Source organism: Ahaetulla prasina, chromosome 7 (assembly GCF_028640845.1).
Source record: "Ahaetulla prasina isolate Xishuangbanna chromosome 7, ASM2864084v1, whole genome shotgun sequence".
Classification (NCBI taxonomy): domain Eukaryota; kingdom Metazoa; phylum Chordata; class Lepidosauria; order Squamata; family Colubridae; genus Ahaetulla; species Ahaetulla prasina.
This window is the reverse complement of record NC_080545.1, coordinates 90,258,923-90,403,101: the sequence shown is the minus strand read 5'-3', so window position 1 is coordinate 90,403,101 and position 144,179 is coordinate 90,258,923. Positions and strand designations below refer to the sequence as shown.

Below are 144,179 nucleotides of genomic sequence, written 5' to 3'. Positions count from 1 at the left end.
TTTAACTGCTAATGGGGGTTTGAACTGATTGGGGGGGAGCTTGGCTGTGCTCTGATTGGATGGGGATTTTTTTGTGCTCTGATTGGCTGGGGGTGTGTCCTGTTTGGGTGGGGGCTTGGTTGTGCTCAGATTAGTCTGAGCTGCAGGGGGACTTGAGCTGGTGAGCTGCATTGCTGTTGTTTGGCTTCGTGTCTGTGGTCGTGCTACATCTTCATAGTGGATGTCTGTCTGCTGTATGTATGGATTGGAGGGGTTTGAAATGGCTAATGTACATGTATATATATATATATATAATGTATGTATATGTATATATATATATATTCGTAGATTTTCATGGGTATAGGTATGTAGGTCTTGGCATATTCGGGTCTTTTCCCATGTAAGGTTGAGAGTTTCTTGGCGATTTTTCAATGAAGTCTAACTCATCATCTTCAGGCTGGTGCTTTCGGCTTTGTGCTTGTGCGAGCAAAGCGTGGTCGGAGCTGCCATCTCTCTATAAATACTGGTGTGGAGGTGGGGAGATGCAACCACACAGCCAACCAACCCGCTCACAGCAACACTCCCCACCTCAACCAATCTGCAAACACCCAGTCCATCTACCAATCAAGATGCAACCACACAGCCAACCAACCCGCTCATAACAACACTCCCCACCTCCCCACCAGTATTTATAGAGAGACGGCAGCTCCGACCACGCTTTGCTCGCACAAGCACGAAGCCGAAAGCACCAGCCTGAAGATGATGAGTGAGACCTCATCGAAACGTCGTCAAGATACTCTCAACCTTACACGGCAAAAGACCCGAATATGCCAAGACCTACATATATATATTCCAATGCATTTTTAATGTCTTGTTTGCTATGTGGTTGTTTTTTTGGTTTGCTTACTTTTAATCTTTTGGAGTTTTGTATTTTAACTTTTTAAAAAAATAAAATTAATCTTTTTTTTTAAAAAAAAAAGACAGAATACAAGTGGAAATAATCCGGGAAGTCATTAGCATAAACAGTTCCAAAGGGAGGGGCTTTTCATTATTCCAGCATTAATCCTTTTCTTCACATAGCAGTAGCAAAAATCGAGATTGAAAGTAAGACACCAGGTGATCCCTTCTCTATTCTGAACCAGAGAGGAACCAATTTTGTTGATGGGTACGATGCAGTCAAGATTTCCATGCAATTTAAGAACATGAGAATGAGTGCTGAACACAAGAAATTGAGTACAATTAACAGGTAAAACAGGTAAAATTGTCTCCAGAAATTGTGGGTGCTTCATTACTGGTGAGTTTTTAGAACAGAATAGAAATAAGAATAGAATAGAATAGAATAGAATAGAATAGAATAGAATAGAATAGAATAGAATAGAATAGAATAGAATAGAATAGAATAGAATAGAATAGAATAACAAAGTTGGAAGGGACCTTGGAGGTTTTCTAGTCCAACCCCCTGCTTAGGCAGGAAACCCTATACCATATCAGACAAATGGTTATCCAATCTCTTCTTAAAAACTTCCAGTGTTGTAGCATTTACAACTTCTGGAGGCAAGTTGTTGTTAGACAGCCATTTGTCCAAAGTGGTATAGGGCAGGGGTGGGATTCACATAATTTACCTACCGGTTCGCCCAGCACTGAAAATGTGAGTGTGCATACATGCACTTTGCTCACACATGTGGCTTCCACACATGCACATTGCTTGAAAACATGGCTAAATAGGACGCCATAGCGCCGGGGCAGGCAAATCACTACTACCGGTTTGCCCAAACTGGTCCAAACCGGCTGAATACAACCGCTGGTATAGGGTCTCCTATTGAGCAAGGGGTTCGACTAGAAGATCTTCAAGGTCCCTTCCAACTCCGTTATTCTGTTGAATCGTCGTATTCTGTTATTCCAACACGATGTTAGGAAGTCCAGCGGAGAAGCAGGTCTCAATTCCTTCTTAAAGAACCTATGACAGAATTCTCTTAACATTCCTAATTGCTGGTTTAAAATCGTCCATGGCTGCTGAACTGGAATTCCCAGTGTCCTTTGGATCTGAACCAGAGGTGGTATTCAGCCGGTTCATACCAGTTCAGGCAAAACGGTAGCGGCAACTGCAGTACTGCAGGTGGGCCCGTCCACCCATCCATCTGCCGGATGTAATGCTGTCCAATTCAGCCACGTTTTCAAGGCTGGGAGCATGTGCAGAAGGAGCGCGTGTGAGCAAAGCACACGCGCAGAAGGCCCGGCGCATACGCAGAAGGCACGTGTGTGAAGCGAGCCATGTGCACATGCGGCAAAACGGTGGTAAGAATATGTGGAACTCACCACCGCTCTGAACTTCCAATTCAGAAGCTGAGCAGTTTAATGAAGACTCGAGAAACCCTTTCCTCCTTAGTCAAGAGAAGAAAAGGCCAGGACGAGAGTAGCTGAAAAGGTACCAGATGTCTCTATGAAGCTCTGAATGGGAGGAAGTTTGCCAAAATCATTTAAACACACACACACACACACACACACACACACACACACACAGAACAGCATCCCCGGTGAAAAAAAGCAGATAATTCATAACCAACCAGGACGTCTTCCATGGTTGACAATAGGAGGGAATTGCTCCTATGCAGCCTTTTTTTCCCCTGCAGAATGCAAATTTGAGGTTTTAAACTGGGGCTGTGCATTTTAAGGAGGGCCTCTTTGTGAAATTCCATCATCCATATGGTTCAAGGTTTTGAAACAGATTCTGCAGCAAAAAATCCTGGCTCCCCACCCCCCAAAAGACCCTGAAATGGCCCAAGGAATCTCTCTGAACTGTGTGTTGCTGACCCCCCCACCCCCCCGCCCCCGTCTAGGTGGCTGATGAAGCTGATCGAATAGCTGCACTATCTACAATTATCTAGCCTCCAACCACATCCCCAAAGCAGATGTAATTAAGGAGCTTCACAGCCAAGCTGTGCATGGTCTTAATTACAGAACCAACATGGGATACTTATGCGTTCCAAACTGTTTAAAAAGGAGGCAGAAAGACAGGGAAGGAGAGGGGGGGGCGGAAATCGGGGAGACACGTCGAACGAAACGGGAAAGTTATTTTTACACCGCTTTTGAGTCAGGGAGAACACAGCTGCTAAGCTACGCCGAACGCAGGGTGGGTTCTGCCGTTGGGGTGGACAAGTTCATGGATTGTTTTCCAAAATAAAAAGAGGAATCTTGTCGGGCCTTGAAAATATGCCACCGTCTCCCTTCTTCCGCCTCGGATTTCTGCTTCCTCCTTTGAAGTGCCAGTCAATGTGACATTGCCACAGAGATTTATTTTTATTTATTTATTTATTTTATTATTTATTTATTTATTTGTCAAAGACAACAGTATATATAAGTATAAGCATGAAATAACCATACGAATTGGATACAATCAAGGGGAACATTAGGACAGGAACGGTAGGCACGCTGGTGCTCTTATGCACGCCCCTTACAGACCTCTTAGGAATGGGGTGAAGTCAATAGGAGATAGTCTTTGATTAAAACTTTGGGGGATTTTGGGAAGAGACCACAGAGTCTGGTAGTGCATTCCAGGCATTAACAACTTTGTTACTGAAGTCATATTTTCTACAATCAAGATTGGAGTGGTTCACATTAAGTTTAAATCTATTGTGTGCTCGTGTATTGTTGCGATTGAAGCTGAAGTAGTCTTCGACAGGAAGGAAGGATGGTTCAAATTTTTTCTCTTTGGGGGAAAATACTTTTGTCCTTTTATTGTATTTTTATATAGCATTTTCTAGCAACTATTCGGTTTTGCGTTAGTTCTGTGGTTCTTGAAGTGGGGCATCGTTTGGCGGCAATGTAATTTGTAATTGCTTGTTTGTGAGTCAGAGATCAGTCTGGGACACACCACTGCCCAGACTCTTGTGTAAACCCAGAGTCTGATTTTAATGATTGATTTTCGGTGGTGGTAGTGGGGATACTGACCTTATTTAGGACTGGGAAAAGGGGTAATTGGGTCAAACAGTTTAAGAACCATCACCTTAGTATATGCTTCTGATTGCTCTGGTGCTGCTGAGAGGCCCTGTGTATGATATCTTGCTAGTGACCTAGTTGAGGTAACATCATATAAGTATAACTTCATATAAGATAATTTATATGGGAGGGGGGCATAGGGCTAAGACAGCTGAGCTTGTCGATTGAAAGGTTGGCAGTTCAGCAGTTCGAATCCCTAGTGCTGTCGTGTAACGGGGTGAGCTCCCGTTCCTTGTCCCAGCTTCTACCAAGCTAGCAGTTCGAAAGCAGGTAAAAAATGCAAGTAGAAAAATAAGAACCACCTTTGGTGGGAAGGTAACAGCATTCTGTGCGCCTTTGGCGTTGAGTCATGCCGGCCACATGACCATGGATATGTCTTTGGACAGCGCTGGCTCTTCAGCTTTGAAACAGAGATGAGCACCACCCCCTAGAGTCGGGAACGACTAGCATGTATGTGCGAGGGGAATCTTTACCTTTACCTGTGGGGGGGGCAGGGGTAAAATGTAAAATTTGTTACTACCAGTTCTGTGGGCGTGGCTTGGTGGGGGCGGTTTAATGTGACTGGGTAGGCGTGGCCAATTTTTTTTTTTACTTTTAAAAGCATTTTTTCTACAACCTCTTCAGCTGAAGAGGTTGTAGAAAAACTGTTTTTAAAAGGCTCCTCTCATGATCCCAGCTGAGTTGCCTGATCGTCAGAGGCTTTTTTTTCTTTAAAAAGCATTTTTTTTTGCCTTTAAAAGAAAAAAAAAGCCTCTGACGATCAGGCAACTCAGCTGGGATCATCAAAGGAGCCTTTTAAAAGAATTTTTTTCTACAACCTCTTTGACTGAAGAGGTTTTAAAAGCCTCGGACAATCCCAGCTGAGCTGCATGATCATCAGAGTCTTTTTTTTTTTTTTACTTTTAAAAGCATTTTTTCGGCCAAAGAAAAAATGCTTTTAAAAGTTAAAAAAAACCTTCTGATGATTGCGCGGCTCAGCTGGGCATGGGGGAGGGCAGGGATTTTTGCTACTGGTTCTCCGAACTACCTGCCACCATCACTACCGGATCAGGTGATCCGGTCCAAACCAGGAGCATTTCACCCCGGGGGGGACATATAAGGGAAGCAATTGCACTGGAGAGCTAGGAAACAGGGGGGGGAAAGTTTTGGTAAACGGAAAGGGAAACGGAAGAAGAAGATGAAGAAGAGGGAAGAGTAAAAGAGAGAAAGGTGACTGAGTGATGGTGATTCTGGCTGTTCTCCGAGCGCTTCTGGTTCTCACTTTGTTGACCAGAGCATTGTTTGGTATTAGCCCTTTCTTGTAGTACATTGGGCAAGAGCAAGGATGGGCTGCTGGGGGTTCGCAGGGGTCAGGAGAACCTCTAGCTAAGATTCTGGGCAGTTTGGAGAACTCCCAAATCCCACTCCTGGCTGGCCTCGCCCATCCCACCCCGCCCCTCCCAGGAGTCCCCACACAGCCCATGTTGGATGCAGGTAACTTAAGGGTGTGGGCGGAGGCTCAGGGAGGGCAAAAAACAGGCCTACCATTTGGGAAAGCCAGAAATGGGCCCATTTTTCCAGAGGGCCTCCAGAGCCTGGGGAGGGCGTTTTCACCCTCCTGCAGGCTCAAGCAAAGCCTCCGGAGCCCAGAGAGGGCAAAAACACCCCCTTCTGCCACTGTGGTGCAGGAGGCCAACTAGGCCACGCCCACTCTGCAACCAGGCAGAGAACCCCTTGGTCAAATTTTTGAAGCCCAGGTAATAACCTTTATTACCTGATTAAAAAGGTAAAGGTAAAGGTTCCTCTCACACATACGTGCTAGTCGTTCCCGACTCTAGGGGGCGGTGCTCATCTCCGTTTCAAAGCTGAAGAGCCAGCGCTGTCCGAAGACGTCTCCGTGGTCATGTGGCCAGCATGACTCAACGCCAAAAGCGCATGGAACACTGTTACCTTCCCACCAAAGGTGGTCCCTATTTTTTCTACTTGCATTTTTATGTGCTTTTGAAACTGCTAGGTTGGCAGAAGCTGGGACTAGTAGCAGGAGCTCACCCCGTTACATGGCAGCACTAGGGATTCGAACCGCCGAACTGCCGACCTTTCAATCGACAAGCTCAGCTGTCTTAGCCCCTGAGCCACTGCATCCCTATTACCTGATTACCAGGCTTTAAATGTAATAACCAACACCTTGAATCAGATGCAGAAGCAGACTGGCAACCAATGCAGCTCACTGCCTATGGAGATTCTCAATCATCCAGGTCACCGTTAACCCAAAGGTGGGTTTTCTTTTTTTCTTTTTCTTTTTCTTTTTCTTTTTTGAATTTATATCCCGCCCTTCTCCGAAGACTCAGGGCGGCTTACAATGTATTAAGCAATAGTCTTCATCCATTTGTATATTATATACAAAGTCAACTTAATTGCCCCCAACAATCTGGGTCCTCATTTTACCTACTTTATAAAGGATGGAAGGCTGAGTCAACCTTGGGCCTGGTGGGACTTGAACCTGCAGTAATTGCAAGCAGCTGTGTTTAATAACAGACAGACTTAGTCCGTTGAGCCACCAGAGGCCCTTTTTCCCCAAGAGGCAGCTGGTCTGTTTGTTTTTTGCTTTGAAGATGTTGTCAGCGTTCCAGAAAACCCCCTTCTGCAGAAAAGACTCCGAAGAAAGCATCTTTCAAAGTTCTTTTACTAGCATAGGTACACTGGCACAACTGGGGAAACTCCGAATCTGGGGATCTGGGTTTTTCCTCAGTAAGACAAACTCCAAAATCACCACCCCCTTGACCCCTCTGCCGATCACATGCTCCAATCGCCAACCGTCCCATCTCGAGACATCACTCCGGCCATGCCTTCTCCAGATGCAGTCTTGGCCTGACCTTAACTGGCAGGAAGAATGTTATTATGTCTAATGGCTCCTTCTACCAAATTCCCCCTCCTATTTTCCCACACATGGGAAAGTGGCAGCGCGGAACCCTTCAGCCTAGTATGGATTCCAAAGCTGACAGACATTTTGCTTCTCATCCAAGAAGCTTCTTCGGCTCTGCAGTTCACACAACAACAGTATTATGTGCTTTAGAAATCGGATTCAGAGGTGCTTGAACTGAAAGCCATGTGATGGCAAAGACTGGGAACAGAATGGGGCTAAAACAGGAACTGTGAGGGCTATGCAGGATGTGGAGTCACCCAACAATAAGCCACACACATGCATGAAGGTCTTGCTTCAGTTTAAAGATGGTGCCACCAGCGGTGAAATGCTATCGTTTCGCTCCGGTTCAGGCGAACCGGTAGTGGTAAAAATTACCGGTTCGGGCAAATAGGTAGTAAAAAAATGCTTTAAAAAAGTAAAAAAAAAGAAAAAAAGGGGTTCCGATGATCACAGCTGTGCCACACGATCATCTGAATTTTTTTTTAACTTTTTTAAAGCATTTTTTTACTACCAGTTTGGGTGAATAGGTAGTAAAAAATGCTTTTAAAAAATAAAAAAAAAGTTAGCCACGCCCACCCAGTCACATGACCCCCACCACCAAGCCACGCCCACAGAACCAGTAGCAACAAATTTTACATTTCACCACTGGGTACCATGATATCTTTGTTACAGATCCCTACGTATGCCGAGTCTATAAGATTGCCGATCTTTGTTTTCATGTCATGAAGTCAGTTTTTTCCTTCCTTTTTTTAGGTGCAACCCTTGGAAGAAAAATAATTACAGGTCCCTCCCTTTCAGGGTTAATAATCAAAGGAGGAGAACAAAGCCGTTGTTAAGAAGCCGAAATCCAGCCAGAGAAAAACCCACTGCAAAATTGGTTGCGTGGGGAAAGCCATGCGGAGTTGCATAGATATTGTTAACCTCACCTGTGTGCAAAGCTTGATCCAATAAATTAAACCAGCCTCCGCTTTCCTTTCACCGGAGGAAAATGTGGCACTTTAGGCTTTCTACGCCGTGGAGCAAACTTCTTTTGAAACCTGATGTGCGACGTGGCAACAAGCCGTCTCTTGTTAGAAAGGGGAACGATATTTAATGGCCTTCCCTGACAGAGGCAACCTTGATGATGTGCTGAAAGCCGCTGTTTCAATCCCAGCTCCTGCGTTCCCTTTTGAGCAATCTCTTCCGTCGTCTTTGCAAAATTAGAGACAGAATGCCGGTGAAATGCTTTGAAGGTTCTCAAGGACTGCATCTAGCCATTGTTCCTTCATCTCTTGGATGGAAAGGACCTAAGGAATGGGCAGGTGGTCCTCGACTTACAACCGTTTATTTAGTGACCCTTCAAAGTTACTATGGCACTGAAAAAAGTGAATTGTGACCGTTTTTCACGCTTGCGACCACCACGGCATCCTCATGGTCACGTGATCAAAACCCAGCTGTTTGGCAACTGATTCATATTTGTGACCGTTGCAGTGTCCCGTGGTCATGGGATCTCCTTTTGCAACCGTTTGACAAGCAAAATCAATGGGGGAGCCCGATTCACTTTACAACTGCGTTACCCTGTTTTCCCCAAAAATAAGACCCAACCGGAAAATAAGACCTAGCATGATTTTTCAGGATGCTCGTAATATAAGCCCTACCCACAAAATAAGCCCCAGTTAAGATTGTCAGCCAGATGGGTGCATTTAGTACCGTATTTTCCCCAAAATAAGACCTAACCAGAAAATAAGGCCTAATGTGACCTGGTTTTATTCTCAGGGAAATACAGTAGTAACTTAACAACTGCAACAATTTGGTTAAGAACTGTGGCAAGAACGATTGTAAAATGGGATCAAATTCATTTAAGACAGAACTTTGGGGCTCAATTGTGGTCGTACGTCAAGGCCTACCTATATTTAATATTTATTAGTCATTTTGTTCAAAAGCGGAAGAAGGATCGTAGGCATGTAAAGGGTTCCCCTAGAGCAGATACATTTATTTAGTGGTTTTGCAGCTGGTGAAATCAACAAGACAATCCATCGGTCTAAAGCAGGGGTCTCCAACCTTGGCAACTTTAAAACTTGTGGACTTCAACTCCCAAAATTCCTCAGCCAGCTTTGCTGGCTGAGGAACTCTGGGAGTTGAAGTCCACAAGTCTTAAAGTTGCCAAGGTTTTATTTATTTATTTTATTTGTCACAACAGTATATAAAAGCATAAGCATGAAATAACTATACAATATATAAGCATAAATATAATCATAAGTATGTAATAACTATATGAAATTGGATACAATCAAAGGGAACATTAGGACAGGAACGGTAGGCACGTTTGTGCTCTTATGCACGCCCCTTACAGACCTCTTAGGAATGGGGTGAGGTCAATAGTAGAGAGTTTTTGGTTAAAGCTTTGGGGATTTTGGGAAGAGACCATAGAGTCTGGTAGTGCATTCCAGGCATTAACAACTCTGTTACTGAAGTCATATTTTCTGCAATCAAGATTGGAGCGGTTCACATTATTTATTTATTTATTTATTTATTTATTTATTTATTTATTTATTCGTATTTTTATACCGCCCTATCTCCCTAAGGACTCAGGTTAAGCTGAAATCTATTCACATTAAGCTTAAATCTATTGTGTGCTCATGTATTGTTGTGAGACCCTGGTCTAAAGCATCTATTATATGAAATCCTATTTATTGGCCTATTTATTCTGCATCTGGGTTGAAAGGCACCCATAGAAAAAAGTATCCATGCATCCCTCATGTCACAGCTATATTTTGGGAGTTCCTTTGGACCTCATCACCCCTGAAGTTAAATAACAGCAATTACAAGGCACTTTCCAGTCTGAAAGTCCTGTGCAAACAATAATTAAGTGCTGCAGCTACATTTTTAACTAGCCATGGATCATTCTGTGACAGCTCAGAAGTGAGAATGAGGCTGTTTCTGCTGCTGGAGAAACTATGGGATGAGTCCATGGCTATTGTCCTCCAGAGAGGCTGTACAAACCTGGTTAAGCAAACACTGTCGTAGTCTAGTGTGTGAATTAGGGTAAGGCTTTCATTCATGGTCTGTGACCTACTCCGGTTATGCTCCAAATTTCAAGTCTTTCAAATAGAAGATTATATGGTAGTCCTTTGATTTTGAAGAAGACACTCTATTAGGACGAATAATGTTGAAACCTCTATTTTGAATCTGTCTCTACACCAAAGCTTTTACAGAGGTGGGGGTAGAGAGAGAGGGAGGGAGAGGGGTAGATACAGGGTTGAAATCCAGCAGGTTCTGACAGGTTCTGGAGAACCGGTAGCAGAAATTTTAAGTAGTTCGGAGAACTGGTAGTGGAAATTTTGAGTAGTTCGGAGAACTGGCAAATACCACCTCTGGCTGGCCCCAGAGTGGGGTGAGAATATGGATCTTGCAGTACCCTTCGCCTGGAGTGGGGTGGGAATTATTATTATTATTATTATTTAAATTTTTATACCGCCCTTCTCCCGAAGGACTCAGGGCGGTTCACAGCCAATTAAAATACACAATGATACAATAAATACAATTAAAATACAGTTAAAAAACTTATTGAATTGGCCAAGATTAAAATTTAGAATAAAAACCCATTAAAAAACCCATAAATTTAAAACTAACCCAGTCCAGCGCAGATGAATAAGTGAGTTTTAAGCTCGCGACGAAAGGTTCGGAGGTCCGGAAGTTGTGAGTCCTGGGGAGTTCGTTCCAGAGGCGGGAGCCCCACAGAGAAGGCCCTTCCTGGGCGTCGCCAGGCGACACTGTCGCGCCGGCGGCACCCTGAGAGTCCCTCTCTGTGAGGCGCACGGGTCGGTGAGAGGTATCCGGTAGCAGCAGGCGGTCCCGTAAATAGCCCGGCCCTATGCCATGGGCGCTTTGAAGGCGTTCACCAACACCTTGAAGCGCACCGGAAGGCCACAGGTAGCCAGTGCAGCCTGCGCAGGATAGGTGTCACACGGGAGCCACGAGGGCTCCCTCTATCACCAGCGCAGCTGCATTCTGGACTAACTGAAGCCTCCGGATGCCCCTCAAGGGGAGCCCCATGTGAGAGCATTGCAGTAATCCAGGCGAGGCGTCACAAGGCGTGAGTGACTGTGCACAAAGCATCCCGGTCTAGAAAGGCGCAACTGGCGCACCAGGCGAACCTGGTGGAAAGCTCTCCTGGAGGCGGCCGTCAGGTGGTCCTCAAAGACAGCCGTACATCCAGGAGAACGCCCAAGTTGCGCACCCTCTCCATCGGGGCCAATGACTCGCTCCCAACAGTCAGCCGTGGACTCAGCTGACTGTACCGGGATGCCGGCATCCACAGCCACTCCGTCTTGGAGGATTGAGCTTGAGCCTGTTTCTCCCCATCCAGACCCGTCGGCTTCCAAGCACCGGGACAGCACTGATAGCTTCATTGGGGTGGCCGGTGTGGAAAAGTACAGCTGGGTGTCATCAGCGTACAGCTGGTACCTCACACGAAGCCACTGATGATCTCACCCAGCGGCTTCATATAGATGTTGAACAGAAGGCGAGAGAATCGGCCCTGCGGCACCACAAGTGAGGCGCCTGGGGCCGACCTCTGCCCCCGCCAACACCGTCTGCGACCGGTCGGAGAGATGGGAGGAGAACCACCGATGGCGGTGCCTCCACTCCCAATCCCTCCACCCGGCGCAGCAGGATACCATGGTCGATGGTATCGAAAGCCGCTGAGAGGTCTAATAGGACCAGGGCAGAGGAATAACCCCTATCCCTGGCCCTCAGAGATCATCCACCAACGCGACCAAAGCCGTCTCAGTGCTGTAACCGGGCCGGAAGCCGGACTGGAGCAGGTCTAGATAGACAGTTTCCTCCAGGTGCAGAAACTGATATGCCACCATACTCTCTACAACCTTCGCCGCGAAGGTTGGAGATCGGACGATAATTACCTAAAACAGCCGGGTCCAGGGAAGGCTTCTTGAGGAGGGCCTCACCACCGCCTCTTTCAAGGCGGCCGGAAAGACTCCTCCAACAAGGAAGCGCTCGTAATAGCCTGGAGCCAGCCTCGTGTCACCTCCTGAGTGGCCAGCACCAGCCAGGAGGGCACGGGTCCAGTAAACACGTGGTGGCATTCAATCTACCCAGCAACCTGTCCATGTCCTCGGAGCCACAGGGTCAAATTCATCCCAGACAATATCACCAAGACCGCCTCAGCCGTCCCGTCCGAATCGCCACAATTCTGGTCCAGACCGTCTCGAAGCTGAGCGATTTTATCGTATAGATAACCGTTAAACTCCTCAGCACGTCCTGCAGCGGGTCATCCCGCTCCCCTGGTGAAGGAGGAGGCGGGTCACCAAACAGGGCAGCTGGGCGGTTATCTGCCGGCGCAATGAGGGAGGAGGCGTAGCGCCTCGCTTCCCTCAATGCCACTAGGTAGGTCCTAGTATAGGATCTAACTAGTGTCCGATCAGCCTCTGAGCGGCTGGACCTCCAAGAACTCTGTAGGCGTCTTCTCCGGCGTTTCATCCCCCTCCGCGCCTCGGAGGACCAAGGGGGCGGGTGGGATCTGCGCCGGGTCAGAGGCCGCAGAGGCACGACAGTCTAAAGCCCCAGCCGCAGCCCGCTCCCAGGCTGCGGCTAGTTCCTCTGCCGTGCCGTGAGCCAGATCCTCAGGAATGGCCCAAGCTCCGTCCGAAACCTCTCTGGGTCCATCAGGCGCCTGGGGCGGTACCAACGTAGTGGTTCCGTCTCCCTGCGGTGTTGGGTAGCGGTCAGAAAGTCCAGGCGAAGGAGGAGTGATCTGACCATGACAAAGGTTCTGTGACTATATCTCTCAAGTCCAGATCCTTCAACCACTGACCAGAGATGAAAATCAGGTCCAGTGTGCCTCCCCGATGTGAGTAGGGCCATCAACTACTTGAGTCAGGTCCAGGGCTGTCATGGAGGCCATGAACTCCCGAGCTACTGTCGATGACGAGCCAGCAGATGGCAAGTTAAAGTCCCCATGACTAAAAGTCTGGGGTCTCCACTGCCACCCCGCAAGCACCTCCAGAAGCTCGGGCAGGCGGCTGTCACGCAGCAAGGAGCCAGGTACGCCACCAGCAAGCCCATCTGACATCTATGACCCCACCTCACAAAGAGGATTCACACCCGCAATCTGAGGTACAGTGGCCTCCTTCGGCTCTAGACTCTCTTTAATAACAACCGCCACCCCCCCACCCCTACCCTGGGCCCTCGGCTGATGGAATGCACGGAAACCCGGTGGGCACATCTCAACCAGGGGGACACCCCCTTCAGTGCCCAACCAGGTCTCCGTAACGCCTATAATATCCGTGGCACCCCCCTGAATCAGGTCATGTATTAGGGGGGCCTTATTGGCCACGGACCGTGCGTTGCATAACATCAGACGAAGGCCCAGGCTCTGAGGATCTTGACCATCCGGGGAACGGGAGAAGTCAGGGGGATCGGGGCACGCGATCGCCTGTATACATCGAACGCGTGACCCCCTAAACCGATGCGATCCCCCCCTTCCGCCATATCTGCCCCTCCCACTTACCGTGCAAATGGACTCACCCTCATACAAAGGAACACACTCCCCCCCCTTAACCTCCGAACCCATTTGATAGTCGCCACGAGCATGCGCTGGAACTGGTTTCCCCCCCGACGGGCTGCCCCCATCACCCGCCCTATCCCTCCCCCCCTTAAAATTCCCTTAAAATCCCTCCCCTTAAAATTCCCTTAAAATCCCCCAATAAAAACGACTAAAGAGTTCATTAAAATCCCTAAGCCTCCTAGATTTGCATGCCATCTCTCGGGGTTCCAAAACCCGTCCTCAAGATGTGCCTCGATAATGTGGGAGGCCAGACCTGCGAGAGAGGGGAGTCTCGCAGGGCAAGAAGGTCCGCGGTTGAAAATCTTCGCATGAATAAATAAAGTACAAAACGGTCAGTAGTCCATCCAGGCCGGTCAAAATGTCAAGGTGTTATTGTAGCGCAGTTATTATAGCAAGGTTAGGCTCTCTGGCTGGCGAGATGAACCGTGGACTTCCAGGGCTCCATGGGGCCGTTCTGCCCTCTAACCTGAACGGTCCCACTTGCCCCAGGTACAGATGACTAGCCATTCTCCATCAATGGAGATTTTGCAGTATCCTTTCCGTGCCACGCCCACCAAGCCACATCACGCCTACCAAGCCACGCCCACAGAAACAATAGTAAAAGAAAATTTGATTTCACCACTGGATGAATGGATGGATGGATAGATAGATAGATAGATAGATAGATAGATAGATAGATAGATAGATAGATAGATAGATAGATAGATAGATAGATAGATAGATAGATGTAGGCCAAGGATGGTCCAGATCCTTTGGAGATACCTGGGAAACAGACTAGGCTTGTCTGTTTCCCACAAGTTATCTGGGGACAGTTTGATCCTTTGGATGTGGGGAAGTAGACAGGTCCCTCGACTGGACTGTAAACCCTGAGAACTAAATCCACAAGATCCTGGCTGGTCAAGACTGCCTGATAGGTGTTCTTTGGTAGGTTCTAGCAATGGTAAATTTATTGACAGAGGGAGTATTTCTGGTACCCTTTATAGAGATGCTAATGAACCCTCTTCTCAAGACGCTGCTGCTGGACCACACTGTGCTGGGTAATTTTCATCTAATCTGCCACCTACCCACTCTTTTTAGGGAAGAGGGTTGAGAACTCCAAAAGATTCTGGATGAGATAGATTATCCGGACGCCTTCCAGTCAGGTTTCAGGACTGGAAATGGACAGAAATATCATTGGTTGCATTTTTGGGTTGTCTTTGGTGATATTGGTATGGAGATACTGCACCCATCCTTGCTATCCTTGACCTCCCAATGGCTTTCAATACCATCAACCATGATATATTTTTGGATCAATTTCAGGATTTGGTATTGGGGGGGGGCATGGTTTTGTACTGGTTTATCTCCTTCCTCCATGGCTATCCCAATCTGTGTTGATAGGAAGAGAAAGGTCCAGCTCATGGCCCCTACTGCTTTAGATGTTCTTTTGTGGTACTGGATGAGGAACAACAGGTTTCAACTGACCTTTGTGTTGTGGTCCGCCAGCAGCCTGCAGAGCTGGCAATGGAGTTGGCCAGCGATGAGGCTGAAGAACAGGGAAGGCTGGGGAAGGCCCGGATGAGGGCTCTGTGTCAGAGGCTGAGGTGGGGCCAGGGCCATCAGAGAATGAGGTGCGGACTTCAGAGCCTCCAGAGACTGACAGTAGTGAGGTAAAGAAACAGGAGGAGCCTGTTCCTAGTGCAGGCAGGAGAAGAGCTGCCAGAAGGCAAGAGTAGTTAGACTTTAGGAAAAACCCTTCCATACTTCCACCTCTCACAATACTTGACAACACAGTATCAACAGTAGAAACCTTCAAATTTCTGGGTTCTATCATATCGCAAGATCTCAAATGGACAGCTAACATCAAAAACATCATTAAAAAAGGACAACAAAGAATGTTCTTTCTGTGCCAACTCAGTAAGCTCAAACTGCCCAAGGAGCTGCTGATCCAATTCTACAGAGGAATTATTGAGTCTGTCATTTGCACCTCTATAACTGTCTGGTTCAGTTCTGCAACCCAACAAGAAAAACACAGACTTCAGAGGATAATTAGAACTGCAGAAAAAATAATTGCTACCAACCTGCCTTCCATTGAGGACCTGTATACTGCACGAATCAAGAAAAGGGCCGTGAAAATATTTGCAGATCCCTCGCATCCTGGACATAAACTGTTTCAACTCCTACCCTCAAAACGACGCTATAGAGCACTGCACACCAGAACAACTAGACACAAGAACAGTTTTTTCCCGAAGGCCATCACTCTGCTAAACAAATAATTCCCTCAACACTGTCAGACTATTTACTGAATCTGCACCACTATTAATCGTTTCATAGTTCCCATCACCAATCTCTTTCCACTTATGACTGTATGACTATAACTTGTTGCTGGCAATCCTTATGATTTATATTGATATATTGATCATCAATTGTGTTGTAAATGTTGTACCTTGATGAACGTATCTTTTCTTTTATGTACACTGAGAGCATATGCACCAAGACAAATTCCTTGTGTGTCCAATCACACTTGGCCAATAAAAATTCTATTCTATTCTATTCTAGTTCAAGCAAAGAGGATGACTCGGGAGTAGGGCCAACAGATAATTGGCCCCTCCCATAAGGCTTAAAAGACCAGCAACGGCATTTGGGACTCTTTGCCGGAAAACAACATTGATAGCTTCGTCTTCTTGCATTTATTTTGTATCGGTGTCTTCTGAACTTTCGCCAAGAAAGGCCTTTAGCAGTTTGCCTAATTGGACCAAGGTTGGTGATAGGACTGAGGAATTGTGTTGGGAGTAAAATTTGCTTTAATTTAGTTGAACTACACTGAGAATGAAGTAATTCTCAGCTGTTCGAATAAAGTAAGTTTTTTTTACACTGAGTTTCGTACTACCTACCTGGGCCTGGGTCACAACATCCTTGGTAAGTTGGAGTGCCTGTGAGTGGGGGGCTTCTCTGTATCTGAAGGTTTATTAACTTTGGTCTTGGCTGGAATGTTCTACCCCAGATGGACCTGGTACATAATCTGGAAGTCTTCCTAGACTCACGATTCTTGCTCAAGGAGCATGTGGCAGTTGTAGTTAGGAGGGCTTTTGCTCAATTTCATGTTGTGCACCAGCTGTGCCCCTTCGTGGACTAATAGACCCTCCTCTCAGTGATTCACACTCTGGTCTACTCCCGTATGGACTATTGCAATGTGGGCTACATGGAGCTGCCCTTGAAGAGTATCCAGAACCTACAGTTGATATAGAATGTAGCCTTGTATATAGTTATATGTCTCTGAGGATTGTGCATGTAACACCTCTGCTGTATGAGCCGCATTGGGTGTCAGTTTGCTTCTGAATCCAAATCAAGATGTTGGTTAGCACCTTCACAGCATGGGACCAGGTTAACTGAAGAGCAATCTTATCCCATTACATCAACCCATTTTCCATCCTACCTGGTAAGACAGGGAGGATATGCTGTCAGTTAAAGAATTTTGACAGGGGGAGTCTCGGAAGGAAATCTTCTCTGCCATTGTTTGTTTGTTTGTTTGTTTGTTTTGTCACAACAGTATACACAAATATAATATATAAGCAAAAGTATGCAACAACTATATTAATTTGATATAATAAAAGGGAACAATAGGACAGGAACGGTAGGCACTTTTGTGCTCTTATGCACGCCCCTTATAGTCCCCTTATAATAGACAGTTTTTGGTTGAAGTTTTTGGGATTTTGAGAAGAGACCACAGAGTCAGGTAGTGTTCCAAGCATTAACAACTCTGTTACAGAGGTCATATTTTCTGCAATCAAGATTGAAGCGGTTAACATTAAGTTTGACTCTATTATTTGCTCTTGTATTATTGCGATTGAAGCTGAAGTAGTCTTCAACAGGAAGGACATTGCAATAGATGATTCTGTGTGTTAAACACAGGTCTTGTCGGAGTCGGCGGAGTTCTAAGTTTTCTAATCCCAGGATTTCAAGTCTGTTGGTATAGGTATTTTGTTGTTTATAGAGGAGCGGAGAACACTTCTTGTAAAATATTTCTGGATGCGTTCAATTGTATTAATGTCAGAGATGTGGTATGGATTCCAGACAGGTGAGCTGTATTCAAGAATAGGTCTAGCAAATGTTTTGTACTGTCCCATGGAATATCTTGTCTCCAGAGGTGAGGTTGGACACCACATTGTGGCATTCAGGAACAATGTGAAGACCTGGCTTTTATTTTATTTACTTACTTATTTTATTTATTTATTTATTTATTTTGTCAAGCATGTATTTTATGACAGATACAAGTGTAAATATAATTATAAATATATGAAAAGGATACAAATAAAAGAAAACATTAGGACAGGGACTGTAGGCACGCTGGTGCGCTTATGCACGCCCCTTACAGACCTCTTAGGAATGGGGTGAGATCTACACTAGACAATCTAAGTTTAAAGTTTTGGGGATTTGGGGAAGAAACCACAGAGTCAGGTAGTGCATTCCAGGCATTGACAACTCTGTTACTGAAGTCATATTTTCTGCAGTCTAGTTTGGATTGGTTTACCGTGAGTTTGTATCTATTGTGTGCTCTTGTATTGTTTTAGTTGAAGCTGAAGTATTCATTGGCTGGTAGAATATCGTAGCAGATGATTTTATGTACTACGCTTGGGTCAGACCGAAGACGGCCAAGTTCTAAGTTGTCTAAGCCCAACATTTCAAGTCTGGTGGCATAAGGTATTTTGTTGTGAGTAGAGGAGTGGAGGACTCTATCATGAAATATCTCTGGACTCGTTCAATTGTATTAATGTCCGATATGCAATATGGATATTAATTCAATCGAACGAGTCCAGAGATATTTCACAAGAAGAGTCCTCCACTCCTCTGCTCGCAATAAAATACCTTATGCTTTGTCAACTGGCATGGGGATTCACAGTTCTGGGGGTGATTGGTGGATTGAGTACACTCCCTCTGTCTTTGAACTTGCCTTTTAACTGCCCTTGTTTTGTTCTTTCCTGTTTTTAATTCTGTTTTTAACAATGCCTCTTTTATATGATTTTATGGCTTGTATCTGTAAACTGCCCAGAGTCACTTAGATAGTGAGATGGGTGGATATTTAAATTTGATAAATAAAAATAATTAGAATAAACTTGGATGCAATTTAAAATGAAACTTAATTAAAATCACACTCATGTGGCTACTTCCTTCTGTCATATTCAACATTACAGTTCAACGGCAAAGTGTGGAAGACTTCAGAGCTTTGAAGAGGACATTTGGTGTCTGGCTGCCCCTCATTTTCTTTTAAAAAACACTTGTCCACATATTGTTGGCAGAACAATTTGTTGATTCTTCAGCTTTCTTGAGAGAAAAGAAAATATTAAAGAAGACCAAGCTGTTTCTTCAAGCATGGTTCCTTATGTACCTCAACAGGAGTTTTTATGAAGTTCAGAAGAACCCCCAAGAAAGACTGGATATGAAGAAAAATAATAATAATAATTTGTAGTGCTTGGGAAGACACTGTAGTACAGTGGTAGTCAACCTGGTCCCTACTGCCCACTAGTGGGCGTTCCAGCTTTCATGGTGGGCGGTAGCGGTTTTGTCCGCTTCCTTTTTTTTTAATTGAATTGACTTTTTAAAAAAATTTCATAGCATTATTTAAAAACATTTTCATTAGGTTTTCATAAAATTCCTGGTGACAATTTAAATTTCTGAAAATATACTATTTGTATCGCCAGCGCATAAGTTTAGTTCACATTACGTAAGTGAAACTAAATGGTGCTATAGTGCGACCGCAAACAAAAAAGCCTCATCCCAGAATAGCTCACGCATCTCCCCTCACACCACCCAGCTGTAACAGACAAGCAGAGCTGGTAGCCGGCGCCCCACCCCCTCCAACCCCAATCCACGATGCACGAGAGGCATCCGCAGACGACGCTGCACGGCGCATTACTGTGGAACCGGTGGGCAGTTAGAAAATTTTACTACTAACAGAGATACAAAAGTGGGTGGTAGGTATAAAAAGGTTGACTACCCCTGCTGTAGTAGGACAACTATGTTAGTTTATGGTAGGAAAAATTCAGGAGTCTGGTCTTACCTTTCCTGATTTACTTCATCTTTTTGTGCCATATCCATCATCGGATGTTGGCGATCACAGAGGTCTCTCACCTTGGCAACGTTAAGCCTGGCGGACTTCAACTCCCAGAAAATTGCCAAGGTTGGAGACCTCTGGGCGATCATGTTGGCAATCCAATTTTTATCAAAAGCCGCATGGAAAAGTGCTGTTGAGTTTTGTCCAAACCAGTCCCTTAGATTTTGAAGCCGTGATGTTCTTCTTCTGCCTGAACCTCGTTTGCTACAAGTCTTTCCCTGGAGGATTAAGTGAAGGATGCTGTATTTTTCTGGGTGTCGCATCACATGTTCTGATTTACAAATGTTATTAAAGGCCTTCATGAGATGCAAGTTACTTCATCAGATACATTTTTTAAAAAAAGTGTTTCATTTCATAGACAAACATACATTTAAAACATCAGTAATTCCTTCCATGTGACATCTCGGTGTTTTCTTCCTTTCTTTTTTTTATTGTTTCTTCTTTCTTCACTTCAATTTAAACTATTACTATTTCCCCACAAATACATTATTATCATTTTCTTACATAGTTATCCATTGCTTATTGGCATCTTTCTCCTAACCCATGGTAAAATTTAACCCATATCTTAAAATATTCTGGATCCTCTCTTTCTTTAATCATCAAAGTTAATCTGTTCATTTCTGCACAATCTAAAATTTTTCTAATAATTTCTCCATCCAGGGGTATTTTCTCTGCTTTTCCAATTTTGCGCAAAAACAATTCTTGCTGCTGTAATTACCTGTATAATCAAATAAATATTTTCTTTACTGATTTTCTCTGGTAGAATCCCCAAACAACTCTGGTTTTGAGTCAATGTGTTGTTGGGTCATTTCTTCTAACCAACCCTTTATTTTCTCCCAATAGTTTTTGGCTTCCAGGCAGGTCCATCACATATGATAATAAGATCCTGGTAACTGATGACATTTCCAACATTTAGCTTTAAACATTTTTGCCAGTTTCTCAGGTAGCATATGCCATCTATAAAACATTTTGTATTGATTTTCTTTATATGCAGTGGACATTGTTGATTTATGATTCCTCTCCCATAACTATTGCCATTTGTCTAGATCTATTGAATATCCAAATTTTTTAGCCCAAGCTATCATAGTTTCCTTAACTTGTTCCTCTTCTTGTTCCACCTTTAAAGCGCTCCATGGCATAGGACCGGGATATCTTCGGGACCGCCTTCTGTTACCACATGCCTCCCACCGGCCGGTACGCTCTCATAGAGAGGGCCTCCTCAGGGTGCCGTCAGCCAAACAGTGCAGGCTGGCGACCCCCAGGGGGAGAGCCTTCTCTGTGGGGGCACCTACCCTCTGGAATGAGCTTCCCCCAGGACTTCGACAACTTCCAGACCTCCGGACCTTTTGCCGCGAGCTTAAAACATATTTATTCTTTCGAGCAGGACTGGCTTAATAGGGTTTTCAAATACGGATTTTATTGGGGTTTCTTTTATATTTTGTATAGTATTTTAAATTTAGGCTATTGGAATAAGTTTTTTAAATATTGTTTTTATTGAAATGTATCGTTTTTATTTTATCTGCCTGTTCACCGCCCTGAGTCCTTCGGGAGAAGGGCGGTATACAAATTAAATTATTATAATATTATTATTATTATTCTAACTCAATCCCCAACAAAAAGTTATAATTTTTTAAAATTAATTTATCCTCCATTCCTGTGAGAATCCTATCCAGCTCAGTCTTTTCTAAATAAAAACCAGATACGTTGAGTGGCTTAATTGATGTAGGATTTAAATTGGGATGAGGTGGGGGGGAGGGGAAATGAGAGAATACATTGATTATGCAGATGGCAATTACACATGAAAGAGACTACAACTAATGGTATCATGTATTAAAAACCCATTGTGTTTGTTTGAGATTGCCTGAAGTGTTTTGACTCAGGAGTCTATGGCTCTATAGCACCGTTGAAGTCTTGTTTTTCAAAATGATATTTTTCTCCAAAATGTTCACCTCCCACGACACTCTGTTGTAGACAAAATAACAGAATATTAAACAAATATTCTATATTAAATTATACAAAATTATCCACTATACAAAGTTATAATTAAAATTAAATTATGTCTAACCAAATGAAAAAGAAAGACTAGGGGAGACATGATAGCAGTGTTTCAATATTTGAGGGGCTTCTACAAAGACGAGGGGGTCAAGCTCTTTTCCAAAGCACCAGAAGGCAAGACAAGAAACAATGAATGGAAACTAAAGGAAAGAAGCAACCTATAATTAAGGAGACACTTCCTGACAGTGAGAACAATTACCAGTGGAATGGTTTGCCTCCAGAAGTTGTGGGAGCTCCATCACTGGAGGTTTTCAAGAAGAGACTGATGATTAGGGGACTGGAGGCTAAAATATATGAAGAACGGTTGCAGGAACTGGGTATGTCTAGTTTAATGAAAAGAAAGACTAGGGGAGACATGATAGCAGTCTTCCAATATCTCAGGGGCTGCCACAAAGAAGAGGGAGTCAAACTATTCTCCAAAGCACCTGAGGACAGGACAAGAAACAATGGGTGGAAACTGGTCAAGGAAAAAAGCAATTTAGAACTAAGGAGAAATTTCCTGACAGTTAGAACAATTAATAAGTGGAACAACTTGCCTGCAGAAGTCGTGAATGCTCCAACACTGGAAATTTTTAAGAAAATGTTGGATAGCCATCTGTCTGAGATGGTGTAGGGTTTCCTGCCTGGGCAGGGGGTTGGACTAGAAGACCTCCAAGGACCCTTCCAACTCTGTTGTTGTTGTTGTTGTTGTTGTTGTTGTTGCTGTTGTTGTTGTTATTGTTGTTGTGGTTGTTGTTGTTGTTGTTGTTATTATTATTATTATTATTATTATTATTATTATTATTATTATTATTATTATTATTATTATTATAGAATTGAACTCCTGGAGAGAGCAGTGAGTAAGCCTGCAGTACTGCATCCTAGCCACTGCACCACCATGGCTCTTTATGAAATGGTATAGGGTCTCCTGCTTGCTTGGATTAGAAACAGAGGTGGGTTTCAGCAAGTTCTGACCAGTTCTGGAGAACAGGTAGCGGAAATTTTGAGTAGTTTGGAGAACTGGTAATAAAAATTCTGACTGGCCCCGCCGCCATCTATTCTCTGCCTCCCAAGTCCCAGCTGATCGGGGGAAATGGGAATTTTGCAGTATCCTTCCCCCGGAGTGGGGTGGAAATGGAGATTTTACAGTATCCTTCCCCCGCCACACCCAACGAGCCACGCCCACCAAGCCATGCCACACCCACAAGCCACGCCCACAGAACTGGTAGTAAAAAATTTTGAAACCCACCACTGATTAGAAGACCTCCAAGGTCCCTTCACACTCTTTTAATCTATGTTCTATAATATGTTTTAATAACAGTTGGAAAAGAACCTTGGAGGTTTCTAGTCCCAGCCTCCACTCAGGCAGGAGACCCTATACCAGTGGTTCTTAACCTTTATAGTGCTGCGACCCCTTTAATACAATTCCCCGCGATGTGGTGACCCCAGCCGTAAAATTATTTTTATTTTGAATTTATCGTGCCTGAAACCGTATTGGCTAGCGATCTGAACTGCTTGCGATTGCCTTGAGGACGGAGGCATTAAAGCGGAGACTCCTCCACTATTAAGTTTATCGCACCTGAAGCCAGATTAGGCTAGCGATTGGGAGTGATTGCAGCTGGCTTGAGAGGGAGACATCAGAGCAAAGATTTCTCTTTTTTAATTCATTGCCCCTGAAGCCGAATTCGGCTAGCGATTTGAAGAGCCTGCAGCTGGCTTGTGGAGTCAACCATTGGAGCGCGATTCTTCGACTCGCAAGTATACTCTCCATATTTCCGATGGTCTTAGGCGACCCCTGGCAAATCGTCATTCAACCCCCAATGGGGTCGCGACCCACAGGTTGAGAACCACTGCCCTATACCATTTTGGACAAATGGCCGAAAGTCCCAAGTTTAGAAAGAGTACATTTTCATAGAGATGATAACATATAAATCACAAAAGGTCCAAACCATATAAAAACTCACAACCTCAATTTGCTAGCTGCCCTCAGAAATGCTTGCTGTTGTCACTGCTGTTCCTAGGCCATTACACCTCCTTTCCAATTGCAGCTTGCCTCAAACTTATTTTTCCTCCGCCTGCATCTCTATCCCGGCTTGGAAAAAGATACGGACCAGATTTAACCTTCAACACAAGGTTTTGTCAACAGCCTGTGGACCACAAATCGAGATGGAGCTGATTAAGTGGCTGATCTGATTGTTTTGCTTCTACCGAGGGCAATGGGGTGGTGGTGGGTTTTTAACATGTTATATTATATGCAGGGATGGGCTGTGTCCCTCTTTATGATCGTTGCTTGATCATGGCTAGTTACTGATTCCTCAAGATACTGACTGTTGTGAATTGAACTTTGTTTTGCTGAACTGAAAGAAGACCTTGTTTGTTTGCAAGTCTACGTTGGTAAGAAGACTTTGTAACATCCCTGACTGACTTTATATGTGTATGACCTGGAATTGTTTTTGGACTATGACTTTGCCTTTTCCCTAAAAGTAAAGGAATATCAAACCCCATTTTGTCTGCAAGTGACTGTTATTGTATACAATCAGTCTCAGTCATTTTCATGCGTAGGGTACTCTGCTCAACAGTCCACAGTCTTGGTTGTGAACCCAGATTACCCTTAACAGGCTGCTGAGGATTCAGAGGAGTGAAAAACCTGCACAACTATGATTCTGTGCAGTTCAGAGAATCCCCAAACTCACCTCTGGCTGGCCCCACCTATCCCGCCCTGCCCCTTAGATGCAGGTAAGTGCAGGGTGCATGCGGAGGCTTGGGGAGGGTGAAAAACGGGCCTACCGGAAGTTCAGGAAGGCCGGAAATGGGCCCGTTTCTGGCTTCCAGAGCCTCGGGAGGCTGTTTTCGCCCTCCGGGAAGAATGAGAAAAGCCACCAGAGCCCATTGAGGGTAAATCCACCCACCCACCTCGCCGTGGTGCAGGAGGTTGACTAGGCCACGCCCACCTGGCCACACCCACCTGGCCACACCCACCCAGCAACCGGGCAGAGAACCCCTTGCTAAAATTTTTGAAGCCCACCCCTGATTATATGGTGGACTTTTTAAACATTTTGTAAACCGCCCAGAATCCCTTTTGCATCAGTTGGGTGGCTGTATAGATTTATTTAATAAAAAAAAGAAATAGATTTTGCAGCAGCTCCCAGGTCTTTCTGTTTATTAGCAAAGTGGGTCATGCAAAGTGGCTTCTCCTTCTCGCTTAGCAAATAGGATTTGCATTTAAAGAGGCAGAGGGATCCGGAGTCCATTCCTGCACAGAAGCCACTCAAGAGGTGTTCAGCAAACCACTAAAGAGCTCCTGACAGCTGCCGAATTGGATGCAAGGCTACTTAGCTATTGCAAGAAGGGAGTGGGAGGCTAAGCTACACCAGCTGGGTCCTTGCTCCCGGCAGGAGGATAATTTCTAGAGAAATCAATTTTAGGGTGGTAAATTCCATTTCCATCATGCTGGCTGATAGCACATTTGCAAGACGAAGGCTTGTAACCAAAGCTACCCAGCATTAATATAAAGAGACACGTGGGATCTTCAGAAGCTACCTCTGTTTACGTACCTAAATAGATAAAATGGTGGTGGATGTTGAATTAGACCCTTCCAATTATCTAGCCCAAACACAATCTACTCTGGGGGGGTGTTGCATGTCTAGAATCTGTAATTGGGGATCTTTCACATCGGGGTGGGGCTGCTGGGGGTTCGCAGGGGTTCGGGAGAACCTCTAGCTAAGATTCTGTGCAGTTCGAAGAACCCCCAAATCCCACTCCTGGCTGGGCCCCCACCCCACCCCACCCCTCCCCCACCCAGGAGTCTCCACACCAGGGGTGAAAATCCAACAGGTTCTGACAGGTTCTGGAGAACCGGTAGTGGAAATTTTGAGTACCTCTGGCTGTGGTATGGGAATGGGGTGAGAATGGGGATTTTGCAGTATCCTTCCTTTGCCATGCCTACAAAGCCACACCCACAAAGCTATGCCCGGTATTAAAAAAAATTGCCTCACACGGCCGATTTGGATGCAGTTAAGTGCAGGGCATGTGCGGAGGCTTGAGAAGAGCAAAATACGGGCCTACTGGAAGTTCAGGAAGGCCGGAAATGGGCCTGTTTCCAGCCTCCAGAGGGCCTCCGGAGCCTGGGGAGGCCATTTTTGCCCTTCCGAAGGTTTGAGGAAACCTTCCGGAGCCCGGGGAGGGCAAAAAGCCCCGTCCCTCCTCGCTGTGATACAGGAGGTCAACTAGGCCACGCCCACCACGACCCAAGCCCACCCAGCAACCGGGCAGAGAACCCCTTTCTAAAATTTTTGAAGCCCACCTCTGCTTTCGTATCTCTATTAGAAATTATTTTGGTTGAAAAGAATCATTTGGAGATCAATCTTATTACGTTGGGGTGAGCAATCCATGAGCCATCCCACCCAAGGCAGTTGAAAGCTTTTCGGGTCCCCAAATCCTGTCAGGTTCACCCAGGTAGCTCCGCGACGTATGACCACAACTGAGCCCAACATTTTGTTTGCTAAGTGAGACAGGTGTGGAGTGAACTTTGCCCCACTTTTATGACCTTTCTTGCCCCGGTTGTTAAGTGCACCACTGCCGTTGTCAAGTTAGAAATGCCGTTGTTGAGTGAATCTGCTTCCCCATTGACTCTGCTTGCCAGAAGGTCGCAAAAGGGGATCACACGGTCCTGTGAACCTGCAACCATCATAAACATGAATTTTATTTATTTATTTATTTATTTATTTATTTATTTATTTATTTATTTATTTATTATTCACACTTTTATACCGCCCTATCTCCCTAGGGACTCAGGGCGGTTTACAGCCATATAAAAAACATATATATATATACAGAGTAAAACATTAATTTAAAAAACTTATTACATAGGCCGAATATTTAAAATAGAGATATAAATAATAAAGCCCCGTTAAAACCAGATTTAAAATTTAAACATTTAAATATTTAAAATTCTAGTCCAGTCCTGCGCAGATAAATAGATGTGTCTTAAGCTCGCGGCGGAAAGTTCGAAGGTCAGGAAGTTGGCGGAGTCCTGGGGGAAGCTCGTTCCAGAGGGTGGGAGCCCCCACAGAAAAGGCCCTTCCCCTGGGTGTCGCCAGTCGGCACTGCCTGGCCGACGGCACCCTGAGGAGTCGCTCCCTGTGAGAGCGCACGGGTCGGTGAGAGGCATTCGGTGGCAGCAGACGGTCCCGTAAGTAGCCCGGCCCTATGCCATGGAGCGCTTTGAAGATCATTATCATTTAAGAATCAAATGCCCTCATCTTAATTTTGGCCATGGGGATGCTGCAATGGCTGTAAGTGTAGAAAACGCAAGTCATTTTGTGTGTGTGTGCTGATGTAACTTCAAACCGTCACGAAATAAACCATTGTAACTTGAGAACTACCTGAACTTCTGACGTTCCGTTCGAAAACCAGTGATTTTAATGAAATTGATGTTTGCTTGGGCAAAACAAAACCAGATCCTGAAATAGAAGAATTAAGCTTCTTGACCTACCTACAGATGCTCCTCAACTTAACAACCACCATGGAGCCCCAAAATTTCTGTTGCTAAGTGAAAGATTTGTTAAGTAAATTTTGCCCCATTTTATGACCTACTATATTTTTTCACAGTGAAGTGAATCATTGCAGTTGCTAAGCTCGTAACACAGTTGTAAAATCACTTTTTTTTAAAACGCCACTGTAACTTTGAACAGTCTCTAAATGAAGTAAATGTAAAATTTGTAATTTTTACATGTAAAAAAGATGTTGGGACTCTAGAAAGAGTGCAGAGAAGAGCAACAAAGATGATTAAGGGACTGGCGGTTAAAACATATGAAGAACGGTTGCAGGAACTGGGTATGCCTAGTTTAATGAAAAGAAGGACTAGGGGAGACATGATAGCAGTGTTCCAATATCTCAGGGGTTGCCACAAAAAAGAGGGAGTCAAACTATTCTACAAAGCACCTGAGGGCAGGACAAGAAGCAATGGGTGGAAACTAATCGAGAGAAGCAACTTAGAACTAAAGAGAAATTTCCTGACAGTTAGAACAATTAATCAGTGGAACAACTTGCCTGCAGAAGTTGTGAATGCTCCAACACTGGAAAGTTTTAAGAAAATGTTGGATAACTATTTGTCTGAAATGATGTAGGGTTCCTGCCTGGGCAGGGAGTTGAACTAGAAGACCTCCTAGGACCCTTCCAACTCTGTTGTTGTTGTTATTGTTGTTGTTGTTATTATTATTAGTGTTGTAAGTTGAGGACTACCTATATTTCAGACGTTTAGCTTGCAAAATGATGATTTTAATGAAATTTGTGTCTGTTCAGGCGAAAAGAAACCAGGTCCTGAAATAGAAGAATTAAGCCTCTTGACACAGAGCTATTTGGCTCCATCTTTCCACCAAAGGGAAAGAGAAGGGTTGATATTTTCACCCTTGTGTTTTCTGACCGTGTCACTGTGTCACCATCACCTCCTCTTTGCTCCCACTCCTCATGCCAAACTGTACATCATTGTGGACGCTTTCATTTGGAAGAAATGCGGGAAACGGAATTAGACTAAGTGAATCAATACAGCATTGGATTTAAGCTGACTTCAGCACATCTTTCTCAGCAGGTCTTGGAGTAATGCTTTGAGCAAGGCACCGATCTTTATATTGCCCGGTAGGACAGCAGAAGGAGTGGGGGGGAAATGAAAGATGGCACTTAAAACTTTTAAGAGCCAGATTCACATTGACGCCAATGACATTTTTCATGCCTAACTCGTCCCATTCTGTTGGGCGATTGTGTGTGAGGGAGACTTTGTCTGGATCTAAGATATCCGACTCTTGCCTTAAATCCCTCCAGCTAATTGAAACCTCTCGCCCTTGCCAACTTTCACTTTTAGATACCGTTCTGTCCACTTCATTTATTACTGAGTTGTCCTAGAAACCCGGTTTGGGAAGAAGAAAAAAAGCCACTTCCCTGCTAACGCTGGAATCATGGAAGTTAGGCTCCATCTACTGTTCTGTTCCTGAAACAATCTTTGTGAAGCTTTCTGGCCTGGCGGGCAAAACTGATTTCTAAAAGGAGTAGAATTGCCTTGTAAGGGTTGGTTTAAGTAAAGGTCAAGCGTGCATTTTTGTAAAAAAGAGGGTCTTTACTGTAAATGATGTTCCAGATTTAGCACTCATCAGGGTCTTAAGACGGAAGTTTCTAAAGTCGAAGACTTTAATCACTATATCGTCACTCTGAGTCTCTGAAATTCTAATCTGCCATGACAAATCTAAACCCACTTCAAAAATTGGGAAGTGGTCATCAGACCAATTAGGCATCGCTATCTTCAAACAACTCACTGATTTTCTTGTTAGATTTATATTCTGTGTTTCTTTCTTTTTTTCTAGAGGAGCCCAAGGAGGGCTATATGGGGATACTCCTTCATTTTATTCCCACAACAACAAGCATGGCAAATGAGTTGAGCTGACAAAAAGGGACTGGCCAACAAGTCAACAACTGAACATCCCTGGTGGAAAGTGGAATATCAGCTGCCTTTCTTTGTTTGCTGTACTCTGCTGTTATGCAGAGACAGACTGCCATGACGGGGGTGAGGGGAGATGAGAGGGGGATGCTTGGGGAAATGAAAATAAAGACTGTGCTTGTTGATTGTTCCCAGACTCAAGGCTCTTGCTCTGCAGAGAAGGCTTTAACACAGAGGTGAAATCTACTTACTTTCCCTACCGGTTCGGAAGTGCGGGCTCCGCGTCACGTGTGCGCTTGGACCTCTGTGCATGCGCAGAGAGTCAAAAACAGGCTACTTCCAGGTTAAAACCAGGAAGTTACGATGTCCAGGCGGGTAGGCGGAGCCTTGCACTGCTGCCACTACCGGTTCTCCGAACCACGCACCACCAACACTATCAGTTCAGCCGAACCGGTCCGAACCAGTAGCATTTCACCCCGGCTTTAATGTTGAAAAAGGTGGAAAGAAAGAGAAGAGGTCAACCAGGGGAAAAAGTGGATGGACTCAGGAACAGTGGCAATAGAGGCACCATTAGAACAGGTGAAATTCTAGATAAGGGACAAGTCACCATGGAGAAAATCTATCTATTGTATGTGGCAGCTAAGAATTGGCATTGGCTTAATGGCACATAATCAATCAAGCAATTAATCAATCAATTTCTATTCAGGCAAACCATATATCTTTTATGCAATTTTTTTTTTACAGTCATTTATCTGGCTGCCTAGAGTCACTTCTTGTGAGATGGACAGCAACGTAATGAATGAGTCAATAAATTCTGAGATAAATCCATAATTCTGGGAAAGGTGGAAGGAAAGAGAAGAACAGGAGTGCACCATTGGAGGAGCCAAAGGACCAGGTAAGGAGTTGATCCTCCTGGAGAAAATCTGTTGATGCAGTCAGTAAGAGTCAGCAATAACTTGCTGGCCTGCAATCATTACCTTCAAAAGAGTTGATTTAAAACAGGGGTCTCCAACCTTGGCAACTTTAAGCCTGGCGGAAGCCTGGCTGTGCTGGCTGGGGAATTCTGGGAGTTGAAGTCCGCCAGGTTTAAAGTTGCCAAGGTTGGAGACCCCTGATTTAAAACTTCTTGAGAGCACCAAGTTGCTTTCCCTATAGCAGTGATGGCGAACCTTTTCGACGTCGAGTGCCGAAAAGGTTGCGCTGAAACATCGCATGTGCGCATATGCGCTCATCGGGGCCACGCTCCAGAAAAGCTGAACTTCCAGGTTCTAATGCACATGCGCACCCGACGATCAGCTGGAAGGTGCACATGCGCAGGCTGGTTTTCGGCACTTCCGCGCACACAAAGGGACCACGCTCCCAAAAAAACTAAACTTCCAGGTTCTGGCACACATGCGCACCTGACAATCAGCTGCCTGGCGTGCATGCACGCACCGGTTTTTGGCACTGCCATACACATGAAGGACAGCTGATTGTCACGCACCATCCACGCCAGAAACCCGGATGACAAACAGGCAAGACTGCGCGTGCAGGATAAAATGGCTTCGCGTGCCACTTTGAGCATGTGTGCCATAGGTTTACCATCACAGCCCTATAGCATTGCATTTTCTCAGTCCTAAAGTTCCCTTGACTTGGAAATGTTTGCAATATATCACTAGAATTCTTTTAAGGCATTATCTGAAAGGGAAGATTTTATAATCTATCCACCATAGTCTTTGGCTGTTAGTTATTGTTATTATTAGTGTATGACATTGTTACAATAGCCAGAAGACCACAATGCTATTGCAGAGTAGTATAACATAGCTTGTCAAGGTATCAGCCCTGTTCTAAGAAACACTTGCAAGGTGCACCACAGAAGGGCAAGCTGGCTTCGCATCAGACAGAACGATGAGTGGCTCTTCCTGCAGCATCAGCCAAGCCCCACCCCCTTCCCGGCAACTGGGAAGGTTCACAGCCATTAGGAATCTGACAGCCTGCACAGAGCACCAGTTCATCTCCCCACCAAAGTGGTACCTATCTATCTACTTCCATAGAACATACTTTTGAACTGTTAGGTGGACGGAAGCTGAAGTGAGTGACAGGAGCTCATCCTTTATTTATTTTTTATTTTATTTATTTTGTCACACAGTATATATAAGCATAAGCATGAAATAACTATACAATATATAAGCATATATATAAGTATGAGTATGTAATAACTATATTAATTGGATATAATGAAAGGAAACATTACCCAACATGCCTCACAGTGAACCGGGTTAACAAAACTAACCTGCCATCCCCAAACATGATGGCTTTCCGTGACCACCTGATTCACATCTATCAAAATAATGACTCTGAGAATTGCAAACTCTCTTTCCCCAGTTTAATCTTGTGTAATGTGTAAACCCAGCAAGTGTAGGCCAATCAAGGACTACTTTTTTCTCACTTCACGAGTGATTTGCTCACCTTTACTAGTCTCCTTTTCAGACTTCTCTTGTCTGACAATCCTTTAAGACTTGTTGGAGGAACTTGTTCACTTCTTGGTATCTCTTCTTTTATTATTTTCAGTTTCTTATTGGGAATTCGAGATCTTCCTTTGGACTTCGATGGAACTGTAGGAAGCCAAAGATAGCTGCAGACTGCTGGAGAGAGTACAAAGATAGATCACCCACTCCAAGTGAAAAAAACCCATTCCTTATGGGAATTAGACCAAACGCTTAGTCTGCTTTCAAACCCATATTGAAATATTCCAATAGTCACTTGTACTTGAATAATTGATACTTTTCCAGATCAGTTAAAAACTCTGGATCAAACTGACTGATCAGACTGCCAATTCAAATCAAATCAAGGCTGACTTGGCCATGGCTCTCTCCTACACTTAAACTTGGACTTCCACAAAGTTTTGGATGGCCATCAAGGCTAAAGAATTTGGAAGGCAGAGAGTTACGGTAGGAGTTTTCAGTCATCCGTGAAACTTGCCTATTTGTTTTTAGCTTATTTCTTCTTATCAAGGGGAGAAAATTCATTCAAAACGAGACTCTCCCACCTGCATTCTGACATGCAGACAGCCAAGGAGCGATATCAGCACGATCCAGAGGGTTGACATTTGCTTTCTTGGTCTCATGCAAGGAAGATGGGGCAACCAGCATGGAATTGCTCTGAAACTTGCAAATAATTGAAATGCAGACAACATGGTGCATTTGGGGAAATTGAAAATAAACCCATGGGGTGCACTTAGCTAAGGGTCTCCTCATCATGAAGCCAGCTTGGCTAATGTCTTCTCTTCCCTGGACAAATCAGGCATTGGTGAGCTGTAGTTTACCATGCTGTCCCTTCCTGCAGAAATCATTAATATGCTAAAATAATACTTCATATTTTTTTTAAAAAAAAAAAAACCTGCATCCTGCAATGTCTATGTCTCATCCAGACCACAAAACAGGTGTCCTTTAAACTGTTTTATTGGAGACAAGACAACACTGCATAATTACAGATATGAATTGGAAAGTGTGAGCAACAGCCGGGGTTTCTCGTGCCAACACCATACAATTATTACAGCTCTTTTAGACATACAAATAGAAAAGGGCTCCTTTCTACGCCAGATGGTTTCTGTGCAATGACCCTGTTAGGAATACTTAATTGTACTTCTCCAAAACTTTTAGAAAGAAGAACAAGGTAGCGTTTCCCTTCCTTTCACCCCATCAGTTCTCGCTACCATCTGTTTCTGTACGATTTTGATGCGTTCCTCTCTTTGTTAAAAAAAAAAAAGAGTCTATTCATTTCAGGGTGCATAAGACAATGACTATATTGGAGAACTGAGCTTTTTAGTTTATTTTCTTTCTTGCAGGAATATCAAGAATATCAGGAGTATCTCTGACGTATGGCAAAATCTTCCAACCCAGTGAATTAATAGAAGACTTTTCAACATTCGGGAGTTGACGGTTTGGTTCAACCACTGTCTCATGGCTCGCTTGTATGGGTCACTAGCATTGAGGTCCATTGAATGTCAACAACAAACTTCTCTAAATCAGTATCTTCCAGATGTTTTGGACTACGCTTCTCAGAATTCAAAGCCCAACATGAACATTCTTAGAATATTAGTCCTAACTGTTCTAGCCTATTGAAGAGAAGGATTTGGGGTGATAGCTTTTCTTCCAGTAATTGGGGGGCTGTCACAGAGAAGAGGTGGTTACTTATTTTCCAAAACATTATGTATTTTTTCTTTTATGTACTCCGAGAGCATATGCACCAAGACAAATTCCTTGTGTGTCCAAGTGTGTCACACTTGGCCAATAAAAAATTCTATTCTATTCTATTCTATTCTATTCTATTCTATTCTATTCTATTCTATTCTATTCTATTCTATTCTATTAGAGGGCAGGACAAGAAGTAATGGGTAGAAGCTTGATAAAGAGAGATGCAAACTAGAAATAAGGAGAAATTGTCTGACCATGCTAACAGTTATTATTATTATTATTATTATTATTATTATTATTATTATTATTATTATTATTATTATTATTATTATCATCATCATCATCATCATCATCATCATCATCATCATCATTATTATTATTATTATTATTATTATTATTATTATTATTATTATTATTATTATTATTATTATTATTAGCATTTATATCCCGCCCTTCTCCGAAGACTCAGGGCGCCTTACACTATGTTAGCAATAGTCTTCATCCTATTTGTATATTTATATACAAAGTCAGCTTATTGCCCCAACAGTCTGGGTCCTCATTTTACCTACCTTATAAAGGATGGAAGGCTGAGTCAACCTTGGGCCTGGTGGGACTAGAACCTGCAGTAATTGCAAGCAGCTGCTGTTAATAACAGACTGCATTAGCAGTCTGAGCCACAGAGGCCCGTCTAATCAGTGGAATAGCTTGTCTCCCAGAGTTGTGGGTGCTCCATCCTGGAGGTTTTAAAAAATAGAGTAGACAATCATTTGACCAGGAGGGTATAAGATCTCCTGCTTTGAGTATGGAGCGTGGACTAAAAATCTCAGATCTCCCTTCCAGTCCTATGATTCTATGTTCTGTGTTCTTTAGGCCACAAAACGGGGAAAAGTTCATACCATCTAAATAATTCCCTTGCACCAAGCAGGCGAGTCTTCGATAGCTAGAAGAACAAGTCTAGTTGGGTATTTATGAGTGAGGATAAGAGCAGCAACCAAGACTGAGAACTGTTGGAAGAATTTAACTTTCTCATTAGTCCAAAGGAAGACTTATTTAATGCAACTTCTGGTTCTGTTGAAACAAACCAATTCTAGAATCCTTTGTTGGCCATCAGCTTGGTTAAAAATGAAGGAAAGAGTAGGTTAAATTATAAATCCTTCTTAGGATAAAACTAAGAAATTTGGCTACTTTTGGTTACCAGAACTGGGTTTTTTTTTAAATGTTTTTGTTTATCTAGAAAAGTCTTAAATAAGTTAAGATCTGACTAAGGGACCATTTATTCTTTCATGGAATAGTCTAGATCAGGGGTCTGCAAACTTGGCTCTTTTAAGACTTTTAAGACTTAAAGACTTAAGCTTTGCTGGCTGAGGAACTCTGGGAGTTGAAGTTCACAAGTCTTAGAAGAGCCAAGTTTGCAGACCCCTGGTCTAGATGGTCAACTCTACAAGATTACCTTCTAAATATACCATCAGACCACAAATACTTCTCACTAGGAATCCAGGAGAGGAGATATATATATTTTTCTTCCTTCCAAAGTTATAGTTTCAAGCACTCTTGGCATTTTAATTTTTTTTTATTACAAGTACCCATATTTATAATTGAACTTTTAATCCAAACAAGCCAGGAAAAAAATATTTTTTGTGATATTGGAATATCCCTAGATTATTGTTATAAATTATTTTTAATTATGATTCAACTTGAGGAAGGGGGGCTGAAAGCTTAGGAAGTGCTAAAGAAGAGTAGCGAGGCACTCATTATTCCAACTGAGAGGCTTGAAAAAGTGCAGAGAAGAGCAACAAAGACGATTAGGGGAGTGACGGCTAAAACATTTGAAGAACGATTGCTGGAATTGGGTATGTTTAGTTTAATGAAAAGAAGGATTGTGGGGGGGGGGGTTTTGACATGATAACACTGTTCCAATATCTAAGGGGCTGTCACAAAAAAGAGGGGGGGTGTCAACCTATTCTCCAAAGCACCTGAAGGCAGGAAAAGAAATAATAGGTGGAAATTAATCAAGGAGAGAACCAACCTAGAAGTAAGGAGAAATTTCCTGACAGTGAGAATAATTAACATAACATAATAACAGAGTTGGAAGGGACCTTGGAGGTCTTCTAGTCCAACCCCTGCCCAGGCAGGAAACTTTACACCACTTCAAACAAATGGCTATCCAACATTTTCTTAAAAATTTCCATTGTTGGAGCATTCACAATTTCTGTAGGCAAGTCGTTCCACTTATTAAATTGTTTTAACTGTCAGGAAATTTCTCCTTAGTTCTAAGTTGCTTCTCTCCTTGATTAGCTTCCACCCATTGCTTCTTGTCTTGCCCTCAGGTGCTTTGTAGAATAGTTTGACTCCCTCTTCTTTGTGGCAGCCCCTGAGATATTGGAAGACTGCTATCATGTCTCCCCTGGTCCTTCTTTTCATTAAACTAGACATACTGAACTAGACATACCGAATTAATCAGTGGAACATCACTGAATTTTTTTAAGAGGAGATTGGACAAACATTTTGTCGGAAATGGTATAGAGTTTCCTGCTTGAGCAGGGGGTTGGACTAGAAGATCTCCAAGCTCCCTTCCAACTCTATTATTATGTTAAATTTGATGAGTATTTTAAGCTTATACTACAGATTTCAAAGGTTTCTTACCCTACAATCATGGTCATAATCAGAGGAAGATCCAGGAGTCACTCAGAATTATTTGGGGGATAAAGATGTGGACAAAGCAAAGAACCTGTGCCAATCTTTAAGCAGAAGAATATTCTTTGGCCCATTACAATAGGGAAGAAATTTGTGTGCATGCATGTTTAAAGCAAACCGTGAGCTTGAGACAGAGTTAAGAAAAAATTGTATTTGAAATGTCGGGAGCATTTTAACTCGGCAGGACTGAATTAAATAGATCAATGATCTGAGTCTACATAAAGCATGTTCCTTCACTATGAACTAGGTCACCAGAATAAGTTTTCCCTGGAAAACTGGAAGCAAATTTTATTTATTTATTTTGACACAACATTATATATAAGCACATACATTGAAAGGAAACAATAGGACAGGAACAGTAGGCACTTTTGTGCTCTTATGCATGCCCCTTATAGTCCTCTTAGGAATGGGGTGAGGTCAATGGTAGACAGTTTTTGGTTAAAGCTTTTGGGAGTTTGAGAAGAGACCACAGAGTCAGGTAGTGTGTTCCAAGCGTTAACAACTCTGTTACAAAAGTCATATTTTCTGCAATCAAGATTGAAGCGGTTAACATTAAGTTTGAATCTACTGTTTGCTCTTGTATTATTGTGATTGAAGCTGAAGTAGTCTTTAACAGGAAGGACATTGCAATAGATGATTCTGTGTGTTAAACACAGGTCTTGTCGGAGTCAGCGGAGTTCTAAGTTTTCTAATCCCAGGATTTCAAGTCTAGTGGAATAAGGTATTTTGTTGTTTACAGAGGAGCGGAGAACTTGTCTTGTAAAATATTTCTGGACTCGTTCAATTGTATTAATGTCAGAGATGTGGTATGGGTTCCAGACAGGTGAGCTGTATTCAAGAATAGGTCTAGCAAATGTTTTGTGTGCTCTGGTTAGTAATATAGAGTTTTTAGAAAAGAAACTATGCAAAATTAGGTTTACAACTCTTAGAGCCTTTTTTGCTATGTAGTTGCAGTGGGCTTTTCTACATCTCAAATTGAACTTAACATTTCCTACATCTCAAACTGAACTTTAAAAAAAAGGAAACAAAGGCATCATTTAAGACAGATAATGTGTGCTTTTCTTGGATCTCAGAGAAGGTAAACTATCAGCTCAGCTGTAAATATATTTAGACCCAAGAAGGTGCTTAATTTTGATTAATAATGAGAATAGCTCTGGGAAGCAAGGCCACTAGCACAGAACAGGCAGAGAAAGTAATACATTCATAGTAACTGTTAACAATATAGTTTTGCAAATTATCTCATTATTCCTATCCCATCATTATGCATATGGTGCTATAGCCAATCAATTATCCTGCTATATTGATCACATGTATCGTGCAATTAGTGTGTTTATATAATGTGTTCATATCCTTGCCCTTCATTGATTTAGCCTCTGCTGCCTCTGGTGCTATAACAGACAATGCAACAATGATTGATTATCCAGAAAATATTTGAATGTGCCAAAATGTATAAACTAACCTTAGAATTAAAAGAAAAAGATGATTCGGAATATTATGCAGTTTGGGAAAAATGGTATAGATGGATAGACAACAGAAACAAAAATAGGTAATATTCATAAGGAAGTTGAGGATGTATATACATATGTATATAATGTAGATTTTACTTGAACTGTTAATCCAAAGTATATAAAAATGACACTGTCTGTTTGACTATGTATTAGAGTTATGGAAAAGAAAAACTACAATAAAAAATTATTCATAGTAAAAAAAAAGAGAGAGACAATGCAACCTTACGTGAAAGAGGGTGTTTGATCCCTGTTAATAAGGAACTCTTGGAAGAAATTTCTCCAGAATGATTCATCTGCCATTGCTAATGTAATTTGCAAGTATTTGGAGCTGTACTCAAGCAGTGCGATAATCTAAGGGTACAAATGTTTGCTGGACTGACGACCATATCAGCATGAGGCCCAAAAACCATGAAAGACATGTGGTGATTCTTCCAAGCAAATGTCTTTGTTGTTCTACAGACAGAATCTTGCCAAACTAAAGCACCCTGTTATCTACACTAAGCTTGTCCTAATGTTCCTGTCCTAATGTTCTCTTTGATTGTATCCAATTTCGTATAGTTATTACATACTTATGCTTATATATATGCTTATATATTGTATAGTTATTTCATGCTTATGCTTATATATACTGTTGTGACAAATAAATACAATAAAAATAAATAAATAAATATACTTCGAGAACTGTTAAGGAGGGACTGTCTTCACTCTCTTTCTCTCACACAAACCGAACTGAACTGTCTCTTATTCTTCTGGAATGCACTCCCTCCCTCCTGGGAATCCAGATTAGTACATCCCTTCCTGAACTAGTATATCAAGTGCCACAAACACAGGGGACATGATTTCATCACAAAGGGCATGATGCCACATTGAAAAGAGCAGGATAAAATAACTTGTGGGTTCCTTAGTAGTTTTCTTGAAGACGTTTCATTACTCAACCAGGTACTACTGATGATGTTACCCAGTGGGGTAATAAATATCTGCAAGAAAACCACTGAGCTCAGAGAGCACCAAGGACTCCACAGATCAACCTTGAACTTCAAATATTCTCTTCTAGCCATGAATGAAATAGCATTATTTTTATATGGGACTTGCCCTTGAGCTGGATGGAGACTATGAGGAGATAGCTGGATCAGGGAAGAGAAAGCAATTCAATTATAGTTTGCAAAAGGGGAGGGTGAGAGGATGAATTGTAAGGCTGTGGAAACAGGGAACTCAACACAGAAAGTGAGCTGCAACAGAATGAAGTTAAGTATGAAAGGAGCAGAAGAGCTGGTAAGGATAACAAAAAGGTAAAGGTAAAGGTTCCCCTCACACATACGTGCTAGTCGTTGCCGACTCTAGGGGACGGTGCTCATCTCCGTTTCAAAGCCGAAGAGCCAGCACTGTCCGAAGACGTCTCCCTGGTCATGTGGCCGGCATGACTCAACGCCAAAGGCGCATGGAATGCTGTTACCTTCCCACCAAAGGTGGTCCCTATTTTTTCTACTTGCATTTTTACATGCTTTCGAAACTGCTAGGTTGGCAGAAGCTGGGACAAGGAATGGGAGCTCACCCCGTTACACGGCAGCACTAGGGATTCGAACCGCTGAGCTGCCGACCTTTCGATCGACATGCTCAACATCCTAGCCCCTGAGCCACCACGTCCAAGGATAACAAGGTATGCTAATATTATTGAAATTGGGTAGAAGAAGCAGAGGGAATCCTGAGATGCGTGGCAAGAGATGAATTCTCAGCAGGCTGCAAAGTTATGCCTTTGTGACTTAAGGTATCATTTCCCATGTTTATGTTTAAGCTAACCATCCAACACATTACCAGAAAGATCTATTACCAAGGTAATATGGCTTCCAGGCCTGACACTAAGAATAAATATTCCTGCAAGGGCCCACTGAAATCAATTGTTATTCTTTCTAACTCCCTCACTCCAACTTGCAAATCGCATCTCTCCTCACCCACCCACCCAAAGGCACCCCCTGCCCGACGCGAGAGGGGTTGAATCGCATTTGATCAACCCAATTAAACATTAAATAATTGCAGCCCATTATGCAAATATCACACAACAATATTAATTTGTTGATTTCTTCTTTGAACAGCCCCTAACGTTCCTAATGCTAGCCTATCTTATGTGTTAAACGACCAATTAGCGCAACCATAACTAAGCGATGAAGAATGGATAATTGCCTAGTTATGATGTACCATCCCCTTGCTATGTTAATCCACCACAATTAAACAAATAGTGCACAAGGGAAGAAAAGATGCACAGATGTTCTTTTACAATGCATTATTAGCCTGGGGAATTCTGTGGGTTCTGCTGAAGCAAGGATGGAGAAGGTGGGGGGAGAGAAGAGGGGGACAATAGAGCCTAATATCTCAAACTGTGTTACTGTCATTTAGGCAGAACTAGATTTATTAGGGGAATTAGCAATGGGGAAACCCACCCTATCTGAAGACAACAGGCTGTTTCAACGGGTGTGGGCAGACTGCATTGGGATGGTGGGGCAGCTGCTTCCTAAAACAGTGAATAATCAGCCGTGATTTAATTTGAATAATTCAATTGATTCTGAGAAATCAATTTGGTACAGATTTTCCAACTTTCAAATCTGACTGTCCTTTCGATTTGGGAGCCAAAGCAGAGGGTTGTTGTTGTTTTTTTGCAGGATTTCAAAAGTTGATTTGACACAGAGGTGCTGTCAGGTAGGTGCAAGAAGTCAGCAACCAGGATAGAGTTCAAATCACAATTGCACTTAGACCATGGGTCGGCAACCTTAAACACTCAAAGAGCCACAAAGGTCCTAACCGGAAGCCCCCCATTCAATTCTGGAGCTGACCGGAAGTCCAGTTCCCCCACCATAGAGTCTCCTCCTAGTATGGCGTCCTTTTTCCTCAACCTGTCCTAACCGAAAGCCCTATCAATTGTGGAGCCGACCAGTGACAGGGAGCCGCAACAGAGGGATGAAACAGCTACATGCGGCTCCAGAGCCCCGGGTTGCTGACCCCTGGCTTAGATTTATATACTGCTTCATAGTGCTTTGCATCCCTCTCTAAGCAGTTTACACAGTCAGCATATTGCCCCCAACAATCTGGATCCTCATTGTGTTGGCCTCGGAAGGATGGAAGGCTGAGTCAACCTTGAACCGGATCAAACTCCTGGTAGAGTGGGCAGCGTTAGCTTACAATATTGCATTCTAACCATTTGCACCACCACGGCTCCTCAAAAGAACTACACTTTTATTTCATGCTACCTATATACAAGAATTTAAACTACTAAAGATCAAGGCGAATTGACATCAGATAAGAGTCAATGGATTTCGGGGTGGTGGTGGCTGGATTTAGGTCTCTTATGGAGGCGTAGAGACTACAAACTAATGACGTGTTTGATCCTGCCCTTGTACTCGGCTTGGTCATCTTCCTACAGGTGCTATGGCATTGCCATCAGATTTCAGAACTGAGACCTTCTGCATCCTTCCTAGGTTGCATGTAGCAAGAAGTGTCCGTGTTTGATATCTGGGTGCTCTAGATGAAGGGACATCAAGTTGTTGGGAGGCTGGAATAGATCCTCACTTAAGTTCGTGCAGAATTGCTGCCTGTCAGAAGATAGCTCTCTAACATAGCAATAAGGCAATTTCCTTTGCTGAGGCCGTTGCATTCATTCAAGGGAGCTTAGATTCTGTAGTAGCAAAACCATTGTTATCACAAGGAGTTTGTGACATACTTCAATTTCTCCCACATATTAAATGTCAAGGAATTGCATAGCAGCTGTTCAGATGAAGCCAGAGACACTAACACAAACTTGTAGTCTTTTATATACAGGTCGTCTTCAACTTACCACCACAACTGAGCCCAGAATTTCTCTCGTTAAGTGAGACATTTGTTAAGTGAGCCTTGCCCCATTTTACGACCTTTCTTGCCATAGTTGTTAAGTGAATCACTGCAGTTGATAAGTTAGTAACCTGGCTGTTACGTAAATCTGGCTTCCCCCATTGATTTTGCTTGCCAAAAGGTTGCAAAAGGGATATCAAGTTGTTGGGAGGCCACATGACCTTAGGACACAGCAACGGTCATAAGTATGAACCAGTTGCCAGGCATCTGATTTTTGATCACGTGAGCATGGGGATGCTACAAAGTGTGAAAAATGATCATAAGTCACTTTTTTCAGTGCCGTTGTTTCACTACCTGTAAATATATTTAGCATTTAAACTTAGAGCAGTCTTTGTCATCATCCAGAAAGAATGGAAGAACACAAGATAGTCAGGAACACAAGTATATCATGAGGAAAATCATGAGAAAAATCATGAGGTAAATCGAACAATATACAGAACACACAGAAGAAAAAGGCGGGAAAAAAGGGAAACGCCCCCTTTGTATTTACAGCAACCAATCACAGCATAGATTGCCTCATGCATGAGTCAGCATTCTCTAACTAATTAACTACTGTGTGTTCTGCCCTATTGTACCCCTTACTGTCCCAGCTATGTCTAGTATATTGTGTTTCAAGAATTATAATTATTATTTATCTCCCAAAACTCTAAAACCTTTCTGGCTGCTTTAATTTCCTAATCTGCAAAAAAAATCCACAGGAAGATTGTCCTATATCTTAGAATAGGAATTGATGTATGGGAAGTTGAGAAAACTGAATGCCAGTGTAGCAGGGGTGAAATGCTACCGGTTCGGACCGGTTCATCTGAACCGATAGTAAAAAATGCTACTGGTTCGCTGAACCGTAAGTAAAAAAAACTAAAAAAAAAACAGTTTCGAAGATCAGCTGAGTGACACGCAATCGTCGGAACTTTTTTAAAAAACTTTTTAAAGCATTTTTAACTACTGGTTCTCCAGTAGTTAAATACTTAAAAAGCTTTTTTTAAAAAAGTTCTGAGGATTGTGCATCACTCAGCTGATCTTCAGAACTTTTTTTTTTGTACTTTTTAAGCATTTTTTACTACCGGTTGTCTGGAACTGGTAGTAAAAAATGCTTTTAAAAGTTTTTTTAAAAAAGGTTCCAATGATTGCACACCACAGCTGTGATCGTCAGAATCTTTTTTTTACTTTTTTAAAGCATTTTTTTCTACCGGTTCCGGACAACCGGTAGTAAAAAATGCTTCTAAAAAGTTTTTTAAAAGGTTCCCAAGCTCGCGCACCACAGCTGATTCCCACCCCAGCTGTTCTACTTATCTTTGGAAGCTTCCTTTTGATGCGTAATGTGCATGCGCCTGCACAGCACACGTCTGATGTGTATTGCGCATGTGCATGCACAGCGCATATTTGGCATGCAGCACGCATGCGCAGCCAGCGAACCAGTAATAAACCAGTTCAGATTTCACCACTGCAGTGTAGCAATAAACATATAGCAAAAGAGGACATTCCCGAACTCTTACATAGCCATTGACTACCTACATAACTACACAAGTACAATTACTCTATTCAACCAAAGAGAACATTATCAAAATGATTATTCTCCTTTAGAGAAAAAACAAGAATGGAAAAACACTTTTTGCCTCTCATCAAACTAAATGAGAACTGATAAAGTAGGAAATTGGTCCACATCGCATTAGTTGATATCATATTTCCATACCACTGTGCATTCTCCAAAATCTAATCTGGACTAGGAATGGAATATGGACAGGACTGGGAAGTTGCTGACTTGAGCTGAAGACAATATATGTGTTGTGGTCTGCCAGCAGCCTGTGGAGCTGGCAGCTGAGGAAGAACATGGGCCAGTCCTGGAGGCTGGGGAAGGCCTGGATGAGGGTTCTGCATCGAAGGTAGAGATGGGGCCAGGACCATCAGGGAGTGATGTGTGGACTCCGGAGCCTCCAGAGGCTGATAGTACAGAGGCAGAGGAACAGGAGGAGCTTGTTCCTAGTGCACGCATGAAAAGAGCTGCCAGAAGGCAAGAGCAGTTAAAGCAAAGAGGACGACTCGGGAGTAGGGCCAAGAGATGATTGGCCCCTCCCATAAGACCAGCAATGGCTCTTGGGCTCTTTGTTTGAAAACAACGTTGATAGACTTGTTTCTTGTCCTGCTGCATTTATTTCTTGTCGGCGTCTTCTGCTTCTGAACTTTTGCCAAGAAAAGCCTTTGGCAGTTTGCCTAATTGGACCAAGGCTGGTGATAAGACCGAAGAATTATGTTATGAAGAATTTGTTTTGAATTAGTTTGGAATATGCTGAGAATGAGTTTAATTCTCAGCTCTTCTAATAAAGTTTTTTTTTTAAATTTACATTTATATCCCGCCCTTCTCCGAAGACTCAGGGCGGCTTACAGTGTATAAGGCAATAGTCTCATTCTATTTGTATATTTACAAAGTCAACTTATTGCCCCCCCAACAATCTGGGTCCTCATTTTACCTATCTTATAAAGGATGGAAGGCTGAGTCAACCTTGGGCCGGGCTTGAACCTGCAGTAATTGCAGGCTGCTGTGTTCTAATAACAGGCTTCTTACAGCCTGAGCTATCACGGCCCCCCAAAAAGGTCTGTTTGTTTTTGAACTGATTGCGTCTAATAATATCTATTTGGGCCTGGGTCACAACAATATGTCAGCCAAACTAGGAGACCAGTTTTGAAAGCATTTTCTGTAGCAATGATATTGGTAAGGTAAAGGTAAAGGTAAAGGTTCCCCTTGCACATATGTGCTAGTTGTTCCTGACTCTAGGGGGCGGTGCTCATCTCCGTTTCAAAGCCGAAGAGCCAGCGCTGTCCGAGGACATCTCCGTGGTCATGTGGCCAGCATGACTCAATGCCAAAGGCACATGGAACACTGTTACCTTCCCACCAAAGGTGGTCCCTATTTTTCTATTTGCATTTTTTAACCTGCTTTCGAACTGCTAGGTTGGCAGAAGCTGGGACAAGTAATGGGAGCTCACCCCGTTACGCAGCACTAGGGATTTGAACTGCTGAACTGCCAACCTTTTGATCGACAAGCTCAGCATTTTAGCCACTGAGCTACCCAGTCCCCTTATGATATTGGTTGATGCCTATAAATGAAGGAAGCCCATTATCCTAGGGAACAAATTACAACGCTGTACACTGATCTTGACTTTTACTCCTTGTCTCTGTATTTATTGGTTTGTTGCTTTTTTAAAAATTATATTTATGATTGTGATTGTAAGCTACCCAGAGTTGCTTTGCAGAGTGAGATGGGCAGCAAATAAATTTAATAAATAAATAAAATCTACCCGGTAGTAGGCGGATTCAAAGGATGGCACTGATAAAGCCTTACTTGAAACATCATATTTATTCATGAGTCTTTCCAGGTTTTAAAATCTGTGTCCCATCACCCTAAGAAGTATCCTTGATAGGAGCAACACGGCTTTTTAGGTGATTATTCTCAAATTTTAAAACTTTCTCTCCAAAAGGCCATGCTAGTTTTATTTTTGGTGTCCTTTTATTACCTTTCATTTCATTCGGAGGCCTAACTGATATGCTACTTCTTAGCTGAAAAATATTTTAATAGAAAGCAGCTTTTTTACATATGTAAAAACAAACAAATCCCTTATTGTTGTCCTTTGTTTTCACTGCATTTTTTTCTCATACTAAGCACTCTTGTTAAGAGAAAGATGGGAAATGCAATTAATTATAATCTGATTTTCCATTTATAATTATACAAAGATGTATTTGTTATATTTGATGTTATTACTATAAAGCTATTTTATGCATGATTTGTAACTTTATTGTTTAAATAAAGAAAGTAATCACTTGAGTAATAATTTCATCATGGAACACAAACAAGCAAATAAACTCACTAATAAAATTCCATAATACATTTAATAGAGAATTACAGCAATACCCGGGAGTGAGCTCTACTCAACTCAAAGTTACTTTCTTCTGATTGTACAGCAGAATTTTTAGATGCTTTTTTCACCCATTAAAAATAGCTAAAGGGTCTAAAAAATACTTAAGGGTCCAAAAATATCTGAGCGGAGCAGGTACAAAAAGAGTCTATTTGCATTGTGAAAGTTTGCAGGAATTTAAGCGTCTATTTCATCTCTTTAAAATCTTGAAAGCCTTGTAAGAGATCTGCCTCCGAAATTTATTGCTGGTTTTTAAATGCAGATGAGTGCAAGTTACTTCACTTAATGACACTCCCGTGAGTTCTTTTTCTGGCTGGTGCAAACTTTTTTTTTTTTTTTGGCAAAGATTGAAAACACAGACGAAGGTCTACTTTTTAATTTTATTTTTTTCATTGGATTGTCACGCAATATCAAAATACCCTTGCTGGTCTGAGTAACTTCCTGTACATTTAAGAAAAGACCTTTTAAAAACCAGCCCCTTTAGCAATTACAGGCTGAAACAAAACACATCTCATTTAGGGTGGATCCATTTTTGTAGAGGGTCTCAAGGACACAACAGTGCATTCCACTTAAGCTCTATGGCCACGGAGCAACAGAGGTAAACCATGCGTGTTTGCAACAAGAGAGATACAAAATGCTTGGAATTTGAAGTTATCCCATTGCAAGTGGGCCATTAGTGGGTTTGAATGTTTTGTGCTGGCTGGATGCTTTGTTTGGGGAAAGAGAGAGAAAGGGAGAACATTCCTAGGATTCTGAGTGTTCCATTCTTGCTTCCTGCGGGTTGTAATTCCCAAAATCCAATACTGAGAAGACAGGGAACATTCGTAGATGGAGGTTCTCAGTCATCCAAGTCATAGGTGTCTCAATGGTGCTTTTTCAAAAGGCAACTGGAGCAGTCGTGGATTTCAATTTAGTTTGCTACCGTTTTGCTCGTGCGTTGCTTTTGCTTCAAGCCTACTGCTGCTGCCACCGGTTCGCCCAAGCCAGGGAGAACCGGTAGCAACCCACCACTGAACTGGATGTTTTTTTCTCGAGGAATAAATAGCAAACATTTCGCTTCTCCTCCAAGAAGCTTCATCACATTCGGAACTGATGGAGCTTCGTGGATGAGAAGCGAAACGTTTTCTTCTTCCTCCTCAAGAAAAAAAAAATCCAGTTGCCTTCTGAAAAACCACCTTTGAGACAGGGAACATCGACACCGGAAATGGGACAACTCGCTGTGGCCAACTCGTCGCAGCCGTCTCACCACCGCCATCTTGCTGTTGGACAACTTGCCACACAACAGTAACTCGCTGCGGGACAATTGAAGAATTCAATTTAATCATTTAAAAATAAATTTTAAAAAATATTTTAATTTTTGTCCTTCACGTTTCATTTTGTCCCTCCTTTTGCATCCTTTCTTTAATGATTCTATTCCACCCTTTCTTGATATTAGTGTAACCCTTGTCCTAAGGCAAGTTCTCCTGCAAAAAGTTGGCTTTGGTAAGTTGGCCGTGGTGAGCTGGCCACGGTAAGCTGGATATGGAGAATTGTCATACAGCCCATTCGAATGACAGGTCAATTTGCAAACAATTTGGCACTCCCTTGAGACAAGTAGCAATAGCAATAGCACTTAAGACTTATATACCGCTTCACAGTGCTTTTACAGCCCTCTCTAAGCAGTTTACAGAGTCAGCATGTTGTCCCCAACAATCTGGGTCCTCCTCTTACTGACCTCCAAAGGATGGAAGGCTGAGTCCAACCTTGAGTCTGGCGAAATTCGAACTGCCAAATTGCCGGCAGCCAGCAGGCAGCCGAAGTAGCCTGCAGTACTGCACTCTAACCACTGCGCCAACGCAAAGTGTTTAAGAACACTTCAAGTGGTTTTCAGGAATGGTGAACGCCATCACACCCTACACAGGAGGAACATTTCCTTCTGTGTCCTTGTCAAGAGAAAACCTTTAAGCAGACAGAGTTGCTAATGAAAATACATCTTTGTTGAGGGCTGTATGCTCAGTGGCACATGCAAAGATGACCTGGGAATCCAAAGCCCTACTGCAGTTAAGAGATACACCCCAATGGAGGAGAAAAAAACCTGCTATTTTCCTGTTTGTTCCTTTTCCTTGGAATTCTCCTTCTTTCCATCTAGTTTGCTCACTTGAAGTGGGCAAGTAACTAGGGGAGGAAAATTCCAGGAAAGTAATCAGGGTGAATGGGGGTTAAGTGCTCACCTTCCTGGTTAAGGAATGGGACAACTCACCACAGCCATTTTGCCATGGTCATCTTACCATGGCCAACTCGCTGCAGCCATCTTGCCATGGTCATCTCGCCCTGGATCAATTCGCAGTGGTGAAATTCAAATTTTTTTTACTACCGGTTCTGTGGGTTGGTGGGCGTGGTGTGGTGTGGTGTGGTTTTGTGGGCATAGCAGGGAAAGGATACTGCAAAATCCCCATTTCCTCCCCATTCCAGGGGAAAGGTACTACAAAATCTCCATTTCCTCCCCACTTTGGGACCAGCTGGAGGTGGTATTTGCCAGTTCTCTGAACTACTCAAAATTGCTGCTATCAGTTCTCCAGAACCTGTCAGAATCTGCTGAATAGCACCCCTGAACAATTCACCATGGCCAACTCACCATGGGACAACTTGTGAGTTATTCCAGGGGGATAACCCAACGTGATAAATATTATCTGCCACTGCTCCTTCAACACTATTCCCATTGACAAAAATGGAAATCATGTCAAAGAAACAGTTGCAGATAACATTTATCACACTGAGTTATCCCGCATGGATTGTCCCACGGTAAGTGATCCCGCAGCAAGTTGGCCATGGCGAGTGTCCCGCGGTGAGATGGCCATGCCAGGTTGGCCACAAATGAGATGGCCATGGTGAGTTAGTCACTGCGAGTTGTCCTAGATCCCCCTAGTCATCCTCTTGACAGGGAAACAGAAGCAACCAGTCTTTTCAAATCTTGTCTCTGCCAAACATTGACTCCATAGTTTTGGTCTCAGCAAGTCAAACTCTCAACGCGGACACATACTCTTCGTCAAAAGGCACTCTTCTATTACGATAGTCCTGCTCCAATAGTAGCTTTACTCAGGATCAGAACTAAACTAATCAACTAATTGAGCCTCCCAATTAGCAATGTGGCCAACAACAGACAAAGAAAAAGGAAAGCAAAACTCCGCACATCACCAATGATAGATAGCAGTAACTGGAACAGAACCTAACAAGGATAGCAGCACAATACAAATTCTACTGGCAAGAAGACGATATGAAGGGTGTTACATCTACCATCATTGGGAAACAGCTTGTGCTTATTGCAGGGTGTCCAAACTTGGCAACTTTAAGACTTGTGGACGTCAATTCCCAGAATTCCTCAGCCAGCTTTGCTAGGAGTTGAAGTCCAAAAGTCTTAAAGTTTGAACACCCCTGGCTTATTGTGTCTATTTCAATGCTTCTCAATTTAAGATGTGTGGACTTCAACTCCCATAATTCTATAGTCAGCATGGTTGGCTGGGGAATACTGGAGTTGAAGTCTACACATCTTCAAGTCCCCCAGGTGGAGAACTAGTAGTCTGTTCTTAGACCATCCTTACCCCATCCTGGTGGACTTGAATTGTAGGAACTCCAATTCTGAGAATTTCCTGTTGGTTGAGAAACCTTGGCCTGGGAATCTCAGCACACCTGGAAGAACCACCCTGGAGAAAACTGTTCTAAACAGAACTCCATCCAGCATCATCAGCTTCAACTGGTCTTCGATGAAAGGATAATGTTTTAAAGTATGACATCTTTCTGGAAGGCCTTTGCTGATTAATGCACCGTGAAGTCATACAATACAGAAAGTTTTGCTTTGCACTAAGGTGGTTATGGGAAACGTTACCGCAACATGGGATATTATAACTAAAGAGTATTGGCTCAAAATGTAAAGAATCCATATTAACAGATTTTAAGATCCAGTTAAAATGTTCCAGAAAGAACATTTGACATGATGCTGTTGAACGGGTCTCCTTATTTTGGCACATGGTGGGGCATGATGAGCGTGAACGAATACCCTTGGGTATTAAAATGCTTTTGCGTATGCGTAAGGGAGTAGGCTACAACAGGCCTTCTCCTTGTAGTCACAGTGAGACAACTGTGTGGGATGCGTGCAAAATCATCTCCTCACTACCATGACCTGCATCTTGAATTGGTAACGTCTTGTCACGTCCTTTCTCCTAAAAATTTTAGGTGCCTATGAGATCACAGGGAAAGTTGGGTATAGTCTCAGCCTTGATCAATCACTAAGTAGAGGTAGGTTCAAGGTGTAAGAAGCAGAGTTAGAATTTTCCCAAATCAAGGCCCTTCTCTCTATATGAGGGACGGGGGTGAACTTTATTAGTCCCTGTGAGTATCCTAGCAAAAAGAAAGCCTTGACTATTTTGCCAGTTAACTCAAGAAATATTTGGTCCAAGAAATGTGAGTATGTGCCGAACACTGTTGTATGTAACTTCTTTGGCAAGAGATGTCTTAAAGCTCAGGTGCCTTCAAGCTCAGACTCAAAAGGCACTAAGCCAAGACCTCAAAACTGTCTTTAGTAGATGACCGTAATATTCAGAAAAGGGAAAATTTAAAATTAACCAAAGCAATATGTTTCAGAGTGGTCTGCTTCCTCCAGACCAGTGATTCTCAACCTGTGGCCTGTAGACCTCTGGGGGGAGGTCACGGTGTCACGAGGGGGGAGGGGTCCACAAATGAAAAAAATGTTATGATTTAAATCTTGAGTTAAGTCTTGGGGGTCCATGGCCACAAAAGGTATTTAAAGCATGATAAAGCAAAGGTTGGGAACCATTGCTCCAAACAATTATTTTATAACTTGATCCAGTTTTGTGGATCTTGGGAGAGTCTAGTGGAAATCAAAGGAAAAAGAAAAGGAAGATCAAAGTAGATCTTGTAAGTTAAGGGTCAGCTCACACTTGATTTAGAGGCCTTCCCATATCTCAAGATACTTCAGTAACATCTTGTTTAATCTAATTTGATACAGTAGATTATTAAAGCTTATTCAGAGAATCAGGAATCTTTTCTAACACATCTGATCATTGTGGTGTCGTGATTTCAAGACTGCGCAAAGGGAAGGGTGAGATTTTAAAGTCAATGTCTCCAAGAAAAGCTGAGACAAAGGGAGGATGGTAGAAGCCACCAATTTCTCTTTCTAAAGGATTTCAAGCATGGTGGATTGGGCCCTAATCTGGTATCTGGAAAATCTCTAAAACCTGCCTTATTTAAAATGTTATAGATGGCTATGCCATCAACCAACTTATTATTCTGCATTCAAATAACTTACTTTACAGAAACTTTCCATAGTTTGGCAATGGTAGAAGTCACCTACTAATGAGAGGAGAAAAAATTCCTTTAGACATCAGAGAAATCAAGCCCAGTTTGGGAATTATCATCTGTGAGATGTGATTCTAGTCAGTGATCAAAAACTGGGATTCTTCAAAGTCCTGTAAATTAGAACAATTGTCCTAAAGCTGGAAAAATCAAGGGATGGGGAAATATTTACTGCATTTACTCTATCTATCTGTCTTATGAAAAATAAATCTTTCATTTTCTAAGGTTGCAGACGAGAAAGGAGATAGTGAAAAATTTACTCTCAATCATTTGGCAAATAGTCATGTAACAATCTGGTTAAAAAGTGATGCGTATTTGGCTTGCAATGAAGAACAGTTGAAGAACTTCTAGACACAGTTGTCCACTGTACCAAGGATATAAGGGACACCAAGGGTTGTGTTAGGAGCGTCTCTATTGTTGACATCTAGCACCTCCACCAGAAGACAGATTTCTATTCTAGACCAAAATCACAGAAGAAAAAAATGTACTTACTAGGGCTACCTTCCCTGGCCTGCGAAAATCTGTTTGACCACAACATAGCAGCAAAGAGATGTGGAAAGAAAGCTTGTTCCTGCTATTTTGTGATCAACTTGATGTTTGCAGCCTGGAAATGATAGCCCTAAGTTTCATTTCCTGGCATGTGGACCCAACTCCCCAGCTCAGGATTAAAGTGATAATACACAGACTACTCTAACAGAGCTACAGTAAAACTGGTCATCATTCAGGTGGTAGTTCAAACACTTGGTTGTGCTTGCAGAAGGCTGAAATGCTCTCATCCCTCACATTCATGAGACCACGATTGTCCAGTCGCTGTCTTCTCTTCCATACTGAAACACAAACAAAGGGTGTTAGGAGAAACGCCATGGCGAACCATAGAGTTGCAGGTTCAAGTCTTTATTTAACCAAGAAACTCACCAGGTACCTCTTCCTTGAAAACTACCGTGTTTCCCTGAAAATAAGACTGGTTCTTATATTAATTTTTGTTCCAAAAGATGCATTAGGGATTATTTTCTGGTTAGGTCTTATTTTGGGGAAAATACGGTACTAAACGCACCCATCTGGCTGAAAAAAATTTTTTTATTTGAATTTATATCCTGCCCTTCTCTGAAGACTCAGGGCGGCTTACACTGTGTTAAGCAATAGTCTTCATCCATTTGTATATTATATACAAAGTCAACTTTTATTGCCCCCAAACAATCTGGGTCCTCATTTTACCTACCTTATAAAGGATGGAAGGCTGAGTCAACCTTGGGCCTGGTGGGACCTGAACTTGCAGTAATTGCGAGCAGCTGTGTTAATAACAGACAGACTTAGTCTGCTGAGCCACCAGAGGCCCCTCTTAACTGGGGCTTATTTTGGGGGTAGGGCTTATATTACGAGCATTCTGAAAAATCATGCTAGGACTTATTTTCTGGTTAGGTTTTATTTTGGGAAAAAGATGGTACTAAATGCATCCATCTGGCTGACAATCACTGTCACTGAGTCACTGAGAGTAAGTTGGGTGACCATATCAATTTTCTTAAATAAATAAACAAACTCTTCAGCCCTGTGCCTCTTAGCCTCTTAGCTGTTTCCATCACTGCTGTTTGGTTTGCTTCATTCCACTATCTACTCAAATTTGTTTGCCAAGCAATAAATCTGAATTTTTTTTTATTTGCATTTATATCCCGCCCTTCTCCAAAGACTCAGGGTGGCTTACACTATGTTAGCAATAATCTTCATCCTATTTGTATATTTATATACAAAGTCAACTTATTTCCCTTTGCTCAGCAAGATCCAATCCTAGCCATTCTCAAAGGGGAAAGATAAACCAATGGAAACTTTCTGGAGGGAATCTAGGCTATCCCTCAATTGATCAGAAGACTTCAGAAAATTTGCATGGGGATCTAAAAGATCAGAAACAGTCAAGAGCATGGAGAACTACAGAGCTGGGAAATCGGCTTCCTATCATGCCTTTCTTGGATACTATAGATTTCCAGATGTAAGTGATACAGAGCAATCATCATTATCCAAGTTGGAAGGGACCTTGGAGGTCTTCTAGACCAACCTCCTGCTCAAGCAGGAGACCTTAGATCATTTCAGACAAATGGATGTCCAGTCTCTTCTTAAAAGCCTTCCATGGAACACCCACAACTTCTGAAGGCAAGTTGTTCCACTGATTAATTGTTCTCACTGTCAGGAAATTTCTCTTGAATTCTAGGTTGGATCTCTCCTTGATTAATTTCCATTCATTGTTTCTCATCTTGTCTTCTGGTCCTTTGGAAAATAAGTTGACCCTCTCTTCTCTGTGGCAGCCCCTGAGATACTGGAATACTGATGTTATGTTGATTCAGGATTGAATCAAAGTCACTAAATATAAGGACTGTGGAATTACGTCTGCATACTCAGTGGCTAAGACACTGAGCTTGTCAATCAAAAGGTCGGCAGTTCAGTGGTTCAAATGCCTAGTGCCACGTAACAGGGTGAGCTCCTGTTACTTGTCCCAGCTTCTGCCAACCTAGCAGTTCAAAAGCACATAAAAAATGCGAGTAGAAAAATAAGGACCACCTTTGGTTGGAAGGTAACAGCGTTCCGTGCGCCTTTGACGTTTAGTCATGCCGGCCACATGACCACGGAGACGTCTTCGGACAGTGCTGGCTCTTCGGCTTTGAAACGGAGATGAGCACTGCCCCCTAGAGTTGGGAACGACTAGCATATATGTGCAAGGGGAACCTTTTACCTTACTGCGTTTCTGTCAGGATATGAGGAAATAATTGAGCTATTCAACCACTTGTCTATTTCTCATAGAAAACATGTGAGATCCTTACTTGAATATCACTTAGCTGGTTCCAGAAACGGGTTGCTATTTGAGGTCCATTCTCCATGGTTGGAATTTGCAAATTCTAAAAGAAAAGAAAAACTAAGTTAAAATATAAAGGTGTTCAGAAAATTGATTTCGGATTGAATTACAAAAGGCTTAGTAACAGGAAAAAATAAACCAATAAATGAAAATCCAGCAGTGGAAAAACTTCCTTTTCCCCCCATTTGAGATATAACTTTTTTTTCCCCTTCTGTTCGATCTTAATTCAGTGCAAAACAAATTCTGTAGAAGCGAAGCGAAGCTGACAAGAGATCATTATTCAACTATCACACAAACATAAAATTCATTTCCAAGAACATAAAGTGCCGAAGACATTTTATTTGGCTGATACAAATTATATTATGGCACCTGCAAGGAGGATAAGGAGAGAAATTATATCAGCTATGACATTATGAAATTTTTCCTCCCGATAATGCCTATAATTTCAGCAAGATGTTCATATCAGCAGTAAAGGTGGATGGACTTATTTACAGCTGTTGGAACAAATGGACAACCAAGTTAGAGAGAGATTTTTTTGGGGGGGAAAATCTAAGAGTCAGCAATAATTTGATGACAGATAATCAGCTAAATATCAAGTAGGGAGTCCTGGTGGCGCATTGGTTAGAATGCAATATTGCAGGCAAACTCTGCCCACAGCCTGGGGTTCGATCCTGATGGGGCTCAAGATGGACTCTGCCTTCCATCCTTCCGAGGTGGGTAAAATGAGGCCCCAGATTGTTGGGGGGGGGAGGGCAATATGCTGACATTGTAAACCATACAGAGAGTGCTGTAAAGCACTATGGAACAGTATATAAATCTAAGTGCAATTGCTATGTTCATTGCTACAATTGAAATGATTGATCCATTTGAGTCAGGAGCTACTGAGACTTTGCCCTGCATTCTCCATATTGTAACTTTGACCGAAATTTTACAACCTCTCTACTCAAGTCATTCCTTCCAATTTGTTCCCTCAAAATGGGATGCTTTTTCTACTTTAATCTTTCTGTCAAAAAAGAATACTCTTTTCTCTCATTCAGGATTCTAGTAGATTTTTGCAGAAGAATTACCGTATTTTTCGGACTATAAGATGCACCTACCTTTTTTGGGGAGGAAAACAAGAAAAAAAATCTGCGTCTGCCTTCCAGCAATTTTCCTCTTTGCAGCAAACATCTTGTTTCATTTTCATTTTCAGCGCAGCCTGATTAGCACAAGAAAAAAATTTGCCTCTGCCTCCCAGCAATCTGCCTCCTTGCAGCAAATGGGGCGTGTGGCAATAGGCAATGGCAATCCCTGTAGCCTGAAACAGTTGATGTTTGGGAGGCCGATCCAACCGACAATCAGCTGCTTGTGCTAATCAGGCTGTGCTGAAGCTGAAATGGGCTGTTTGCTGCAAGGAGGCAAATTGCTGGGAGGCAGAGGCAGTGGTGGGATTCAAGTACTTTAACAACCGGTTCTCTACCCTAATGACGTCTTCCAACAACCAGTTTGCCAAACTGCTCACAAAGTTAACAACCGGTTCTCCCGAAGTGGTGCGAACTGGCTGTATCCCACCACTGGGCAGAGGCCAGCGGGTGGGGGCCAGCGAGTGGGTGGGGCTACATTCGGTGTATAAGACGCACCCAAAATTTCGCCCTCTTTTCGCCCATCTTATACTCCAAAAAATTCAATACATCTGTATAATATTCAGTCTTGTATTAAACTGTTGCTGAAAACGTGATCCCATCTTCTTCCTGACAAACTGTACTAAACCATCTCTTGTAATATTTCTTATTTTTGCAAATCTTGTCTTTATTCTATAAACTTTATCGATTTCTGCTTCTGTATCTCCTCATCTCAATCCAAAAACAAAATTGTTAATAACATTTTCTCTAATATCTTTAGCAGTCTTCTGAGATTATGTTAAATCTGAAGCAAAACATTTTTCTCTCAATTCCAATAGAGCCAGATTATCTAGTTCTCTTTCCAACTTTGTCTATAACTTCTGTATTACTCTCCAAAATTTCCACTCTCATTAATTTGTTTCACATTCTGCAGACACTTGATAAATAGCTTTTCATCTCTTTCATCTTTACAGTTTTTGAAACCCTTCTTTTTTCACAAGCTATAGTATCTAATTAATGGCTAGTTGCCCAAACACTTTCTAAAGCAAATCTGATGTAATTTTTCTCTCTATAGGTTGCTCTAATGATCCTCTCCTCCCCTCAATTTTTGCTGCTTTTCTGGTGGTTCAAAAACTACATCTGTTTATTCTTTAAAAATGTATTAGGGATGTCCCTAACATTTATTATCTGAATAGAATAGAATAGAATAGAATAGAATAGAATAGAATAGAATAGAATAGAATAGAATAGAATAGAATAGAATAGAATAGAATTTTATTGGCCACGTGTGATTGGACACACAAAGAATTTGTCTTGGTGCATATGCTCTCAGTCAGGGGTGAAATCGAAAAATTTTCCCTACCTGAGACGACTTCCGGTATCCAGCGGCAACGGACGTCTGGAAGGCTTCTCTTGCCTCCAGCGCCCGAATCCGGCCGCCGCCGAGGCCCTCAGGGGCCAGGTGTTCCGAAAAGGACACCTGCCGTACGGACGGCTCGCCAGGGGTCTCCCAGCCGACATACAGGACTGTGGGGACCGATGCTGGCGCGTCCTAGGCTTGGCGGGGTTTGGAGGCCACAGGCCGCGGCCATTATTTTGGTCGTCGCCTGGGCCGCTGTGCCCAGTGACACCGGGGCATTGGATTTATAACTGCAGCAGCCTGGTGGTGAACAGGGAACGGAGAAGAATTGAGGAGGAGAAGGGAAGGGAATATCGGTGGCGTGGTGGAATGCTCCGGAGTGCGGGGGTTTTCTCCCCTGCGGTTGGAAGGAGCACGAGTTATTCTGGAGAGAGGAGAACTTAAAATAAGAAGATTACCGGTTTTGTGGAGCTCTGGAGAGAAGAGGTGATGGAGAAATTTAGGAGGGAAGGTTTGAGGCCCCCTCCTTCTGGGGAACAGTGGTGGCGCCCAGCTTCCGCCTTCACTATGAGAATTTTGATGACATCACTTCCCTTGACTTCCTGGTTGACTAACTGTACTCTGGACTCGTTGCTCCTGTGAGTGCCCCTGGTGGATCCGGAGGAAATTACAAGGATACTGTGCCTGCCTGAGGATTTGGTCAGAGACCAACTGCTGGAGAGATGGAGAGAATTTTGGAAAAGTTATCTAATATGGACAAGAAATTGGATGAAATAAGAGCAGAAATTGTGACTATCCAAAAGGATTTAAAGGATACTCAACAAGTTTCAGCAGAAAACAAGCAGAAAGTGGAAGGTTTGGAGGGTGAGATGCGGGCAGTGCAGAAAAGAGAGGAGACGACAGGCAATGCTGTGCTTGGACTACAGATGGATAAAATGTCTTATTTCCTTAGGTTTCAAAATTTGGAAGAAGTGGACCAAGAAGACTTGAGAGATGTTGTGACTAAATTGTTGGGAGAATTTCTTGGGAGAGGTGTTGATTTCATGAATTGGGATGTGGATCGAGTTTATAGAGTTAATTCAATATGCACGCACGCATGCAGTTCCCAGAGAGGTTCATGTCAAATTTGTGAGAAGAGGCGAGATGAAATTCTTAGAAAACATAGGAGTGGGGCACTGATTTACAGGGGCAGGAGATAGCCATTCTGAGGCAGATTCCCAGACAGGTACGTGAAAAAGAAAGAAATATTATTTTTGTCAAGCAAATTGTACCAGAAGGAGTGGGCTTCAGATGGCTGATGCCAGAGGGATTGATGATTTTCCGGGAGGGGATTACCATAAAAATCAGTACAATTGCGGAGGCTACGGCCTATGTGGAGGAACACAAAGCCTTCCTGGAATCAGATGACCCAGGAATTGAAGAAGGGGAGGTTATAGATCATGGGGCTGAAGCGGCTGCCGCTGTTGCGGCCCTGGAGTTGGGTCAGGCTGAACCCAGAGTTCTGAGATCCAAAACTAGGAAGTGATAAAGATATTTGGGATTGTGTTGGTTTTCCTTATTCTCTTTTGTACGATGTTCTGTTTATTCTTGACTCTTCTTTATTACGTATTTAAAATTTGCAAACTTAGCTACTTCGTGTCACCTGCTTGCCTTATGGCTGTTGTATGTGTTAAAAAATTTGAGTAAAATTCTTATTTTAGATAAGAAAAATGAAAATTTACCATACCTGATATGTATTTGTATAAACCTTTTTTGACTAATAAAAACTTTTTGAATAACGAAAAATTTTCCCTACCAGTTCTGTGGGCGTGGCTTAATTGGTGGGCGTGGCTTGGTGGTCAGGTGGCTTGATGGGCGTGGCCAATAACAATAAATAATAAAAATAATAAACAAAGTATAAAAAACAATAAGAGGTACCAAAAACCAACTTTCACACTTTACACACACACACAGACACACACACAATGTAAAAGCAGCTGCACTTCACACTTCACATAGCCACAAAAAGCTCAAAAACCAACTTTCACACTTTACACACACACAACACAACACAACACAACACAACTGACACACACAATGTAAAAGCAGCTGCACTTCACACTTCACACAGCCACAAAAAGCTCAAAAACCAACTTTCACACTTTACACATACGCACACACACACACACACAACTAACACACACACATACAGCTTTCTGGGATTTTGTGTGTTTGTGTAGTTAGAGTGAAACACTACAGAAACACACCAAATCTCAGAAAGTTGCACAAATATTTTATTTTATTTTATTTTATTGTGGACTTCAAATCCCAGAGTTCCTCAGCAAAGCCAGCCAGTTGATCACCGAGGAAATAGATTAGCAGAATAGATTGATTCTGTCTGGGCTGAAACTGAAACTAGAGGTTTCCGGCTGGAAAGAGAGCCATGCGTTCTTCAGTAATCAGGTAAGTGCCTTAAAATCTCTACTTTTACTTGTAGAAAACATGCTTTCTACAATTAAGAGTACAAGTAAGGTTCTGCTGTTTTTTACTTTTAAAGGCCTGTTTCGGCTGAAGCAAAACCGGCTTTTAAAAGTAAAAAAACCAAACTTCTGCAGATGGTGCGGCTCAGCAGAGGCAGTGGGGGCGGGGCCAGGGATTTTTGCTACCGGTCCTCCGAACCAGCAGCTGCCATCGCTACCAGATCGTGCGATCCCCTCCAATCCGGTAGCATTTCACCCCTGCTCTCAGTGTACATAAAAGAAAAGATACATTCATCAAGGTACAACATTTACAACACAAATGATGGTCAATATATCAATATAAATCATAAGGATTGCCAGCAACAAAGTTACAGTCATACAGTCATAAGTGGAAAGAGATTGGTGATGGGAACGATGAGAAGATTAATAGTAGTGCAGATTTAGTAAATAGTTTGACAGTGTTGAGGGAATTATTTGTTTAGCAGAGTGATGGCCTTCGGGAAAAAACTGTTCTTGTGTCTAGTTGTTCTGGTGTGCAGTGCTCTATAGCGTCGTTTTGAGGGTAGGAGTTGAAACAGTTTATGTCCTGGATGTGAGGGATCTGTAAATATTTTCACAGCCCTCTTTTTGATTCGTGCAGTATACAGGTCTTCAATGGAAGGCAGGCTAAGGACAAATGCTAAGGACATTTACTGTCCAGATAAATATAGCCTTATAGTCCACTATCCAAATTTCAAACAATGTCTTATTAAAGAACTTCCAGAGTCTGATGAGGATTTGTTATGGAGTTTATCAAGAAATTGGAACTGGCTGGTAGTAACAAATCTGACTCTCCAGAACTTTGGCTCTTACCTCTCCCAGGTATAGTATTGTTGAAACAGGACATACAACGCAAGCTGTCCCAGCCCCAAACATCTCCTTCACCCTCTTTTCCTTCAAGGCAGTTGTGAGATCACTCATAGTAATGTATCGCTCTGATACTTTGAATTCACCCTGAAAAAGGATAAGCAAGCAGTTCTAGAAATCGTGTTTGCCAAGAGCTAAGACTCTCGTATAGTTTAAAATGTAAAGAGTTTATATTTATAAGCTGTAAACCCTCTTTAGGTCAGCTCCAGGAGACTTCAAGGAGACACCCGTGTAATTTTCAATATAGCAATGTTCAATACAACAGTGCAGTTTTTCAATGTAGCAGTAATTTCTCACTGCCTTCTTCTGAGATATTTCCTCAACTTTCCAATTTAGCCCAAGCATCTCTTGATAGTCACAATCTGAGTATTAACCAGGTTCAACCCTGCTCAGATTTTTTTTAAAATATACAGATGCTGCCACCTAGCTGAGGTAAAAGTAAAGTCAATTTCAAGTTGAACTTCACTTCTAATAACTACATAGAGCAGGGCAATGGTGAAATGTAAAATTTGTTACTACTGGTTCTGTGGGCGTGGCTTAGTGGGGGTGGGTAATGTGACTGGGTGGGCATCGCCAACTTTTTTTTCAGTTTTAAAAGCCTTTTTTACAACCTCTTTGGCTGAAGAGGTTGTAGAAAAAATGCTTTTAAAAGCCTCTGACGATCCCAGCTGAGCCGCGCGATCATCAGAGGCTCTTTTTTTACTTTTAAAAGCATTTTTTCGCCCAAAGAAAAATTTGTTTTTAAAAGTAAAAAAACAACCACCCTCTGATGATCGCGTGGCTCAGCTGGGCATGGGTGGTGGCCAGGGATTTTTGCTACCGTTTCTCCGAACCACCTGCCGCCATCGCTACCAATCAGGCGATCTGGTCCAAACTGGGAGCATTTCACCCCTGGATCGGGGGTGTCAAATTGGAGGCCCATGGGCCAGATGCATCATGTGTAGGCCATGACCACTCCAGCTCTGTGAATGGGGAAAATGTTTGTGAAATGTCACACGACAGCAACGTGACACGGTGAGTTTGATATCCATGACGTAGATTAATCAGTATTGCTTTTTGGACAAATTATCAACTGCTTTCTGCCTGTTGGGGTACACAAATAGGAAAAGCAGGCATAAGATTTAAAGCTCGGGCCTGTTTATCTATGCATCTATCTATCTATCTATCTATCTATCTATCTATCTATCTATCTATCTATCTATCTATCTATCATCTATCTATCTATCTATCTATCTATCTATCTATCTATCTATCTATCTATCTATCTATCTATCCATCTGTTTATCCATCCGTCAGCCAGCCAGCCATCCTGGCTTTTTCAGTAATTAGAACAGTAGCTTAAAGAGCTGTGTCTCTTTAAGCTTTAATAAAACACAACAACTTAGAATCATCTTTAGTAATTTTCCTTTGCCTGATCCAACAGGCAAGGCAGAACAGGGTTATGTCAATATAGTTATTATTAGATCATCCAATAAGGCAGTGGTGAGATGTAAAATTTGTTACTGCCGGTTCTGTGGGCGTGGCTTGGTGGGGGGGGGGTGTAATGTGACTGGGTGGGTATGGCCAACTTTTTTCTTTTCTTTTTTTTTACTTTTAAAAGCATTTTTTTCAGCTGAAGAAAAACTTCTGATGACCGCGCGACTCAGCTGGGCATGGGGTGGGGGGCAGGGATTTTTGCTACCGTTTCTCCGAACCACCTGCCGCCATCGCTACCAATCAGGCGATCTGGTCCAAACTGGGAGCATTTCACCCCTGGACCGGGGGTGTCAAATTGGAGGCCCATGGGCCAGATGCATCATGTGTAGGCCATAACCACTCCAGCTCTGTGAATGGGGAAAATGTTTGTGAAATGTCACATGACAGCAACGTGACCCATGATGTCATCATTTGTCACCCATGATGTAGATTAATCAGTATTGCTTTTTGGACAAATTATCAACTGCTTTCTGCCTGTTGGGGTACACAAATAGGAAAAGCAAGCATAAGATTTAAAGCTCGTGCCTGTTTATCTATGCATCTATCTATCTATCTATCTATCTATCTATCTATCTATCTATCCATCCATCTATCCATCTGTTTATCCATCCGTCAGCCAGCCAGCCATCCTGGTTTTTTCAGTACTTAGAACAGTAGCTTAAAGAGCTGTGTCTCTTTAAGCTTTAATAAAACACAACAACATAGAATCATCTTTAGTAATTGTCCTTTGCCTGATCCAACAGGCAAGGCAGAACATGGTTATGTCAATATAGTTGTTATTAGATCATCCAATAAGGCAGTGGCGAGATGTAAAATTTGTTACTGCCGGTTCTGTGGGCGTGGCTTGGTGGGTGTGTGTGTAATGTGACTGGGTGGGTATGGCCACCTTTTTTTTTTTTTTTTACTTTTAAAAGCATTTTTTTCGGCTGAAGAAAAACTTCTGATGACCGCGCGACTCAGCTGGGCATGGGGTGGGGGGCAGGGATTTTTGCTACCAGTTCTCCAAACCAGGGGTCCCCAACCTTGGCAACTTTAAGCCTGGTGGACTTCAACTCCCAGAATTCCCCAGCCAGCTATCGGAGCAGATGGCTACCACCTACCCACTTGCGTGCCAGATCTAAGATGCTTTGCCTCGTCACACCAGGAAGAATGATGCCATCCAGAGGTGGGGTTGCCAGCTCATCTTCTGTCAATACAAAGCAGGACACTTGAGCATAAAAGTACAGCATAATATAATCGTATAACGTGATAGTTATAGCAGCCGTAAGAAGAAGTTTTTGAAAAACTATTCTAAGACGTTGCTGTGCTATAATTCTGTTTTGATATTTGCTGTTCTGAAGAATTTTCCTTCTTACTTTTTGGAAGGCAGGTGAATTTGAAGAACAAACAAACGCTCATCTTTTAGAAGACATAATATTTGGATTTGCACATAATGCTAGACTTGGTTAAGGGGGATGCAGTGGCTCAGTGGCAGTTCAGTGGCTCGAATCCCTAGTGCCGTGTAATGGGGTGAGCTCCTGCTACTTGTCCCAGCTTCTGCCAACCTAGCAGTTCGAAAGCATGTAAAAAAATGCAAGTAGAAAAAATAGGGACCACATTTGGTGGGAAGGTAACAGCGTTCTGTGCACCTTTGATGTTTAGTCATGCTGGCCACATGACCACGGAATTGTCATCAAACAGCACTGGCTCTTTGGCTTAGAAACAGAGATGAGCACTGCCCCCTAGAGTTGGGAACGACTAGCACGTATGTGAAAGGGGAATCTTTACCTTTACCTTGGTTAAAATGGGGTTGGATAGTTTGTGGTTCAATATGTTTTAAGAATCCAGCCATCATAGTAACATGACATGTGAAGGTCCTTATAGTACATCATCTTATGGCTTATTTAGGAGGGCATACCTTCATCTGTTTTGCAGGGCCAACCATCCAGATGAGCTAACAACTGGATGGTCTTTAGGGGCAGCCCCACGTTCAATGCATTGCAGTAGTCCAGTGGTAATTTCCCCAGGGCGTAAGTGATCATCCGAAGGGTCTCCAGATTGAGGAAAACACCCAACTCTGCTACATTAACCAAACACTTTTCACACAATCTCCAGGACCACCCCATCTCAAATTTTATACATGGGACTTTCATTGTTCATTCTATCTGGATGTAAGACTTTTAAGTTTTTCTAATTTAAATGTCATCTTTTTCATTTTGCCCCGTGTTCAAGTCTACTCGATCTTTTTGAATCTTCTCTTTCCCTTCTAAAGTATTAGACAGTCCTAGTTTTGCATGCTCTGCAAATGTCATAATCCCACTGTCAGGGTTCTAAAGAACACCCCCTCTTGAGATTCCTCAGAGTTCCAATTTATTAGAGATGTCATGTTGGAACAGCTGGAAAACCTCTCCTTTTATACAGTTCTGCTGGAGGCTTCGTCCAATCAACAACGTGCTGATTTCCGCTCAAATATTTAAAGGTACAAACGTTAATACATAACACTCCTCCCCTCCCAGAAAACACTTTGTCTCTATTTACATATTTATTTACATGTTATTTTTCGTCGTAGTCACGCAAATAACCTGGGCGTCTCCTAGTTCTTTCTGACCTGCGCGGTTCAGTTCTGGGTGGTGTTTTGAGCTGGTCGGAGGGGCTGTTTTCTCCTCCCAGCTCTTTCTCTGGGCCATCGGGCTCCGGATTATTGGCCGACTCTTTTTCTTGGCCATCCGGCCTTGGATTAATTTTGGAATTTTCCCTGCTGTTTCCCTCGGGGACCTGATGGCGTCGCTGGAACTCTGGGACCTCAGCTAAGTCTTGCGCCTCCCCCGGGTCATTGTCAGCTGTTGATTCAAAGTGGTATTGGTCATTACCTGTCTCTATTGGTTTGGTTTGGTCAGTTATTCTTTTCCTTAACTGATCTATGTGGCGCCGCCACACTCGGTTGTCTGGTAGCTCTACCACGTACGATTTTGGGCCTGTTATCTTTGTTACTTGTCCCAGCTTCTGCCAACCTAGCAGTTCGAAAGCATGTAAAAATGCAAGTAGAAAAATAGGGACCACCTTGGTGGGAAGCATTCCATGCACCTTTGATGTTTAGTCATGCTGGCCACATGACCACAGAATCGTCATCAGACAGCATTGGCCATTTGGCTTAGAAATGGAGATGAGCACCACCCCCTAGAGTCGGGAACGACTAGCACGTATGTGAAAGGGGAATCTTTACCTTTACCTTGGTTAAAATGGGGTTGGATAGTTTGTGGTTCAATATGTTTTAAGAATCCAGCCATCTAAAGTATTAGACAGTCCTAGTTTTGCATGCTCTGCAAGGCCATTCGGCGCAGGGTGGAAAGGCGCAGAGGGCATGTCGGATGCCTTCCTCTGCCAGGTATTCTTCAAACTGGGCTGCCGTGGTGGGGCCCATTGTCGGACACCAGAGTGTCCGGCAACCCGTGAGTTGCGAATAGGTGGCGCGGGGTTGCGATTACTGCTTGGCCGTGGTGGACTTCATGAGTATGATCTCAACCATTTGGAAAATCGTCCACCACCACTAGGAACGTTTGGCGTGAAAGGGCCAGCAAAGTCAATGTGGATTCTTGACCAGGCCCTTGGGGCTTTTCCCATTCTCTGACTGGGGCTGTTGGGGTAGCGGTCTGGACTCTTGGCAAGCTTGGCATTTCCCTACCCTCTCAGCAATCTCTGCGTCCATGGTGGCCACCATACATAGCTTCTAGCTAACCCCTTCATCCTTACGATGCCTGGGTGACCCTCGTGGAGGAGGTCCAATACCTTGCCCTTAACTTAACAGGAATTATTACACGATCACCCCATAACAGGCACCCCTTGAGCCGAGAGCTCATCTCGTTTCTTAACAAATTCTTTGAACCGTTCGCCCGGCGCAGCGGCCACCCTCTCTGTACCCAACCGGTACAGTCCTTAACACAATGTCGGTATGATGCCGAGCCACTTCCTTGATGTGACTGGGCCAGAGTCAACGAGTCAATAAGGAGGATGGGTGTCCCGGGTGGGGTCTTGATCGCCCCTGGCAGTGGGCATCGGCTCAAGCGTCTGCATGCCCACAGAACCGGTAGCAAAATTCCTCCCTCCCAGAAAACACTTTGTCTCTATTTACATATTTATTTACATGTTATTTTTCGGCGTAGTCACGCAAATAACCTGGGCGTCTCCTAGTTCTTTCTGACCTGCGGTTCAGTTCTGGGTGGTGTTTTGAGCTGGTCGGAGGGCTGTTTTCTCCTCCCAGCTCTTTCTCTGGGCCATCGGGCTCCGGATTATTGGCCGACTCTTTTCTTGGCCATCCGGCCTTGGATTAATTTTGGAATTTTCCCTGCTGTTTCCCTCGGGGACCTGATGGCGTCGCTGGAACTCTGGGACCTCAGCTAAGTCTTGCGCCTCCCCCGGGTCATTGTCAGCTGTGGGTTCAAAGTGGTATTGGTCATTACCTGTCTCTATTGGTTTGGTTTGGTCAGTTATTCGTTTCCTTAACTGATCTATGTGGCGCCTCCACACTCGGTTGTCTGGTAGCTCTACCACGTCGATTTTGGGCCTGTTATCTTTGTTACTTGTCCTGCGACCCAACTCGGGCCGTCCCCATAGTTTCGGGCCCACACCCGGTCGCCTATGCTCATTTCTCTTGTCTTTTCTAGTTCCCCCTTGTAACCCTCGGGTGTGTAATGGGGGTTCAAGCGATCAAGTGGGCACGGAGTTTCCGTCCCATTAGCAATTCGGCTGGGCTTTTCCCAGTGGCTGTGCTTGGGGTTCTGTGCTGCACGGCTAGGAAAAAGTCTATTTTTGTTTGCCAGTCACCTGGCTTGAGCCCGGACAATGCCTCCTTAGCGCTCCGCACGGTACGCTCTGCACGGCCATTCGGCGCAGGGTGGAAAGGCGCAGAGGGCATGTCGGATGCCTTCCTCTGCCAGGTATTCTTCAAACTGGGCTGCCGTGAATTGGGGCCCATTGTCGGACACCAGAGTGTCCGGCAACCCGTGAGTTGCGAATAGGTGGCGCGGGGTTGCGATTACTGCTTGGCCGTGGTGGACTTCATGAGTATGATCTCAACCATTTGGAAAATGCGTCCACCACCACTAGGAACGTTTGGCGTGAAAGGGCCAGCAAAGTCAATGTGGATTCTTGACCAAGGCCCTTGGGGCTTTTCCCATTCTCTGACTGGGGCTGTTGGGGTAGCGGTCTGGACTCTTGGCAAGCTTGGCATTTCCCTACCCTCTCAGCAATCTCTGCGTCCATGGTGGCCACCATACATAGCTTCTAGCTAACCCCTTCATCCTTACGATGCCTGGGTGACCCTCGTGGAGGTCCAATACCTTTCCCTTAACTTATCAGGAATTATTACACGATCACCCCATAACAGGCACCCCTTGAGCCGAGAGCTCATCTCGTTTCTTAACAAATTCTTTGAACCGTTCGCCCGGCGCAGCGGCCACCCTCTCTGTACCCAACCGGTACAGTCCTTAACACAATGTCGGTATGATGCCGAGCCACTTCCTTGATGTGACTGGGCCAGAGTCCAACGAGTCAATAAGGAGGATGGGTGTCCCGGGTGGGGTCTTGATCGCCCCTGGCAGTGGGCATCGGCTCAAGCGTCTGCATGCCCACAGAACCGGTAGTAACAAACAAACAGCTCTGGATTATTGGCCGACTCTTTTCTTGGCCATCCGGCCTTGGATTAATTTTGGAATTTTCCCTGCTGCTTCCCTCGGGGACCTGATGGCGTCGCTGGAACTCTGGGACCTCAGCTAAGTCTTGCGCCTCCCCCGGGTCATTGTCAGCTGTGGATTCAAAGTGGTATTGGTCATTACCTGTCTCTATTGGTTTGGTTTGGTCAGTTATTCGTTTCCTTAACTGATCTATGTGGCGCCGCCACACTCGGTTGTCTGGTAGCTCTACCACGTACGATTTTGGGCCTGTTATCTTTGTTACTTGTCCTGCGACCCAACTCGGGCCGTCCCCATAGTTTCGGGCCCACACCCGGTCGCCTATGCTCATTTCCCTTGTCTTTTCTAGTTCCCCCTTGTAACCCTCGGGTGTGTAATGGGGGTTCAAACGGTCAAGTGGGCACCGGAGTTTCCGTCCCATTAGCAATTCGGCTGGGCTTTTCCCAGTGGCTGTGCTTGGGGTTCTGTGCTGGACGGCTAGGAAAAAGTCTATTTTCGTTTGCCAGTCACCTGGCTGGAGCCTGGACAATGCCTCCTTAGCGCTCCGGACGGAACGCTCTGCAAGGCCATTCGGCGCAGGGTGGAAAGGCGCAGAGGGCATGTCGGATGCCTTCCTCGGCCAGGTCCTCTTCAAAGGGGGCTGCGGTGAAGTGGGCCCCTTTGTCGGACACCAGAGTGTCCGGCAACCCGTGAGTTGCGAATAGGTGGCGCAGGGTTGCGATTACTGCTTCGGCCGTGGTGGACTTCATGAGTATGATCTCCAACCATTTGGAAAATGCGTCCACCACCACTAGGAACGTTTGGCCGTGAAAGGGGCCAGCAAAGTCAATGTGGATTCTTGACCAGGGCCCTTGGGGCTTTTCCCATTCTCTGACAGGGGCTGTTGGGGGTAGCGGTCTGGACTCTTGGCAAGCTTGGCATTTCCCTACCCTCTCAGCAATCTCTGCGTCCATGAGTGGCCACCATACATAGCTTCTAGCTAACCCCTTCATCCTTACGATGCCTGGGTGACCCTCGTGGAGGAGGTCCAATACCTTGCCCCTTAACTTAACAGGAATTATTACACGATCACCCCATAACAGGCACCCCCCTTGAGCCGAGAGCTCATCTCGTTTCTTAACAAATTCTTTGAACCGATCGCGCGGCGCAGGCGGCCAGCCTCCCTCTACCCAACCGGTACAGTCCTTAACACAATGTCGGTATGATGCCGAGCCACTTCCTTGATGTGACTGGGCCAGAGTCAACGAGTCAATAAGGAGGATGGGTGTCCCGGGTGGGGTCTTGATCGCCCCTGGCAGTGGGCATCGGCTCAAGCGTCTGCATGCCCCACTTCTTTCCCGGTCGATGCTGCAGCTTGTACGAATAAGCGGCTAAAATATAGTCCATCGGGTCAAGCGTGGCGAAAGTGCCACAGGCGTTGGCGATCGCCAGCCAGTAATCCTAGTAGCGGTCTGTGGTCAGTCACGATTTCAAAATTCCGCCCAAAGACATACTCATGGAATTTTTGACCCCTGATACAATGGCTAGTGCTTCTTTGTCTAATTGGCTGTAGTTCCTCTCTGGGAGGACATCGTTCTAGAGTAGAACGCTATAGGGGCTTCTGTGCCGTTTGAAGTCTATGGCTGAGTACAGCCCCACCCCATAAGGGGATGCATCGCAAACCAGCACTAGGGGTAGTGAGTCGTGATATTGGATGAGCAGGCTATCACTTGAGAGCAGGTTCTTTACTGCTTCAAAAGCCCTATTTTCTGACTTTCCCCAAGACCAAACAGTATTTTTCCTAAGAGCCTATGCAGCGGTTCCATAGCAGTTGCTTTGTTCTTTAAAAGACCGCGTAAAATTAACCAATCCCAGGAATGCCTGCAGCTCTGCTTTGTTTTTGGGCGCTGGAGCCTTCCTAATTGCCTTAACCTTGCTCTCAGTAGGGTGAATTCCTTTCTTGTCTATCCGGTAGCCCAAGAAATCGACCGATTCGACCCCTATCTGGCATTTATTTGTCTTGACTTTTAGTCCGGCTGTCCGGAAAATGCTCAAGACCTTTCTTAAACGCTCCCCCAATTCCTCCATGTTTTCCCCTGAAATTAGGACATCATCGAAGTAGGGAACTACCCCTGGGAGCCCTTGCAGTAGTCGTTCCATCAGGTTTTGGAACAGCCCTGGTGCCACACTAACCCCAAATTGCAATCGGGTGCACTTGAAGGCCCCCCTGTGCGTCACAATCGTTTGGGCTTCAGCTGTGCGGGCGTCTACTGGCAGTTGTTGGTAGGCTTGGGCCAAGTCTAACTTTGCAAAGACTTGCCCTTGCCCCAAAGAGTGCAATAAGTGTTGCACCACGGGAACCGGTGGCGCTTTTCTGTAAGGCTTTGTTAAGCGTCGCCTTGTAGTCAGCGCAAATTCTAATTGACCCGTCCGGTTTGATGGGGGTGACGATTGGCGTCTCCCACTTTGCGTGATCGACTGGCACCAAAATCCCCTGATTTATGAGCTTGTCCAGCTCCTTATCGATTTTGGTTTTAGGGCAAAGGACTCTCCTCGCCTTAAGCCTAATGGGGGCTACCTGGGGTCTAAGTTGAAGGAAATAGGGGTCCCCTTGTACTTGCCCAGGCAGTCCTTGAAGACATCTTCGAACTCGTTAAAGAGAATGTCTTTCAAATTGCAGTCACTTCTGTAGATGCCAGTCACTCCCATGCCCAGGGCACGAAACCAGTCTAGTCCCAACAGACTGGGCAGAGTTCCTTCGACGATCGTGATGGGCAGGGTCTTCTTGTGAGGGCCGTACTCGACTCGGACGGAGGTGGTCCTCGAACAGGGATCGATTCCCTGGTAGTCGTGGACTCGTAGTCGTTGTGCTTGCAGGTGGCGCTTCGCGACGGACGGCAGCGACTTCGCCAAAGTGTCCCAGGACATGATGGTGATCGCTGATCCCGTGTCCACTTCAAGCCGGCACCGCACTCCCTCTATTTTTGGCCTGGTGAAGATCTTCTTCTCCACTTTGGTCGAGGCGCGGCCTATGACCACCGTTGTTTGGTTGGAATCCGCGCCTTTTTTGTTTGAGCCAATCGCGGGTCGCCTTGCCGATTCCGCGCTCTGATTGGCCGATTTGAATTTTCGGCGGGAAGGTTGGGCCGCTCGACAAACTTGAGCTAGGTGCCCTTTCTTCCCACACCGCCGACATGTCGCATCTTTAAATTTGCAGCGTTGGCGCTGGTGTTGACCCCCGCAGCTTCCGCATTCGTCTCGGTCCCCTTTGTCGCGTTTTTCGGTGCGGCAGACCCCTTCCTCGTCTTCACCGTCGGATTCGGTCTGAACCTCCTCCTGGTGCACCGGGGTTGCCTTCGCGCTCGCCTTTTGTGGAACCGGCTTCTGTAGCGTCTCTGCCGCTTGGGATGACATTTCATGTGCTCTGGCTTCGTCCAGAGCGTTGGCCAGCGTTAGGTTGCTCTTTGCTAGCAGCCGTCGCCGTAAACGGATGTCTTTGACCCCTCGGATGAGTTGCTCGAGGAGCACCTCGTCTAGATCACGGTATCCGCAGTCCTTGGACGCTCTTCTCAGGGCGGCCATGTAATCACCGATAGACTCGCCCTCCATCTGTCTTCGCTCCCCGAATTCAAACCGCCGCACATATTTAGACGGTGTTGGCTCTGCCAGGGCTTCCGCGATGTCAATGACCTCCGGACCGCAGTGGCTTAAGAAATAAGCCCTTTTCGGTTGTCTGGAACTCCGTGCAGTTCGTTGGCTTCTAGAAACTTTCGAAGCGGGTCATATCGTTCCCCATTTCTCCTTAGCCTCGAGATCCCACCTTCGTCGCCAATGTTAAGTTCTGGAAGTAACGAGGCTGGAGACCAGGGTAGTGACAACAGCTCTTTAATATAGGGTGAACCCAGCAACAGGCTGGGGGAAAAACCTATCCTTTTTTACAGTTCTGCTGGAGGCTTCGTCCAGGCGTTGGCCAGCGTTAGGTTGCTCTTTGCTAGCAGCCGTCGCCGTAAGCGGATGTCTTTGACCCCTCGGATGAGTTGCTCGAGAGCACCTCGTCTAGATCACGGTATCCGCGGTCCTTGGGCGCTCTTCTCAGGGCGGCCATGTAATCACCGATGGACTCGCCCTCCATCTGTCTTCGCTCCCAATTCAAACCGCCGCACATATTTAGACGGTGTTGGCTCTGCCAGGGCTTCGCGATGTCAATGACCTCCGGACCGCAGTGGCTTAAGAAATAAGCCCTTTTCGGTTGTCTGGAACTCCGTGCAGTTCGTTGGCTTCTAGGAAACTTTCGAAGCGGGTCATATCGTCCCCATTTCTCCTTAGCCTCGAGATCCCACCTTCGTCGCCAATGTTAAGTTCGGGAAGTAACGAGGCTGGAGACCAGGGTAGTGACAACAGCTCTTTAATATAGGGTGAACCCAGCAACAGGCTGGGGGAAAAACCTCTCCTTTTATACAGTTCTGCTGGAGGCTTCGTCCAATCAGCAACGTGCTGATTTCCCGCTCAAATATTTAAAGGTACAACTGTTAATACATAACAGTATTTATTCATCCGCCCATCTATAATTAACTTGTTAGTAATGGTGAAGGCCTCTGGAACCACACCCAAGAGTTTCTGAGGAGCACTTGGATCTGAGGTTCCAGGTTCCCCACCTCTAACACCTTTGCAAGGTGGAACCATGTGTAGGATGGAGAGCCCAAGAATTTATTTCCAATATGGCAGATAAGGTTAACGGCCAGGAAGTTTCAGGTAGCAGTTCAATCAAGTCGGACCCCATACCTCCATCTTCATTTCGCCAATATAGGAAAAGATTCATCGTCCCGACTTCTGTGATTTGATGGTCATCACCATAAAGCCAGAGGACCTGCTGGCACCCCAATTCCATGGCTTCACGTTGGGCATAAATCGAAGAGCCATAATTCCTTTGGGGCACAGAGCAAAAAAGACCATTTATATGCTTGAGAATATACCTACAAGTGAATTGCCTGCTAATATTTAACTAATACTTCCTAACCCAATACTCCTAGATACAGGCAGGCTGTAACTGGAATAGTTAAGGGAGTTAAGGGAGTCTTTAAACCTAGATTGTCCTCCTAATGTGAATCTGATTATACTCAGATGGATGCTCTTATGTCTGTGGAGATTCTCAGTCATCCAGGTCATAGTTGTCTCAAATGTGCTTTTTGAAAAGGCAACTGGGCTGTTTTTTCCTTGAGGAAGAAGAAGAAAATGTTTCACTTTTCATCAGGGGTGAAATGTTCCCGGTTCGGACCAGATCACCCAATCTGGTAGCGATGGCGGCGGATAGTTCGGAGAACCGGTAGCAAAAATTCCTCCCCTCCCCCAATGCCCAGCTGAGCTGCACAATCATCAGAGGTTGGGTTTTGGAGGTTGGAGCAGAAAAAAATACTTTTAAAAGTAAAAAAAAGCCTCTGATGATTGCGCAGCTCAGCTGGGATCGTCAGAGCCTTTTAAAAGCATTACTTCGACAACATCTTCGGCCAAAGAGGTTGTAGAAAAAATTCTTTTAAAAGAAAAAAAGCCTCTGACGATCAGGCAACTCAGCTGGGATCGTCAGAGCCTTTTAAAAGCATTTTTACAACCTCTTCGGCCAAAGAGTTTGTAGAAAAATTTCTTTTAAAAGGTTCTGATGATCAGGCAACTCAGCTGGGATCATCAGAGCCTTTTAAAAGCATTTTTTACAACCTCTTCGGCCAAAGAGGTTATAGAAAAAAATGCTTTTAAAAGTAAAAAAATAAAGTTGGCCACGCCCACCTAGTCACATTACCACCACCACCACACCAAGCTATGCCCACAGAACCGGTAGTAACAAACAAACAGCTCTGGAAGCTGGGGACAGCAAAAAACATCACTTCCTGTCCAACCGGAAGTTGGCAAACAGGCCATTTCTGGCCTCCGGAGGGCGTCTGGGGGAGTGGGGAAGGCTGTTTTCGCCCTCCCCAGACTCACAGAGCGGCTCTGGAGCCAGGTGAGAGAGAAAAATGGGCCTCCGGAGGCAGGAAACAGCCTACTTCTGGTGGGCCCAGAAGGCCCGAATATCAGCTGGCTGGCACGCACAAGCGCCAGAGCTGAGCACACGTGCCCACTGATATGGCTACGTGTGCCACCTGTGGCACGCTTGCCATAGGTTCGCCATCACGGGTATAGGGTCTCCTGCAGTGGGTTGGACTAGAAGACCTCCAAGGTCCCTTCCAACTCTATTATTCTGTTTAAAAACATCCGAGAAGGCCGTTAATATAATAACACTGCATGGATTTAGCATAGCTTAATTCTGCAACCTCAGAAGGTTCCATGGGTTGAAGTATCTGAAGCTGAGATCACCCACATTGTGTTTAATCAATTGAATTTCACCAAGATTCTCAAACTGAATTCTTCCTATGACTCCACCCACTACTTTGTCTTTGCCTGCCAGTTTTAAGGAGCATATCTCCAGCGCGCACACACACACACACACACACACACACACACACACACACAAAGCTTATATATTCCCAAATGCATTCTCAATGAATTCTCCCAAGCTGCTCAAGGAATTCTGGGAGTTGAAGTTTACAGATTGTAAAGCTGCTATCGCTTGCCCACCCTTGTCTTAAATGAGGATGGCTGCAACAAGGTTCACTTACCCTCCCAATTTGCAGTCTCCCGTCCCACCTTTCCAAGCTCGGACGTATTTTGGATCTGCCCACAAGGAGACGGGGTTGAAGGTCCCACTTGAGAAGTAGGGCCCCACAGGGCTGAGTATCACATAGAGAATGGCCCTTGATGGCTTCTTGACTCCAAGGGATGGCTACGCAGAAGAAAAGAAGACAAATTCATTGCACTTATGGGTTCTTAACTGGTTCTTATATTAATATTCAATAAAACTGAAATGGCATAAAATATGTTTTATAAAATAGTTTTCATAAAATAGTTTTGGTCGCCGCGATGTAAAAAAGATGCTGAGACTCTAGAAAGAATGCAGAGAAGAGCAACAAAGATGATTAGGGGACTGGAGGCTAAAACATATGAAGAACGATTGCAGGAACTGGGTATGTCTAGTTTAATAAAAAGAAGGACCAGGGGAGACATGAGAACAGTGTTCCAATATCTCAGGGGCTGCCACAAAGAAGAGGGAGTCAGGCTGTTCTCCAAAGCACCTGAGGGTACAACAAGAAGCAATGGGTGGAAACTAATCAAAGAGAGAAGCAACCTAGAACTAAGGAGAAATTTCCTGACAGTTAGAACAATTAATAAGTGGAATGACTTGCCTGCAGAAGTTGTGAATGTTCCAACACTGGAAAATTTTAAGAAAATGTTGGATAACTATTTGTCTGAGATGGTGCAGGGTTTCCTGCCTGGGCAGGGGGTTGGACTAGAAGGCCTCCAAGGTCCCTTCCAACTCTGTTGTTATATTATATTATATGAAGAAAAATCTCCCAACATATCCTGTCATCAACAGAACCAATGGGTTAAGGAAGCAAAAAAAAAAAATCCTTTGTTGAATGTATCAGAGCAGAGGCTAAACACAGAAGTGTTGGGCATGCTTCAGGTTCCTTCAATAAGAATTGGGTTTAGTGGCTCAAATACGTCCTTCCAACTTCATGGGTCTCTAAATCTGTGATTTTGCAACCGCAGGCATTGAGTTGTGAGATGGATCTGTCAAATGGCAGTACCGAAAGATATAGCTAGACCTTACGTAAGGATTGCCTTGTTTAGCGACTGTTTATAAAGAGATATGACAGAACCAGAAAAGTAACCAGTCTTCACATTTGTAACTACTGTATCGCAGCAGTCCATAATCACACGATTGCCATTTGCGCATTTCACAGCTGGCTTACAACGAGCAAAGTCAAAAGAGAAGCCAGCAGTGAAATTGCAAGATGTGGTCATGTGATGTCTCCAGAGGTGGGTGGCACATCAGTGGCTTTCAAAAGTTTTTGCTACCGGTTTTGTGGGCGTGGCTTCGTGGGCGTGGCTTAGTGGGTGTGACAGGGAAAGGATACTGTAAAATCTCCATTCCCTCCCCACTCCAGGGGAAGGTTACTGCAAAATCCCCATTTCCTCCCAATCAGCTGGGAGGACTCAGGAGGCAGAGAATAGATGGGGGCACGGCCAGACAGAGGTGGTATTTGCCAGTTCTCCAAACTACTCAAAATTTCCACTACCGGTTCTCCAGAACTGGTCAGAACCTGCTGAAACCCACCTCTGCAGCACATGAATTAACAACTGGTTCGCCCCATCATCAAAAATGTGAGCGTGCGTTTCCAAGCATGTGCGCAACTTAAAAACGCAACTAAATAGGACGGCATAGTGCCCGGGCAAGTGGGCGGGGCACACTCGCAGGTCACAACTACTAGTTTTCCCGAACTGGTCCAAACCGGCTGAATCCCACCCCTGGATGTCTCACTTAATGGCCATGGGTGGAGGGAGAAGTGAGATTATAAATCAACTGCAGTCACACGATGTCTCACCAAACAACCACAGGTTAACGACTGCAGTGGGAGTGAGGTTGTAAGTCCCTTGCAGTCATGTGATGTCTTACTTAACAATCGCATTGTTTAGTGATGGAGATGAGGATCCCAGTTGTGGTTTTAAACTGAGGACTACTTGTACAACACCTGCTTTAGAACATTTCTCCTTGAGGATCTCCTCAAAGGGACACACACAGACTCGTCACTTAAAGCCAATGTCTATACTCAGACAACAGGCTACAACAGTAGAAACGTCTTCTTATGATTTGATAAACTAGCTCAGTTCCCACAACCTGCTCAGTCAAGGGCTGGGTTATTGACAGAATGTTGAATAATAAATGATTCGGTCCCATTTTAGCCCCTTCTATATGCAATGTCAGAACCCAGACATTAAATGTAGGTTGGGACGGGGACCAGTTGCAAAGAGTGTTATGCTTTAAGGTGCAATGAAATGATTGTTTTATACGGAAGGACATCCAGCAAAGGTTTAGCCCTCGTCGCTCATTTGTCCTAATCCACTGACTGCCTCACAGTAGACACAGCCTGTTATGGTTAGGAGAAAAAGGAGGCTAAAATTTCAACGTGTGTAATGAACTGGTAAAAGATTGCCACTAGATGGAACTATTGTCAACCATAACAGTAGCAAATTCTTGGGGTTTTTTTTTCACTTTTGTAAAGATTGCCTAGGAAAAGCAAAGCAATCCGTATTTCTTTTTATTTTCCTTCCTTAGTGTTCCCTAAGGAAAGACTAGATAAATTCCTGTGAAATGAGATCTCCTGAACCCAAAGAAGGGGTCACTCACTGCCACAAGAATCTCAATTCTACTCCAAGCAGAAGAGAAAAAAAATGTTATTCAGTTTAAATAATCTTTGCGCAGGCAGTCCTCGATTTACAACCCCAATTGGGAGCAGAATTTCTGTTGCTAAACAAGCCAGTTATTAAAAGTGAGTCGCACCCAATTTTACGACCTTTCTTGGAGCAATTGTTAAAAAGCACTGCCTTTGTTGAGCAAATCTGGCTTCCCCGCTTGCTATGCTTGTTGGAAGCCAACTGGAGAGTTCACAAATGGCAATTGCATGACCACTATCCTCCAACACACACACACACACACACCGTTACCCTGCAACTGTTATAAACACATCCCAGTTGCCGAGCACCCAAATTTTAATCACGTGGGCATCCTGAAGTGGACATCGATGCAAGGATTGGTCGTAAGTCACTTTTTTCAGTGAGGTTGCAACTTTGGTCACTAAATGAATAGCAATAGCACTTAGACTTATATACTGCTTCACAGGGCTTTTACAGCCCTCTCTAAGTGGTTTACAGAGTCAGCCTATTTGCCCCCAACAATCTGAGTCCTCATTATACCCACCTTGGAAGGATGGAAGGCTGAGTCAACCTTGAGCCTGGTGAGATTCGAACTGCCAAACTGCAGGCAGCCGGCAGTCAGCAGAAGTAGCCTGCAGCACTGCACTCTAATCACTGCGCCACCACGGCTCATATGGTAGAATGGTTGTAAATTGAGGACTACCTGTATTCATTGGCTCCCAGAAAGCAATGAAACAATGGAAAAGTTCACAGAAGATGCCAGGTAAGGCCAGAATGGGGATTGAGAAGGATAAAACGTACAGGACACTGCCCTTACATCCTTGCATCAGATACTGGGACGTGAGCACATAAAAGTGAGATCTTGTGGACATCAGAATGTCAGCACATGGTGGCTAGATTTTGCGCAGCGGTGCTGGGGATTCGTTGGAAACAGGCGATTATTCCATCATAGCTATTTTACCCAATTAATGCAGCAAACCCTTTTGCATTAATCACTTTCTTGCACTTTAAAATTTAACGACTATGGGCCTCACAGTTTAAGGATTGATATTATCAGTGGTGGGATTCAGCCGGTTCAGGCCCGTTCGGGAGAACTGGTTGTTAAATTCCTGGCTGGCCCCACCCCCCTCCTCCCCACCCCTTCCGGGAGTCCCCACATGCCTCGTTTTGGCTCCCAGGTAAGTGCAGGGAGGCCTACTAGGCCCAAAACTAGGCCTACATGCCCCCCACAGCCCGTTTTTGCTCCCAGGGGAATGCAGGAGGATGAGTGCTGCCTGTCACACCCTCTGGCTACGCCCACCATGGCCACACCCACCAAGCTGGTCATTAGGGCAGAGAACTGGTTGTTAAATTATTTGAATCCCACCACTGGGTATTATGTTATAGTTAAGCCATGTTGTGTTTTGTTCGTTTTGTGCAATCAATAGATTGGGTGCCAAATTGTGATTTTTAATATACATGTAATGGTTACTTATTATTTTAGTCTAGTTGTTTTTTTTTAACTGGATGTTTCTTGAGTGTTTTTAACTTGCTCTGGGCTTTGACTGTAATAAGCATTGGCTTGACTCGACATCACTATTTTTGTGTGGTTGTGGTTTGCCATTTGGGTTGTTGAGAAGGAATGAAGGAAAGAAGGAACAAAAAAAAAAGTGTATTTTCTCCCCACCTCTGTCCCAATTAAAGTAGGGCGGATATACAAGCTAGCAGAGGTTGAATAGGGTACCCACTCCTTCTCAACTTCCACCAGTTTCTGGATACACTGCAGAAGTTCTTCTTTGTCAAAACCCTGCAGGTAGAAAGAGAAGGAAGCAACGCTTAGAAACGATCTTGAGATGGAAACACCTGAATGAGAACCTCCGTTTAGGTTGGTTGTTCAAAGGTAGGGCTGTTCCAGGATGTCTACCCATCTGCTATTAGTGTGCAGCAAGCTATAGCACTATAGCTCTTAAAACTATAAAACACACTTTTTTGTCTCCCAAGAGGTGGTGAAAATGTCTGTGCGTCTTATAGACTGAATACTGCTAAAGCTTCACCCACTCACTGGCCGTTTTTGTGGCCTCTGCACACCCCATTTTTGGGCCTTATTTCAGCCTTTTTCAGGCCTTTTTTTGGCCTGTTTTCGGAGCTTTTTCCAGCCCATTTTTGAGGCTTTTTGGCCCATTTTCGAGGCTTTTTGGGCCCTTCTTTTTAAAAACAAAAACAGGCTGAAAAAAGCCTCAAAAACGAGTTGAGAAAAGCCCCCAAAATGGGCTGAAAAACAGCCTCAAAAATTGAGTGAAAAAAGCCTTGAAAACAGGCTGAAAAAAGCCCCCAAAATGGGCCAAAAGAACCCTCAAGAATGGGCTGAGAAAAGCCTCAAAAATGGGCCAAAAAAGCCCTGAAAACAGGCTAAAAAAAGACTAGAAAAGGCCCAGAACAGGCTCAAAAAAGGGCTGAAGATGGGGCACGTAGAGACCAAAAACTTTTTTTGTTGTTGTTTTCCCTCTTCTAAATTTAGGTGCGTCTTATAGTCAGGTGCACCTTATAGTCCGAAAAATATGGTATATACCGCTCCACAGTGCTTTACAGTTCTGTCTAAGCGGTTTACCAAGTCAGCACATTACCCTCAACCATCTGGGTCCTCATTTTACCCACCTCAGAACGATTTAAGGATGAGTCAACCTTGAGACGGTCAGGATCGAACTGCTGGCAGTCAGCAGAGTTAGCCTGAAATACTGCATTCTAACCACTGAGCCACCACGGCTACAGTGCTAAAGAACCTTACGGCTGTAGCCACCCAAGAAATGAGTTTAAGTAGCTTTATCGCAGCTGTGAAACAGGTTTCAAACTGATCGTCACAGAAGGGTGTAGTTGGGAAGTATTTTCCTTCTGGCAATGGTGAGAAAACAGGGGTGGTAGTAGACACTACTTGAAGGTAATTTCAATTATATTCTCACAGATAAAACATGGACTCAGGAATGAAGGGACCAAGGAAGATGTATACACATTCTCCTCTTTCTTCCACAATCACCTTTCCAGCAGTCTGTTGTCTTCAGAGCTTCCTGCATTTCAAGTTAATTCCTAAAGGCAGATGCCACTCAAGTGCTCCCATGGTGCTCTCTGAACTTGCTTGCTTTCTTGAAGACGTTTCATTACCCAAAGTTGGTAACATCATCGGTGCTGTTGATGTTACCTAGTTTGGGTAATGAAACATCTGCAAGAAAACAAGCAAGCTCAGAGAGCACCAAGGACCCCTCATTTCAACCCTGAGCTACAAATATTCTCCTCTAGTGATACTCAAGACTTTCTCCAATAGTGGCTCCCCTTTTTCTTAAAAAAAAAATTAAACTTCTTGAAGGTAAGTGTGGATAAAGGTAAAGGTTCCCCTCGCACATAGGTGCTAGTTGTTCCCGACTCTAGGCGGGGAGGGGTGCTCATCTGTTTCAAAGCCGAAGAGCCAGCGCTGTCCGAAGACGTCTCCGTGATCATGTGGCCGGCATGACTCAATGCCAAAGGTACATAGAACGCTGTTACCTTCCCACCAAAGGTGGTTCCTATTTTTCTACTTGCATTTTTACCTGCTTTCGAACTGCTAGGTTGGCAGAAGCTGGGACAAGTAACAGGAGCTCACCACGTTACGCAGTACTAGGGATTCAAACCGCTGAACTGCCGACCTTTCAATCGACAAGCTCAGCGTCTTAGCCCCTGAGCCACTGCATCAGTGAGTGTGGATAGCAAGGCATCAAAATGATGGAAAGAGATGGAATAAAAAATAGCAATGTCAGCAGTGGCATTTTCCACAATCAAATTAGCACAAAAAAAACCAACCCCTTATCAAGAGAAATTGCAACTGCAACCATCTACATTCTACAACCATTGTAGAAAGTTGTACATTCTACAACTGCAACCATTGTACACCATGGTAGAAAAAGAAATGCCTGATTACAAGGGAACAGGACCAACATCCTCTCATTCCAACCTACTTTAGTCAAAGAACAAACCCAGATGTTTGCATTTACGCACCGGCAAAGTTGCTCGCGCAGCTGACCGTAACATCCTGTCCATGTTGAGTCTTGGTCGGAACAAGCGTATTTTGCCATCTACGCCTCGATATGCCTTCATGCCTTCGAACAGCTAAAGGAAGCAGAAGAGAACAGTTGGGAATGACACCTACACTCTCAGCCCAATGCATGCACCCGTAATTAAAATAAGCAAACTGTTAAAATAAATGCTCATTCTTTCAAAACATTACCGAAATAACTCTGTCTGTTTAAAACAAGTGGAAAGCCCATTGTTTTATTTCGCTTCAAATGACAGGTGGAAAATTTCTATGTGACTCCAGATGCGCTAAATAGAAAAAGAACATTTGGAGGGCAAGAGAACTCATTTGATTTCTAGAGCCGCCCATCTCAGCAAGTGACTCTGGGTGGCTCATGAAATTGAATGGAATATGAACTCAAATGTCATTAAAGCAGCTGCATCTGTTCTAGACATGGGAGCCTCATGGCATTTATGGAAGCAGATGCAGCTGCTTAAATGAGTTGTAGATAGATGCCATTTACTCCTTTCATATTAACATGCATTGCTATACAAGTATTAACTAGCTATCTCATTCTCTTACTCGTGGAAGAACTATTGATCTACGCGTTCTTATAAAGCCACTGGACATCTCAGCACACGGGACTCCCTATCCTAAACTTCCTATTTAATTTCCTGTTAGGATAGTGACTGATTACTTACCTAGCTGTTTAACTTGTCAAATGTTACTTTTAACTGTCAATGGGAAATTTAAAATGAATGTGAACGTGAACCAGATTGATTGAGCTATAACTAAACCACAATAACCCACTAGTGAATGCACTCAAAATGTTTCTACCTAATCTGCTCCAAATCAATCCAGACTTTTGACAAACATTATTGACCAAATCAGACAAAGAAGTGAAAAATTAGTGGTTCCATCTTGTGGATATCTAGACTCTTCTCCACACGATCATTTTGAGTGTTCACATATCTTAACATTAACATTTTTCCCTAGGTTGCAATGGAATGGATACCTACAGCTCAGTATACTTAGAACCAGTGGTGAAATCTGAACCAGTTTACTACTGGTTCGCTAGCTGCGTATGTGTGCTACGTGCGCACATGCGCAGTGCACGCCACGCACCAAATGTGAAGTGTGTGCGCGCACACAGTACACACCAAAAAGAGGCATGGGGTAAGTAGAACAGCGCGCCGGGGCAGGTGATCAGCTGGGGCGTGCGATCTTTTTTTTACTTTTAAAAGCATTTTTTTCACAAACTATTCGGCCGAATTGGTTGTAAAAAATGCTTTTAAAAATAGAAGAAAGGCTCTGATGATCGTGTGGCTCAGCTGTGATTGTCAGAGCCTTTTTTTTACCTTTTAAAAGTATTTTTTACAACCTATTCGGGCAAATAGATTGTAAAAAAATGCTTTTAAAAGTAAAAAAGGCTCTGATGATCGTACGCCTCAGCTGTGATCGTCAGAGCCTTTTTTTACCTTTCAAAAGCATTTTTTTTTAAAAAAGCGGCAAGTGAGCAAGCGGGCAACTGGGTGATTGGATGGGCATGGGCGAGGGGGGGATTTTTGCTACGGGTTCTCTGAACCACCCGCCACCATCATTGGCCGATTGCCCGATCCAGTCTGAACCGGGAGTATTTCACCCCTGCTTAGAACTATAACTTTTGCTTATTTAAAGAGCCATGGTGGCGCAGTGGTTAGAATGGAGTATTGCAGCCTACTTCTGCCGCCTACTGTCTGCCTGCAATTTGGCAGTTTGAATCTCACCAGGCTCAAGGTTGACTCAGCCTTTCATCCTCCCGTGGTCAGGAAAATGAGGACCCAGATTGTTGTGGGGGCAATATGCTGACTCTGTAAACTGCTTAGAGAGGACTGTAAAGCACTGTGAAGCAGTATATAAGTCTAAGTGCTATTGCTATTGCTAAGGATATCCCCCCTACCATCACACTGTAAAGTTTCTGCCTGTCTTCCAATCAAGTATTGATGCATCACTGATACTATTTGTTCATGTTCTGTTAAAACAAGCCAACTTCATCAAGCTAGCTTTTCTCAGGTTTGTTTCTCTTTTTTTTCCTTTTATTTATTTATTTTTTAAAAAAATATTAGGTTATAAAATAAGATAGCACTGTGAAGCAATATATAAATCTCAGTTGCTATTGCTATTAATTAGGAAATTGCTATTAATTAGGAAACTATTAAAGGCAAAGGTTCTCCTTGCACATTCGTGCTAGTCATTCCCGACTCTAGGGGGCAGTGCTTATCTCTGTTTCAAAGCCGAAGAGCCAGTGCTGTCCGAAGATGTCCATGTGGCTGGCATGACTAGACGCCAGAGGCGCACGGAACGCTGTTACCTTCCCACAAAAGGTGGTCCCTATTTTTCTACTTGCATTTTTACGTGCTTTCAAACTGCTAGGTTAGCAGAAGCTGGGACAAGTAACGGGAACTCACCCCGTTACGCGGCACTAGGGATTCGAACCACTGAACTGCCGACCTTTCGATCGACAAGCTCAGCATCTTACCCACTAAGCCACCGCATCCCTCTAGGAAACTATTAGCATTAGGAAATTGCTAGTGGTTTTAAAACATCTCAGTATTAAAATAATAATAAAATCTTGACCTTGAGTCAGGGGACAAGGGCTATCAGTTTCAAATCTATTCTTGAATTCATGAGAGCCAGAAAATTAATTTACTTGTACATGAAAGTTGGGTTTCTTGTACATGAAAGTTGAGTATCACCTCAAACAGCTGGATTTTCCTAGTGGAAAAAAAAAAGATTTGCTCCTGAGTCTAACTTGATGCCACTGGATCAAATGGCCTTTCTGACTGATTCCTACATAGTTCTCTGGAATTCTATAGCTGCCGGTTCTAGTTGATGGAAGATGCAATCGAACTATTACTAGCTCTTAGTGAAATCTGCTTCGAAGCTTGATGAGCAACAAAACATTAAACTGTTCTTCAAGAAAAATGCATCGGTTGCAGGTCTCTTAGCCTATCCCTGGGCGAATGGGAACTATTTCCAAAACCTATAATGATAAAAACACTATCATTTGGTAGAACTCTGGCTGTAGCTAGGGAAGGCCGCACTTGGAATACTGCATCCAATTTTGGTCACCACAATATATAAAGGATGTTGAGAGTCTGGAAAGAGTGCAGAGAAGAGTAGCAAGGATGATTATGGGCTGGAGGCTAAAACCTACAAAGAACGGTTGCAGGAATTGAGTATGTCTAGTCCAGTGAAAAGAAGGACTGGGGTGACATGATAGCAGTCTTCCGATATTTGAGGGGCTGCCACAAAGAAGAGGGAGTCAGCCTATTTTCCAAAGGATGACAAGGCAATTAAAGAAGGAATGGATGGAAACTAACTAAGGAGAGATCGCACCTAGAACTAAGGAGAAATTTCCTGGCAGTAAGAACAATCAAGCAGTGGAACAGCTTGCCTTCAGAAGTTGTCCGTGCTCCATCACTAGAGGTATTTAAGAAGAGGTTGGATAGCCATTGGCCTAAAACAGGGGTCTCCAACCTTGGTTGCTTTAAGACTTGTGGACTTCAACTCCCAGAGTTCCTCAGCCAGCTTTGAATTCTGGGAATTGAAGTCCACAAGTCTTAAAGCGACCAAGGTTGGAGACCTCTGGTCTAAAATGATATAGCAAGGGGTTGGACTAGAAGACCTCCAAGGTCCTTCCAACTCTGTTCTGTCCTGAAGAAATCACAAGGCAAAAAGAAAAGAAAGCCAAATCACTTCTGTTCCTCTGAGGAGAAAAATTGCATAGGAATACCCATAAAATCATCCCAAATCAAGTTTTTCTCAAAGGAGACTAAGCCAAGGGGAAAAGAAGAATCAATCAATGTGTCCACAGAAAAAGTTTAAAACTCAATCAAATTTCCAATCAAATTTTAATCCCAAAGTTCACCACACCCATATTGAATGCACTAAAAAAACCACCACCTTAGGTTTAGAAATGGGGGTGACAGAGCCAATAATAGGGATTCACTTACAATGTCCAAATTTGTCAATTTCCTTGACTCAAGCTATGCGCCAGGTGACTATTATTCTTAGCTCAATGTAAAGCAAAGCATATCATTCATGGATGAACAAATTGTGGACATTTCTGATGCCTACTGTAAGCCATTGAATTCAATAATTTATTTTTATTTATTCACTTATTTATTCAGTTTAGGCCAGTGATGGCGAACCTTTGATGTCACCGCGTGCCGACCTGCGTGCCGGAAGTGGCACGCAAAACCATATCGTGAGGTATGTGCAGCTCCGCTGGCCTTCACGTGCACAGGACCGCCGATATCTGGAAGAGCAGCGGTCCGTCATGCATGTTCAAGCCAGCACCGACCACCCGGATACCGGCATAGACGGGCGCCTGACAAACAGCTGGCCATCACACATGCGTGCGACGTCAACCCAGAAGTTCAAGTGGAACGCCATTCTTCTGGGTTTTGTTGCTCCCGCGCACGTGACGGCCAGCTGACCGGCGCGCGTGTGATCACAGGAATGCTGAATACGAGCCAGTGAGGCCGTGCATTCTTCGCGGGATGGTTTCCAGCACGTGTGCCATAGGTTTGCCGGCACTGGTTTAGGCAGACTGACTCTGGGCAGCCAATCTACATGTATAAATATCCAAAGCTTGTTTGAAAACTACCAGAGAATCACTCATGACTCAAGGTTTCTCATCAATCCAGAACAAGGGGCTAGGTGTATTGTCCTAGACAATGATTTCTTCTTGGTTGAGGCGGAAGAAGACATGTTCTGGTTCAGTTCTACTAGCAGCACTACCACCGAAGGCCGAAGACCTCACCACTGCAAAGCTACTTCAGTAATACTATTATAACCCCTTTTCCCACAGGTTTTGAATTGGATACCAGACTGCTCAGCTAGCTAGAGTTCCACCAACTTTCAATAAATACTGAAAGAACAGGACTCCCTTCGCCTAAAGCAGAGTTTGTATCTAAGACCTTACTCAATTGCAGCTAAGGATTAGGGGGGAAAGTCTTTTTTTGAGAGGCCTTCGGACTGGTTCAACTAGTTTTCTGGAATCCTTGAACTTTTGCTTCACTTTGATTACATTTTTGTTTGGTTCAATGAATTCAGTTTACTACAGGAACTCTGTGTCCTCACTCAGACTGAGTAAGATTGATGGTCTGGCCTTGTGAATCAATAGAGTGTCTGGTTATCTTGAGGCTTGCTGAAAGCCAGTAGACCAGTAAATGGAATGGAACGGAATGGAACGGGACGGAACGGAACGGAACAGAACAGAACAGAACAGAACAGAACAGAATAGAACAGAATAGATGTGATTGGACACACAAGGAATTTGTCTTTGGTGCATATGCTCTCAATGTACATAAAGACAAATAAAATACATTAATCAAGAATCATAAGATGTAACACTTAGTGATAGTCATAGGTTACTAATAAGCAATCAAATCATACTAGGAAACAAATAAAACAATATAAATTGTAAAGATACAAGCGACATGGTTATAATTATAAGTGGGAAGAGATAGGTACTAGGAAGGATGAGAAGAATAATAGTAATACACTCTTAGAATCTTGTTTGACAGTGCTGTGGGAATCAGCTGTTTAGCAGAGTGATGGCATTCAGGGAAAAACTGTCCTTGTGTCTAGTTGTTCTGGTGTGCAGTGCCCTATAGCGTAGAAATTGAAACAATTTATGTCCAGGATATGAGGGGTCTGTAGATATTTTCACAGCCCTCTTTTTGACTCATGCAGTATACAGATCCTCAATGGAAGGCAGGTTGGTAGCAATTGTTTTTTCTGCAGTTCTAATTATGTGGAACCACTCTATTATTAATTATTATTAATAATAATTGATTATTATTAATTATTATTATTGATTATTATTAATTATTATTATTAAGAATGCAGAACCACTCTATTATTTTAAGTAATTATGTGGACAACCTTAATAGGGCGGCGCATAGAGTAGAGCTAGAGTAGCCTAGAGTAGAGCTCTCTCCTCACAATCAGGAGATTGTAAATTCGATCCTAGGTAGAGGCAGCTATTTCTCTCTCTGGATGCAATGAGTCATTGTCTGCTGTGAACTCTGGGTAGGCATCAGGAAGGGCATCCAATCAGTAAATGCTCAGTTTCACCCAGTCGCCGCAACCCTGATGCATGAGATTAAAGGGTCGTTAAAAGAAAAAAATGTGGGTGATCTTAATAAGTGAAAAAAATGGATTGAATGACACTGAATAGAGAAATCACCATTTGTTTCTTTTGGGAGAAAGAAATCAAATGCCTCAGGACTGGATGGAGGAACTGTCTATACAAAAAACTTGTTCAGCATAGTCTAGTGTACCCATCTGAAATAGTCTATTTCTGGGTACCCTTGAAAAAGAGTCATAGAAAGCTGGAATTTGTAGAGACAACGGCAAGGAGGATAATTGAAAGACTGGAAAACAATAGTTAAAGGGAGAGAGAGAGAAAATGGAGTAAATTTAGACTTGAGAAAAGATGATAAATAAAGTATACGAAAGCTCTTTTTAAGAACTGGAAGGTGTGATTGTAAGAGCCTTTCTTGGATCCTGGTAGAGTTCAATGCACAGAACAAACAGTCTTAAATTACAAGAAGACAACATCTAACAATGGAACTAATCATTGAAAGGAGTAAGGAATACAACTTTAGTGATTGTGTTCAATATTCCTTTACTGATTGTATTCGAGCAGAGGTTGGATGGGCATCTATCAGAATGCAGAACGTAAAATCATAGGGCTGGACGGGACCTTGGAAGTCTTCTAATCCAACCCTCTCTTCAAGGCCGGAGACCTTATACAGAGGGGGTATTCGGCCAGTTCGGACCAGTTTGCCAGAACTGGTAGCACAAATCGCAGGTGCCCCCCCCCCCGCCCCAGCTCTAAGCCATCCTATTTAGGTATGTTTTTGAGGCCAGGCGCACACCAGCAAAGCACATGCGCAGAGGGTCGGACACATGCGTGGATGCGCGTGCATTCACATTTGCGAACCGGTAGGGAAAGTAAGTGGTATTCAGGTAGACCTTATACCGTCGCTGTCAAATGGTTGTCCAGTCTATTCCTGAAAAGCCCCAGTGATAAAGCACCCACAACTGCAGGAGGCAAGCTATTCTGTTGATTAACTGTTCTCACTGTCAAAAAAAAAAAAATTTTTCCTTACTTCTAGGTTGGAACTCTCTTTAACAAGCTTCCTCCCATTACTTCTTTTTTTTTTTGAAAAAAGTTTTTTCTTTTTTTCTTTTCTTATACACATATTATAGATGTACATTTTCTTATTCATAGATAATCATGCATATTCTCTCTAAGAAAAGCACGAGAATAAAACATTTTAATTACATTTGGAGTTGCTCTTCTACCTTTTCTTTCCCTCCGTTTTACAACAAACCTTCTTCTTCTCTTTTCCATCCCTCCTTCTTCTCCTTTCCTACCTTCTTCCTCCTCCTCTCCTTTCTCATGCCTACTTCCCTTTCCTCTCCTCCACTCCTCTTTCGCTCCTTTCTCACTTTCTCTCCTAGTCTTATCCCCTGATTTATCCTCCTCTCCTTCTCCTTCCCGCCATCCCTCTCCATCCCTCTCTCTCCTTCACCTCCTCTATGTTACCTTCTATTCCTCTCTTCTTTCTTTCTTATTTATTTATTTATTTATTATTTATTTAATCATATTTATATACCGCCCTATCTCCCAAGGGACTCAGGGCGGTTTACAGGCACTAAAAACAGATAAATAGAATATAAATACAATATAAAACATTTAAAAAACTTATTCTAAAGCCCGTCCAATTAAAAATAGAAATAAAACCCAATTTAAAACCCAAAATTTAAAATCTAGCTCAGTCCTGCACAATTAAATAAGTATGTTTTAAGCCCGCGGCGGAAGGTCCGAAGGTCCGAAAGCTGACGAAGTCCGGGGGGTAGATCGTTCCAGAGGGTGAGGGCCCCCACAGAGAAGGCCCTTCCCCTGGGCGTCGCCAGACGACATTGCCTCACTGACGGCACCCTGAGGAGACCCTCTCTGTGAGAGCGCACGGGCTGGTGGGAGGTATTCGGTCGCAGTAGGCGGTCCCGTAAATAACCCGGCCCTATGCCATGGAGCGCTTTAAAGGTGGTCACCAAAACCTTGAAGCGCACTTCTTTGTTGTATGATATTTCCCTTGTTTGGTATCCGAGCAACTCCAATCTTCTAATAGTATATACTTTCTTTTCGGTTTCTTTTCTATTTTACCCAATCCATCATTTCATAATTGTACATTTGTATCTATAATCTTCTCTTCTTCATTCCCCCACATCCAGCTTTTCTATTTACTCTGGCGATATCTGGGTTTCTATTTCTTCATAACCGTTTTTCTCATTTATTTTCCATTTATCTTCCACTCCCGAGGACATGGACATGATACTGGGGAGGCTGAATGTGACCACATGTTTACTGGACCCATGTCCCTCCTGGTTGGTATTGGCCACGCAGGAGGTTACACGAGGCTGGCTTCAGGGAATTATCAACGCTTCTTTAGTGGAGGGTGTCTTCCCAGCCGCCTTGAAAGAGGCGGTGGTGAGGCCCCTCCTTAAGAAGCCCTCCCTGGATCCAGCTGTGTTAGCTAATTATCGTCCTGTCTCCAACCTTCGTTTTGTGGCGAAGGTTGTTGAGAGTGTGGTGGCACGGCAGCTTCCCCAGTACCTGGAGGAAACTGTCTATCTAGACCCGTGCCAGTCCGGCTTCCGGCCTGGGTACAGTACGGAGACGACTTTGGTTGTGTTGGTTGATGATCTCTGGAGGGCTCGGGACAGGGGTTATTCCTCTGTCCTGGTCCTATTAGATCTGTCAGCGGCTTTTGATACCATCGACCATGGTATCCTTCTGTGGCGGTTGGGGGGTTTGGGAGTGGGGGGCACCGTTTTTCGGTGGTTCTCCTCCTACCTCTCTGACCATTCGCAGACTGTGTTGGCAGGAGGGCAGAGATCGACCGCGAGGCACTTCACTTGTGGAGTGCCACAGGGGTCGGTTCTCTCGCCGCTCCTGTTCAACATTTATATGAAGCTGCTGGGAGAGATCATCCGTGGTTTTGGGGTGAGTTGTCATCTATATGCTGATGATACTCAGCTATATATCTCCCCCCGAACCACCCCAACGAAGCTGTCGAAGTAATGTCCCGGTGCCTTGAGGCTATACGAGTCTGGATGAGGAAGAACAGACTTCGACTCAAGCCATCCAAGACTGAGTGGCTGTGGATGCCAGCATCCCGGCACAGTCAGCTAGTTCCATCACTGACTGTGGGGGGCGAGGCATTGGCCCCCAGGGAGACGGTTTGCAACTTAGGCATTCTCCTGGATGTACGGTTGTCGCTGGAAGAGCATTTGACGGCCGTCGTCAGGGGAGCTTTTTATCAGGTGCGCCTGATACGCCAGTTGCGTCCCTTCCTGGACCGGGATTCGTTATGCATGGTCACTCACGCCCTCGTCACTTCCCGCCTGGACTACTGCAATGCTCTCTACATGGGGCTCCCCTTGAAGAGCACCAGGAGGCTTCAACTGGTCCAGAATGCGGCTGCGCGGGGGATAGAGGGAGTGTCTCATAGCTCCCATATAACACCTCTCCTGTGCAAGCTGCACTGGTTACCGGTGGTCTTCCGGGTGCAATTCAAGGTGTTGGTTCTCACCTTTAAAGCACTCAATGGCTTGGGACCGGGTTACTTACGGAACCGCCTTCTGCCACCAATAGCCTCCCTGTGCGTTCCCATAGGGAGGGCCTCCTCAGGGTGCCGTCAGCCAAACAATGCCGACTGGCGGCTCCCAGGGGGAGGGCCTTCTCTGTGGGGGCTCCTGCCCTGTGGAATGAGTTACCTTTGGGGCTACGCCAACTCCCTGACCTCCGGACCTTTAAGCGCAAGCTTAAGACTCTTTTATTCCATTGTGCAGGGTTGGCCTAATCGCAATTTTAACATGGGTGTTTTATTAGGGTTTATTTTATATTTTATTAGTTTTAAATTATTGGGCCAAATTTTGGAATTAGATTTTTAATAATGTTCTTAACGTTTGTTTCTGTGCGATTTTATCTTGGCTGTAAACCGCCCTGAGTCTTCGGAGAAGGGCGGTATAGAAATGTGATAAATAAATAAATAAATAAATAAATAAATAAATAAATAAATAAATAAATAAATAAATAAATAAATATTTATTAGCATTATTTATCTATCTATTGTCTTTTATTTTTGTCTCTTTTCCCTCCCATTACTTCTTGTCCTGCCTTCAGGTGTTTTGGAGAATAAGTCAACACCTTCTTCTCTGTGGCAGCCCCTCAAGTACTGGAAGACTGTTATCATATCACCTCTAGTCCTTTTCTTTGATAGGCTAGAGCAGGGGTGTCCAAACTTGGTCCCTTTAAGACTTTTGGACTTCAACTCCCAGAGTTCCTCAGCCAGCTTTGCTGGCTGAGGGACTCTGGGAGTTGAAGTCCAAAAGTCTTAAAGGGACCAAGTTTGGACACCCCTGGGCTAGAGCAAGGGTCTGCAAACCTGGCTCTTTTAAGACTTGTGGACTTCAACTCCCAGAGTTCCTCAGCCAGGAAAGCTAGGCATATCTAGGCCCCTCAACCATTCCTGATGTGATTTAGCCTCCAGACCCTGAATCATCTTTGTTGCTCTTCTCCGTACATTTTCTAGGGTCTCTTTTTGAATCCCGATGACCGGAATTATAAAAATATTCCAAGTGTGGTCTCACCGGTGTGGTATAAAGTGGTATTGTCACCTCAAGATATCAGAAAACCTTCGTGATATCAGAAAATATCAGAAATATTGCAGTGACTTGGTAATCTCCATTGTCCCTTCCAATTCCATGATTTTAGCGATGATTGACAATGACTTTATTTTTACATGCTTTTAACGGATAACTTTCTTAACCTGTCTGAATAATTTGATTTTTTTTCAATCCAATGCGTCCAATTGAAAAAAAAAACAAAAAAACGCCTCGGTACCTGTACCTCGAAAACGTGGATTTTGGCAATCATGAGGATATATCCGAAGACCCAAATCTTCCTTTTTTTTATGTATAGCACAAGGGTGGAAAATGTATTTTCTTTTTTTTTTTTTTGTAATGTTAAAAATTTTTAAAAAAAAATAATTTTAAAAAAAATAATAATAATTTGATTTTTTTTTCAAAAAGATGATGCTTTTGAAATCTGCTTTCTTCTCTTACTTTGGAAAACCTTGTATTATTTTGAAAATCTTTTTATATTAAAAGGTTAATAGTATTTTTTTAAAAAAAAAACCCTGAGAATATGAATAACCTATTATTTTAAAAAGTATTGTTATGGTCTCTCAAATATAGTGATAGGCTAAATAAGGCCTATGAACAGCCTCTAATTTAGAGTCTCCATTAACTTTCCAAAAAAGCTGAATTTCCATAATTTGGGGGATGTGGATAGCCAACATGTCCACAGAAAGGGCCCTAAATACATTCCTGGATGTCTTATCCCAATTTCAACTAGCCCTCTTTATTAGAATAGAATAAAATAACAGAGTTGGAAGGGACCTTAGAGATCTTGTAGTCCAACCCCCTGCTTAGGCAGGAAACCCTACACCTCTTCAGACAAATGGTTATCCAACATCTTCTTAAAAACTTCCAGTGTTGGAGCATTCACAACTTCCGGAGGCAAGTTGTTCCACTGACCAATTGTTTTAACTGTCAGGAAATTTCTCCTTAGTTCTAGGTTGCTTCTCTCCTTGATTAGTTTCCACCCATTGCTTCTTGTTCTACCCTCAGTTGCTTTGGAGAACAGCCTGACTCCCTCTTCTTTGTGGCATTACTTGAATAGGATTCCTCTTAGTTTACCATTTCATTCCCACTTCTCTGAAAACACATTCCAGTGAATGCAGTGAGGGCGATTTGTGAATGGCATGTACAATTGTCGCTACTTATTTTACTGTCTCTTTGCTAAACTCCTCTTCTCTCCTTTCATTTAGACTCGGTGTGGCATACACAATACTGTCCTCCTCTTATTTTTTGTCTAATGATGGATCAGAATCTGGATCTTCCATATTTAGCCCAACATCTTAGCTACATTAGCTCTCTGTATTTCAACTGTTCAGGTAATGTCAACTCAGTAGCAATTTCAAACTTCTGAACTTGGTCAAGAGGCTGATTTTGAGTGGTTTGTGGACAACTGCTGCTTCAGGCTGTCAAACACAGGATCTCTATTTGTGAGTAGACTCATCAATTTCAGGAATGTTACAGTACAGTCAAGTCTTATTTAACGGTGTAACCAACGAAACAAATATTAGAAGAAGAATCTGATCTCTGTTATTTGTGAGTATAACACTCAGCTAGACCGGTCTTTCTCAATCTCTGGCCATCCCTGAGCTGTGCTGACTTTGTGGGATCCTTGCTGCTTTCTGAGCTTGTTCTCTTGCAGACGGAGAGAGAATTATTTGTAGCTCAGGACTGAACTGTGGTGTCCTTGATCCGAGCTCGGTAGTTTTCTTGCAGATGTTTCATTATCCAACAGCAGTGACATCATCCGTGCCGTGATGCGGAGTTAGGTCATGAAATATCTGCAAGAAAACAGCCAACTCGGAAAGCAACCAAGGACACCACGGTTCAATGCTAAGCTACAAATATTCTTTTCCAAGAGTTAGACTTCAATGATCGGAATTGGATAGGCCATCGAGAAAAATCTATCATGTTTCCCCGAAAATAAGACCGGGTTTTATATTAATTTTTGCTCCAAAAGATGCATTAGGACTTATTTTCTGGTTAGGTCTTATTTGGGGGGAAATACGGTATTAAATGCATCCATCTTGCTGATGATCTTAACTGGGGCTTATTTTGGGGATAGGGCTTATATTATGAGCATCCTTAAAAAAACATGCTAGGCCTTATTTTCCGGTTGGGTCTTATTTTTGGGGAAACAGGGTAGTTTCCGCACATCTGGAGGGTGCCCAAGCTGAGGAAGGCTCCACTAGACAAACCGCAAAGCTGGCAGAGGCCAGGTTATCCAAGGAGTCACAGATCACAACGAAGGAACAGTTCATCTCACGTTATACCCACTGTGTATTCATTGAGCCATAGCATTTGGAGCAGTTTCGCTTCCGTCACTCCTCTTGGCTAGAGGAAAACGTGATGCAATGAGGTTTAAAAGTAAACAAAACGATGAAAACAACGGGGAACATATGCAGATGAGGAAACAAAAGAAAGAAAGAAAAAAAAAAGACAGAAGAGCAGATTCATTGTTAGCAGCGAGGATTTCAGATCACGAGTTTAACAGCAGTAACGCTACTCAGAAATGAGAGAGAAGGCCTGAAACTCCAGCGTGGTTCCTTTGCTCTCTTTGTGAATACCTCTAGATCAGGGGTATCAAAGTCGGATTTCACTGTGATCAGCTGGATGTCACTCGTGTCGGGGGCGCCTGTGGCGGCCCAACCACCCTGCCAATGAAAACGGAGCTCAGGAGGGCTATGCGAGGCCCTCCCGAGCTCTGTTTTCGCTGGCAGAAGCACTGCGGGCCGGTCCTTTGCTGTTTCCAGGGTGACCCCGTGGACCAAATCCGGCCCTTGGGCCTTGAGTTTGACATCCTTGATCTAGATCTCCTCAGCCAGAAAGACTGAAAAAATTATATCATCGCACCGGCCTTTGGAAGGCGAGATAAATACAGCTAGTCCTCGACTTATGACCACAATTGAGCTCAAAATTTACAATACGTTGCTAAGTGAGACAGCGGCTGAGTGAATTTTGCCCCATTTTACGACCCTTCTTGCCACAGTTCTTAAGTGAACCGTGGCACCTGTTTAATTAGTAACACAGCTGTTCAATCAATCTGGCTTCCCCGTTGACTTTGCTTGTCAGAAGGTTGCAAAAGGTGATCACATGACCCCGGGACACTGCGACCGTCATAAATACGAGTCAATTGCCAAGCGTCCAAGTTTTCATCACGTGACCATGGGAATGCTGCAACGGTTGTAAGGGTGAAAAACAGTCGTAAGTCACTCTTTTCAGTAATGTTTTAACTTTGAACAGTGAACCGTCATAAATCGAGGACTCCCTGTACCTTAAAATCAATCAGTCAATCAATCAAAACAGAAAGGAATGGAAAAAAATCCCCGTGGAGTCTTCCCAAAAAAGAGAAAAGGGGAGGGGAGAAGGGTTGAGGTCTAGATTCCTCACCAACATTTTTAAAAAACACTAGACGGGCACAAATCAAAATACGATTTGGTTTCATTATTCAGATCCAGTTGTTGTGTGGTTTTTTTTATCGTTACACTGCAAAAGAGGGAGACGAAAAAGAAAGGGGTTTGAAAGAATTGCTACACGTTTTCTCCTCACTTTCTGGCACCCAAAACGTGCCCTTGATTAAGGCTCTGACACAAATGGAATATAACCTGCATTGATGTTTTTGGACTACGATCTGGAACCTTGGACTCTAGACGCTTTGGTCAGTAACCACGCTGGTTTCTGGCGGTTACCAATTCATTTCAGTACAGGTGGGTAACTTGCTTTCTGACATGTGCACGTTTACTTGACCAAAAGCTCATTCAAAATTTGCCTTGATTTTCCAGAATCCAAAGCATTGAAGGATACCTTGTTATGCAGTCAAACCATTATGACCCCACATGATAGATAGCACTTCTACTACATTGCAAACACATTTTTTTTCTCCTGCTGGCAATGTACCATTCATCATTAAATACTCCAGTTTTGCAAATGTTGGGTGTGTAAGTGTAAACTGGCCTTAAATCACAGAGTGAGGCTGTCTTTGCACGACACACAAAACCAAAACGACTCATGAAGGCATAAAGGTAAATGTAAAGGTCCCCCTCGCATATATGTGCTAGTCGTTCCTGACTGTAGGGGCAGTGCTCATCTCCGTTTCAAAGCTGAAGAGCCAGCGCTGTCCGAAGACGTCTCTGTGGTCATGTGGCCAGTATGACTAAATGTCAAAGGTGCACGGAGCGCTGCTACCTTCCCACCAAAGTGGTCCCTAGTTTTCTAGTTACATTTTTTACGTGCTTTCGAACTGCTAGGTTGGCAGAAGCTGGGACAAGTAACGGGAGCTCACTCCATTATGTGGCACTAGGGATTCGAACCGCTGAATTGCCGACCTTCTGATCGACAAGCTCAGCGTCTTAGCCACTGAGCCACTAGGTCTTAAATGAAAAACTTGTAATACCTGAACGCAAAGAGTCACCTTTTTGTACAGAAACCAGAATTTGAAATCAAGGCGTATTGCAAATTATCAGTTCTAGTTTCCACAAACTTAAACTAGCAGCCATTCCTGGTTTAGGTGGTGTGATTAGTCTGGAACATCCAATACACAATCATGAACAATGGGGTTAAGATTTACTACAACAATCGTAAGTGCAAGGGCTGGACATAAGTCCCTTTTTTCAGTGCCATCATAATTTTGAAGAGTCACTAAACGGATGGTCATAGATTGAGGACTTCTTGTATATTAAGGAAGATAAAGTATAGTTCTCAGAATTTACTGCTTTTTTGATTAAACTGTAACTTTTTTATTTCTTGTCTTCACTGATATTGCAGTTGTGAAGAACTGCATTTGGGGAAGTGATAAATTCTAAGAATTGTCCCTATCTTTATCCTCCATATACTGTATTGGAAGCTATAATAATAAACTACAACAGCCTTAAATAGCTGTCATGAATGAAGAAACAACATCACAAATGTGTCTTTGGCCACTGGACAAACTAGACTATTTCTTGGTTAGTTTCATACATGGTACTAAACCATAATGAGGATCGGTTTGGCGTTCCATATGTCTTGCAAAGTCAGCCACTATGATCTGTAAATTGTGATAATTGCTTAACTATTTCTTCATTCAAAAAAAATGTATGTCCAAAGTTTAGTGTGATGCTTAAACCATCAACAATACTTACTTACTAGCATCTCAGAAGAAGCTAAAATGTGATACGTGTGTTGTCATGACTGATGTATCTCCAACAAATGCCACTTTTTAAGAAGAAAAATCATGAGTGACTCTACATTGGCATTTTCTTACTACCTGTAAGTAGAAGCCAACAAGGGACATTGGAAACTGGAAAACCTCAGGTTCTTCCCTCATCTACTTATTCCTGAAGAAGATGAAGATCAGCAAAACTATCTTCAAAATCTGAACCTTATTCATTCACTGCTCATTCCTCACCCTCTCTATCAATCGTTCTTTCCCAATCTGATGTTCTCCAGATGTGTTCAACTCCCATCATTCTTAACCAGTTGTGATGGATGGGAATTAAACTCCAACACAGCTGGAGAAGGCTGGGAAAGACTACCTTTCGGAGACTCTGCACTGACCTGAAACAAAAAGAAACACATTTTTTTTATATAAAAGACCAGATGATGATGATTTTTTATTTAATGACAAAAGACAGGATGAAGTTTCTCTTCATTCTATCACTGTACTCACTTCTACAGCATAATGCAGTGCTGAGATGGCTGGGTGCACAGAGAGATTCTCCAAGGGCTTAATCTGAGGAACGTCCCATCCAGATGTGAAGGACCATTCAATGAAGAGCATGTTGTCTGTGAAAACTGTTCCAAATACTAAGCCATTTGGGTCCGGCTTTTCTTTCAACGTGGTAGACGGATTGATGACAAGATCATCAGCCTGGGGCGAGAAAAGGAACAAAAACAAGACAAAATTACATTGTTTAAAAATTGGCAGCCCTTATTTCAGAATAACGGAATTGGAAGGAAACTTGGAGGTCTTGTAGTCTAACCTCCTGCTCAAGCAGGAGACCCTGTATGATTTCAGACAAATGGCTGTCCAATATCTTCTTAAAAATCTCCAATGATGGAGCACCCATAACTTCTGAGGGCAAATTGTTCCACTGGTTAATTGTTCTCACTGTCAGGAAATTTCTGCTTATTTCTAGATTGGTTCTCTCCTTTTTTTTTATTTTTTTATTTTGTCACAACAGTATATACAATCATCAACATAAAAATAACCCATCATGAGAGAAAGAAGTATATATAAGTAAAAGTATAAGTAAAAGTATGCATATAATACTATAATGAAGAGAACAATAGGACAGGAACGGTAGGCACTTTTGTGCTCTTATGCACGCCCCTTATAGTCCTCTTAGGAATGGGGTGAGGTCAATAGCAGACAGTTTTTGGTTGAAGATTTTGGGGTTTTGAGTAGAGACTATAGAGTCAGGTAGTGAGTTCCAAGCGTTAACAACTCTGTTACAAAAGTCATATTTTCTGCAATCAAGTTTGAAGCGGTTGACATTAAGTTTGAATCTATTGTTTGCTCTTGTATTGCTGCGATTGAAGCTGAAGTAGACTTTTACAGGAAGGATATTACAATAGATGATTCTGTGTGTTAAACACAAATCATGTCGGAGTTGACAGAGTTCTAGGTTTTCTAAACCCAGGATTTCAAGCCTGGCGGTATAAGGTATTTTGTTGATTTCAGAGGAGCGAAGAACTCTTCTAGTAAAATATTTTTGGACGCGTTCAATAGTATTAATGTCAGAGATGTGGTATGGGTATCCTTGATTAGTTTCTATCCATTGCTTCCTGACAAAGATGCTTTGGAGCAGGGGTCTCCAACCTTAGTAACTTTAAGGCTTGTGGACTTCAACTCCCAGAGTTCCAAAGAGCCAAAGCTGGCTGAGGAACTCTGGGGGTTGAAGTCCACAAACCTTAAAGTTACTAAGGTTGGAGATCCCTGCTTTGAAGAATAGACTGATCCTCTCTTCTTTGTGGCAGCCCCCCAAATATTGGAAAGCTGCTATCACTTCACTGCCTTGCTTTCATTAGTTTCCTTAGTTCTAAGTTGCGCCTCTCCTTGATTAGTTTCCACCCATTGCTTCTTGTCCTGCCCTCAGGTGCTTTGGAGAATAACTTGACTCCCTATTCTTTGTGGCAACCCCTGAGATATTGGAACATTGCTATCATGTCATCCCTAGTCCTTCTTTTCATCAGACTAGACATATCCAGTTCCATAAACCGTTCTTTATATGTTCTAATCCTCTTTGCTGCTCTTCACTACACTCTTTCTAGAGTCTCAACATCTTTTTTACATCGTGGCGACCAAAAAGCCAAGAAAGACAGGAGGCGTAATGTAATGAAAAAGAAAGGCTAACTATAAAAGTAGCATCTGCACGCACAAACACACACATCAATCTGTGCATACACACACACATACACACACTTAAATTGGGGAACATTCACTTTTGTCTCATTTCTATACCATGTCTCAAATTTTAGATCCACCTTTCTGTGCTGACCTCCCAAGACAACTAAAGCTCAGACAAGGGAAGTGAAGCCATATCATATCTCAAATAAATGTAATTTATTTATAAAGAGCAAAAGCAGATAAAAATAAGAGGATTAAGACTTTTAAAGACACCTCGAAAGAAGAAAAACTGCACCGTCAGTTCTGGTCTGGGCAAAAGTTTGTCTCCTGAAATAGAAGAATCTCTCTCCCCCCCCCCCCCAAAAAAAAGAAAGACGTCTAAAAGGATAGATGTAAAGCTGAGGAGAATTTTTTTTTTCCTCATGCTTTTGACAGATGTCTCAGCTGCAGAAGTCTGTCTGTTCCAAAAATGTCAGCGATTAAAAGGCAGACTTGCAAAGAATAAAATTTAACATAGGAAAGCTATGTTAAAAGCTAAAACCAATGCTAAGTCAACGTTCAGGAAAGGAGAACGTTCTTTTTTTTAAAGAAAAATGATATGGTCATCAGAACGCTCTGCTGAAAAATTAAAAGGCAATCCAAGGTTAACGTTTCCTACGTCAGCAAACGATTTCCTCAGGGAAGTGTCTGAGGTACATTTTTAATCCCTCAGTTTCCAGTTCCAGCAGCTACCAGTACAGCAGATATTCCGCTCTCTTTTCGCTGATCTCAAGACAACTCAGTCAAACCTGGTTAGTACAGATTGAGGATGATCAGGAAACTAAGGGCTATATTTAGAAACTAAATGGATGTTTCCAAGCATCTGTAGCATACTAAAAAAGCAGAGACATCACCCTGCCAACAAAAGTGTGAATAGTCAAGGCTATGGTTTTCCCAGTTGCAATGGATGGCTGTGAAAGTTGGACCATAAGAAAGGCTGAGCGCCAAAGAATTGAGGCCTTTGAACTATGGTGCTGGAGAAGACTCCTGAGAGTCCCTTGGACTGCAAGGCGATCAAACTGGTCAGTCCTAGAGGAGATCAACCTTGACTGCTCTGTAGAAGGCCAGATCCTGAAGAGGAAACTCAAATACTTCGGCCACCTAATGAGAAGGAAGGACTTACTGAAGAAGAGCCTAATGCGGGGAAAGATTGAGGGCAAAAGAAGAAGGGGACGACAGAGAACAAGGAGGCTGGATGGAGTCACTGAAGCAGTCGGCGTGAGCTTAAATAGACTCCAGAAGATGGTAGAAGACAGGAAGGCCTGGAGGAATGTTGTCCATGGGGTCATGATGGGTTGGATATGACTTTGCAACTAACAACAACAAGCATCTGAATTTTGATCATGTGACCATGGGGATGCTACAACAGTCATAAGTGTGAAAAATGGTCATAAGTCAACTTTTTTCAATGACGTAACTTTAAATAGTCACTAAATGAAAGTTGTAAATTGAGAATTACCTGTATTCTGTTTCCAAATTACAGATAATGTACTTTACATTATGTCCATACATCCCTAAAGCACATCCATCCAATGTGTGTTGCATTTTCCTAGGAATGTATTATCCTCACTCAACATACACGTAATATTCTTTGCCACAAGATGAGTACCCTCCATTTTTTCTATGATGTGTGCAATTTATATATGTGTGCTTGATTTATATACTAGCTCTCACTTTTACTTTCCTTGAGGTAGAATTTGACATTTCTTTCTTTGAAAACTCGTAGTATACACTCCATCCTGAACAAGGGCAGGAAAATTAAGTGTTAATGTTACTTTTACACCCCATGCAAAAATATGAAGGACAGGATAAGAAACCACTGATTCATTTCCTTGTCAGGAGTCCTAATTGAGGAAATGTGAAAGCTGACTTGTCCATTTTTCAAACTAGTTCCAACATTTTGGGACCCAGCCAAATTGAACAGGAAAATGTTCCTGATTGTTTTGTAAAGTTGTGATCATAGAATAGAATAGAATAGAATAGAATAGAATAGAATAGAATAGAATAGAATAGAATAGAATAGAATAGAATAACAGAGCTGGAAGGGACCTTGGAGATCTTCTAGTCCAACCCCCTGCTTAGGCAGGAAACACTACACCACTTCAGAGAAATGGTTATCCAACATCTTCTTAAAAACTTCCAGTGTTGGAGCATTCACAACTTCTGGAGGCAAGTTGTTCCACTGATTAATTGTTCTAACTGTCAGGAAATTTCTCCTTAGTTCTAGGTTGCTTCTCTCCTTGATTAGTTTTCCACCCATTGCTTCTTGTTCTGCCTTCATGTGCTTTGGAGAATAGCCTGACTCCCTCTTCTTTGTGGCTACTCTTGAGATATTGGAAGACTGCTATCATGTCTCCCCTAGTCCTTCTTTTCGTTAAACTAGAGATACCCAGTTCCTGCAACTGTCCTGCAACCGTTCTTCATACGTTTTAGCCTCCAGCCCCCTAATCATCTTTGTTGCTCTTCTCTGCACTCTTTCTAGAGTCTCAACCTCTTTTTTACATTGTGGCGACCAAAACTGAATGCAATATTCCAAGTGTGGCCTTACCAAGGCATTATAAAGTGGTCTTAACACTTCCCGTGATCTTGATTCTATCCCTCTGTTTATGCAGCCCAGAACTGTGTTGGCTTTTTTGGCAGCTACTGCACACAGCTGGCTCATATCTAAATGGTTGTCCACTAGGACTCCAAGATCCTTCTCACAGTTACTAATATTGAGCAAGGTACCACATATCACTCAGTTCAATTGTGTGGTTTCTCATGGAACTTCAACAAGATGACGTGGGCTCAAACAAACGTTCTGATGATCATGAGAAGGTAGATGACAAAAATGTATAAAATGGCACCTTCTTTTTGGTAATATATATTCAGAAATGTGAACTGGGCTCATGCAGTGTACTAGATTATGTTTCAATCACAATGGATTGTTTTTATTTCAGTCCAGCTGTTTTCTTTGCATGTTGTGGGAACCAGGGCTTCCTATGATGCCACTATAGAGTTTGAGTGTATCAGGTTATGTGAATATGGCAGTCATACGCTGTTAACCCAAGGTCAATGAGTTGTGTGAATGCAGCCAAAATCTATTCCATTTAAATAAACAAATAGGGGTGATTAAGGTTCTGAGTATCAGAAATCCCCTTTCCTCCAAAATGGGCATTGGACCAGGTGCTGTACAAGCTTCTTTGTTCTTTCAGACAGAAAGGCAAGGAGGAGGAGGAGGAGGAGGAGAGGAGGAGGAGGAGGAGGAGAAGAAGAGGAGGAGGAGGTGGTGGTGGTAGTGGTGGAGGACCTTCACAATGTCCTTCATGAGACACAAAACAATTGTACTTTGTCAGACTCAAGAGAACATTGCAACAAACAAGGACATCCATTCTGGATGGGGAAGAACAGGCTTAAACTCAACCCCTCCAAGACTAAGTGGCTTTGGATGCCGGCATCCCGGTACAGTCAGCTGCAGCCATCGCTGACTGTTGGGGGCGAGTCATTGGCCCCAATGGAGAGGGTCCGCAACTTAGGCATTCTCCTGGATGGATGGTTGTCCTTTGAAGAACACCTGATGACTGTCTCCAGGAGAGCTTTTTATCAGGTACGCCTGATCTGCCAGTTGCGCCCCTGTCTAGACCGGGATTCCTTATGCACGGTCACTCATGCCCTCGTCACTTCTCGCCTGGACTACTGCAATGCTCTCTACATGGGGCTCCCCTTGAAGAGCACCCGGAGGCTCCAGCTGGTCCAGAATGCGGCTGCACGGGTGATAGAGGGAGCTACCCGTGGCTCCCATATAACACCTCTTCTGCGCAAGCTGCACTGGCTGCCTGTGGTCTTCCGGGCGCAATTCAAGGTGTTGGTTACCACCTTTAAAGCTCTCCATGGCTCAGGACCGGGTTATTTACGGGACCGCCTGCTGCCACCGTTTGCCTCCCATCGACCTGTGCGCTCCCATAGGGAGGGCCTCCTCAGGGTGCTGTCAGCCAAACAATGTCGGCTGGCGACCCCCAGGGGGATAGCCTTCTCTGTGGGGGCACCTACCCTCTGGAATGAGCTTCCCCCAGGACTTCGACAGCTTCCTGACCTCCGGACCTTTCGCCGCGAGCTGAAGACGTATTTATTCTTCTGCGCAGGGCTGGCATAAAATGATTAGTAATTTTAATTGGGTTTTTTATGGTTTTTATGGTTTTTATGTGTATTTTAATTAATGGGCCAAATTGAATAGGTTTTTTAATGGGTTTTTTAACTGTATATTAACTGTATATTGTATGCTTTATTGTGTTTTTACCTGGCTGGAAACCGCCCTGAGTCCTTCGGGAGAAGGGCGGTATAGAAATTAAATTATTCTATTCTATTCTATTTTATTCAATTTCACAGCTACTAAGATTGTTGGCCGAGCAGGTACAAAAATAGCCAGAGAAATTATGGAAGCCAGGAAACGGGCCCCTTGTCAGTCAACAGGAATGCTGATTTACCACCAGCTTATCAGGTACTTAAGAGTCGAGGATTTAGCAGCACCAGGAAACAACAAACAAGGACTTATAACCAGCCATCAACACCTCAATCAACAAATCATTTTTAAAAACCACATACAACCATAAATGCTGTGCATAGAATAGCCCAAAGCACACATTCTGGCAGAGACAGGTTCTCCAAGGATGGGCTCCAGCAGGAGTCCGAAAGCTCGGAAAACTAAAACCCTGGTTCTGGTGACCGACCCAGATTGGATCTTGCTGAATCACAATGCACCCTTCCAGGTTGGTAGCATTCTTGCTTGTCCATAACTCTCTTTATCCTTCAAGGAGAGTTTCCCACTCTTAGCTGAATACCCCTGCAGGCGTTTCTATTTTGGCAAAGGCACCTACCTTGAAAGAGTTGGTCATGGGTTTTGCAGCTGCCTCTGTGCATCCATCCGCATAGTCATTTTGACAACCCTGCAATGGACAAAGGACAACGCTTAAAAATCAATCAAATTTAATCAACGCTCCGAAGTCATATTTAGCATACTCTTCCAGCAGTTTGCACCTGTTCAAGGAAGGTTGGGGGCATTTGGGGAGAAATGTGGCGATGGATTAGAAGAAAGCTTGAAAACAGTCATCTGAGATCATAATCTTACAAGAAAATCTGGTACAATCAGCATTTGGGACTCCTGAGAGGATCAATTTTGCTTTGCCCAGTTTTGGGATTCTCAATAGAAAAACAAAGGTAGAATTGTTTCTGGATTAAAAGTTCAAAACCATTAGTCAGGATTGCTTGCAAGTCCACTATTCTGCGTTGGCCCGAATCCACTGCGAGGGTCCATACCCACATTTTAAAAAGGCTTCTGGAAAACTAGATCACCTCCAAAGAAGACAAATGAGGGTGATTCAGGGATGGGAAATAGATCCTACAAGGTGAGACAGAAGACACATCTTGAGAAAAGATAACCGAGAGGACGTAGTAGGTAATCCTCGACTTATGACCACAACGGAACCTAAAGTTTCCATTGCTAAGCAAGGCAGCTGTTAAGTGAGTCTTGCCCATTTTACAACTTCCTTGCCACTGCTGTAAAGAGAATCGCCCCACAGTTCTTGATTTAGTAACATGATAGAATAGAATAGAATAGAATAGAATAGAATAGAATAGAATAGAATAGAATAGAATAGAATAGAATAGAATAGAATAGAATTTTATTGGCCAAGTGTGATTGGACACACAAGGAATTTGTCTTGGTGCATATGCTCTCAGTGTACATAAAAGAAAAGATACGTTCATCAAGGTACAACATTTACAACACAATTGATGATCAATATATCAATATAAATCATAAGGATTGCCAGCAACAAGTTATAGTCATACAGTCATAAGTGGAAAGAGATTGGTGATGGGAACTATGAAACGATTAATAGTAGTGCAGATTCAGTAAATAGTCTGACAGTGTTGAGGGAATTATTTGTTTAGCAGAGTGATGGCCTTCGGGAAAAAACTGTTCTTGTGTCTAGTTGTTCTGGTGTGCAGTGCTCTATAGCGTCGTTTTGAGGGTAGGAGTTGAAACAGTTTATGTCCAGGATGCGAGGATCTGCAAATATTTTCACGGCCCTCTTCTTGATTCGTGCAGTATACAGGTCCTCAATGGAAGGCAGGTTGGTAGCAATTATTTTTTCTGCAGTTCTAATTATCCTCTGAAGTCTGTGTTTTTCTTGTTGGGTTGCAGAACCGAACCAGACAGTTATAGAGGTGCAAATGACAGACTCAATAATTCCTCTGTAGAATTGGATCAGCAGCTCCTTGGGCAGTTTGAGCTTACTGAGTTGGCGCAGAAAGAACATTCTTTGTTGTCCTTTTTTAATGATGTTTTGATGTTAGCTGTCCATTTGAGATCTTGCGATATGATAGAACCCAGAAATTTGAAGGTTTCTACTGTTGATACTGTGTTGTCAAGTATTGTGAGAGGTGGAAGTATGGAAGGGTTTTCCTAAAGTCTACCACCATTTCTACGGTTTTGAGTGTGTTCAGTTCCAGATTGTTTTGGTTGCACCACAAGGCTAGTCGTTCGACCTCTCGTCTATATGCGGATTCGTCATTGTCTCGAATGAGACCAATCACTGTTGTGTCATCTGCGAACTTCAGTAGCTTAACAAATGGATCATTGGAGATGCAGTCATTGGTATACAGAGAGAAGAGGAGTGGGGAGCACACAGCCTTGTGGGGCCCCTGTGCTAATTGTACAGGTATTTGATGTGATCTTGCTTAGCTTCACCTGCTGCTTCCTGTTTGTTAGGAAGCTTGTGATCCACTTACAAGTCTGTTCCGGTACCTGTAGCTGGTTTAGCTTAGTTAGAAGAATGTCTGGAATGATGGTATTGAATGCTGAACTAAAGTCTACAAAAAGGATCCTTGCATAGGTCTTTGGAGACTCAAGATGTTGTAGGATGTAGTGCAGAGCCATATTAACAGCATCATCTGTTGATCTATTTGCTCGGTATGCAAATTGCAAGGGGTCTAAGAGCGGATTCGTGATGGTTTTCAGGTAGGAAAGCACAAGCCTTTCAAAGGTTTTCATGACTACAGATGTTAGAGCAACTGGTCTGTAGTCATTCAGTTCCTTGATGGTGGGCTTCTTCGGCACTGGGATGATGGTAGAGCGTTTGAAGCAAGAAGGAACATAGCACATCTGATCAGTGGTGGGTTGCTACTGGTTCGCACTGGTTCGGGCGAACCAGGAGCGGTGGCAGCAGGAGGCTCTGTCCACCTGCCCGGATGTCTCTGCGCATGTACAGATGCATCACACGCACCCACAAGCGAAACGGTAGCAGACAAAATTGAAACCCACTACTGAACATGATTGTTAAGTGAATCTGGCTACCCCATTGACTTTGCTTGTCAGAAGGTTAAAAAACACAACTCCTCTCTATTTGAACTTCAGCAAATAGTGTGAAATACTTGGTTGGTTACAGGCATAATAAGGCCCCAATCATTCTGTTTCATTGCTCTCTCTCAATTTCTGTCCGCATCTTCCAAAAGTGCAACCTTGAGGCATGGTGGCACTGTGGTTAGAGTGTAGTACTGCAGGCTACTTCTGCTGACTGCCAGCTGCCTGCAATTTGGCAGTTCGAATCTCACCAGGCTCAGGGTTGACTCAGCCTTCCAGCCTTCCAAGGTGGATCAAATGAGGACCCAGATTGTTGGGGCCAATAGGGTGACTCTGTAAACTGCTTAGGGAGGGCTGTAAAAGCACTGTCAAGCAGTATATAAGTCTAAGTACTATTGCTATTGCTAAGGATATCCACCCTGTAAAATTTCTGTTTGTCTTCCAATCAAGTATTGATGCATCAGTGATATTATTTGACCATGTTGTGTTAAAACACCCCAAGTTCAACAAACTAGCTTTTCTCAGGCTTGTTTCTTTCTTTCTTTTTTCTTTCTTTTTAAATTTTTTTTATTAGGTTATAAAATAAGATACAAAATACAAAAGAAAATAGGAAAACAGTGAGAGGAAAAGGGGCGAAGGAGCAGTGAGGAAGGGCTGGGGAACAGAAAAAAAATGTAAAATAAGGCAATAACATCAAACCAGGGGTGAAATCCAGCAGGTTCTGAAGGTTCTGGAAAACTGGTAGCGAAAACTTTGAGCAGTTCGGAGAACTGGCAAATGCCACCTCTGGCTGGTCCCAGAGTTGGGTGGCAATGGAGATTTTGCAATATCCTTCCCCCAGGAGTGGGGAGGGAATGGGGATTTTGCAATATCCTTCCCCTGCCACACCTACCAATCCACGCCCACCAAGCCACACCATATTTACCAAGCCACGCCCACAGAACTGGAAGTGGAAAAAAATTGGATTTCACCACTGCATCAAACCACAACTTTTTGCTTTTCCATAGCAATTATAAATTAGCCATTTCTATAAACACATATCAGTCTGATCGGTAAAACCCAAAATTCTCATTTTGGGTCTCAAGCTTGTTTCGACTCCTTCACCAAACTCTGAAAAGTCAACCCTGACCACCCAGCATTGCAGTGGAGGTAGCCCAGAACCTAAACAGTTCATTTAGCAACTTTGGAAGTTGCAATGACTGAAAAACAGTGATTTATGACTGTATTTCTACCTGTGGTCATGTGATCAAAATTTGGGCACTTGGCAATTGATTCATATTTATGACAGTTCCAAAGTCTCGGGGGTCATTTGTTCACTTTTTGTGACCTCCTGACAAGCAATGTCAATAGGAAAGCCGGATTCAATGAACAACTGTGTTCCTGGCTTAACAACCACAGTGATTCACTTAAGAATTGTTAGCAAGTTTGGATGAAATGCCTGAATCTGTGTTACAAGAGGCTGCCTCCCGAACCGAAAAAATTCACAAGGTTAATGCTTTACAAGAGTTCTCTTCCCGGACTGATGGAATATATGGCAGTAACTTGTGGATTGTTGGACATAAGGAACTATTAGGAAATACTGTGATTGACTTTTCAAAAGGAGTAATGAAGGAAAGACAGAGACTAATGCATCAAAAAAAATGGCAAGAGACAAAAGTGTTATCCTTGAAAGAAGCTTTTTCTGAAATATGAACAGATAAAAATATTAGCGTTCCTGAAAGACTATATGTGAGAAAGATCTGGAAGAAATGGGTTGATTATATGTTTCACATCTATCGTAAAAGACTAAATATTTGGATTTATATTGGATTTTGATGAGGAAGGACTAAAGTTGAATAGATATTGTAATTTCCTGTATTGAAATTATATAATGTGTTGTACTGAATTGTAAATAGAATATTCTCGAAAGATCTTATGTAAGAAAGACTTGGGGGGGAAATGGGGTGATATATGGTTTATAGAAGCTATAATGGAGATATTCTCTGAATTGGATTAGATTTTTATGCATTAGTTGGTTTTAAATACTTTAGGATTAATCTGTTCTATTGACTTATATATTTTATTACTGTTAATTGTTAATTTTTTTGAAGGATTTTGGTTATGTAAGGAGGAAGTCAGAGCTAGAGAGGGAAAATTGGTATAATAGTTTTGGGGGAAAAATTTTTTAGCATGTTTGTTTTATTTTTAACTATACCTTGTGTTTGTTCAGGGGGGGAGGGGGGAGGGGGGTTTGTGAAGGGAGGGGGGAGGGGGGCTGGGGGGAAAGGGAAAATTTTTTTTTGTAAAACTTTTTGAATAAAAAAAAAGAAAAAAAAAGAACTGTTAGCAAGGAAGGTCATAAAATGGGGCAAAAATTACTTAACAAATGTCTTGCTTAGCAATATAAATTTTTGGACTCGGTTGTGGTTATAAATCGAGGACTGCCTGTACAGTTTTAGCAGTCCAAGAATCGCCTCCTCATAATGTACAGGATGTGGCGCCTCAGTGGGTAAGACGCTGAGCTTGTCGATCAAAAGGTCGGCAGTTCAACGGTTCGAATCCCTAGTGCCGCCTAATGGGGTGAGCTCCCGTTACTTGTCCCAGCTTCTGCCAACCTAGCAATTCGAAAGCACGTAAAAAAAAAATGCAAGTAGAAAAATTGGGACCACCTTTGGTGGGAAGGTAACAGCGTTCTGTGCGCCTTTGGCATTTACCACATGACCATGAAGACGTCTTTGGACAGCGCTGGCTCTTCAGCTTTGAAACGGAGATGAGCATCCCCCCTAGAGTCGGGAACGACTAGCATATATGTGCAGAACCTTTACCTTTTTAATGTATAGTAGTTCCTATGGTTGGGCTTTGTGTGTTATATAAATTTAGCCATTATTACTTATTCACAATGGTTAAAACAGATTGTGGCTTAGCACAAGTACAGAGTTTCCTTGATCTCGATAGCAGTATCTCAGCTTCAAAACGGAAGCTACAGGGAGCTAAAGAGAACAATCAAACCATCTGGGTTGCATTTCTATCTTCTAATAATAATAACAATTAGAATAATAATCCACCACAGATTCTCAAGCAGATACTGTATGTTTGCTGAATAGATGAGTCACCCAAGCCTATTTTTAACTCTGGCTGAACAAGCTGTGTAACTCTCCGTGACCTTCTGGTAGGGGATCTGGAGACTTGACTAAGGAAGATTCATCCAGACTTCTTTTCAAAGCGAGACCCAGATATATTTTTTTTCCTTTAGCCCTGGCGTGAAGTCTGCCGAGGAGACAGACAAAATAATAACACAAGGGGACTCCAAATGAGCGTGCCACAATAAACACTACGGCACTGGATGGATTAAAAGCTCCTGCCAGCTCAGAGAGGAGAGGATAAAAGTGGAGTCCTTAGTGCTCTCTGCATTTGGTTTTTTTTTTTTATTTACATTTATATCCCGCCCTTCTCCGAAGACTCAGGGCGGCTTACAGTGTATAAGGCAATAGTCTCATTCTATTTGTATATTTACAAAGTCAACTTATTGCCCCCCCAACAATCTGGGTCTTCATTTTACCTACCTTATAAAGGATGGAAGGCTGAGTCAACCTTGGGCCGGGCTTGAACCTGCAGTAATTGCAGGCTGCTGTGTTCTGATAACAGGCTTCTTACCAGCCTGAGCTATCATGGTTGTTTGCAGACTTTTCATGACCAGACTAGATAATATCATCAGCGCCGGTGAGTATGGGGGTTTTGTCTCTCTTTATACATAGTATTTTGCCCTGCCAGTGTTGGTGGGAATATGGTTTTCTCTTTGGTAGGTCCTTGATTAGGGTGTTATATAAATATAAAGGGGACACGGTGGCTCAGTGGCTAAGATTCTGAGCTTGTCGATTGAAAGGTCGGCAGTTCAGCGGTTGGAATCCCTAGTGCTGCCATGTAATGGGGTGAGCTCCCGTGACTTGTCCCAGCTTCTGCCAACCTAGCAGTTCGAAAGCACATAAAAAATGCAAGTAGAAAAATAGGGACCACCTTTGGTGGGAAGGGAACAGCGTTCTGTGCGCTTTTGGTGTTTAGTCATGCCGGCCACATGACCACAGAGACGTCTTCAGACAGTGCTGGCTCTTCGGCTTTGAAATGGAGATGAGCACCCTCATCTCCCTAGAGTTGGGAACGACTAGCACATATGTGCGAGGGGAACTTTTACCTTATAAATATAAAACCCCACCCCAGCCAACCCTTTCAGGGCAAGCTACTGTATATAAACAGGGAAGAAAGCCCACATCACCAGTATTGATAATGTTATCTAGTGGAGTAATGAAATATCTGCAAGCAAACCTTGGAGTTTTCATGTCAAATGATCTAAGTGCCAAAGCCCACTGCAACTACATAGCAAAAAAGGCTCTAAGAGTTGTAAACCTAATCTTGTGTAGCTTCTTTTCCAAAAACACTACACTACTAACCAGAGCATATAAAACATTTGCTAGACCAATTCTAGAATACAGCTCGCCTGTTTGGAACCCTCACCACATCTCTGACATCAATACAATTGAACGTGTCCAGAAATATTTCACAAGAAGAGTTCTCCGCTCCTCTATAAACAACAAAATACTTTATCCCGCCAGACTTGAAATCCTAGGCTTAGAAAACTTGGAACTCCGTCGCCTTCGACAAGACCTAAGTTTAACTCATAGAATCAGCTATTGTAATGTCCTTCCTGTCAAAGACTACTTCAGCTTTAATTGCAATAATACAAGAGCAACCAATAGATTTAAACTTAATGTCAACCGCTTTAATCTAGATTGCAGAAAATATGACTTCTGTAACAGAATCATCAGTGCTTGGAACACTTTACCTGACTCTGTGGTCTCTTCCCATAATCCTAAAAACTTTATCCTAAAACTTTCTACTATTGACCTCACCCCATTCCTAAGAGGACCATAAGGGGCGTGCATAAACGCACAAATATGCCTACCGTTCCTGTCCTATTGTTTTTCTTTTTTTCTTCCTGTATATATATATATATACACTTATACCTCCTAATATTTACTCATATATATGTTTATATACTATATAATCTTTTTTGTATGATACCTACATATATTGTTGTGACAAAAATAAATAAAAAAATAAATAAAAAAATAAACAACTGAGTTCAGAGAAAACCAAGGACTCCAGAATTCAATCCTGAGCTATTCTGGTGGAATGTAAATTCGGAAGGAGGGAGGGGCTGCCTCCCAGAAGGAAAAGAGGCAGCAGAGCTTGGAATGTCTGGTGGGCAGGAAAAGAGCTAAGACAGTAGCTCCCTAGCAGTTCACAGAGTATATTCTATAGTAATGATGGCTAACTTTTTCTGGACCGAGTGCCCAAAGTGCACGCATGCCCGAACCCCCAAAATGCAATGCGCATGCAGCCCCCCCACATTCCCCCCGTGCATGCACAGCCCCCATGCATGCCACGCCCCATTGTGCATGTGTGTGCGCCCCTGCATGTGTCCCGCCCCCCTCACATGTGCGTGTGCCCCCACATGCACCCCGTGCATGCGCATGTGCCCACCCCGCATGCCCCACGCGCATGCGTGGCAGAAACCCAAAGATCAGCTGGAGGTGGGAGGCTCCTGCATATGCGCAGCACAGTTGAACTAGGGTGATGGCTTGTGTGCCATTAGAGAGGGCACTGCGTGCCACTTCTGGCATGTGTGCCATAGGGTCGCCATCAGGGTTCTATAGTTATGCAGATAGTTGCTTTAGTCTGGCAAGATCCTGTCTGTAGGCAAACAACTGTAGGAGATGACTAGGCTGAGCCCAAGGAAGGGGTCGAACCGACTCATCATCTGCCTCGAGTCCCTTCCCATCCACAAGAGATCCAAGTCCAGCCCACCTTGAATTCCATTGACCCTTATCTACCGCCAATTTGCTTTAACTGTTAGTAGTTCAGATTCGTGTAGAGAACTTAAGCTTACCATAAATCTTTTTACCCATTTCAGCTGCCTGGATTTCTGATTACTTGTGCTTGACCACAACCATAAAGTAACTACTTGGAAATAACTCTATGTGTCATTCTTGGTTCTTGGGCCGGATATTCTCTTTTATTGGAGAGTCTAAAGTATGTAGATTCGATTTCCTGAGATTTTATATTTAGGCAAAGGGTAGGGAATGTCCGGTCCATAGCAATTATAGGGGGCAAAGAAGAATGCCAGACAGAGTTCCTGTTCATCGAAAAGCGCTCACTCTGTAAATTGTAGAGCAAAATCTGCCATCAAATGCTACTGCCATAGAGCTGAAAGGAAGTCCAGGGTTGTTCAGCTCGGCTGTCAAAGCCTCACCACCAGAGGTGGCATTCAGCCAGTTTGGACCAGTTTGGGGGAACCAGTAGCGGAAATCACCCCACCCACCCCCCATTCCCCAGCTCTATGCTGTCCTGTTTAGGGACGTTTTTGAGGCTGGGCTCATCCGCTCACATTTTCAGTGCTGGGTGAATCGGTAGGTAAATTATGTGAATCCCACCTCTGCTCACCATGTTATAAGGACACAAAGACCTCCTGAAAATCAGCATAATTCCCAAGGATAGGAAAAGCCTTTATTTTGCCTGTCTCTTTTGTGACGGATGGGGAGGGAAGGAGAGGGGGGGGGGGACAGAATATTTGTCAGGAAACAAATGTTCCGATGTGCTACCTGCTCAGGTTAACCCTGGCACAGAGCACCATCCAAAGACAATAAATGCATTGCTTCATCGTCCCTCCCTTCTTCTTCTTCTTCTTCTTCTTCTTCTTCTTCTTCTTCTTCTTCTTCTTCTTCTTCTTCTTCTTCTTCTTCTTCTTCTTCTTCTACCCCATTTGGTTAATAATGGCAAGAATGGATTATAGAATTAGGCAAATCCTAAATCTTTCAAAGCATCTGAATGATTTCCCAGAATAGTTAAAGCACATCCAGTCTGGAAAGTAACAGAAGAAGAAGGGGGGAGAAAAAAGAAGAAGAGATTGTTGTTTGCAGATGAAGGGTTTCAGGATTAATTGGGTGGGGACTATTTCTTATCAGAGCAATACATGTCCTCCCCTGTAATTTAGGATTGGAAGAGTAATTATACAAGATCACATACCGGGTAGATGAGGCAGGAAATTCAGTGTTCCATATTGCAACCAGATCAGAGCTGATATTCAGCCGGTTCGAACCGGTTCACCCGAACTGGTAGCGGAAATCGCAGGTGGACACCCCCGCCCGCCCCAGCTCTATGCCATTCTATTTAGGCACGTTTTTGAGGCCTGGGGCATGCGCGGAAGGCCCGTGCGTGAGCAAAGCACATGTACGGAAAGCCGGGCACAAATGCGGAAGGCATGTGCATGCATGAACCAGGCACACGTGCACGCAAGCTGGGCACGTGTGCAGGCAAACCAGGAGTGTGCGTGCACAAAGCAACCAGGCATGCACGGGGTGAACCAGTAGTTACATAATGTGAAACCCGTCGCTGAATGAGATCAAATTACAATATGGCCATAAGCCTCAGGAGGGAACGTTAGGCTAAGTATTGTTTTCTTTGTTTTTGTATTTTGTATCGATTATGTAAGACTAAAAAGAATTTGGACTAGGTTTCTCATTGCTCCAGGGAAGAGCGATGGGATTCCAGACAATCAGTGGACAATCTCTGTGCTCATGTATAATCCTTGAATTACAGAACTACAGAAGTATTACAGAAGAACAGAGTTGGAAGGGGACCTTGGACGTCTTCTAGTCCAGGAGTCTCCAATCTTGGCAACTTTAAACCTGCAGGATTTCAACTCCCAGAATCATAAAAGTCGTCCAACAACGTATAATGGGGAAATAAATGTCAAGATTTCAAAACCACAGTGGAAGTTGTCCACCAGCCAGTATTGGCTCTGGATATCCAACCTTTTAGTCATAACTTCTTAAACTGAAATCATTTAAGAGTGCCCTGTTAATTAGTGGGTTTCGAGTTAGTAGTACTTCGTCTCATCTTTGTAACTTTAAGGTTTGTGGACTTCAACCCCCAGAGTTCCTCAGCCAGCTTTGGCTCTTTGGAATTCTGGGAGTTGAAGTCCTCCAGGCTTAAAGTTGCTAAGGTTGGAGACCCCTGTTCTAGTCCAACCCCTTGCTCAAGCAGGAGACTTGGCTTATACCATTTGGCACAAATGGCTATGCAATCTCTTCTTAAAAGCTTCCTTACATGTCCTTCTTAATACTCTCTAGATAATTTTGCATTTCTCTGGCTTTTTGGTGTCTTCCCTTCCTTGTAAATTCTCCACAAACACAACTACTACTACTACTACTACTACTACTACTACTACTACTACTACTACTACTATTATTATTATTATTATTATTATTATTATTATTATTATTATTATTATTATTATTATTATTATTATTACTTTGATCCACTTCACATGCCGACTGACTGTGTGCCTAGAGGAGGATAAGGGGGAAGAGATTAACACACTGGAGCAGGTCGGCTAAATCCTATCGATGGCATTTTAACCGTGGTTAGTTATTTCGTTTTTTAAACCTTGGCAAGTTTCTTGTGGCTCAGTTAATTGCACAAATCAGGCCATTCGGTTAGTCTACGACTGAGCAATTGGTATGAGCCCAGTTTTGGAAGGAAAAACTATCTGGTTCACTTCCAAGCTGGGAGAAAGATGCTGGAAACAACATGGAGGCTGACTGGAAAGTTGATTTATTGATGAAGCAGAACCACACACAAAGACAGCGTGCAATTCTGGGTCAGCCGAACAATTAGCTAGATGAGTGCCAGGATTTTTATACAGGTCCTGAAATGCTGCTGGGGGGGTGGGGGGCGTTGTGCAATGAAGGGGCTTGTGTTTTGAAAGGGTGTTGGGAATTCCTATTGTGGCTAATAGCTTTCTTCCTGTGCTGGACCTTGGGTGAGGGTGGCTGCTGTACTAATCCTACCATTCCTGCTTTTGTTAGCTGTCAAACTTTGCTGCAAGGAGTTTCGAAATAACCTGTCTTGAATGGATTTTAGCCTGCGGTATTTGTTTTGCTTATGAATACAGCCATCTAGAGAGTTGGCGTCCTCTTTCAATAAGGTCCTTATCTCCTTAACTGCTGGCGTCTGCTGTTAAGAAAGACTGCTTTCTGCCTTTAAAAACATGTTTCTCCATTTCTCAGTTCAGGAAATATAATATACTAGAAGTCCGGGAAGGCCAGAAACGGCCCTGTTTCCAACCTCCAGAGGGCCTCCAGAGCCTGGGGAGGCCATTTTTGCCCTCCCAGAGGCTCGAGGAAACACTCTGGAGCCTGGGGAGAGCAAAAACAATGCCCCCAACTGTGATGCAGGAGGTGGAGTAGACCACACCCACCGTGGCCACAACTATCCAGCAACTGGGCAGAGAACCCCTTGCTAAAATTTTTGGAGCCCATCCCTGACCATCGCTAACAACTTTTGTTCTGTACACACTAAATTGCAGGGGTCTCCAACCTTGGCAACTTGAAGACTTGTGGACTTCTAACTCCCAGAGTTCTGGCTGAGGAACTCTGGGAGTCAAAGTCCACAAGTCTTCTTCAAGTTGCCAAGGCTGGAGACCCCTCTGCACTAAAGACTATTCTTTTCTTTTTGACTGGAGTCAAAAGAAAGGGACTGTCCATTTCTGTTCAAACAACAGTTATGGGGCTTCTTTTCCAAAACTAGACAGCCTCGCCCTTTGTGGGTTCTCGGAGCGACCCCCATCTCTTCCTCCTAGAGTCACTTCCTTTGTGGCTGCTGGGGACAGGGGAGGTAGGAAAAAGAACTGAATGGCCAGATAAACCACTTTCCCTCTTGTGATCCGGAGAACAGAGCTTCTACTGACTCAGATGTCAGATCTAGTTTTCATTCCATAGTTTAACTATCGCATTGTTTGCCAGGGGTGACAATGTATAAATCCCGTTTCCTGTACACAGATAATTCTCTCTTTGTGCCTGCACGGCAAACAAAGGATTCCATTAAACACAGATGGAGGACCTGCAACTGGTTGGAGTTTACAAAAAAACACCGTTTGACAGAACAGAAGAATAGAATGACGAGCAGGAAGGGACCTCAGAGGTCTTCTAGTCCAACTCCCTGCTCAGGCAGGAAGCCTTATACCGTTTCAGACAAATGGTTGTCCAATTTCTTCTTAAAAATTTCCAGTGTTGGAGTATTCACAACCTCCGGAAGCAAGTTTTTCCACTGATTAATTGTTCGAACCTTCAAGAAATTTCTGCTTAATTCTAGGTTGCTTCTCTCCTTGTTTAGTGTCCATCTGTTGCTTCTTATCCTGCCCTCAGGTACTTTGGAGAATAGTTTGACTCCCTCTTCTTTGTGGCAGCCTCTTAGATATTGGAACTCTGCTACCGAGTCACCCCTACTCCTTCTTTTCATTAAACTAGACATGCCCAATTCCAGCAACCGTTCTTCATATGTTTTAGCCTCCAGTCCTTTATTGAAATATCTCCATTGAGGGCTAGTCTAAATCATTTAGAAATAGAAATAGAATAACAGAATTGGAAGGGACCTTGGAGGTCTTCTAGTCCAACCCCCTGCTTGGGCAAGAAACCCTACACCACTTCAGACAAATGGTTATCCAACATCTTCTTAAAAACTTCCAGTGTTGGAGCATTCACAACTTCTGGAAGCAACTTGTTCCACTGATTAATTGTTCTAACTGCCAGGAAATTTCTCCTTACTTCTAGGTTGCGTCTCTCCTTGATTAGTTTCTTGTCCTGCCTTTAGATGCTTTGGAGACTAGCTTGACCCCCTCTTCTTTGTGGCAGTCCCTGAGATATTGGAAGACTGCGATCATGTCTCCCCTAATCCTTCTTTTCATCAAATTACATACCCAGTTCCTGCAACCATTCTTCATATGTTTTAGCCTCCAGTCCCCTAACCATCTTTGTTGCTCTTCTCTGCACCCTTTCTAGAGTCTCCACATCATTTTTACATCATGGCGACCAAAACTGGATGCTGTATTCCAAGTGTGGCCTTACCGAGGCATTATCAAGTGTCATTAACACTTCACGTGATCTTGATTCTATCCCTCTGTTTATGCAGCTTAGGACTGCGTTGGCTGTTTGTACACAACATATGATTTCCAACAAGCAGAGCCAATGAAGAAGCTGGCAGTGAAATAGTAAGTCGTGGTCATGCGGTGTCGTTATTTAACAACCACATCTCTTACGGGCAGAGCTGCGGGTCGCAACTGTTATCTTGGCACAATGATAGTTGGGTGATTTTAGAACAGGGGTCTCCAACCTTGGCAACTTTAAGACCTGTGGACTTCAATTCCCAGAATTCCTCAGCCAGCAGAGCAAAGCTGGCTGAGGAATTCTAGGAATTGAAGTCCACAGGTCTTAAAGTTGCCAAGGTTGGAGACCTCTGTTTTAGAAGACACTAGGACTTGGTACAGGAAGTCCTCAAGTTAACAAGTGACCATATGAAGTTGCAACTGCACTGAAAACGTGTCTTACGATTGTTTTTCACACGTATAACTGTTGTGGCTCAACAGGCTAATGCAGTCTGTTATTAACACAGCTGCCTGCAATTACAATTACTGCAGGTTCGAGTCCCACCAGGCCCAAGGTTGACTCAGCCTTCCATCCTTTATAAGGTAGGTAAAATGAGGACCCAGATTGTTGGGGGGGCAATACAAGTTGACTTTGTATATAATATACAAATGGATGAGACTATTGCCTTACACAATGTAAGCCGCCCTGAGTCTTCGGAGAAGGGCGGGATATAAATTCCAAAAAAATAATAATAATAACCATCGCAGTATCCTCATGCAATGGTCCCATGATCAAAATTCAACACTTGGCTATATTTATGATGGTTGCAGTGATTTTCTGGCAAGCAATGTCAATAAGGAAGCCAGATTCATTTAACCCCCATATTCCTAACTGAACAACTGCAGTGATTCGCTTAACAACTGTGGCAAGAAAGGTCATAAAGTGGAGCAACATCACACAACCACTGTTTGGCTGAGCAACAGAAATGTTGCGCACAATCGTGGTCGTGAGTCAAGGACTACCCTGCAATGAAGAAACTACCCATAGAGAAGATCCAGATATTTCCAGGTGGAACTGGACCCGAACATAAAAATTCTCCGAGCACAAAAGATATCATCAGTAATTGCCCAAGAAAACAAAACAATGATGTGTGTAATTTGCAACAAAGCGGTCACATACCAGCAGGGGGTCAGAGCAGATTGATGGGCATTCCAGTCTGGGCAGCTTATGCAACCAAGCAAATTAAATGTGAATGGTTAAGAAGCTGGTGATGGAGAGCTGTCACTGATCCAAACCGGTCACCGGGATACCTGACAGTTCAATTCATTCTCTTATATAGCCACATTTTTCCTAATGATAAAGCAGACTGCCGGGAGAAGAAGACCACAACCATCAGAGCGTGACATAGATATGGGCATGATGCAAGGGCAAGCTGTAGCCCCTCCAGTCCAAATCATACTTCCCTTTAGTGTAGCAAAAGGTAATCAATGCCTACGAAAGATGATCTTGAACAATGGTACTTGCTTCTAGTGCAGCAGAAGGCAATTGATACCTACAAGACATCTTTACAAATGCACCCAAGAGGGTTTCATATTGACAACCTTGGTCAGAACAAAAGACCTTACAAGAGGGCGCTGAGAAAAATGGCTACCTTCGGTCCTGAAAACACAAGACTGAGTAGAAACAGAATAGCATTTCTCAAATACTAGAAGAAATGTTACATAAGAAAAAAAACCAAGGCTTATTCCAAGGAGGGAGGGAGGGAGGGAGGGAGGGAGGGAGGGAGGAAGGAAGGAAGGAAGGAAGGAAGGAAGGAAGGAAAGAGAGGGAAGGAAGGAAAGAGAGGGAAGGAAGGAAAGAGAGGGAAGGAAGGAAGGAAAGAGAGGGAAGGAAGGAAAGAGAGGGAAGGAAGGAAGGAAAGAGAGGGAGGGAGGGAGGGAAGGAGGGAAGGAAGGAAAGAGAGGGAAGGAAGGAAGGAAAGAGAGGGAGGGAAGGAAGGAAGGAAGGAAGGAAAGAAAGAGAGGGAAGGAAGGAAGGAAGGAAAGAGGGAGGGAAGGAAGGAAGGAAAGAGAGGGAAGGAAGGAAGGAAGGAAGGAAAACATCAAAACTCTGCAGGTCTATTTCAAGAAATGGATGCACCAGGATTGGTTTACGACACAGTGTAAACTACTGTACTATATTCTTTAATGTCACAAAAGAGGAAAATCTTGAGTTTAAAACAGCAGCAGCGAGCCTTGATCATTTAATAAACAAAGCTAATTTATTTCACTGTTTGGCAGCATATGGCAATACTTACAGAAACCCTTAGGAAAACATTAATTTAATCTCTACCAGTAAAATGGTTTATTGGATGAGTGCCCTTCATTCAAACCCGGTAACCTAGATTCTTAATAGATATGTGACGAGTGAAAGCAATCAATTGCAAGGGAAATTGGAACGTAGATAAAATTCAATTTAGAACAGTACGTTGGCTGAAAAGGCAGGGGAGATTTTGCTCAGATAAATAAAGCAACGGCTTTTTTCCGCTTTGGGTTTGTTTCTTGCCATAGCCGTTCCTGCAGGTTGACAGCTGTGCTCCTATTTTCTAGGATCATGTTCCTGTTTATTATTGGAGGAAGGGGGACTGGAGACCTTGTAAGAACTTCTGTCATCATGAGTTAGAACCGTGATGGCCAAACTTCATAATGATCATAACTCGAGGATTTTTACAGCTACTTAGTTCCACTGCCAAATAGCACTTAGCCTGTAGAGATTCTCTTTCATCCAGGTCATGGTTGCCCCAAAGGTGCTTTTTCAGGAGTCAACTGGACTTTCTTGGTTTTTTTCTTTTGAAGACGTTTCACTTCTCATCCAGGAAGCTTCTTCAGCTCTGACATTCCCCACTATCCTGTCTGGATGGTGGGGAATGGGAGGATTTATACTCCTTGCAGGCGGCAGGTCATTTGCATTCTTTTAGAGAGTCCTTGAGGCTGCTTGGAGGTTTGTCTGTGTCCTCAGGGTCACCTGAGTAGTGAAAATGTGTACGGAGCCTTCTTGAAACAGCTGAAAGGATTGTGTTGTAGACTGGAGATAGATGTCATATCCCTCCCCCTCTGTTGAGAGAGCGCTGCTCAGGTGACCCTGAATATATAGATAAACCTCCAGATGGCCTCAACGACTCTCTAAAAGAATGCAAATGCCCAACTGTCTGCAAGGAGTATAAATCCTTCCATTCCCCACCATCCAGTCAGATCTGAAGAAGTTTCTTGGATGAGAAGCGAAACGTCTTCAAAAGGAAAAAAAACAAGAAAGTCCAGTTGACTCCTGAAAAAGCACCTTTGAGACCTAGCTTGAGATGTTTCTCCTAAGAATACCTTGCCCTGTTTCAACAAATCAAAGGTTCAGCTAGATCTTCCATCAACATCCAAATGAAACTGGGAGTAGGGGTTGAGGAGACCTTCGCTAACTCTGTCTTCAAAATTTGATTTTAAATGGGGAAATCCTACTTACTTATATTGTGGTCCTCATTTATGGACAAAGTCATGGAGCACATCGCTCAACTTATCTCCCTCCAATTTTAAAACCATGCTCATCTCCTGATCCAGCGTCTCTTAATATATACTCCTCCATCAATTAAAAGCTATGGATTGGATAAATAATGGGAGAGAATAGATTCATCTCCCTCACTTTGCCATCCTGGAATCAATCTCTTTTGCTATGTTCTGCCCATACTGTGGCTGCCATATATCTTGCTCTGAGCCATATAACACCGCCAGTTTTACGAAGGCAAGATCCGCTAGTGAGAGAATGCAGGAAATAGTGTGAATAAGTCACTCCTACCGATGCATGCTGACCTTTCTCATTTATCAGCAGGCAGTTTCAAGCCCAGGAAACCCCCACTGTCACTTGTACAACATCTGCCCAACAATTTTAACGATGATTCCCAATGGAATGCCAAATGGGTCGTTGAAGGCCCAGTCTTAAGAAGACATATAATTCCCCCACCCCCTTTAATGACCTCGTTAATCCCTTGTGGGGTGAAGTCAGAGGAACTGAATGGAGCTGAGTGTTTACTGGCCGGATGCCCTTCCTTGTCGCCAATGTAGAGTTCGCAGCAGATATATTCTCATTGAGCCCAGAGAGAGAAATATCTGCCTCTACCTAGGATTGAACTCACAGCCTTCTGATTGTGAGGCGAGAGCTCCGCCTCTAAGCCACTGCATCCACTCCTTAGGAAGATATATAAATGACCCCACAAAAAAAGGTGCCAGGCTTTGAACTACGTCAGCCATGGACCATCCTGAATAGGATTCGCACCTCACATGGCATCTGCCAAGACTCACTGTATAAATGGCGCATAGCATCCTCCCCTCAGTATGACTGCAGAGTTCTCCGTCATAGATTACATCATGACCAGCTGTAAGCTGAGGGAATATATCGGCCCAGTATCTGATTTTTTAAAATAGAAATGATGCTACGCTTCAATAGTCAGATGGCCTAGACCAGAGGTCTCCAACCTTGGTAACTTTAAGACTTGTGGACTTCAAGTCCCAGAATTCCTCAGCCAGCAAAGCCACAAGTCTTAAAGTTACCAAGGTTGGAGACCTCTGGCCTAGACATCAGCCTTTGAACATAGATCTTTTTAACATTTGCATTTTATTGGCTTCTACTAATCTAGATGAAATGTTAATATATATATGCCATGATACGCCTCACGCTAAATAAATAAAAACTGTGGCTGCGTGAACTGGATTCTGATTTCGCAACAGGGCCATGAAATGTTCTGGGAATACTGCCATGGGAAATAGTACTTCATGAGGTCCAGCAAATTTAAGAATTGACCTTGGAGGGCAGATTCTGAATGACAGCATCTCACTGACTTTTTTTTCCTAGCAGAAACTGCGTCCTTGTACCTTATACTCAGGAGTGGGTTTCACTTACTTTTACCACCGGTTCGCCCCGCCCGCATGTGCGCAGGCTCGCTTTGCTCGTTTGAACACCTTCCATGCATGTGCCTGGCCTTGAAAATGTGCCTAAATAGCACGACTTGGAGCCGGGGTGGGTGGGCAGGCCCACCTGCGATTGCCGCTACCGGTTCACCTGAACCGGTGCGAACCGGCTTATATTATAAGTGGATATACATACTGTATATTGGACATTAATACAATTGAGAGAGTCCAGAGATATTTCACGAGAAGAGTCCTCCACTCCTCTGCTTGCCACAAAATACCTTATGCCACCAGACTTGAAATTCTGGGTTTAGAAAATTTAGAACTACGTCGCCTTCGGTATGACCTGAGCATAGCTCATAAAATCATCTGCTACAATGTCCTACCTGTCAATGACTACTTCAGCTTCAACCACAACAATACACGAGTACACAATAGATGCAAACTTAATGTGAACCGCTCCAAACTCGATTGCAGAAAATATGACTTCAGTAACAGAGTTGTTAATGCCTGGAATGCACTACCAGACTCTGTGGTCTCATCCCAAAACCCCCAAAACCTTAACCTAAGACTGTCTCCTGTTGACCTCACCCCATTCTTAAGAGGTCTGTAAGGGATGTGCATAAGAGCACCAGAGTGCCTACTGTCCCTGTCCTAATGTTCCCTTTAATTGTATTCATTTTATGTATTCAATTCATGCTTATACTTATATATATTATCTAATACGTACTTGACAAAATAAATAAATAAAATAAATAAATGTCACCTCAACTTATAGTCATTTTTCCCTCACAAGCATTAGAAAATTGCTCTTATATTCTATTTTTGATCTCAAGTGCTACACCTTCCTTCAACACTACTTCTATACTGTTCTCTCATTTTTCGCCATAGAACCAATAATCTGATTAGTCTTTTGTGAACATCCTACTGGTTCTCTAGATCCTTCATAAATGACACCTGACACAATGCTAGTGTTAGAGGTTCCGTGTGGCCGAACTCTCTTTTCCCAGCATAGGGGAGCATTTTCAAACTAAGGTAAAGGTAAAGGTTCCCCTCTCACATAAGTGCTAGTCGTTCCCGACTCTAGGGGGCAGTGCTCATCTCTGTTTCAAAGCTGAAGAACCAGCGCTGTCTGAAGACGTCTCCGTGGTCATGTGGCCGGCATGACTCAACGCCAAAGGTGCACGGAACGCCGTTAGCTTCCCACCAAAGGTGGTCCCTATTTTTCTACTTGCATTTTTTACTTGCTTTCGAACTGCTAAGTTGGCAGAAACTGGGACAAGAAACGGGAGCTCACCCTCACCATAGAGATTCGAACTGCTTTTTCAAACTAGTACTTGGGAAAAGATTAGAGAAGATTCCGTTTTCCCCATCTTGAACAAATTAAAATTTCATTTCAAATGACCTTAAAAAAAAGAGAGCATGTCCCAATAAACTAACAAAGCTACAAATAGAAGTAGCCCTCGACTTACAATAGTTCAATAGTAGCCCTTGACTTACAATAGCTTTGCTGGCTGAGGAACTCTGGAAGTTGAAGTCCACGAGTCTTAAAGTTGCCAAGGTTGGAGACCCCTGCAATAGTTCATTTGGTGACCATTCAAAGTGACAACGGCAGTGAAAAAAAGTGACTTATGACTGTTTTTCAGACTTACAAGCGTTGCAACCGTGATCAAAATTCAGACGCTCGGCAACTGACTTGCATTTACGACGGTGGCAGTGTCCCAAGGTCATGGGATCCCCTTTTGGGACCTTCTGATAAACAAAGTCAATGGGCAAGCCAGATTCACTTAATGACCGTGTTAGGCACTTAACAGCTGCTGTGATTCACGTAATTGTAGCAAGAAAGGTCATAAAACGGGGCAAAACTCACTGGACAAACGTTTCACTTAGACACAGAAATTCTGGGCTCTATTGCGATTGAAAGTTGAGGATTACCTGTACATATATTTGGTCATCATGTAATGCAGGGGTGTGAAACTCGACTTTATTGAGGGCCCCATCAGGGTTGCGTTTGACCTTGGTGGAGACAGGGTGGGCGTGGCCAGCTTGATGTCTGTTTTCGGCTACAATGGCCTCCTGCAATCATTTGCCATTGAAAACGGAGCTGGAGCTCGGGAGGGCGGCAAGTGTGGCCCCCCCAAGCTCAGTTTTCGGCCATGATGGCCTCCTGCAACCGTCTGCCAGTAAAAATGGAACTTGGAGGGGGTGCACGCAGCCCTCCCAAGCTCCATTTTTTTCTGGCAGAGGCACCACGGGCCACTCCTTCGCTGTTTCCAGGATGGCCCTGTGGTCCAGATCTTAGCACCCCACGGACTGGATCTGGCCTGTGGGCCTTGAGTTTGACATCCCTGATGTAAAGAATGCCTACTTTATTAAAAGAGGATGGATCATCCAACATATATTAAAAAAAACACAACAGTCCCTACTTTTCTACTTGCATTTTTTTATGTGCTGCTAGGTTGGCAGAAGCTGGGACAAGTAACGGGAGCTCACCCGTTACGCGGTGCTTGGGATTCGAACTGCTGAACTGCTGACCTTCTGGTTGACAAGCTCAGCATCTTAGCCACTGATGTAGCCTTATAATAAAGTAGAATTAGCTCATCTGGTAAAGGACCCTGGTGGCTTACATGGTTAGGAAGCTGGGTTGGAGGTAAGTGTTCGAGACCCAAGTGTTGCCTTGGGGCCGGGTGAGTTCCTGTCCACAGTTCCTTTGGTAATTGGCTTACTGGGAACGGAAATGGAAACCAGTTTGGAGAGAAATGGAATGAAGTATCCTGAATGGGACATGAGTGACCTCTTACCAGGAATGCACAATGCAGCCATGTTTATCCTTAATTGTAATCTTCCCTTTGATCTCATTCTTGCTACTGCTACTTATGGTTTCCCATGCGCATAATTGCAGTGTTCTCCTTGCTGTTGTATTTCATGCACCTGACATAAACATCATTATTGTCAAGTGGTTAATCTTTGATGGACTGTTTATGGCAACATGGAGTCATAAATGGGCCAGTCAATGCTGTCACCTCCCATATGCCTGCTACAATCTAATCAGGGGGCCTGTCACCTCCAGAGGGTCTTGTGATTGTATAGGTCAGCGACGGCTAACCTTTTTGCCATCATGTGCCAAAAGCAGGGGGAGCGCGGTGGGGTCACGCGTGCACATGCCCACATCCCTAATTCTTTGCGCCCTGCCCCCACGCATATGCGCACATGACCCCCCTGCACTCCCCCGCTTTGGCACACGATGGCCCAGTGGACCCAATAGGCCCATTTTTCGCTTTCCCTAGTTGGGAAACAGGCTGTTTCCGGCCTCCGGAGGGCCTCCAGGGGGTGGAAAAGGCTGTTTTCACCCTCCCCAGGCTCCTAGAAAGTCTCTGGAACCTGGAAAGAGGGAAAAACAGGCCTTCCCCACCCCACCCCACAGAGGCCCTCCAGAGGCCAGAAACAGTGTGTTTCCTGACTTCCGCTGGGCCCAGAAGGCCCGAAAATCAGCTGGCTGGCATGCACATGTGTGTCGGAGCTGAGCTCATGTGCCCACCAATATGGCTCCGGGTGCCCCATAGGTTCACCATCACAGGTATAAATAGTCCTCGACTCCACAACTGACCCCCAAATTTCCATTGCTAAGCAAGATAGGTGTTAAGTGAGTTTTGCCCCATTTTACCAGCTTTCTTGCCACCGTTGCTCAGTGAATCACTGCAGTTGTTAAGTTAGTAATATGGTTCTTAAGCGAATCTGGCTTCCCCATTGGTTTTGCTTGTCAGAGGGTTGCAAAAGGGGATCATATGAGAACGCTTGCAACCGTCATAAAGACATGCCAGTTGCCATCCGTTGTAATGAAATAAGGGAAGAAGAAAAAGGAGAGACAAGATTGATAAATGTATTAGTAGCAAAGCAAGAAATGTGGGAGAAATGTTACAATAAATGAAACGATGATATTATGAAATGATTAATATTGGAGGAACAAGAAGAAGACACAAAATATGTACTCAGATGATACACTGAATGATTATGTATTGTATATGTTGTGCCTCGTCCGCTTTTCCCGCAGCCGGGGCCTTCTTATCTGCTTCCGAACGCTGAGGAATGTCCTAGCATGCCTCCCGGCCCCAGCCCTGGCTCCATGCCCAGACAAGCTGAGGAAGAAGAAGCGCCTCCAGCCCCCAGCCCTGGCTCCATGCCCAGGCAAACGGAGCAACTAGACCCCTCCCCCTCCCCCACAGCATGTGAGCCTGAGGAAGGTCAATTACCAACAGCTGCAGACTGGAGTGATCCTCGCTTCAGGAGAATTGATAAGCGGCGTCAACAGAAGGAAGGGAGGGGCAGGCCGGGATAAGTGCTGAGTCATGGAGCCACACCCCATGGCCTATATAAAGGATCTGCTTTCTGGCATTCTCTGAGTCAGGCAAAGTCTACCTTATCTTGCTGAAATCACTTTCTGGTCTCCTGCCTGCCTTGAGAACTTTGCTAGGACTTTGGCAGAGCTGCAGAGGCACGCCTGATTCGGATTTCCCTGACCCGGCCGTCAGCGGAGGAGTGGGACACGACAGTATATTTGTTTGTCTATAAAATAAATAATTTTTTTTTTAAAAAAAGATTGTTTGGAGATGGCATAAATTTCACCCTGATCTAACTGATCTAAACAAAGAAATTGCTCTTCTTCGACCACAAATGTGAAAAGCAACTATGACGATTAAAGGTCTGGAGACTAAAACATACGAAGAAAGGTTGCAGGATTTGGGTTTGGCTAGTCTAGAGAAAAAAAGGACTAGGGGGGACATGCTAGCGGTATTCCAGTATTTGAGAGGTTGCCACAAAAGAAGAGGGAGGTCAACCTGTTTTCCAAAGCACCAGAAGGCAAGACGAGAAACAATGGATGGGAACTCATCAAGGAGAGAAACAACCTGGAATTAAGGAGAAACTTCCTCCCAGTGAGAACAATTAACCGGTGGAACAGCTTGCCTCCAGAAGTTGTGGGTGCTTCATCACTGGAGGTTTTTAAGAAGAGATTGGACCGTCACTTGTCTGAAATGGAATAGGATCTCCTGCTTGAGCAGGGGGCTGGACTAGAAGACCTCCAAGGTCCCTTCCAGCTGTATTCTGATTCTAAGCAAGCAAACAGAAGTTCCTATGCTGGGTTTGCTTTTATCTATGGATGCTCCAGATATGTCATGAGTAGAAATATTATTTATTTATTTATTTATTTATTTATTTATTTATTTATTTATTTGTCGAGTACATATTAGATAATATATATAAGTATAAGCATGAATTGAATACATAAAATGAATACAGTTAAAGGGGACATTAGGACAGGGACGGTAGGCACACTGGTGCACTTATGCACACCCCTTACAGACCTCTTAGGAATGGGGTGAGGTCAACAGTAGACAGTCTTAGGTTAAAGTTTTGGGGGTTTTGGGATGAGACCACAGAGTCTGGTAGTGCATTCCAGGCATTAACAACTCTGTTACTGAAGTCATATTTTCTGCAATCGAGTTTGGAGCGGTTCACATTAAGTTTGCATCTATTGTGTGCTCGTGTATTGTTGTGGTTGAAGCTGAAGTAGTCATTGACAGGTAGGACTTTGTAGCAGATGATTTTATGAGCTACGTTTAGGTCATACCGAAGACGGCATAGTTCTAAATATCTGACAGAATGTCTTGGTTGTGGTCTTCTTCAAACAACCTAATTCTCACTTTACGTCGTCTAACCCACCATAGGTTTTCTTGATTTGATTCTCTCCCCGATGAGTTAGAATGATGGATGTGTTAGGACAGCATCCATTTCATGGCCAGGGCAGATTTGGCCACAGCTATACATGCCTTCATTCCATCTAGACTGGATTACTCCAATAAACACTTCTTAGGTATACTTTGAAGGTTTACTGGAACCTATCATGCATCCTGGATGATAGTGAGAATGCAACAGTGAGAAGGAGGAAGGAAATCAACAAGGACATTATACCAGCCTTGTAATAAGTCTGGAACCCACATCCTAGAATCCTCTTCACATTCCAAAACTTGATGGGATTTCTCTGCCTCAATAATAGAGAGGAGGGGTCAGATTAACAGAGTTGGATGGGACCTTATAGGTCATCTAGTCCAACCCCCACACCCAAACTGGAGACCCTACAAGATTTCTGACAAACAGAATAGAATAGAATAGAATAGAATAGAATAGAATAGAATAGAATAGAATAGAATAGAATAGAATAGAATAGAATAGAATAAAATTTTATTGGCCAAGTATGATTGGACACACAAGAAATTTGTCTTGGTGCATATGCTCTCAGTGTACATAAAAGAAAAGATACCTTCATCAAGGTACAACATTTATAACACAATTGATGGTCAATATATCAATATAAATCATAAGGATTGCCAGCAACAAGTTATAGCAGTCTAATCTCTTCTTGAAAGCTTCCAGTGATGAAGCTCTTACAACTTCCGAAGGCAATTTCTGTTCCATTGGTTGATTGTTCTCACTGTCAGGAAGTTCCTCCTTATTTCCAGATTAAATCTCTCCTTGTTCACAAACTAGTTAGCATCATCATTGCTAGCACTGATCACTGGCAGTGAAGATGTTACCCACTTGGGTAATGAAATGTCTGCAAGAAAACAACCAAGCTCAGAGAGCATCAAGGTCCCCTCATTTCAACCCTGAGCTACAGATAATTTCCTTTATTGGCAATAATGGAGAGTTGGGACAAGACAAAGGATCTTCATGGGGACCGTCCCAAAACTATAAAAGCTTTGAAACAACCAGATTTGCAGCCTCTCTGTTTACCCTTTTCAGGTAAACCCCAATTTTCTTCCGTGGTTCTCTACACTTTTAAAAAAAAGCCAGGTAGTTGTTGATGGAAAGCAAAGAGACTTCTGCTGAGCATCATGGAGAAATCATGGAACGACTTGCCTGCAGAAGTTGTGAATGCTCCAACACTGGAAATTTTTAAGAAAATGTTGGATAACCATCTGTCTGAGATGGTGTGGGGTTTCCTGCCTGGGCAAGGGGTTGGACTAGAAGGCCTCCAAGGTCCCTTCCAACTCTGTTGTTATTATTATATTATTATTATTAAATGCATTCAACATGTCTCGGCCTGCCACCCATACATCAATCCATCTTAGCTTCTCGTATCCAATGCCCACCCTGAAAAACATTCAGTTCCTATTGTCAAACAAGTTGGACAATATACATATCGCAGGAAGCCTCTTCTATGCTTTGCTCCCATTTGCTTCCGCCCGATGTTATTTATTTATTTATTTAAATTTTTATACCGCCCTTCTCCCGAAGGACTCAGGGCGGTGCACAGCCAAGTCATAAAAAACAGCACAATATACAATTAAAACAAGAACTTAAAACGAGCATAATTCATAAATGGCCGGAATTAAAACAATCAAATTTAAAACCCTTAAAATTTATAAATAATAACCCTGATTAAAATTATTTAGAATTAAAAATTTAAGCCAGTCCCGCTTGAATAAACAAATACGTTTTCAGCTCACGGCGAAAGGTCCGAAGGTCGGGTAATTGGCGCAAACCAGGGGGAAGTTCGTTCCAAAGAATAGGAGCTCCTACAGAGAAGGCCCTTCCCCTGGGGGCCGCCAGCCGGCATTGCTTGGCGGACAGCACCCTGAGAAGACCCTCTCTGTGTGAGCCTACAGGTCAGTGGGAGGCATAAGGTAAAAGCAGGCGGTCCCGTAAGTACGGTCCCATAAGTACGGCGGTCCCGTAAGTACGGTCCCGTAAGTTTCTCGTAAGTTAGACCCGTCCACTCTATTTCTCAGTGGACAATTTATGCAGATGGACCAAACCCAGCCCACAATGGTTGTTCCACAAACAACATTTCAATGAACGGCGCCTTAGCCCCACGTCTAAAACCAACACTGAGCCGATTCATGAAGTGCTTATGTAGCTCAACTGACACCAAGATTTAACGATGTGAGACAGGAAGTTTGGGGAAAGTCCCTAAAGCACGAACCAGAAAGCAGCAAAAGCTTGGGGGAAATTCCAGACAGCTAGAAAGAGAGGAGGGGCACCTTAAACGAAGAAAAAAGTGACCCCAAATGACCCAATAATATATAAGCACGCTGCAAATGCCGATTGACTGAGGTGTTGGGGGGGAAAAATGGAAAGCATGCAGAATGTGCATCTACATAAATAAGTAAGAAGACCCTGGCTCAGCCCATTTGACTGGGGCCCCCGAAGAGCGGCACGCAACCCTGGGGGCTGTTTACCCCCTTGAAGACCCTCACCCTGTTTTTTTCACTGCAATGATTTCATGCTTCTTTTAACCGCCTCCAAGTGGAATACAATATTGACATGGTTTTTATTCATTTATTTATAATAGATTTTTTTTGGAATAGAATTTTTTATTGGCCAAGTGTGATTGGACACACAAGGAATTTGTCTTGGTGCATATGCCCTCAGTGTACATAAAAGAAAAGATACGTTCATCAAGGTACAACATTTACAACACAATTGATGATCAATATATCAATATAAATCATAAGGATTGCCAGCAACAAAGTTACAGTCATACAGTCATAAGTGGAAAGAGATGGGTGATGGGAATGATGAGAAGATTAATAGTAGTGCAGATTTAGCAAATAGTTTGACAGTGTTGAGGGAATTATTTAGCAGAGTGATGGCCTTCGTGAAAAAACTGTTCTTGTGTCTAGTTGTTCTGGTGTGCAGTGCTCTATAGCGTCGTTTTGAGGGTAGGAGTTGAAACAGTTTATGTCCTGGAAGTGAGGGATCTGTAAATATTTTCACGGCCCTCTTCTTGATTCGTGCAGTATACAATATATATAAAATATATTAACCGCCGTCCATCTTTTCAGGTTCGAATCGCACGCCACCCAGCGTTGCTCGGTGGGTGAGATGGGCCGTCTCCACATTTAATAAGTACAGGCAGTCCTCTACTTAATGACCATACTGTTAAGCAGGACAGTTGCTGTTAAGTGAGCTTTGACCCCCATTTTACCACCTTTCTTTTCCCCATTGTTAAAGCGATCCCTGCAATCCCGTTCAGTTAGTAACATGGTCATTAAGCAAACCTGGCTTCCCCATTGACTTTGCTTGTCGGTAGGACACAAAAGGTGATCGCATGACCCCAGGATACTGCGACCGTCAGAAATACATGGCCCATGCTAAGCGTCCAAATTTTGATCATGTGACTATGGGGATGCGGCAATGGCCATAAGTCACCTTTTTCAATGCCGTCGTAACTTCAAACAGTCGCTAAATGGCCGTAAGTCGAGGACTACCGATAAATAAATCTTGAAAGTTGCATTAACAGAGGGTTACAATCAAGATCAAGGGAGGTAGTAATACCTCTTTATAAAGCCTTAGTAAGACCACACCTGGAATACAGCATCCAGTTTTGGCCACCACACTATACAAAAGATGTGGAGACTTTAGAAAGAGTGCAGAGAAGAGCAAGGAAGATGATTAGGGGACTGGAGGCTAAAACATATGAAGGACAGTTTGCAGGAAGTGGGCATGGCTAGTCTAGTGAAGAGAAGGACCAAGGGAGATATGATAGCAATGTTCTGATATTTGAGGGGCTGCCACAGAGAGTAGGGGGGGGGGTCAAGCTATTTTCCAAGGCACCCGAAGGCTAGACAAGGAATAATGGACGGAAACTGAACAAGGAGAGATTCAACCTAGAAATAAGGAGAACATTTCTGACAATGGGAACAATCAACCAATGGAACAGCTTTGCCTTTGGAAGTTGTGGGAGCTTCATCACTGGAGGCTTTCAAGAAGAGATTGGACTGCCATTTGTCAGAAATGGTGTAAGGGTCTCCTGCTTGGGCAGTGGGTTGGACTAGATCAGTGGTTCTCAACCTTTATAGTGCTGCAACCCCTTTAATACAATTCCCCACAATGTGGCGACCCCAACCATAAAATTATTTTCGTTTTGAATTTATCGCACCTGAAGCCGTATTGGCTAGCGATCTGAACTGCTTGCGATTGCCTTGAGGACGGAGGCATTAAAGTGGAGACTCCTTCCCTATTAAGTTTATCGCGCCTGAAGCCAGATTAGGCTAGCGATTGAGAGTGATTGCAGCTGGCTTGAGAGAGAGACATCAGAGCAAAGATTTCTCTCTTTTTTAATTCATCGCGCCTGAAGCCGAATTCGGCTAGCGATTTGAAGAGCCTGCAGCTGGCTTGTGGAGTCAACCATTGGAGCGCGATTCTTCGACTCGCAAGTATACTTCCCATATTTCCGATGGTCTTAGGCGACCCCTGGCAAATCGTCATTCGACCCCCAACGGGGTCCCGACCCACAGGTTGAGAACCGCTGGACTAGATGATCTACAGGGTCCCTTCCAACTCTGTATCAGTATCAGCACAGCTGGATCAGAATCTCAAGCAGAGACATTCCCCCACTACCAGGAGGTGGTTTTTTTTCCTTCTTCTTCTATTACTCTCTTTTCTTCGTTTCTATGTGGATCACATCTAGTTGGCAGCTGTCCCCTACCTACCCTCTTGAGTAGCCTCCAAAGAATTTAGCAGTTTTTAAATTCCTTGGATCAGGCATAAATCAGGATTGGGAGGTTAGGCTCTTCATAAATGTCAAACAGCTGTGGGCAGCCTGGAATATATTAGGTTTGTTAACTGGTAATGGTGAGGAGCAACTGCAGTAACCTGAGTCAAAGACATTTTTTAAAAAAAATAATGGTGAATTCCATCTGGCCATGGGTTTTCAGCAAACGAACCACTTGCTTGCCTTTTCGTTAGCCATCTGTTATACGAGAACTCTGAGATCTTGGCCTTCCTTTGGCTGAACTCTCCCTAGCAATTCCTCACAAACTTTTCTAGGGTCTAGCTAGCAAATAAGACTACCAGGGTGGACTTTCCTGCAAACATCTCCAAGAGGTTATCCAATAATCCGAACAAGGATTCCTTGGAAGACGTTCATCTGAGCTGACAGAGGAAATAAGCAGGGGGAGGAAAAAACCCACATAAACAGCTGGAACCATTCTTTTTCCAACTCAAAAAAACAACAACAACCCCAAACTCCATTTCCAGAGAAAAGAAAGGTTGGGGTATGGGGGGGGGGAAAACCCCAATTCTTGCAACATCTCCTAACAGAAAAGAGGAACCCCATCTTCCATTCGCTCCGATTTGTTTTCCCCCATTGTCAGCGGGGCTCGGTTGCTGTCGTTTGACCTGATTTGGAACTGGGAAATGGATTGCAAAGCAAAATGCTATAAATAAACGCCCCAGCCCTTACAATGTTGCATCCCAAAGACCATGCAAAAAAACAAAAAAACAAAAAAAACCTGCAAAACCCAGAAATCCGTGTCCATGCTTGCAAAATAAATGAATGAATGAATAAATAAATAAATAAAATCCCCCCAAGAATTGCTCTCCTTGATGCTTTTTACCCTGCAGCGTTTTTTGTTTTTTTTTGCTGGCTACATTAAAAGGGAAAAAGGGTGGGTGAGCAAGCAGCCCCTAAAAACCCACAAAGGTGCCTATGGAAACACACAGATATTGGGTGTCTCTTGCCCACCATATGGAATAAAAACTCTGCTCAATCCATCCAAAACCTACATTTTGTCCGTCCCCCCCCCCCCGCTTTTTTTTTTTTTTTTTAGGAAACAATAACGCACCCCCCAAGTCCACTATAGGAAAGGCGGCGGGGAGGGGGAAAATCCAATGATTGACAGCAACCTTTTTTGTTTTTTTCTATTTTTATTCTTGTCTTGTCAACCTTCCTCTCTGGGGATGCTATCGAAGCGCGCAGAACGTAGCAACGATGCCTTTCTCCAAGAGGCATCCAAACTACGGCGAGTTGCGTTCTTCTTTTTTTTTTTTTAAATTGTTATTATTTGCAAGGGGAGCTTGCTTGGCTTCCCCTGTTTTGTGAATGGGGGGGGGGGCAGATCGCTTGCACCGGCTAGCAGTTTGCAACGCTGTCAGCATCTCTCACCAGTGTTTTTCCCCCCCTCCAAACACACACACACTTCGCAATTCTTACAATACCTTCATCTTGACAGCAAAATCCACTCCGATTTCTCCAAGCAGGCGAGGAGAGATTTTGGGGGGGGGAGAGATCTCTTTTTCTTCTTCTTCTTCTTCTCTTCTTCTTGAGGGATCTCTACACGGTTGCACAGCCGCAGCTGGCGGAGGCAGTCCTCCTCCTTCTCTTCCTCCTCCTCCTCCACTGGGCTCCTCAGCAGCCTTGGCGGACCGGAGCGAAGGCAGCAGCCGTGGATCCGACACGTTGCAGCCGCCGCGAATGAAGCCGCTTCCTCGCAGCGCGGAGAGCACAGCAACCCAGGCTCGGATTGCATCACTGGCAGGCAGGCAGGCAGGCAGGCAGGCAGGCAGGAAGAAGCGGCGTTTTCCTCCGAAGTGCCGCTAGGGGCAGCAAAAGGGGCGGGGGAAGAAACACCCCCCCACCCCAAAAAAAAAGAGAAAAAAAGAGGAAAAAAAGAAAAAAAGAAAACGAACTTTCGGAAGGCGAAGGCGCGACCTCATTGGTCGGCTGTTGCAAAGCGAGGGTGCAGGCGAAGGAGAAACGGCGGAGAGGAAATTCGAGCGTTCTCCGGTTTTGACAAGCCGACTCCCGACTGGGAGGGAAGAAGAGGAGAGGTTGCAATTTGAGCGGGATTCGAACCTGGCTTTATGCACCAACGCACGCACGGATGGAGAGAAGAAACCGATGGTGGTTTTTAGTCGATTTTAAGTTACTAAAATCATGACTATCGTTAAGTGTTAACTTTGTACCCTATGACTATCATTGAGTGTTGTAAGTGTTGTACCTTGATGAAGGTATCTTTTCTTTTATGTACACTGAGAGCATCTGCACCAAGATAAATTCCTTGTGTGTCCAATCACACCTGGCCAATAAAAAAATTCTATTCTATTCTATTCTATTCTATTCTATTCTATTCTATTCTATTCTATTCTATTCTATTCTATTCTATTCTATTCTTATTATTTCTACTATTATTCTTCTCTTCCTTCCTAGTATCTATCTCTTCCCACTTATGACTGTATGAGTGTAACTTTGTTGCTTGTATCCTTATGATTTGTATTGATTGTTTCCCAATATGATTTGATTGCTTATTTGTACCCTATGACTATCATTGAGTGTTGTACCTGATGATTCTTGATGAATTTAACTTGTCTCTTTATGTACACTGACAGCATATGCACCAAAGACAAATTCCTTGTGTGGCCAATCACACTTGGCCAATAAAGAATTCTATTCTATTTTATTCTATTCTGTTCTATTCTAAATCGAGGATGCCATCAATCTTGCTTCTCGCTCGCCTTTTATGTTATGATACAGCATCCTGGACATAAATTGTTTCAACTTCTACCCTCAAAATGATGCTGTAGGGCACTGCACACCAGAACTAGACACAAGAACAGTTTTCCCCCCAAATACCATCACTCTGCTAAACAACTAATTCCCAGAACACTGGCAAATGATTTACTAAGACTGTATTACTATTATTCTTCTCTTCCTTCCTAGTATCTATCTTTTCCCACTTATTACTGTATGAGTGTAACTTTGTTGCTTGTATCCTTATGATTTGTATTGATTGTTTCCCAATATGATTTGATTGCTTATTTGTACCCTATGACTATCATTGAGTGTTGTACCTGATGATTCTTGATGAATTTAACTTGTCTCTTTATGTACACTGACAGCATATGCACCAAAGACAATTTATTTATTTATTTTTGTCACAACAGTATACGTAAACATGAACATAAAACAACAACACATCATAAAAGAAAAGAACATATATATGAGCAAAAGTATGCATCAACTATATTAATTAGATATAATGAAAGGGAACAATAGGCCAGGAACGGTAGGCACTTTTGTGCTCTTATGCACGCCCCTTATAGTCCTCTTAGGAATGGGATGAGGTCAATAGTAGACAGTTTTTGGTTGAAGTTTTGAGTTGAGACTATAGTCAGGTAGTGAGTTCCAAGCATTAACAACTCTGTTACAGAAGTCATACTTTCTAGAACCAAGTTTGAAGCGATTGACATTAAGTTTGAATCTATTGTTTGCTCTTGTATTATTGCGATTGAAGCTGAAGTAGTCTTTTACAGGAAGGATATTGCAATAGATGATTTTGTGTGTTAAACAAAGGTCATGTCAGAGTCGGCGGAGTTCTAAATTTTCTAATCCCAGGATTTCAAGTCTGGTGTTATAAGGTATTTTGTTGCTTTCAGAGGAGCGGAGAACTCTTCTTGTAAAATATTTCTGGACACGTTCTATTGTATAAATAAATTTCTTGTGTGTCCAATCACACTTGGCCAATAAAGAATTCTAACAACTAGACACAAGGAAAAGCTTTTTCCCCGAATGCCATCACTCTGCTAAACAACAAATTCCCACAACACTGTCAAACGATTTACTAAGTCTGTATTACTATTATTCTTCTCATCCTTCCTAGCACTTACCTCTTCCCACTTATAACTATAACCATGTTGCTTGTGTCTTTACTATTTATTTTGTTTTGTTTCCTAGTACAATTTGATTGCTTATTAGTAATCTATGACTATCACTAAGTGTTGTATCTTATGATTCTTGAGGGATGTATTTGATTTTTCTTTATGTACAATGAGAGCTTATGCACCAGACAAATTCCTGGTGTGTCCAGTCACACTTGGCCAATAAAGAATTCTATCCTATCCTATCCTATCCTATCCTATCCTATCCTATCCTATCCTATCCTATTCTATTCTATTCTGTGGTTTGCCGCACAGACCGCATCAGCCGCGTTCACACAAACAGGTTGAGTTTACAACCAGATTGGTTGTGTTTTGCCTTAGGTCAGAAGATAGATAAATTTAGTCTGAATATTTGGACTGCCTTATCCTGTCTCCTAAAGATCAGGATCATTCAGGTAATGATATTGTTCCCTATGGTGCTGTATGGAAGCACAAGTCCCTCCGCCGATTCTGTCACTGCTGCCCTCCATGATAGACCGGAGGGCATCCTTGTTGCCAGCAAAAGTGCCGGGAAACAACTGCCGCGGCGGTACTAGGCCGAGGCGCCGCCCCATCCAGGCAGTGCGCCGTAAAAATGGCCGCCGCCATTCACCGCTCACCCCCCCCGGCCCCGTTCTCGGCAGCCGCGAGCTCCGAGAGGGCAAAAAACCTCTCCCGCGGCTGCCAGGATGATCTAATCACCGGGCCTGGGGGAAGACACGGCCAGGTCGGCAGCCAAGATGTTCCGTTGGGACATTTTGAAGAGGTTGGGTGGAAAGAGTATCAGTCATCCAGGTCATGGTTGTCCCAAAGGTGCTTTTTCAAGAGACAACTGGACTTTCTGTATTTTTTCTCTAGAAGACATTTCACTTCCCATCCAAGAAGCTTCTTCAGCTCTGTCTGGATGGTGGGGAATGGGAGGATTTATATTCCTTGCAGGGAGCTGGGTCATTTGCATTCTTTTAGAGAGTTGTTGAGGACACCTGGAGGTTTATCTGTGTCTTCAGGGTCACCTGAGTGGTGCAAATGGGTATGGAGCCTTCTTGAAACAGGTGAAAGGACTGGGTGGTAGACTGGAGATAAATGTCACATCCGTCCTCCTCTGTTGAGAGAGTGCTATTCAGGTGACCCTGACTATACAGATAAACCTCCAGATGACCTCAACGACTCTCCAAAATAATGCAAATGATCAGTATAAATCCTTCCATTCCCCACCATCCAGTCAGAGCTGAAGAAGCTTCTTGGATGAGAAGTGAAATATCTTCAAAGAAAAACCAGAAAGTCCAGTTGCCTCTTGAAAAAATGCACCTTTGGGATTCTCGCTAAGGATCAATGCTGACTTGATGATGCATAATCAATTTTTTAAATTGATTACAACTTTTTTCTTTTAAATCAAACTCCTAAAACTGTGTCGGTGCTCCATCTTCACTTTGCATCAGAGATGGATATATACTCAAACAAATAAAGGGGGTTTGTTCTTCTTAGAGATCGTAGGCTGAGAAGTGTACCCAAAGTTCATCCATTATGATGAACTCTTGCTTTGGCTAACTATGGACTTGACTATTGCTAAGTCAAAACTGAAACAGATTATATATAGTTTTCTAAGCGCCAAATGATCATGTTGTCATTCAGTCGCTAAGTAATGTCCGACTCTTTGTGACCGCATGGACTATAGCACCTCAGGCCCCCCTGTCCTCCACTGCCTCCTGGAGTTTACACAAACTCATGTTCATTGCATCAACTGATCATATAGAGCAGGGGTCTCCAATCTTGGCAACTTTAAGACTTGTGGACTTTGACTCCCAAAATTCCTCAGCCAGGTTTGCTGGCTGAGGAACTCTGGGAGTTGAAGTCCACAAGTCTTAAAGTGGCCAAGGTTGGAGACCCCTGATATAGAGGTAGTCCTCGGTTTATAACAGTTCATTTAGTGATTGTTCAAACTTACAATGGCACTGAAAAAAATGACTTATGACTGTTTTTCATACTTACGACTGTTGCAGCATCCCCATGGTCAACGTGATCAAAATTCAGATGCTTGGCAAGCGGTTCATATTTATGACGGTTGCAGTGTCCCGGGATCGTGTGATCAGCTTTTGCGACCTTCTGCCAAGCAAAGTCAAGGGGGAATCCAGATCCACTTAACAACCATGTTGCTAACTTCACAAATAGCGCAATGATTCACTTAACAAGAAAACTCGTAACATGGGGCCAACTCACTTAACAAATGTTTCACTTAGCAACATCCATTCTGGAGTCAGTTGTGGTCATAACTCGAGGACTACCTGTAATGCCTTGTTCATTTACTTATTGATTTTATAGCTTGCCTTTGTTATTATTTTTGCAAACAACTGAGGGCAGTAAAACGTACCTAATACTCCTTCTTTTTGCACAACAATCCTGTAAGGAGTTGGGCTGAGAATGACTGGTGACCCAGCTAGTTTTCATGGTTAAAGTGGGATTAGAACTCACAATCTCCTGGTTTCTAGCCTAATGCCTTAACCATTAGGCCAAACTGGCTTAGTCCACAATAGGACTCCCTTGAAATTCTAATCCAGTGATGGCTAAGCTTTTTTGCCGTTGCGTGCCAAAAGCGGGAGGAGCGCGCGGGGGTGGTGGTGGTTATGCGTGTGCCTGCCCACACCCATAATTCAATGTCTCCCTGCACCCCGCCTTCCTGCGCCTGCGCACATGACATACCCATGCCGTGTTTTGGGCCTAGCAGGCCTACTTGAAGCCTCCGGGGGCTGGAAAAGGCCTGCTTATTGACTTCCGGTGGGCCCAGGTTAGGCCCGTTTTTCACCTTCCCCAGGCTCCAAGAAACCCTCTGGAGCCTGGGGAGGGTGAAAAGGACCTCCCCTACCCCTCTCCCCAGAGGCCAGAAACGACCCATTTCCCAACTTCCAGTGGGCCCGGCAGACCCGTTTTTTGCCCTCCCCAGGCTACAGAAGCTTTCCCGAAGCCTGGGAAATGCAAAAACGGCCTTCCCACCATCCCCAGAGGCCAAAAATGCCCTCCCAGAGCCTCCACGCTAGCTCTGTACTTACCTGGCATCCAAAACAGGGCACGTTAATTAATACAATTAATACAATACATTAATACAATTGAGTGTGTCCAGAAATATTTTACAAGAAGGGTTCTCCACTCCTTTGATTAGAACAAAATACCTGATGCCACCAGACTTGAAATCCTGGGTTTAGAAAATTTAGAACTCCGCCGCTTTCAACATGACCTGAATTTAACTCATAGAATCATCTGTTACAATATCCGTCCTGTTGAAGACTACTTCAGCTTCAATCACAACAATACATGAGCACACAATACATTTAAGCTTAATGTGAACCGCTCTAATCTTGATTGCAGAAAATATGACTTCAGTAACAGAGTTGTTAATGCCTGGAATGCACTACCTGACTCTGTGGTCTCTTCCCAAAATCCCCAAAGCTTTAACCAAAAACTGTCTACTATTGACCTCACCCCATTCCTAAGAGGTCTGTAAGGGGCATGCATAAGAGCACCAGCGTGCCTACCGTTCCTGTCCTAATGTTCCCTTTGATTGTATCCAATTTCGTATAGTTATTACATGCTAATGCTTATATATATGCTTATATATCATATAGTTATTTCATGCTTATGCTTATATATATTGTTGTGACAAATAAATAAAATAAAATAAATAAAAACGTGGAGACTCCTGGGAGGGGAGGGGCAGTGTGGGAAAATCAGTTGGCTGGCGCACGCATGCGCACTGGAGCTGAGCTAGGGCAACGGCTCACGTGCCCACAGATATGGCTCCGCGTGCCACCTGTGGTGGTTCACCATCACGGCTCTAGTCTCTTGGAGACAAATCCATATCATTCATTCAATTTTGTCTTCAAGGTTGTTGCAAAATCATGCACAATTTGTGGCCATCTGTAATCTCAGCCATGACAGTGGTGCACCGGTTTCCTTCCTTAAAAAAACATAATACATTATTATTTATAGCTGAACGTTATTTGAATTTTAGTCTAAAGCAACCTCTGTTTAACATTGGTTGTTTTGATTATTTGAATAAAATTACATTGCGTGCTCTTATTTTCTATTGTTTTAAATTTAGTTATTTCATTTAATCCATCAGAAGAGAATATTTGTACTTCAAGTTTGAAGGGTAAGGTCCTTGGTGTTCTCTGAGCTTGGGTGTTTTCTCGGAGACGTTTCATTAGCCAGACTAGGTAACATCACCAATGCTAGACCTAAACATCTGTAAGAAAACAACCAACATCTGTAAGAAAACAACCAAGCTCAGAAAGCATCCAGGACCCCCATATTTTTTAACCATTTAGTTCTTGTTAAGATTTATACCTCGCCTTTCTCCTGGGAGCTTAAGGTGGCTTAAAGAGCATTTCCCAATTATGGAAAAGAATGGTTGGGTCAAGAGGATTTGACTGGCCCAAAATCATCAGTGGGTTTCCATAGTTGATTGTGGCCTTGTCAGGGTTCCAAGTAATAAACACATAGCAAGCAAAACTCTGAGGCAGGTAGATTCCTCAAAGAATTGCTTTATTGGATACTAGCTGGATGCCTGTGCTTTGCTACAAAACTTAAGTGCTCGGGCTCGATAAATTGACACTTAAAGCCTGAAACTTAATGCAGACAATGTTAATGTTATACAAACACTGTAGCATCAGAGCATGTTAATGTAAGGCAACTGGCAGTTGGGGAGGGGGAGTAGAATGTCTAACTCCTGAGCATCAGAACGTGTGAATTTAATACTGCATATGAAATACTAATGATCTGATGGTCATTTCAAAAAATCCTTTCTTAGTGAGCACCTAGAAGGCAAGAGGAACATACGTGACAAATTTCAAGTTTGTAGGCTTTACCGTTCTGGAGGTTTTGTGATGAGTGAGTGGTATTTGGCTTTTATATATACGGTATGGATATCACATTGGCACAGATCTGGTGAAAACCGACTCTGAAGACTCCCACAGTTTTCACCTAATGAAAAAAATTTGTCACTTTCTCAAAACAATCATGCTTCATGGTCCAATCACGGCGCGGTCTGGTTGCCAGGTGACATCACTCCGCCTTCTTCCAACCAGGTGTGAGAATGTTCTTGGTTCCCAAGAGAAAATATTTTGTTTTGGCTACAGAACCCCAACTATCTCACTCCCTAACCCTAACCCTATACCTCAGCTCCAATGTGGCAACATTGAAGCTCCACGTCCCAAACCATTCTACCACACTGTATCCAGATCTTGACCTAGGATAAAAACATTTCAGATATTGATGCGTTTGCAATTCCAGAAACTCCCCTTTGAACTCTGAGATGCTGCAGTATTTGAAGTGGTACAAACATTCCAATTTAGCAAAGCAGCCTGAACCGATTGACGTCGTCGAGCCAAATCCAGCTCTGCTGCGTCTTTCTTCTTCCATCAGTGTCTTTTGATCATCATCCTCATGTCTTAACAGAGCGGAAAGGAAGATGCAAATAAGTCTTTATGAGATCAGAAGGCAGAGAGTGAAGGTTACCATGGAAATGTTCAAATAATAAGTCAGCAGTGAATGATGATGATGCTCAGAACTATTTGCCAACCAGCTCTACAAAAATAGCATTCAGTAACTGAACTGGCTAGACTAGTTTTGGGGCGAGAATAGTTCACAAGATTTCTCACCACGGAGCATCATTTCAGAAGGTGGGGGTAAGAATCGTCGACTACTTACCTTCACACAGCCCAGTAACCCAGAATAACAAAACACAGGCCCTAGATTCAAACCCATCAATGTCTTCATTTGTTGGTTCAGGAAAAGGAACCAGAAGTTTTCATCATGCTTGAAGAATCTGGGCATCATGTTAAACTATTATTTGGTTTATTGTGTGGGTTCCAACAGTCTGTCTCACCTTGTTTAGACTAGGAAGGGAAAGAGGGTTGCATTTTTTCCCAAACGCCATCACTCTGCTAAACAAATAATTCCCTCAACACTGAAACTATTCACTAAGTATGCATTACTATTACTATTAATCTTCTTATCGTTCCTATCACCCATCTCCTCCCACTTATGACTGCATGACTGTAACTTTGTTGCTTGTATCCTTACGATTTATATTGTTTCATAGTATGATTTGATTGCTATTTGTACCCAATAATAGAATAGAATAGAATTTTTATTGGCCAAGTGTGATTGGACACACAAGGAATTTGTCTTGGTGCATACGCTCTCAGTGTACATAAAAAGAAAAGATACATTTATTAAGGTACAACACTTAATGATAGTCATAGGGTACAAATTTAATAATGATACAACACTTAATGATAGTCATAGGCTACAAATAAGCAATCAGGAAACAATCAATGTCAGTATAAATCGTAAGGATACAAGCAACAAAGTTACAGTCATAAGTGGAAGGAGATGGGTGATGGGAACTATGAGAAGATTAATAGCAGTGCAGATTTAGTAAATAGTTTGACAGTGTTGAGGGAATTATTTGTTTAGCAGAGTGATGGCGTTCAGGAAAAAACTGTCCTTGTGTCTAGTTGTTCTGGTGTGCAGTGCTCTATAGCGTCATTTTGAGGGTAGGAGTTGAAACAGTTTATGTCCAGGATGTGAGGGGTCTGTAAATATTTTCACAGTCTCCTTTTTGACTCGTGCAGTATACAGGTCCTCAATGGAAGGCAGGTTGGTAGCCATTGTTTTTTCTGCAGTTCTAATGATCCTCTGAAGTCTGTGTCTGTCTTGTTGGGTTGCAGAATCAAACCTTAATTATCATTAAGATCCTTGACAAATGTATCTTGTGTTTTTATGTATACTGAGAGCATATGCAAATTCCTTGTGTGTCTAATCACACTTGGCCATTAAAGAATTCTATGTCTATATCTGTGTCTATTTGGCTGGTTAGCTGGATGGAGAACCTCTAGTGCACGGATGTCAAACTCACATTGTCACGGAGGCGTCACGTGATGTATCAGGATCCCTCCCCCCATTCGTTAACCTGGGCATGAGCATGGCCAACACATGACGCATCTGGCCTGTGGGCTGGGAATTTGACAGTTCTACTCTAGGGAATCTCAAGGCTATAGGTCAGGGGTCTTCAAACTTAAACTTGTGGACTTCAATTCCCAGAATTCTTGAGCTAGCTATGCTGGCTCAAGGAATTCTGGGAGTTGCGGTGCAAAAGTCTTTAAGTTGCCAATTTGGAGACCCTTCTGTAGACTGTAGTGGAAAATCAATCAAAACCCAGAAGAAAACAAGCCCAGTCACTTTTATACAGACCTTTAATCCAAGTAGAGGACTCTTGTATACCATGCTGTTATGAACAGCATTGTGTTACGTTTCATTGTTTTGTGAACTCAGCCCCTGCAGCTAAGCTACTGCTGTAAATCTTGGCTTAGCCAGTCATGTAGAACCATAAAGTGTATTGAATTTTAAGCTTTTTATTGTTTGGGGGCCACCCAAGGTTATGCTGCCTAAGGTGGATGGCTATATAAATCAAATAAATATTATTTGTGAAGTAGAGAAGATGGCCTTTACAGGCCAAGAAAGATGTATTAAGCTGGCTGGGTTTGTATATTCTATTAAGCGATAATTTAATCTTAGTTTATTGACTACAGCACTATTGCCTTGGTTGACACATTAACCATAAATCACGGTTCATAAATTAAATATCTGGTTGAGATTTGTCCCAAAGGTGTTTTTTTTTTTCTTCTTCAAGAGGCAGCTGGACTTTTTGGTTTTCCTTTGAAGATGTTTCGCTTCTCATCCAAGAAGCTTCTTCAGCTGAAAAAAAAAAACATCTTTGAGACAGCCATGATCTGGATGACTGAGAATCTCCATAGACATCTGGTTGAGATATTACGTGTGTGTGTTTTAATACAACATCTGTAACAAAGCTGTTATCATTAAAGATATATCCAAATGCAGAAAGTCTTCAAATGCAAAGGACTTAAAGAGAAAACATTTGACTAGTAGAACATACTTATGCCTCCCACCGACCCGTATGCTCAGAGAGGGCCTTCTCAGGGTGCCGTCCGCCAAACAATGTCGGCTGGCGGCCCCCAGGGGCAGGGCCTTCTCTGTCGGAGCTCCTACGCTCTGGAACGAACTTCTCCCTGGTTTACGTCAAGTGCCTGATCTTCAGACTTTTCGCCGTGAGCTGAAAACACACCTATTTATTCAAGCGGGACTGGCTTAAAAGTTTTATTAAATTTTAATTGGGGTTATTTATATTTTAAGGTTTGTTAAATTGTTTTAAATTTCAGCCACCCTGTAATATGTTTTGTTTTAATCTTGTTTTAATGTGTATATTGTGGATTTTTATTTGGCTGTACACCGCCCTGAGACCTTCGGGAGAAGGGCGGTATAAATATCGAATAAAATAAATAAAATAAATAAATACTGGTTTACTAGGCTTCCTTTCACGTGTGACTTTTCATATATTGGTTTCCATTAGTAAGATAATAACAAGATGTCAACTCAGCATCAAACAAACCAGATGTTTATATTTTATCAATTTGTTCCGTTTGACTGTTGTAAGCTGCTCAGGGTAGCCCCATGCTGAGATAGATGACAAATAAATTTAGCAAATAAATAAATAAATATTGACATTATGGCAAGCCACAGTAAGGAATATTTTTTTTAACACTTCCGTTTTTTGATGAAACTGGGATATTTTCAGTGTTTGAAATTACAGTGATACTTAACACTCATATTTCAGGCAGTACAGTGTTGAGATCCAAATTTTTTTACTACTGGTTCTGTGGGCGTG

General features: G+C 43.4%; 1 protein-coding gene across 2 annotated transcripts; it reads right to left on the bottom strand.

The window, feature by feature from the left end:
* Positions 1-45,516: 45,516 nt before the first annotated feature.
* BCAT1 (branched chain amino acid transaminase 1) lies at positions 45,517-133,261 on the bottom strand. Of its 2 annotated transcripts, XM_058189699.1 has the most exons (11): positions 132,962-133,261; positions 102,590-102,658; positions 96,018-96,218; positions 79,594-79,704; positions 77,258-77,377; positions 72,936-73,099; positions 71,071-71,213; positions 61,744-61,829; positions 59,114-59,254; positions 53,311-53,385; positions 45,517-51,330 (listed from the first exon to the last, which is right to left on the bottom strand). In XM_058189699.1, exons 1-11 carry the CDS (start codon positions 132,965-132,967, stop codon positions 51,289-51,291), a joined length of 1,158 nt encoding a protein of 385 aa, XP_058045682.1. In that variant the 5' UTR covers positions 132,968-133,261; the 3' UTR covers positions 45,517-51,288. The 2 variants fall into 2 exon arrangements, with proteins under 2 accessions (XP_058045682.1, XP_058045683.1); XM_058189700.1 differs by lacking the exon at positions 77,258-77,377.
* Between the last annotated feature and the right edge of the window lie 10,918 nt (positions 133,262-144,179).

What these genes read in the sequence shown, in the direction of transcription:
- BCAT1 (XM_058189699.1), bottom strand. An exon ending in TAGATCTGGCACGCAAGTGG is followed by an intron (nt 59,255 to 61,743) that starts GTAGGTGGTAGC and finishes ATCCTTTTTCAG; the next exon opens with GGTGAATTCAAAGTATCAGA. An exon ending in CAATACTATACCTGGGAGAG is followed by an intron (nt 53,386 to 59,113) that starts GTAAGAGCCAAA and finishes CTTTTCTTTTAG; the next exon opens with AATTTGCAAATTCCAACCAT.